General features: G+C 44.7%; 1 pseudogene; it reads right to left on the minus strand.

Moving 5' to 3' along the window:
• Nucleotides 1-58,015: 58,015 nt before the first annotated feature.
• Nucleotides 58,016-113,164, minus strand: LOC138646131 (zinc finger protein 665-like; annotated as a pseudogene).
• Nucleotides 113,165-121,896: the final 8,732 nt, after the last annotated feature.

The following is a 121,896-nucleotide window of genomic DNA, read 5'->3' on the forward strand; positions in this document are numbered from 1 at the left end:
TTCTCTTTCCATCATTCTGGTAGAGGTTGAGCTTGGTTTCATCTGTCCAAAGAATGTTCTTCCAGAACTGTGCTGGCTTTTTTAGATTTTTGTTTATCAAAGTCCAGTCTAACCTCTTTATTCTTGATGCTTATGAGTGGCTGCACCGTGCAATGAACCCTCTGTATTTACTTTCATGCAGTCTTCTCTTTATGGTGGATTTGGATATTGATACGCCGACCTCCTGGAGAGTGTTGGTCACTTGGTTGGCTGTTGTGAAGGGGTTTCTCTTAAACATGGAGATTATTCTGCGATCATCCACCACCGTTGTCTTCTGTGGGCGCCCAGGTCTTTTTGCATTGATGAGTTCACCAGTGCTTTCTTTATTTCTCAGGATGTACCAAACTGTAGATTTTGCCACTCCTAATATTGTAGCAATTTCTTGGATGGGTTTTTTCTGTTTTCTCAGCTTAGGGATGGCTTGTTTCTACCCCCATAGAGAGCTCCTTTGACCGCATGTTTACTTCACAGCAAAACCTTCCAAATGCAAGCACCACACCTCAAATCAACTCCAGGCCTTTTATCTGCTTAATTGAGAATGACATAACGAAGGGATTGCCCACACCTGTCCATGAAATAGCATTGGAGTCAATTGTCCAATTACTTTTGGTCCTTTTAAAAACAGAGTGGCACATGTTAAGGAGCTGAAACTCCTAAACCCTTCATCCAATTTTAATGTGGATACCCTCAAATGAAAGCTGAAAGTCTGAACTTCAACTGCATCTGAGTTGTTTTGTTTAAAATTCATTGTGGTAATGTCTATAACCAAAATTTGAAAAATGTTGTCTCTGTCCAAATATATATGGACCTAACTGTACGTCATTTTGCGGGAACCTCTTCCCAACCATGACGTAAACATACATCAAATATGGTGATGGGGTTTAGAAAAGCTGATGATAATCTCCTCTCCTGGCCAGTTTACGTAATTTGTCAATGCCAGAAACCTGGAAACTCCTGGTGCTACGTGAATGCTGTAATATAACAGGTTTAGCTACAATGGAAGTGCTGCGATCTGATGAACAGGAAATATTCAAATGCTCAAGAATACGTTTTTATAAAGTCCTTGTAGTGCACCCTACAAATAAGGCTGCCGTCATACTAGCAGTATTTGGTCAGTATTTTACCTCAGTATTTGTAAGCCAAAACCAGGAGTGGAACAAATAGAGGAAAAGTATAATAGAAACATATGCACCACTTCTGTATTTATCACCCACTCCTGGTTTTGGTTTACCAATACTGAGGTAAAATACTGACCAAATACTGATAGTGTGACGGCAGCCTAACAGATCACATTCTGAGCATCTGACAATGTAGACTACATGATCGCAGTTACAATTCATGTGATCTTGAATATTGAATGATTGAGAGCCATTAGAGTTTGAAAATGTCTTGGAGGGAACTACATATTTGTACATTTAGCAGGGATTATGTCCACATATAAAAATTCCTCTATCATGTAGCCATGTTTTTCGAGGAGGATTAACCCATTTCTGGCAACGGACGGAATAGTATGTCCGATGGCAATGAGCCCACATCAATGCCACAACATGTCAGCTGTACAAAACAGCTGACATGTGCCCACAATAGTGGCAGGTGGAAACGCGATCCACTCGCTGCTATTAACTAGTTAAATGCCGCTGTCAAACGCTGACAGCTGCATTTAACAAGCACTTCCGGCCATACGGCTGGGAATGTGCGCACCGCTGACCCCGTCACGTGATCTGGGGTCATCGGCGTGTTGGCATGACAACCAGAGGTCTCCTGAAGGCCTCTATGGTTGTTGATGCCAGATTTGTGAGAGCGCCACCCTGTGGTCGGTACTCATAGCAATGCAGCAATTCTACTACATAGGAGTGATATGAGCTTCGCTCCTATGTAGCAGAGCCCATCGGGTTGTGCCAGCTTCTAGGCTCCCATTGAGGCTATTGAAGCATGGCAAAAGTAAAAAAAAAAAGTTTTAAAACATATGAAAAAAATAAAAAAAATATATAAAAAATTAAATCACCCCTATTTTACCCCATTCAAAATAAAATAATACAAAAATTCAAACCTCCACATATTTGGTATCGCCGCGTTCAGAATCGCCCGATCTATTAATAACAAAACGAATTAACCTGATTGCCAGAATTACGTTTTTTTGGTCGCCACGACATTGCACTACAATGCAATAAAGTGCTTTTTGAGTACTTACATAAAGTGCCTAGGAGCTTGAATGAGGTAGAATTCATTAAATGGGGTGGTGACTAGGGTTGAGCGACCTTGACTTTTTTAGGGTCGAGCCGGGTTTCGCGAAACCCGACTATCTCAAAAGTCGAGTCGAGTGAAATCGGCCAATTATGGCGAAAAGTCGAGGATCGACCGAAACACGAAACCCAATGCAAAGGCAATGGGATTATATTATTATTTTTTTTTTTTTCTCTCTCTCTCTCTCATCACTCTGCCCACGCCCCTTCATTGGCTGAAAAAAATGGCGCCAAGCGCGTCATACGAAACGCAACTTTGGCGCGAAAGTCGCGTACCGCATGGCCGACCCCACACAGGGATCGGGTCGGGTTTCATGAAACCCGACTTTGCCAAAAGTCGGCGACTTTTGAAAATGAACGATCCGTTTCGCTCAACCCTAGTGGTGACATTTAATCAAGTCTACCTCATTTAAGCTCCTAGGCACTTTATTTAAGTACTCAAAAAGCACTTTACTTTCAATTTTGTCCTATTAAGTGAGCGCAATCTCTCTGTTTTAGTATAGTTTCAGGTACAAAAAGCCCTGTGATTGTTTGACACATGCACTTTACATAAGGATCATTGGTTGTGACTATATATCTAAAAAATGGACTATTAGTGAAATATTTGAAACATAAATTATTATACCTATGACTTGAGCTTATATCCACTTGGATTGATTTCATCTGATGTATTGACTTGCACTTGTCACTTTTCGTTAGTCCTGCTTGAATTTTTATTATTGTTTTACATTTTGGAAATAAATATTGGTTATTTTAAATTATCTATTGGTGCAATGGATTCTCTTTTCCCTAATTAATTTATTTGGGGAGGTGTAGATATTATATATTTGGAGATATATTCCTTTACTACACTTAATACTAGACTGTGTTTATAAAAAGAACCTAGACATGTTTGGTGTCTATGAACTCGTAATGACCTGGAGAATCATAATGGCCGGTCAGTTTTAGCATTTAGTTAATCTAACAAAAAAGCCAAACAAAAAACAAGTGTGGGATTGCACTTTTTTTGCAATTTCACCGCACTTGGAATTTTTTGTCTCGTTTTCTAGTGCACGACATGGTAAAACCAATGGTGTTGTTCAAAAGTACAACTCGTCCTGCAAAAAAAAATAAGCCCTCACATATCCATATTGATGGAGAAATATAAACGTCATAGCTCTGGGAAGGAGGAGAGCGAAAATCGAAAACGCAAAACTGAAAAAAGCTCAGGGGGTTAAATAAATGATTGTGTGACGGTTTATTTCCTATTGCTGGTGCATGATGGGCCATTACCCTACAACCCTGATCAACATGTGCCTGCCATGATGGTACGCCTGTAAAAGCTAACCCATGGCTAGGGTTCATAGGAGACTGTGATTTTAAATATACACATTACATAGCTCTGGATCCAGAATATATTTACAATATTGTATTATTGCTGTACAGCAGTGTTCCCCAATTCCGGTCCTCAAGAGCCGCCAACAGGTCATGTTTTCAGGATTTCCTTAGTATTGCACAGGTGATTATTGCATTACCTGTGCAATACTAAGGAAATCCTGAAAACATGACCTGTTGGTGGCTCTTGAGGACCGGAGTTGGGGAAAAATGCTGTACAGTGTATTGGACAATCAAAGATTCAAGTCCCCAATAGGGACTAATAAATACAGTAAAAAAATGTTATTTACAAAATATGTATATATAAGTTCACATCATCCCCTTTTTCCCCTAAAAAAAATACAGATATGTGGTATTGCTACATTCGTAAAAATCCGATCTATCAAAATATAAAATGAAGTATCCTGATCAGTAAATGGCGTAACGAGAAGAAAAATCAAAACGCCATCATAGCGTTTCTTTGGGCACCGCAATAAAATGTAATAAATGATAATCAAAACATTGTATTTAATCCAAAATGGTATGTATAAAAAGATTGGATCAATGTGATCAGCTATGTTGAAGCAAAAATAGAAAGAAAGTTCTTGGAAAAATGGGGAAAAAAAAAACAAAAGTGCAAACAGCAGTAACATTTCAAAGGAAGGTATTAATGAAAACAAGAAGAAGATAATACATGACAGAGTAAAAAGTTGCATACACATTTTTTAAAATGAAAGGAAATAAACCAGAAACCGATCACTTACATTTTGTGTTTAGGATCCAGAGAGGCAGAAACCGGGACAAGTCTTCAATACAACTGACTCCAAGAAATGACCAACATCCAAAGTGTTACACACATTTTTAAGACCTGGTCTGGTTGTTGCTCATCCCCCATCCTGTGATGTCACCTCCAGGCAGGGTCAGGATATTTGCATTCTATGGCTCTTTATGTTGATGTATCCCCCACCTGTGGGTTGTGATGTGTAAGGTCAAAGAAAAGCAATTCCAAGACCAAATGTGTAAATAACAACCAGTCCACACAGGAATCCTACACTATAGTTGTGCTGGGACACCCTGCTGAACTTATGGCTTTGTGCTTCAAGAGGCCTAGAACCAGTGTCTTCTCCCCACTTACAATAGGGACTGTTACACATTAACCCTTTGGTGTTCCTACCATTAACATATGAATTCAAAAGCCCATGGAATATCTCCCACAATGGTCCCAAGGGTATAAACTATTGTCAGGTCTGTGCTGGGACACCCTGGGGGTCTATGTGTTTGTGCTGCAGGCAGGGGCGAACCTAGCCTCTCTGCTGCCTGAGGCAAACTGCAAAATGGCGCCCTCCCCCCCCCCCCCCCCCCCGTAGTAAATTTTTTAAGTCCGTAAAAAATGGTGCGTCTTCTATAACAGACCACACCTCCGTGTCCCGAAACGCTTAGCCAATCACAAGTGCCACACACAGGGCTGTCCGGGGCTAATAGGGGCCTTCCCATTGGGTTGGCCGAGGGATGCGAGAGCGGGAAGGGGGATGAGTATGGCTGGATGCCTGTATGTACCAAGGGGCGACATTGGACGTGGTGTGGAAGTTATGACCAGTCAGTCCTGCAGCAGAGGCGTATGTGAATGGTGCAATGCATCCTGCACTTGGGGTGTACATAGAAATGATGGGGTCCCATAGCATTAGTTCTAATTGGCCCCCCTCCAGACCCCACCGGCCCACGTACTGTATTGTCCACTTCCAAATTTCTACATTCCAAAAAATGGTAACACCGCTATGTAAAAAGGTAGTCAGTGACCCCCAAGATGCATACTAAGCTGCTATATAGTGGTATAAGGGGCTCACCTCCGGTAAAATACAGACTAGAACAGGACAAATTCCTGAGGAAATTGTTTACATCTAATGCAAATGAGGAGATGTTGGTGCCCCCCTATGACAGGTCTATTGGCCAATGAATGAAGTATATAAATTGTATTCTCCACTCTCTCCTCCTCTTCAGGCCGTGTTCACAGGAAGGTTTTGTTGCTTTTTTACCTTGGTTTTATGCTCATCTGAACCTGCATGTTTTATAGCCGAGAACGCGCATTGGTATTTATTTGCAGAAAGTGAAACCTCCTCAGGTTTTGCTGCGATTTGGAAAGAACGAGCACCAATTCCTTTCAGCGCTTTTGCAGCGTGCTATGGGTGTGTGAACATAGTCTTAAGGTACCTTCACACATAACGATTTCGTTAACGATATCGCTGCTTTTTGTGACGTAGCAACGATATCGTTAACGAAATCGTTATGCGTGACAGCGACCAACGATCAGGCCCCTGCTGGGAGATCGTTGGTCGTTGGGGAATGATCAGGACCTTTTTTTGGTCACTGATCACCCGCTGTCATCGCTGAATCGGCGTGTGTGACGCCGATCCAGCGATGTGTTCACTGGTAACCAGGGTAAATATTGGATTACTAAGCGCAGGGTCGCGCTTACTATCCCGATATTTACCCTGGTTACCATTGTAAAAGTTAAAAAAAAAAAAAAAAAACAGTACACACTCACATTCCGATGTCTGTCGCGTCCCCCAGCGTCAGCTTCCCTGCACTGTGCCAGCCCTTGCCGTAAAGCAGAGCGGTGACGCCACCGCTGTGCTCTGCTTTACGGCCGGCGCTTACACAGTGCAGGGAAGCTGACGGCGGGGGACGCGACAGACATCGGAATGTGAGTATGTACTGTTTTTTTTTTTTTTTTACTTTTACAATGGTAACCAGGGTAAACATCGGGTTACTAAGCGCGGCCCTGCACTTAGTAACCCGATGTTTACCCTGGTTACCCGGGGACTTCGGCATCGTTGAAGACAGTTTCAACGATGACGAAGTCGTTCCCCTGATCGTTGGTCGCTGGAGAGAGCTGTCTGTGTGACAGCTCCCCAGCGACCTCACAACGACTTACCAACGATCACGGCCAGGTCGTATAGCTGGTCGTGATCGTTGGTAAATCGTTTAGTGTAACGGTACCTTTAGGGTATGTGCTCAACATCTGGAGGGGCTGCGTCTTGGAAGCAGTGTCTCCGGACCGGAGGGAACCAGCGGGTGATCGCAGGGAGAGCGCAGCTGCCTTGTACTCACGATCTGCATCTTCTCCCCACATTCACCCAATGGCGATCTCTTCTGACTCCGCAGCATGAAATGAACATGCTGTGGTGATGCGGAAGTCCCAAAACCTGCACTGCAGCTAAAATAACGCTGCGGGGTGGAGAAACATAGTGAGGATGGGATTTCTAGAAGACTGGTGTCTTCTTCTCATACTGAATTGGCATGACAAAAAAAAAAATCACAGAATGCTGAGTAGCAGGGTATGTTGGACGGCATGCAAACATTCAAATCAGTGGGTGGGGGCAGAACATTGGACTGCACTTGGATGACATCTGAGTGCAGTCTGATTTCCGCAAAGTGATAAGATAAAGAAGATAGAGAATTCTTTCCTCCATCTTCTCCTCAGTGTGCTCTGATTCTCTCGTGAGATTATTGGACCATGTTAAGCCAGCACTCTGATCAGAGGCATTAACTTAATACCATCATCCAACAGAGGAACTACACAAAAGAGTCCACCGCAGTCATTAGGTCATTGTGCTATGTCAATGTGCTATACATAAAACAACTCGGCACAGACGGCAACAACCGTGGCACACGCTGCAAACACGTTTCCTGCAGCGGTGCTCCAGGTGCGCAGAACGTCTGTGGAGAAAATCTAATCTACCCGAAGATTTCATCCATTATAAGTTCATGCTAAAGACATACAATTCTGCCCTTCACCTCTCCAAACAAACCTACTTCAACACCCTCATCACCTCCCTGTCCAATAACCCTAAACGTCTCTTTGACACGTTCCAGTCCCTACTCAACCCAAGAGAGCAGGCCCCAACCACGGATCTCCGTGCTGACGATCTGGCCAATTACTTCAAAGAAAAAATTGACCACATTCGACAGGAAATCATCTCCCAATCTCTTCATACCATGCACTGTCCTCCCTCCCCCACTGCATCTAGTTCACTCTCTGACTTTGAAGCAGTTACAGAAGAAGAAGTAAGCAGGCTCCTTGCATCTTCTCGCCCGACCACTTGCACCAGTGACCCCATTCCGTCACATCTCCTCCAGTCCCTTTCCCCGGCTGTCACCTCTCACCTAACAAAAATATTCAACCTTTCCCTCACTTCCGGTATTTTTCCCTCCTCATTTAAGCATGCCATCATACATCCATTACTTAAAAAACCATCCCTCGATCAAAACTGTGCCGCTAATTATAGACCTGTCTCTAATCTTCCCTTCATCTCTAAACTCCTCGAACGCCTGGTCCACTCCCGTCTTACCCGCTATCTCTCAGATAACTCTCTTCTCGACCCTCTTCAATCTGGCTTCCGCTCTTTACACTCTACTGAAACTGCCCTCATTAAAGTCTCTAATGACCTACTAACAGCTAAATCTAATGGTCACTACTCCATGCTAATTCTCTTGGATCTCTCTGCAGCATTCGACACTGTGGATCATCAGCTCCTCCTCACTATGCTCCGCTCCATCGGCCTCAAGGACACCGTTCTCTCCTGGTTCTCCTCCTATCTCTCTGACCGATCCTTCACTGTATGTTTTGCTGGTTCCTCCTCCTCTCACCTTCCCCTTACTGTTGGGGTTCCTCAAGGATCAGTCCTAGGCCCCCTACTCTTCTCGTTGTATACTGCCCCTATTGGACAAACAATCAGTAGATTTGGTTTCCAGTACCATCTCTATGCTGACGACACCCAATTATACACTTCTGCTCCCGATATCACACCGACCTTTTTAGAAAACACCAGTGATTGTCTTACCGCTGTCTCTAACATCATGTCCTCCCTCTATCTGAAACTAAACCTGTCAAAAACTGAACTCCTCGTGTTCTCTCCCTCTACTAACCTACCTTTGCCTGACATTGCCATCTCCGTGTGCGGTTCCACCATTACTCCAAAGCAACATGCCCGCTGCCTTGGGGTCATCCTTGATTCTGACCTTTCATTCACCCCCTACATCCGATCACTGGCTCGCTCTTCTTACCTGCATCTCAAAAACATTTCTAGAATTCGCCCTTTTCTTACTTTCGACTCTGCAAAAACTCTGACTGTTTCACTTATTCATTCTCGTCTGGACTATTGTAACTCTCTACTAATCGGCCTCCCTCTTACCAAACTTTCCCCGCTCCAATCTGTCCTGAATGCTGCAGCCAGGATCATATTCCTCACCAACCGTTACACCGATGCCTCTACCCTGTGCCAGTCATTACACTGGCTACCCATCCACTCCAGAATCCAGTACAAAACTACTACCCTCATCCACAAAGCACTCCATGGCTCAGCACCACCCTACATCTCCTCCCTGGTATCAGTCTACCACCCTACCCGTGCCCTCCGCTCCGCTAATGACCTCAGGTTAGCATCCTCAATAATCAGAACCTCCCACTCCCGTCTCCAAGATTTTACACGTGCTGCGCCGATTCTTTGGAATGCACTACCTAGGTTAATACGATTAATCCCCAATCCCCACAGTTTTAAGCGTGCCCTAAAAACTCATTTGTTCAGACTGGCCTACCGCCTCAATGCATTAACCTAACGATCCCTGTGTGGCCTATTTATAATAAAAAAAAAAAAAAAAAAAAAAAAGGTTCCTCGCACTATGTTCTCATACACTTTATGCAGTATTAGCCCTCTGTGTCTGTACTGCTACATACTTAGGCAGGTAACTGGTTCATGCAGCTTTACATGAACACCCGAGCCTTACACTATGGCTGGTCCGAATAACTAAAGCAATTGTTACCATCCACCTCTCGTGTCTCCCCTTTTCCCCATAGTTTGTAAGCTTGCGAGCAGGGCCCTCACTCCTCCTGGTATCTGTTTTGAACTGTATTTCTGTTATGCTGTAATGTCTATTGTCTGTACAAGTCCCCTCTATAATTTGTAAAGCGCTGCGGAATATGTTGGCGCTATATAAATAAAAATATTATTATTATTATTATTATTATTATTATGTCAGCAATACATATTGTTCTCAACAGAAATCTCTGATATCAGCCTGCGTGTCCTATCTGTAATAGCTTAGTCAAACAAAAAAGGAGACTAGGGGAACCGACATGATTCTCAGTCAGAGAGGAACCTAAACCCAGACTCATCACTACATCTATATATAGTGAAATGACCGTGGTCACCACTGCCCGGACTATGAGGTCCATTGCTAGAATGACCAGAGCTCTGGAATCCTGCACGAACCTTCAGGAGATGTTCCACAGAGCGGACATTCTAGCTGAGGTGTGATAATGTGAGGGGCGATAACTGCAGAACATACAGGTGCTGGGTACCAGAGTGCACAGCGGTCGTCTGCACAGATAACATCACGCACACCAGCACCGCACTGCCTTCACCCCAGCACATTACTGAAGAGGACTCTGGATCCTCAGAGGAGCGCACATCACACACACCAGCACCGCACCGCCTGCACATTACTGGACAGGACTCCAGATACTCAGGGGAGCGCACATCACATACACCAGCACCGCACTGCCTGCACCCCAGCACATTACTGAAGAGGACTCTGGATCCTCAGAGGAGCGCACATCACACACACCAGCACCGCACCGCCTGCACATTACTGGACATGACTCCGGATACTCAGGGGAGCGCACATAACATACACCAGCACTACACTGCCTGCACCCCAGCACATTACTGGACAGAACTCCGGATACTGGGGAGTGCACAGGTTACACTGTGCTGGATATATGCAAAGGATTGTTACTGGGGGGAATTTATTACGTGGCATCCTGCCAAGCAGAGACAATTGTGGGTTCAGGCCTGGTCATACTCAAGAATCACAGGCAGTATATCGCTATACACTCATTTATAAACAGAGACACATATACTGTACACTACACACACTATTACATACACAAGAAACCTCTGCATTCATTCACACACAGGAAAGTAGACACTATACACACTATTACATACACTATAAATTACATCTACGGTATATACATAATTGTCTAAGGGGTACTTCCGTCTGTCTTTCTGTCCTTCTGTCACGGTTATTCATTCGCAGATTGGTCTCGGCAGCTGCCTGTCATGGCTGCCACGACCAATCAGCGACGGCCACAGTCCGATTAGTCCCTCCCCTACTCCCCTGCACTCACTGCCCAGCGCCTGCTCCGTAATCCCGCTCACACAGGGTTAATGGCAACGGTAACGCCCCGCGGTGTAACGGACTCCGTTACCGCTGCTATTAACCCTGTGTGTCCCCCAACTATTTACTATTGATGCTGCCTATGCAGCATCAATAGTAAAAATATGCATGTTCAAAATAATAAAAAAAAACAAAAAACCTGCTATACTCACCCTCCGCCGCCTTTCTCGCTCCTCGGGACGCTCCCTGGACCGCTCCAATTGCGAGCGCCAGCCTCCGGTCCCATCCCAGGGCTGGTGTGCGGCAAGAACCTGACGTGACGTCACGGTCATGTGACCGCGACGTCATCATAGGTCCTGCACCAGCCCTGGGACTTGCAATGGAACTCGGCTTCAGGAAAATGGCCGCCGCGATCTCCATCTGCGCACACGCGCGGCATCCCACAGCCATTTTCCTGAAGCCCCAGGCGACCTCCGGAAGATGGTCGCCACCACCGATAATCCCTGGACACTGCTACAACGCGCCGGCAGAAGGTAAGTATGTGTTTATTTTTTATTTTTTTACCCTGTGTCATACGTGGCTGGGCAATACACTACATAGCTGGCCAATATACTACATAGCTGGGCAATATGGTTGTGCAATATACTACGTGGCTGGGCAATATCCTACATCGCTGTGCTGTATACTACGTGGCTGGGCAATATACTACGTGGCTGGGCAATATACTACGTGGCTGGGCAATATACTACGTGGACATGCATACTCTACAATACCCGATGCATTTGCATCGGGCCACCATCTAGTTCCATATACTCACCGTCACTGCTCGCCCCATCCCAGGTCACCAGGGGCAGAAGACACAGGAGGACACAGTGAGCTGCTGCCTCCTCTAGGAGTCTGTGCAGGCAGGATCTGCCCTTCCTCCTCCTCCTCTGGTCCGACTGCCTCCTGTGATCTCAGAGGAACTAGGAAGGAGTTATGGAGGGGACAGTGTACAGAGGCACCAGCAGGAAGCCTCAGCAGCTATTCTCAGGATGGACTGGAGGGGGCTGGGGTAGGGAGCAGCCCTACATCTGGAGCCCTACAGCAATTTGTGACGCTGCCAACTACTGGCCCCTGTAATTGTCACACACTGAGGAGATTTCTGGCTCCGAGCTCCTCCTGCTTTGTCCCTCACTGCCGACGTCCTGATCAGCCCCGAGGGTGAGGGGGAGAGAAGACAGAGGAGGAGCCAGTGCTGGAGGCGGCACCAAGCTCTGCACAGGAGCAACGCTCAGGACTTTGTGCATCAGTCTCCTGCACTGAGCGCTCCCACTGCGGCCTAGCAGGTAGCGCCGCCTGAGGCAACAAGCTCAAGTTGCCTCATTATAGGGACGCCCCTGGTTGCAGGAGGCCTAGAGCCAGTGTCTTCTCCCCACTTACTGGAAGAAGGCGTGAATGGTTTAACTGTTACAGTTCAACCATTCAGTGTAGGACTACTGCACCCAGCCACTGACATCTAATGCCCATGTCAATAACTAAGGAATGTATCAGACAATAGTTTTCATGGAGTCATCTGGCGCATTAGATTTTCTGTCACACGTTTGCACATCCTCATTTTTTCAAGTATAAAGCAGCATATCGGTCAGAACATTATCCTGAGAAAGTATGAAAGCTTCTCCATTACACATGGGCTTTTCTGGGAGCCTTGCTGTTAAATGTGTTGATTTCTTGCTCCTCAATCTGCGAAGACATACTGTGATGGCTCATGGTCTAAACCAGGGGGGTGCAATTAATTTTCCAGCGGTGACACATGAGACACCGAATTGGTGTGGAGGACTGAACCAATAGGCTAAAATTAATTCTTCTCAATGGTACTATTAACATATTAATTAAAATTATTTTATATTAATATTAATCATGTGACTTAATACTGAGCAGAATTAAGTATGCTGAATCCTCCCATGTATCTGCCTTATAAGACACCATACAGATCCCCACGTACAGTATGCGTCCCACTTACAATATGAGCCCCCACACAGCCCCCCGTGTACACTATGAGCCCCCAAATAGCCTCCCACGTTCAGCATGTGACCCAGGGAGCCTCCAATAATATTCAGCACATGCCCCACATATACATCATATATATCTGTACATACTTAAAAAAAAAGAAAAAACCCTTCTGCCGGCAGGTGCCACCCAGCATAATCGCATGTTTTTTGTGCCAATAATACATTTTATTCACGTTATTCAGCTAGAAAAAAAAAAACTATTTGAAAATGGCACCCGCCATGCCAGCGCAGTACCTGCTATCGGTGCCTATAGCTGTGATCCTATAGCTGCTACTGTGCAAGTGTCGGCGACGCCATCTTGCTGAAGAAGAAAAAAAAATCCTCCTCCAAGATGGCACCGCCCGCGCAGTAGCAGCTTGGAGATACTTTTTTAAGTATGTACAGATATTTATTATGCAAACTAGGGGGTAGGTCAGTGAGGGATCAGTGACCTGTCAGCAGGCTGCATTATGAATACATAATCAGAGCATCACATTAAGACCCCTCTCTAGGCCTGCCTTAGGGCACGAGCATATCATTAACTACAAACTGAAAATAAAGATTAAAGAACACCCATCAGATGGATTTCATCAACCAAGGTATCATTTTAATCAGTATAACGGCGCCGACCTGACACTGTGTGTAGGTTACTGTGCACAATCCTGTTGACAGGTTTCCTTTAAAAATGGCTGGGAGATTTCTCACCTCCTTCTCCCTGCAAGCTTAATCACATTTGAATATTTCTGTTTCTGGCACAGGGTTAGCCTTGCTATCTTGCCCTCCCTTCCAGTAATCCTGTCCTCCTGGGCTGAGGGCCATCACCTCCTGTGGTGGTATTGGTGCAGCTGTTACATATGGGAAGTACACAGAAACCATTTTTCCTTAACACCCTAAGCCCGGTGGGTGGTTTGCACGTTAATGACCGAGCCAATTTTTACAATTCTGACCACTGTCCCTTTATGAGGTTATAACTCTGGAACGCTTCAACGGATCCCGGTGATTCTGACATTGTTTTCTCGTGACATATTGTACTACATGATAGTGGTAACATTTCTTTGATATTACCTGCGTTCATTTGTGAAAAAAATGGAAATTTGGCGAAAATTTTGAAAATTTCGCAATTTTCCAACTTTGAATTTTTATGCCCTTAAATCACAGGAATATGTCACACAAAATACTTAATAAGTAACATTTCCCACATGTCTACTTTACATCAGCACAATATTGGAAACAACATTTTTTTGTTAGGGAGTTATAAGGGTTAAAAGTTGACCAGCAATTTCTCATTTTTACAACACCATTTTTTTTTAGGGACCACGTCACATTTGAAGTCATTTTGAGGGGTCTATATGATAGAAAATACTCAAGTGTGACACCATTCTAAAAACTGCACCCCTCAAGGTGCTCAAAACCACATTCAAGAAGTTTATTAATTCTTCAGGTGTTTCACAGGAATTTTTGGAATGTTTAAAAAAAAAATGAACAGTTTTGTATTTTCCCAAGGGTAACAGGAGAAACTGGTCCCCAAAATTTGTTGTCCAATTTGTGGGAAGGGAAGGAGCGCCATTTGGAATGCAGACTTAGATGGAATGGTCTGCAGGCATCACGTTGCATTTGCAGAGCCCGTGATGTACCTAAACAGTAGAAACCCCTCACAAGTGACACCATATTGGAACCTAGACCCCCAAGGAACTTATCTAGATGTGTTGTGAGAACTTTGAGCCCTCAAGTATTTCACTATAGTTTATAACGCAGAGCTGTGAAAATAAAAAATAATTTTTGTCCCACAAAAATGTTTTTTTAGCCCCCCAAATTTTTATTTTCCCAAGAGTAACAAAAGAAATTCGACCCCCGGAGTTATTGTCCAATTTATCCTGAGCACGCTGATACCCCATATTTTGTGGTAAACCCCTGTTTCGGCGCACGGGAGAGCTTGGAAGGGAAGGAGCACTGTTTTACTTTTTCAACACAGAATTAGCTGGAATTGAGATCGGACGCCATGTCGGGTTTGGAGAGCCCTGATGTGCCTAAACAGCGGAAACCCCCCAATTATAACTGAAACCCTAACCCAAACACACCCCTAATCCCAACCACACCCCTAACTCCAACACACCACTAACCCTAATCCCAAACATAACCCTAACCACACCCCTAACCCTGACACAACCCTAATCCCAACCATAAATGTAATCCAAACCCTAGACCCAACCCTAACCCTAGCCCCAACCCTAACCCTTGCCCTAACCCCAACCCTAGCCCTATCCCTAGCACCAACCCTAACCCTAGCCCTAACACTAACCCTAGCCATATCCCTAGCATTAACCCTAATGGGAAAATGGAAATAAATACATTTTTTAATTTTTTTTATTTTTCCCTAACGGGGTGATAAAGGGGGGTTTGATTTACTTTCATAGCGGGTTTTTTAGCAGATTTTTATGATTGGCAGCCGTCACACACTAAAAGACGCTTTTTATTGCAAAAAATATTTTTTTGCGTTACCACATTTTGAGAGCTATAATTTTTCCATATTTTGGACCACAGAGTCATTTGAGGTCTTGTTTTTTGCGAGACGAGTTGACGTTTTTATTGGTAACATTTTCGGGCACGTGACATTTTTTGATCGCTTTTTATTCCAATTTTTGTGAGGTAGTATGAAAAAAAACAGCTATTCATTAATCTTTTTTTGGGGCGGGCGTTTATACTGTTACGCGTTTGGTAACATGGATAAAGCAGTTTTATTCTTCGGGTCAGTACGATTACAGCAATACCTCACTTAGATTTTTTTATGTTTTGGCGCTTTTATACGATAAAAACTATTTTATAGAAAAAATAATTATTTTTGCATCGCTTTATTCTGAGGACTATAACTTTTTTATTTTTTCACTGATGATGCTGTATCATGGCTCGTTTTTTGCGGGACAAGATGACGTTTTCAGCGGTACCATGGTTATTTATATCTGGCATTTTGATCGCGTGCTATTCCACTTTTTGTTCGGCAGTATGATAATAAAGGGTTGTTTTTTGCCTCGTTTTTTTATTGTTTTTTAAGGTGTTCACTGAAGGGGTTAACTAGTGGGGCAGTTTTACAGGTCGGGTCGTTATGGACCCAGCGATACTAAATATGTGTACTTTTATTGTTTTTTTTTTTTTAGATAAAGGAATGTATTTATTGGAACAATATACTGTATATATTTTTTATATATATTTAGGAATTTATTTTTTTTACACATGTAAATATATATTTTTTTACTTTGCCCCAGGGGGGCATCACATTATATTGACAGATCGCTGATCTGACATTTTGCTGTGCACTGTGTCAGATCAGCGATCACACAGGCACAGCACGGAGGCTTCCCGGCGCCTGCTCTGAGCAGGCACTTGAAAGACACCTCCCTGCAGGACCCGGATGCAGCCCCACGGCCATTTTGGATCCGGGCCTGCAGGGAGGAGGAGGTAAGAGACCCTTGGAGCAATGCGATCACATCGCGTTGCTCCGAGGGTCTCAGAAAAGTCCGCAGGGAGCCCCCTCCCTGCGCGATGCTTCCCTATGCCCCTGGAACGCTGCGATCATATTTGATCGCAGTATGTCGGGGGTTAGTGTGCCAGGGGCGGTCTGTGACCGCTCCTGGCACATAGTGCCGGATGTCAACTGCGATTGTCAGCTGACACCCGGCCGCGATCAGCCACGCTCCCCCCGTGAGCGCGGCTAATCGCTCAGGACGTACTATCCTTTCCCAGGGAATTAAGTCCCAGGTCACTTTGACGGGATAGTAGGTCCAATGGGATTAAGGGGTTAATCATCTACCATTAGACACAGTAGTCTCATGTCTAGTCTACCTAGGTCAATATTAACACCTGAAGGATGAGTGTCCCTGGCCCGACCTTAAGTGTGGAAACCAGGTGAGATACTGACACAACTTTATGGCTGACATATTATGTGGAACATAGTGGGCAACAATTCTGGCAGCCTGGATCAGATGCAGGATAAGCGCAGGGCACTCTGTTGTGAATTCTGTGGTCAAGCTCCCTCCTGTAGTCATGAGTGGTACTTCGGCTGGTTCTCTCTATGAGCTTCCTTTGGTGGATGTGAGTGGGGCTGCGGCTTCTGAGTTTCCTTCCTCAGGTGACGAGGTTAAGTCGTTAGGTGCTGCTCTATTTAACTCCACCTAGTTCTTTGTTCCTTGCCTCCAGTCAATGTTCCAGTATTGGTCTTGCTCTCTCCTGGATCGTCTTGTGGCCTGTCTGCCCTGCATAAGCTAAGTTCCGCTTGTGTTACTTTTTGTTTGCTATTTTTTCTGTCCAGCTTGCTATATTGGTTTTTCTTGCTTGCTGGAAGCTCTGGGACGCAGAGGGAGCACCTCCGTACCGTTAGTCGGTGCGGAGGGTCTTTTTGCACCCTCTGCGTAGTTGTTTGTAGGTTTTTGTGCTGATCGCAAAGCTATCTTTCCTATCCTCGGTCTATTCAGTAAGTCGGGCCTCACTTTGCTAAAATCTATTTCATCTCTGTGTTTGTATTTTCATCTTTACTCACAGTCATTATATGTGGGGGGCTGCCTTTTCCTTTGGGGAATTTCTCTGAGGCAAGGTAGGCTTATTTTTCTTTCTTCAGGGCTAGCTAGTTTCTCAGGCTGTGCCCGAGGCGCCTAGGTCTGGTCAGGAGCGCTCCACGGCTACCTCTAGTGTGGCACCCGGGCAAGTGTCAGGGCCCTGAGCAAGTGGGAGAGCCCACTCAACATTGGGGGATCCTGGCATGCTATGGGGCCCATGAATCACGGGGGCCTGGTACCAGGGCATTCTTCAAATAGTTTGCAATACTCCCTGTTACTCCGCAGCTCCGGTGTCTTCCACATTTTCTGACTGTCTTGTCTCAGGGCAAAGGGCGCAATGACATCACTAAAGGGAGTGTGCTGGCTATGTAATTAGAGTTCTTGTAAAAGGCGATTATCATGTGTCTACAGACATGAATATTCAGGTTGCAGATGAAGTAATCATCCCGTTTTTCAGAACTTTAAAAAATTAAAAGGGGCAGGACCGCAGTCGTAAGATGATATTGGGAAGGGGGACAACAGTGAGGCTCGACAAAATGATGCATTGGCTAAATAAGCACCAAAATTAGGAAAAGCCAGAGTCGAGTAGGCTGGCCAGTAACATGTGCTGTCAGTGGTCTTTGGTTATGACAAGACGGTGTTTGTTTGTTCAGTTGAGCTTTCATTCACATTAACACTTAACCCACATCTACGTCGAACACTAAGCCTATTTCCCCTTCCACAGCGGCCTCGCTTTTTCCCACTCATGTTGTAAGTAGCCTTCCCCTCTTGTAACCTGCTGTTTCGCAATCTTAGGCTTCTTTCACACTTGTGTCGTGTGACGTCCGTCGCAGTGCGTCGTTTTGGGAAAAAAACGGATCCTGCAAATGTGCCCTCAGGATGCGTTTTTTCTCATAGACTTATATTGCCGATGGATCACGACGTATGGCCATACGTCGCGTCCATCATGCACTGGATGCGTTGTGTTTTGGCGGACCGTCGGCACGAAAAAACTTTCAAGGGAACGTTTTTTTCGTACGTCACGTCTGCCATTTCCTACTGCGCATGCGCGGCCGGAACTGCTCCCCGGACTTTAGAATGGGCAGCGGATGCGTTGAAAAACTGCATCCGCTGCCCACGTCATGCCAAATTTTCACAACGTACGTCGGTACGTCGCGCCGACGCTTAGCGACGGACCCGTACCAACGCAAGTGTGAAAGAAGCCTTACACACATATATAACACCTTGTCTGTTTGTTCCCATCCCCCACCCTGTGATGTCACCTCCAGACAGGGTCAGGATATTTGCATTCTATGGCTCTTTATGTTGATGTATCCCCCCACCTGTGGGTTGTGATGTGTAAGGTCAAAGAAAAGCAATTCCCAGACCCAACATGAAAATAACAACCAGTCCACAGAGGAATCCTCCACAATAAACCCTATTCCTATAATTAGATGGAATTTTCCATGAAACTACATGGCATATTAAATGTTCTCAGATCAATATCAAATGAGAGCTGAGGTCCAGTTTTTCCACTTACAATATTTACGGTACATATTCCACTTACAATAGGGACTGTTACATATTAACTGTTTAGTGTTCATACCATCAACATATCAAAAACCCATGGAATATCCCCCACAATGGTCAAACAGGTATAAACTATTGTCTAGTCTGTGCTGGGACACCCTGGGGGTCTATGGTTTTGTGCTGCAGGAGGTCTAGAGCCAGTGTCTTCTTCCCACTTACTGGAAGAAGGTGTGAATTATTTAACTGTTAGTTCAACCCTTCCGTGCAGGACTACAGCACCCAGCCACTGACATCTCATGCCCATGTCAATCACTAAAGAATATATCAGACAATGGTTTCACAGAGTCATCTGGCACATTAGACTTTGCACATCTTCTTTTGTGAGTTTATTCAGAGATTCATACATAGTAGATTGTGTCTGAGTGTCCGGCTTATACACTCGAAATTGATGCACAACAGAGAACATGTTTGCTCTGTCGGCACCATTATAGCCTATGGCCCAATCAGCAACCACATCCGAATACCATTTTGCGGGAGGTTTGGAAGGAATCCCGATGGGAAACCTGAAAGTCAGCAAGAACACAATGTGAAAGGGACCTAAGAATCTTTCTCAGTAATGATTACATGGAATTAGCTTAGGAAAAACTTACTAAAGAGGCAACCTTAGGTAGAATGTTTGATCCCTTTTCCTTATCATCAATAGATAATTTGTGGGTCTCGCCGCTAGATTTGGCCCCCAAAAAGGAGGTCAGTAAATTTAATTTGATCCACTATTTCTCATGTCCTAAAGGGGCATCAGTAAATGATAATATTTATGAATCATTGTCAAGTGTTTCTTACACATCACTTAATGAGGCAGTAAAACTTGTTCAGTAAGGTCAGGGGGCTTTATTGGCAAAGGCAGATGTTGACTCTGCATTCCGCCTCCTGCCGGTACATCCCGGATTATGTTGAATCCTTATAGGCTGCTCCACGTCATGTGCTTATTTTGAGGCTTTTAAAAATTTTTTCCTTTTTTGGGGTCCAGCTCATTGTTTCATATGTGGTATTAACTTGTGTTGGAGTCACAGTTGGGCATCATACTATGTTGGGATCAACATACTTAGGTGTGTACAGTAGCGTCATCATAATGTGCATGTGGAGGGTACTGTGTAAAAATTCCCTGTGTGGGTATCATACTGTGTTTTGGGCAGGGCTAGCGATAGCGGCAGGCAGACCAGGCAGCTGCCTAGGGCCCCTGCTCCCCCAGCCAGTGGCATGCCACTAATAGTGGTGCATCACACAGCCACTGGGGAGCCCACCTGCCGCCAGCACCGACTCCACCCTCAATGCATTCAACTATACAGGTACAGTTCAAAGCCGACGCTCCCTCTCCCATCATTCCCCTCATGTTTTTTGCTGGCCCTCCTGCTACCTGATGATTTTATTATGACTTTTAAATTTTTTTATTTTTATTATTCATTGTGTTGGCACATAGAGTAAGGCAGAAACTGTCTAATAAATTTAGTGGAATGAAGCAAATCCTTGGGACTTGTTTAATCCGTGGGCGGACATTGTACCTAGAATGGTTATCCATCTACATTCTTTTTGGGCCAATAGGCGTTTTATGTCCCCACCATGGATCCCACTCTGGACATGCTGAATACCTCTAACCATAAACGACTTCTGGTTACTTTGGTGGAATAATTTGTAATGCCTTGGTATTGTTTTTAATAAAGTCAAGTCTGTAATTGTGGCTGATGCAAGTATCTCACGTACATGCTCACAAGTCCATATTCTTAAATGACTTGACGTCAAACCTGCATAAATGTTTTTGACAGCCACATGTGGCATAATAAATCACCTGTGTGGTAGCACAGGTGATGTATTGATTAATGGAGAAATCACGTACACCGTCGGCCGAAGTAAAGTGTTGTGAATTCGGCTCTTGGGCTCCCTCCGGTGGTTGTTGATGGTAATGCAGTTGTGCCTGGGCGGCAGTCCTGGACAGGTGTTTCTGCTAATTGCAATTCTGACTGGGGTATTTAGCTTTGCAGGACTCATTAGTCCTTGCCAGTTGTCAATGTTCTTTTGGAAGTATTGGTTCTCTGCCTGGCCTCTCCTGCTTGCTGCCATTTCAGCAAAAGATAAGTGTCTGCTTTATTTTCTTAGGCACACAGGCTGTGTGTCTAGTTTCTGTGCTGTTCATAGTTTCTATTTTGTTCCAGCTTAGGCTGTCCTGTTGTTTTCTCTGGTTGGATTCGCTGGAGTCGCAGATATACTCTCCACATCTTTAGTTAGGTGGTGGAGTTTTTGTATTTTTCTGCTGTGGATTTTTTGTAGTTTTTTGTGCTGACCGCTTAGTATCCTGTACTATACTTTCCTATCTAGGTAGAAGTGGCCTCCTTTGCTAATCCTGTTTTCTGCCTGCGTGTGTCTTTTCCTCTCCTACTCACAGTCATTATTTGTGGGGGGGCTGCCTATCCTTTGGGGGTCTACTCTGAGGCAAGTCAGTTTTCCTATTTTCCATCTTTAGGGATAGTTAGTCCTCCGGTTGTGTCACGGTGTCTAGGTCTGGTTAGGCACACCCCACGCCTACTTCTAGTGTCTGTGATAAGATCAGGGTTTGCGGTCTGTATAGTTACCACTACTCCAGCGAAGGTTTTTTCATGCTGCTCCAAGGCCGCCTGATCATAACAGTAAAGGTAGTTGTTTGCAAAATCTTTCTGCAGGCCATACAATTACCACAAGGAAAGCAACCATGCGGTGGTCCACTAGTATTGAAAAAGTTTTTCTTAACAGGAACGTAATGACTCTGAACTAGGATATCTCCCAGATTTTGACTTCTCCCTGTTGTCATTAGCGGGTCTCTTGGTAGGAAACCAAAAAAAGCAGGATCAGTTTGCAGCACATTCCAATGCCTTTTAAGACATTCTCTCATTTGTGCCCACTGACCATTAAAGGTAGATATAAATCTTATTGGTTCTTGATCTTTCTTGGTCTTTGTCTGACAATGTAACAGGGCAGCATAACTACTTCTTTTTGCCCTCATGTAGCCTCGCTTAATGCATCTATTGCTGTACCCACGCATTCGAAACCTATCCCTCAAGTCACTGGCCTGGCATTCAAAAGTCTCTTCAGATGAGCAAATACGCCTCATCCTTAAAAATTGGCCCACTGGGATGGCTCTAATGGTAGCATCCGGATGGCTGGAGCTAGCGTGCGGCAATGAATTGACCGAGGTGGGCTTACGGTAGACATCCGTTTGTAACTGTAGATGTTCATCCACCAATATTTTTATGTCAAGAAAGTCCACCTCGGTCCTACTAGCACGGTGGCACAGTGGTTAGCACTGCAGCCTTGCAGCGCTGGAGTCCTGGGTTCAAACCCCACCAAGGACAACATCTGCAAAGAGTTTGTATGTTCTCTCCGTGTTTACGTGGGTTTCCTCCGGTTACTCCGGTTTCCTCCCACATTCCAAAGACATACTGATAGGGAATTTAGATTGTGAGCCCCATCAGGGACAGTGATGATAATGTGTGCAAAATGTAAAGCGCTGCGGAATATGTTAGCGCTATATAAAAATAAAGATTATTATTATTATTAAATGCATTGGAGTTCAAGTTATCCATAAAGTGTTCTAGTTGCTGCTCACTGCCTTGCCAAATTATAAATAAATCATCAATGTAACGCAGCCAGCACTGCACATGGTCCGCGCGGCCTGGGCGCCCTTCCCCCTCAAAACCCCCCTCTCCCAAAACCCAAGGAAGAGGTTTGCAAAAGAGGGCGAACAGGCCACCCCCATGGCAGTGCCGCACTGCTGTAAATAAAAAACATCTCGAAAAATGAAAAAATTATGTGTTACAATATATTGAAGCAATTCCAAAATAAACTCACACATAGGGCCATCCCAGTTTCTGTTGGCAAGGAAGAAGCGACAGGCCTCAAGCCCATCTTGGTGTCGAATGCATGTGTACAGTGATTCGATGTCAGCTGTAACAAGTATCATTTATCTATCTAGGGTCATACCATCAATTCTAGCCAAAACATCCATTGTGTCCCACGCATAGGAGGGCAAGGATTCAATAAGTGGTTTTAAATAGTAGTCTATAAATTTACAAACAGGCTCACATAGCCCACCGATGCCGGACACGATGGGTCGCCCGGCAGAGATAGCGGGTCCTTATGGATCTTAGGTGTAAAGTAAATTGTAGGGACTCTTGGAGACTTAATAAATAAGCCTTCTAGAACTTTTTTAGGAATAATCCCGCTATCAAAGGCCTGCTGTAAAATGATTTGTAGTTCAGCTGAAAAGGCCACTAAAGGACTGTGATCTCTACCTGTTCCTTCATACACCGCACCAGCCTGCCCTGTGTCTCAGCTGTGCCTGTCCTGTGTCTCAGCCGTGCCTGCCTGCTCTGTGTCTCAGCTGTGCCTGCCTGCCCTGTGTCTCAGCCTTGCCTGCCTGCCCTGAGTCTCAGCCATGCCTGCCTTCCCTGAGTCTCAGCCGTGCCTGCCTGCCCTGTGTCTCAGCCGTGCCTGCCTGCCCTGTGTCTCAGCCGTGCCTGCCCTATGTCTCAGCTGTGCCTGCCTGCCCTGTGTCTCAGCCGTGCCTGCCTACTCATCCAAGTTTCAGCCATGCTCATCTGCCAGTCCTGCCTGATGCCCGCACCTGTCCTGGTGTGTTATGACCTGGTGGTCAGGACAATAATGGATCTGGTGGTTAAGAGCACACGGAATGACCTGATAGTTACTGATAATAAAGGACGAGCTCTGGGACGTGGGAACTCTGCTGACCACAATCCCTAAACCTATCAAACACACTAGAAATAGCCGTGGATTGCGCCTAACGCTCCCTATGCAACTCGGCACAGCCTAAGGTACTAGCTAGCCCTGAAGATAGAAAAATAAAGCCTACCTTGCCTCAGAGAAATTCCCCAAAGGAAAAGGCAGCCCCCCACATATAATGACTGTGAGTAAAGAGGAAAATACAAACACAGAGATGAAATAGATTTAGCAAAGTGAGGCCCGACTTACTGAACAGACCGAGGATAGGAAAGGTTACTTTGCGGTCAGCACAAAAACCTACAAAAAGACCACGCAGAGGGCGCAAAAAAGACCCTCTGTAATAAACTTAGTGCTAAGTGCAGTGGAGATCAGTATCATGGGTCAGAAAAGAGGCCGAGAGATAATAGGTTAAGAGTTCAAGAATATTTATAATGATATGCAGGTAAACAGCTATGACACAGCAGGTTAGTAGCAGACAGAGCTGGATAGGCAGTAAGCACGTGTACAGACCGTGGAAGTCCAAGTATGTGAGATCCAGAGACCTGGAGACCAGGCTAGGCCTCCTAGCAGGGAGCAGTCCAGCAGCAGAGACGGGTGCAGAGCAGATCCAGGGAAACAAGTCTTTGCAATGAAGAGATGTAGAACCGGAGACAGATGGGGTATCCCAAAGTAACGAAGAAACCAGCAAGATAGCAGTTCTTCCAGCTTGATCACAAGTCAGGAACAAGATACTCAAGCAATGAGTATATATTCAGAGCTCCCTTAAATACACCACAGACAGGAACATGGAAAATCTGACAGGAAACAAGATAGCCCCCGTGAGGCCAATGACTCCATCTTAGGTAAGGGCAAAAGTAACTGAACTGAGGGCAAACAGCAACTAGAAACAGATATACAGTCCAAGTCCTTACACCCTCCCTCTGCGTCCCAGAGCTTCCAGCAAGCAAGACAACAATAAAAATAGCAAGCGGGACAGAAAAATAGCAAACCAAAGAAATACAAGCTGGAACTTAGCTTCTGCTGGGAAGACAGGTCACAAGAACGATCCAGGAGTGAACTAAACCAATACTGGAACATTGACAGGTGGCATGGAGCAAAGATCTAAGTGGAGTTAAATAGAGCAGCCAGCTAACGAATTAACCTCGTCACCTGTGGAAGGAAACTCAGAAACACCCACCAGAGGAAGTCCATGGACAGAACCAGCCGAAGTACCATTCATGACCACATGAGGGAGCCCGACAACAGAATTCACAACACTGGTGTTCCTGTTTCCCAAGTGGGATCAGCAGCCACAGCCAGACACCACCCTGGAGTAGCACCTGGCAGCTGCCTACCGCACAAGCCTGACCTCACCATCAGAGGCTCCAGTGAAAACCAAGGCAGCTGTCCTAGTCACACCCCTTCCAGGGTAGTCTGGTTTGTGGCACCGTGGAGCCACAAACCCCCTGAGCTCACGCCCACCAGTCAGGGCAGGAGTGTGACAGTTTGCACAGGCCATGGCCTCCGCTGTATCCCATGTCCTACCCCTCGCAGAGCATGATGAACTTTCCCTTTACCCATATGAGCAACCTGAAAAATTTGTTCCACCAAGGGTGGTTCAGCTTGAGGAAACTTATGACCCAATCATAGTCTCTAACACTCTCCACAAGCAACTTCTGGCCTATGAGGAGGAGCACGACCCAGCAAACCCGCCTAGGTTCTATGGGAATCCAGAAGAATGCCAAAGCTTCCTGGAACAGTGCTTGCGCTACATCCTGCAGAATGCATTGAAAAACAAGAAATTGGAGTTCCATACACATGAATTAGGCTAGGTTCACATTGCGTTAGTGCAATCCGTTTAGCGCTAGCACTAGCGGATTGCGCTAACGCAATGTTTTGTAGGAGGCTGCGGTCGGGGTCGCGGTAACGTCCCCGCTCTCGCAGATCCCCGATCTGCGAGAGCGGGGAATGGACCGTGGGCGCGCCTCGGACGCTGCAAGCAGCGTCCGCGGCGCGCCAGGAATCACCGGCGCGTCGCTAGCGCGTGCCGAACATGGCACGCGCTAGTGAAGCGCGTTCCCATTAGCGTGAATGGGCGCGCTAACGGACGCGTTGCACGGCGTTAATTTCGCCGTGCAACGCTGTCCGTTTAACGCGGTCCCATAACGCAATGGGAACCCAGCCTTAGATTAAAAAAGTGTACATTTTATTACAAATACTATTGCACAGTTTATCACAATATAACACACCAATAGAACAAACAAGAGACCATAGTAAGAGACAAATAAGTCCCAGGCATAAAATTAAATATAAACCATCACAATGGTACTAGTATAAGCCACTGCAGCTCATACTGGCTATAAATCTTTATGACACCCAATACAAATGCTTTTCATATAAAATCAGTGTTAACCTAAGCATTGGATGTCCTTAACATAGTGCGTTCCCTTTAGGCTGTCACAGTGACCAGTACCCCTACAGAGGAGAAAGACAGTTGCAGTGCATCTAGTAGCCACAAAGCTTAGCCATAGTGAATGCAGTACAATGCCAAGGGACCAGATCCACCCCGATCCTGCAGAATGCAGCTTGTTTTCCCTCTGACCGGTTTAAGGTGGGTTACATTATGTCCTACCTAGCAGGAGATGCGTTATTATGGATTTATCCCCTCTGGGAAGCAGGGGATCCTATCGTCATGAACCTAGGGGCCTTCCTGGTGGCCATCCGTAAAGTCTTTGACATGCCTGCTGCTCCTGTGAAGTCTTCACCGTCTAGATCCGAGAGGCGCTCCAGACAGGCGAAACCCGTGAAGAAACCTCCAAGTCAAGCCATGACTGTCTGTGATCCTCTAGTTCCTCTATTCGATAAAGCAGCTACTCAAACGGATATGTTTTTTCTGGTACAGGAAACATTAGGAGGTGTGAAACCGGCCTAATACTGTAGTGCAAGCAATTGTCTGATGGTGGGTTCATTCCCCTGAGGGGACTAAAAAATAGATTAACATTTGAAAAATGTTTTTAAAAATAAATAAAAGTTTGAATCCCCTTTCTTTTCCACCATTAAAATTAGAAAAATATAGAAACGCACGAATGTGGTAATTCCACATCCGTAGAAGTCCCACCAATCATATTATAAAATTTAGTAATCTGTAAATTCGTGTAAAATAAAAAAAAATAAAATGCCAAAACTTTTGAGTTTTCGACTGCCACAACAAAAAAATTCAATAAGCAAGCAAAGCAATAAGGTATAAATAAAAAAGTCAGCTCAGGGCATAATAAAATAAGCCCTCACACAGCTCCATGTCTTGAAAAATATAGGCAATAACCCCACAGAAGCCCACACACAGTATGATGCCCTCACAGCCCCAGACACAGCGCGATGGTAGTAACCATAGCCCTCCCTCATGGTATGATAGTGGTAGTAGCTCCCACACAGTTAATGGGCCCTCACATTCCCTCCACACAATATGATTGTAGCCCCGGTAGCCCCACCCCATACAGTATGATAGCCCCTCCCATAGGATAATTATTGCCCCTCCACACATTATAATATTCCCCACAGCCCTACAACACAGTATGATGGACCATACTGCAGTGCGCAGACGTCGGGAAAGGTCAGAGAGGCCCAGCGCCTGCGCACTGCAGTACTTTGCTCTGCACTCAACAGGGCAGACAAAATATGCCTGCGCCGGAGCCGCGGCAAGAAGACAAGAAGAGGACGTCATCGTATGAAGATGGGAGGCCCCGGACCGCGATGCCCATCGGACCCGGACAGCAGCGGGACCGCCCCTAGGTGAGTATAATCTAACCTTTATTTCTCATCTTTCAGGATACATCAGGGGCTTATCTACAGCATTACAGAATGCTGTAGATGAGCCCCAGATGCCGGTGGCCGCAGCTCATATACGATTTTGGGGGTGACAGATTCCCTTTAACTTTTTATGTAGTATAACTATATGGATTATTGGCTTTACATTCAAAATTTAAATATTGCAAATTTGTATTTATTAAATTTATTACTAAAATAAAGTACAACATGTCAGGAAAAAAATATTGGATTATTACAAATTATTACAAATATGTCTTATTACATATTTCAATATTACATTGTCAGCCATCTATGTCCAAAAGTGCTGAGAAAACACATAAGAAAAAACTTTTAAAGGGAACCTATCACCCCCCCAGGCATTTGTAACTTAAAGAGCTACCTTATGCTGCATTTGGACAAGGTGGCTCTTTTAGTTATGATCCTTGTGCAGCGCCCCAGAGACCTGGTCGTTGCAGTATGACGCTCTGCCGCAAAGGGGAGTGATGGTACATCTGATGGCACTAAAGGAGTTCTTCTGACCAGGTATCACCAGCACACATTACACTTCACACTCCGGCCACTAGGGGGAGAAAAAGGCTTTATTTATTGGGCCACTCCTCACACTGGTAAAACTAGGGGTTGGATAGGAAGTTAGGCAGAAGCTGACTGGGTTGGATTCAGGCAACATCCCGTGGCAGGGGGTGTTGCAGGGAGAAGACACAGGGGGGTCCCTGTCAGGTGTGGGAACCTGGCAGGTGCCTAGCGAACAGAGCAGAACGTTACGGAACCGCGCCTGCACTACCTTGCGGCGGTATCCTAAGAAAGAGACACGAAGCGAAGGATATTGTGGAACAGTGAGAAACGAGATCAAGCACAAAGGAGAGCCAGTAGGAGTCGTGCCATGAGACCGAGGCAACATCCTACTGAGGCGCGTAGCCGGTGGCCGGAACACCGCAGAAGTAACTGACTCTAGGCCTTACTTTGAACTCCGCAGGACAGTTAATTATAGGTTGGCTGTCTACCTTAAATTTCCTACGAAGACATAGGGGGCAACACGTGGAGAGGAGCGTCTCTAGGGTCCCGGAAGAGCTCCGAGCCTTCCCGTCATACGGGTGCGTCCTAGCCATAACATATCTGGGGGACGAGAAACTAGTAACATCTGGAACTAAAGAGAGAGAATTAGAGAGAACTAGAAAGAACGAACGAACGAGAACAGAAGTTGTGAGGACTATTCCGAATGCTCAGCAGGGTAGCACTACAACGCACAGGCGCTAGTGGTAGGCACTGATTTCCACCTGCAAAGGGAACTCTGGATGTGCCCATCGGACCGGCCGGTCTCAGACAGCCCTGTTAACCGTGCTCTGGATTGAGGATCCTGAAGTCTTCAGTAAAGAGGTAAAGAGACTGCAACATTGTGTCCTCGTTATTGACTGCACCTCACACCATCACCATCCACCTTACTGGGATGCCCTGGGGACATACTTCACCTGTGGGAAGGTATACCATCCAGCTGCCATTCCATCACTCCAGCGGACCCCATAGCAGCGTCGGTCACCCTGACCGAACACCACAGGTGGCGTTACGAATCCCTGACAAACTGTACCACCTTTATTGGACGCCCCTTAGCAGGGTCGCGGACCGGGTCTAGCCACCGTAACAGCCTCAGAACCGAACCAGAGAGGCCCGATACCGAGAACTCGTGGCCCTGTGTCTGAGGGCGCTCCACTTGCACATGCTGAAATAAATACTTATAAAATGTGCCACTCATACTGTAAAATCGCCAGAGAGGCGGGACTTTCCTTCCTAATCAGACGCAGCACAGCCGTCATTCCTACCCCCTGGGCGCCTGCCTCCTCAGCGTTGTTTGAATCTGTCCTGGAGTCTGCGCTGGGGGTGACAGGTTCCCTTTAAAGGGACTCTGTCACCTGAATTTGGCGGGACTGGTTTTGGGTCATATGGGCGGAGTTTTCGGGTGTTTGATTCACCCTTTCCTTACCCGCTGGCTGCATGCTGGCTGCAATATTTGATTGAAGTTCATTCTCTGTCCTCCATAGTACATGCCTGCGCAAAGCAATCTTGCCTTGTGCAGGTGTGTACTATGGAGGACAGAGAATGAACTTCAATCCAATATTGCAGCCAGCATGCAGCCAGCGGGTAAGGAAAGGGTGAATCAAACACCCGAAAACTCCGCCCATATGACCCAAAACCAGTCCCGCCAAATTCAGGTGACAGGTTCCCTTTAAAGCCTAAAATTGTCCTGTCTGGTGAATGAGGAGAATGTGACTCTTCTCTGCTCTATTTAATGGTGACTCCTCAATGGGGCAGTTACCTGTAGGAACGTCCTCTTTGTACCACTCATCATCCTGCACATCGCATTTTCCTTTCTCCATTATGGCTTCAGCTTTAATATTCTTCAGATATTTGCCTGGATGTCAAAGCTGTGAAAGTAATAATGTAAAAGTTACAGACAGAAGGAAAACTCATGTGGAATGTTCTAGATGGAGGATTTTACTACAAGCTCATGGGGCACCTGAGCCGCCAAAAGATGCTGACATTTCCGCCTCCTATATCACTGGGGCTGCCCTCAGTCAGTGCGGTGGCATGTAGTGATAAAAGAAGGTGTCACTGTAAGTAACTGCATTGTTGCAAAGTAATTTCCTTCATTATTTTGTCTTCACACTTTGGATACAATAGCACGAGCAATCTGTGATGGATTGCACAGAGGAAGGGGTATGTCGACTTCACTCACCTCTGCAGAGGGGAGAGAAGGACCCTGCAGGGATTGGCTCTCTGGCACCACCACTTACCCCAGGTCAGTCAGCGAACTGCACCGAGAGCAAATAGTTGCCGGAAAGGCTTCCCTTATAGGGACGAGTTATTGAGGCGCTCCTAGTGAGGGGGGCTATACATCACCAGTCCAGGCTGGGAACATATATATAAACCTCCCGGCCATCAATGTCAGGGCTCCTCACTAACACAGTATGGTATGCTGCCACCAGTTCCTCGTTTGATATAAGCCCCATCCGACAGCAGGCTTATATAGGGTCAGAAACCAACCCGGGTAGCGTATAATAATCAACTGAGCGTGCAAATGTTGGGATTTGTGAATCGAGATAAAAGACCAGCCCAAGATTAATTTTATATTTAATTGCCGAAAAGGCGCATTATAAATAAATAGGTACAGTATATATTTACAAGAACAGATATGCAAGTATACAGTCAAGAGTGTAGTACAAGAGTTGGGTAAAGATAGGTAACAATTACCGTGTTATATAGCATATGACCTCATGGAGGTGCTGATGGATCACAAGTCCAAATCTTAGTTACATCGTTCCAATGGCTGCATCAGCTAACGGTTCTCCTGCCAGTAGAAGAACGAATGACCTACTAACCTAAGTCACCTGTCTTCTGCCTTTGACACTGTGGACCATTCCCTATTGTTACAGATTCTCTCATCTCTTGGCATGACAGATTTGGCCCCATCCTGGATCTCGTCATATCTAACAGACTGGAAATTCAGTGTCTCCCTCTCCCACATCACTTTTTCACCTTGCCCCCTGTCTGTCGGTGTTCCCCAAGGCTCAGTTCTAGGATCCCTACTCTTCTCCATCTACACCTTCGGCCTGGGACAGCTCATAGAATCCCACCGTTCGCAGTATCATTTCTATGCCGATGACAAACAGATCTACCTATCTGGACCTGCAATCACCTCCTTACTGACCAAAATCCCACAATGTCTGTCCAGTATTTCATATTTCTTTTCTGCTCGCTTTCTAAAACTGAACTTGGACAAAACAGAATTCATCATCTTTCCATCATCTCACTATAACCCTCAACTAGACCTATCCATCAATGTCAATGGCTGCTCACTTTCCCGAGCCCCGCATGCTCGATGCCTTGGGGTGATCCTCGACTCTGCCCTCTCTTGCAAGCCACATATCCAAGACCTTGCCTCCTCCTGCCGACTCCAACTCAAAAACATTTCTCGTGCCTGCCCTCATCATCTCCTACCAACCTCCTACTCTCTGGCCTCCCCTCTAACACTCTTTCACCATTCCAATATATACTAAACTCTGCTGCCCGACTAATCCACCTGTCTCCCCATCATTCCCCAGACACTCCTCTCTGCCCAGCCCTTCACTGGCTTGCTATTGTCCACAGGCTCCAGTTCAAACCCTAACTATGAAATACAAAGCCATCCACAACCTGTCACCTGCATACATCTGGACATGGTCTCCCAGTACTTACCTACACGCAACCTTTGATCCTCTCAAGATCTCCTTCTCTATTCCTCTCTTATCTCTTCTTCCCACAACTGCATACAAGACTTCTCCCGTGCTTCCCCCATACTCTGGAATGCTCTACCCCAACACAACAGACTTTTGCCTACCACGGAAATCTTCAAAAGGAACCTGAAGACCCACCTTGTACGACAAGCCTACAACCTGCACTGATCCTCAATCTACTGAACTGCCGCAGGACCAGCTCTACACTCTCCTAGTGTATCCTCACCCATCCCCTGTTGACTGTGAGCCCTAGCGGGTAGGGTCATCTCTCCTTCTATACTTGTGTGTGCCTAGTATTGCTCATGTTTATCATACTTGTCTACGTATGCCCTTTTTTCACATGTCAAGTGCCATGGAATAAATGGCGCTATAAAAATGAATAATAATAATATTTTTTTAATTTTCCATCACTTAAGTTATGTTTGGTCTGGAAAAGTTGTATTTTTGGGATACATTCTATTTGTTTAGTGGGTTTTGATGCAATTTAGCATTTTTTCTTTTTATGGCATTTACTTCTGATATAAATGTCATGTTAGGGGAGTCATTCACCCCTTTTGCAATATTTACATTCTGCCCAGTATGGTCTAAACCAGGGGTCTCCAACCGTTAGCTCAGGAGCTACATGTGGCTTGCGGTACCATGAATTGTGGCTCGCGACTGTCTGTCAGCTTGGTGAATTAGCTTCATTTCTAACAAACAGGAATGCAGAGCACATCTGAAAATGGTGAATTTTGTTAGCAGCACTGCACAGAAGAGCAGATCTGGATGTGCACATGGTGGTGTTAGGGGTTTTGAGATAATTTAAGTATGGTATGCTGGAGACAAGATGACACCATCTGTCAGAGGAGGTGTTTGAAGCTGGATGTGACATTGTCTTGGGAGTGCTTTATAGGAGAATACTGAATGGGGGTATTTTAGGAACCCCTGGATCTTTGTATACTGCATTGGGGTGATTGATTTTTGTGGAAAAGCTTTGGTTACCATTATACCTGTAATGGGGGCTTTGGTTGCCACTATTGAGAGGGGGAAGGGAGCTAAATGTGGCTTGCGACCCTCTCTCAAGAAAAACTTAAGTAAAAAATGTTTTTTTTCTGCAGCTTCTTTCCTGCTAAGAGATCAGGTTTTGCTGCAGAAAAAAATAAATTTTTATCCACCAGAGAGTTCAAGTCCTCTTTTTCTCTGAAGAGGCAATCTGCAAATCCACCAGAGAAAATGTTTTGGATTCTCAGTCTTTAAACCAGATACCTGTAGAGATCAAATTTAAAGATTGATATTATTTTCCATTATTGTAGTATTTTAAAATCTTCCATTTTAGATCTACATGCCTGCGTCATTTTGAAATTTATACATATTCTGTGTGAAGGAGAGATATCATTAGTCTGGATTTTCATATTTTTATATATATATACTAGCTATTGAACCCGTTCTACGCCCGGGTGGCGAGCATTTATATTGGTATATGGTCTCCATCCTGGTATGTGCTGCTCCATCCTGCGTCCCCATCCTGTCATGTGCTGCACCCATCCTGCGTCCCCATCCTGTCATGTGCTGCACCCATCCTGCGTCCCCATCCTGTCATGTGCTGCTCCATCCTGCGTCCCCATCCTGTCATGTGCTGCAACCATCCTGCGTCCCCATCCTGGTATGTGCTGCAACCATCCTGCGTCCCCATCCTGCGTCCCCATCCTGGTATGTGCTGCAACCATCCTGCGTCCCCATCCTGTCATGTGCTGCACCCATCCGGGGGCCTGAGCAGGCGGGGACACCGGCGCGCTGTGGGGGTCAGGTGCCGGTATCGCCGCCAGCTCAGGCCCCCCAGCACTTACTATGCTCACCTGTCTGTCCCGTTCCACCGCTGAGCGCCGCCATCTTCCCGGTCTCCTGGCTGTGACTGTTCAGTCAGAGGGCGGCGCCGGCGCGCATTAAGCGCGTCATCGCGCCCTCTGAACTGAAAGTCACAGGCCGAAGACCGGGAAGATGGCGGCGCTCAGCGGTGGAACGCAGGACAGGTGAATATGGCCGATACTCACCCTCCTGGCGGTCCCTGCTTCTCTGTTGGAGATCGCGGTGTGCGTTCAGTGTGAACGCACACCGCGATCTCCCGGGAGCATCACTCTGTGAGGCCCAGACTGCGCCGGCGCTTGCGCCTGCGCAGTCTATAAAGGCTTCGAACAGAGTGACGCTCCCAGCGTTATATTATAGATATATAGGTAAACCGGTATATGTGATCTCATTTATGTTTCTTCATGGATATTTTGCCACTATTTAGTTATTTTGAAGGTCGGTTTTCATTTCATTAGTCCATAACACATATAGTTACAAATACGTTTTTCTTCATACTACTTGTTCTAATCAATCTATGTATTTTTTTATTTACCGTATATACTCGAGTGTAAGCCGAGAATTTCAGCCCATTTTTTTAGGCTGAGATTTCCCCTCTCGGCTTATACTCGAGTCATACCCAGGGGTCGGCAGGGGAGGGGAAGCGGCAGCTGTGTAATAATACTCACCTGCTCCTGGCGTGGTCCCTGCACATCCCTGGTTCTCTGGCACCGGCAGCTTCTTCCTGTAGCGAGCGGTCACATGGTACCGCTCATTACAGTAATGAATATGGACCCGACTCCACTCCCATAGGGGTGGAGCCGCATATTCATTACTGTAATGAGCGGTACCATGTGACCACTCAATACAGGAAGAAGCTGCTTGCCCGGAGAACCAGGGACTGCACCTCGCCATGAGCAGGTGAGTATAACGCACTGCGCGATATTCACCTGTCCCTGATCCACCGTCAGCTGCCGCTGTGTCTTCCACGTCTTCTGCAGTGATGCTCAGGTTAGAGCCCTCTGCCTGAACGTCAGCGCAGAGGACGGGGAAGACAGCGGTGGCCGTCGGTGGAACGCGGACAGGTGACTATAGCAAGTGCCGGGGACCTGAGCGACGAGAGGTGAGTGCGTGATTTTTTTTTTATTTCAGCAACAGCATATGGGGCAAATGTCTGTATGGAGCATCTTATGGGGCCATGTGCACCATTATATGGGGAAAATATCTGTATGGGGCCATGTGCAGCATTATATGGGGCAAATATCTGTATGGGGCTATGTGCAGCATTATATGGGGCAAATATCTGTATGGAGCATTTTATGGGGCCATGTGCAGCATTATATGGGGCAAATATCTCTATGGGGCAATGTGCAGCATTATATGGGGCAAATGTTTCTTTATCTAGTAGTTGTGCGATTGGCACAATGTGGGTAGAGATAATCTTGTGAGAAAATTTACCAGGGGCAATAATCTTCATTCAGGGGCATGAGTAAGACCGCTATAGGTCGAAACGCATAGCCGTATTCTTACAATCACCTGTATGGTCCACTTTTTGTAAGGAATTTTTCTGCTTTTATTGCCACTTTGGATTAATAAAATTTGCAACTTTTTATCCATCTTGCTGGAGCTGGAGTGTCTACTTTGCTGGAAGTGCTGCTGCTGGACGTCTTGATCAGGACGGGCTCCTGTGCTCCGCTTTCGATGGTCTGGTTGGTGAGCTGGCTGCGACATTTGTAGTCGTTTTTTTCTTGTTTTTAATAATCTTCATTACTCTGCATTTGAAGTATATCAAGGCAATTGAAAAAAAAAATTCTCTTGCCTTAAAAAACTGTGTTTCTTTATCTAGTAGTTGTGCGACTGGCGCAATCTTATGTGACAATTTAGCAGAGGCAATAATCTTCATTATTCCGTACTTGGAGTGTATCAGCAAGGCGACTGAAAAATAATTAATAATTTTTTCTTGGATTAAAAAAGTGCCTTTCTTTATCTAGCCGTTGTGCGACTGGCGCAACTTCTGCAGATACGCAAACGTGACTATTTACCAGTAATTAACGTCAGTCTGCTGTTGATGTGTATAATCAAATGGCAAACTCAAAAAAATAGCCACACATTGCTAGATACAGTGAATTTCTACATAACAACTTTGTAACAGTAGTTGTGAAAATAAAGATGTTTTGATTTCATAAGCATAACACATTAAAGATGAGAAAGGGTGACGTTAAGGGACACGGATGAAGTGGTGCCCGCTAAGGCTGTGTGACAGATCCAAAAATGATCACAGATATCCACCCTATATTAAAAATATAAACCTTTATTTAAATAAAGGTTTATATTTTTAATATAGGGTGGATATCTGTGAGCAGTTTATGTACAATCCCTCTAACAAATTACGTACGAGTTGTTTAAGATCCAAAAATGACTGTATCTCGTTCTAGGTTCCTGTCAAAATTTCGTCAGTGCGCTACACCACTAACAAACCCCAAAAAGTGCTAGGATGTTGTGGGTTGGATGGCAGATAAAGGTTCCAGTTTGTTGAAAAGCAGCACCACAAAGTCTTCCACACAATCCAGTCGCAGTAGCCAAGAGGCTGGGCCTCTGAATCTTCAACCTGGTCCTTCTTCCTCCCACCATCAAGAGTCCCAGGAGACATATGACCCTAACGCTGGCCATTCTGAGGAACTGGACCAATGTGCACCATTAAAGAGGGTCAAGAGGAGGTAGAGTTCAGTGATGCCCAAACATTTGAGCACCCACGGCCAGGTGAAAGGCACGTTAAGGAAGGTCAATTGATGTCTGAAGAGGTGGAGGATAATCATAAGAAACAGTTGCCATCAGGTCAGCCTGAAATCACAGCTCAAAAGTAGGATCAGAATGAGGAATTGGAAGACGACGTGGTTGATGATGAGGTCACTGATCCTACCTGGCACAGTGGCACACCTGGCGAGCACAGAAGTGCAGAGAAGAATGGATCCATAGCAAGAAAACAGGCAAGGATATGTAGTGGTTTGCCCAGCGTTATACCTCAGTCAACTGGTAAATAAATAAATAATCTTTATTTTTATTTTATTATCATTGCTGTCCCCAATGGGGCTCATAATGGGATTCCACAGAGCCCCCACTTGGCTAGATAACATGCCAAGGATGCGTTGTTCCCCTTTTTGGTATTTTTTCCTGAAAGTCCTTCAGATAAAGCAATCGTAATTTGCAGCATCTGTCAAAACAAGCTAAGAAGATGCAAGAACACTGCCAACCTTGGCACCACCAGAATACAAAAGCACATGGCAGCCAAGCACCCCAGTAGGTGGGCCGAACGCCTGGGTACCAAATCTGTGTCTGAGGGAGAAACCACTGGCCCTTCCCCTGTGTTACGTCATTCCTACTCTGCTGTCCAGGAAGCAGGCGCTTAGCACTCCTGCCCACGACCTGCAGTTGCACAGACACAACAGTCAGCAACCATGTCCAGTTCATTGTCACAGCGCAGCATTCAGTTGTCCCTTGTCAGCATATATGCCTGTTCACAATTTGTTACTTTGATAGGGCATACATATTCGTTAGCAATTTACATTGTCCGTTGCTGGACAAAGACCATTGCTGACTTTTCTAGGCTCCTGAATAAAACTTGTGTTTTTTTATTAAACTGTCACTTACTTTACATTTTCTTCATTTGGGTCCTTACAAAAAATGGTGGTGGGGTATTGGCCAGTTGCTCTACATTTAAAGCATGTCTAAGGGTACCGTGGCATTTTGATCGCTACGACAGCACGATTTGTGACGTTCCAGCGATATATCCGTGACATTCCAGCGATCTCGCTGTGTCTGACACGCTCCTGCGATCAGGGACCCCGCTGAGAATCGTACGTCGTAGCAGATCGTTTGAAACTTTCTTTCGTTGTCTAGTGTCCCGCTGTGGCGGCATGATCGCATGGTGTAACATATATCGTATACGATGTGCGCATAGTAACCAACGGCTTCTACATCGCACATACGTCATGAAATTTATCGCTGCAGCGTCGTACATTGCAAAGTGTGACAGCAGACTACGACGCTGGAGCGATATTGTTACGATGCTGGAGCGTCACGGATCGTGCCGTCGTAGCGATCAAAATGCCACTGTGTGACGGTACCCTAAGAGACTGGGTTAACACCCCCCACAGACCTATTCAGGCTGCATCCTTACACGTCGGGGCGCGTTCTGCTTGCACTCACCGCTTCATTCAGGTAAACCATGGCACCTATAGTCATATTCTGTGACTGATTTCCTATGCAGCTGCAGGTCACGATATGGCTATGTCCTTTACTATGCAATTGATTCGGTCTTACATCTTACTATAGATTCTATTAAGACATATGTGCACTGATCATTGCGATTTTTTTGGTTTCCTGTTATACTTCTCTATACATGTATTTGCCCCTCTAGTACATTCTATGGGTCATTTTTATATATAACATTTGATGTACGCCATTGTGCTATGTATATTTGAGTATTATATATGTTTACATTACGTATGCGGTGTTTGTGTAGGCTGATACACATTGTGTGTGGTTAGCGCCACTTTGCCATCCTTTTTTTCTTTTTCTGTCCCTATGTGTTACTAATAAATATACTTTTTTGAACTACTTTATACATTTTTTTGTGGTTTTTTCTATTATTATATTGATCCTTGTAGTTCGTTTTTTTCTCCTTTGTTGTATTTCTCATTTACCGAATGGTCAGCCATTTTTTTTTTTTTTTTTTTTTTCCTGTATCAAGCTTTGCGATATATTGTGGTTTGTACATTCTCTACTATATTGCTTGTGAAGTGTGCTTTTCCTTATACATATTGGAACATGGTCATTGCCACACTAGCGCCTTTACCTGAGCTCTGTAGCACTGCCTGTCACCTGAGTAATACACTCTACAGACCTCGGCACTCTCTAGGAAATATACTGTAGTTACTCCATTGTTGCTCAAAACCATGAAAAAGATACATTCTGCCTGGTTGGGTAGTTTCCAGAAGTGCCTAGGCTTGTGCAGATTGGTCAATGGCTCTCCTGTGTCTTTCCCTTGAGGAGGCTGCTTCCATGTAAAATGAGGCTTGCACATGTTCCTGATATGGGTTTCAGGTCTGACAGACTGAGCACAATACCGGCCCTCTCTTGCATACATTGTATTCAGAACTGAATTTTAATGTTTTTGGTGTCTAGTAGAATGCAATTTACTAACACTGATAATACAGCTCCCCCAACTCCTGTATTATATTCACCTTACAGTGGCTTCACCTGCTATGACAGTTGTTCCATTAGGATCCAGTGTCCAAAATGAACTGTGGGGTTCACAAAACTCAGGTTTCCCGGCACCTGCTGGCCCTCTGAAAATGTAAGAAAAATGCTCCAAACACAAAAGCCGAACCAACGAGAAAGTGACAGGGAATAATTATAATAACATCAATTTTTATTTAGTAGCAATAGTGACAAACATTTAAAATATAGAATAAAATTGTAAATATATATAATCCAAATGTGCCCAAATCAAGCTGCATATAATAAGGCAAGCCAAATTCCAATTATGTCTCAAGGAGATGGGGGGGGGGGAATCTATCGCTTATGCTAACCAGGGGTTAATATTAAAACAATAGAAAAATTGTGTGTGCAGTCAGTAAATAGAATTGCAACAATATCTCAGAAAATCATGGTGAAAATATACCAAAAAAAAGTGATATGTGCAATAAACCGATTGCCACCAAAGAAACATATGGTGCAAAATTACATGCGAGAAAAAAATAGTAAATGTGCAATCGCAATAGATATGCCAATTACTTACAATTGATCAGGGGAATATTCCCAGGCTGCCAGCGGCTAGATAATGTGCACCCCGACGCACGTTTCGGACACTCAGTCCTTCGTCAGGGGGATCAATTTTATTCTATATTTTAAATGTTTGTCACTATTGCTACTAAATAAAAAATGATTTTATTATAATTATTCCCTGTCACTTTCTCATTGGTTCGGCTTTTGTGTTCGGAGCATTTTTCTTCTCTTTAGTGGTTTTTCACTATAACTTTGGCACATGTGGTGACCTATTGATTATATTGAAATTTTGGTTACAATTTTAAACTTGCTACATATATTATCTAGGTGTCATTACTGTGTCTTTTACTAATATATATACCCTCTGAAAATGTCAAGTGAGGGACGCATAATGACATGGCGTTGGACATGGTGGTGGTGGCGGGCGATGCCCAAAATTCAAATGGGCATGTTTGAAATGTCATTGTAAAGGAATGGGGAATATGTATTCCACTACCTTGCTATTACTATTTGGCATGAGAAAGGGACCTCCCAAATGTATGAGTGAGAGCTCTATTAAATGTACAACCCCTGGCAAAAATTATGGAATCACTAGCCTTGGAGGATGTTCATTCAGTCGTTTAGGGAAACCTGTCACCACCCCCCCCCCCCCCAGGCGTTTGTAACTAAAAGAGCCACCTTGTGCAGCACTAATGCTGCATTCTGTCAAGGTGGCTCTTTTAGCTCGTGTCCCTGCCAACGCTGAAATAATCGTTTATATAATTTGTCCCTCATAACTCAAATTTGTCAGGGGGGCAGGTCGTTCCCCTGACACAAACGCCCCACGGCCATCAGTTATTTCCTCATTTCTCATGGGCGCTGCCTCCTCAGTGTTTAGGCAGTTAGCGCTGCCCGTCCACTGACATCATATGATGTCTTGCTTCTTGCGCCTGTGTGGATGCGCGGCCCGAGATCCCGCCACGCAGTCTCTCCTGATTTATTCACACTGCAGGGCTGGGAATCTTGGGCATACGCAGTACTTATCTGCGGCTCTCCCTCATCTCCCCAGCCCCGCACTGTGAATAAATCATAAGAGACGGCGGGGCGGGATCTCGGGCCGCGCGTCCACGCAGGCGGAAGAAGCAAGACATCATGTGATGTCAGTGCAGTGGACGGGCAGCGCTAACTGCGCATGCCCAAGGAAAAAGATGACAGCGCAGGCACCGGGAAAATACCTAAACGCTGAGGAAGCTGCGCCCATGAGAAATGAGGAAATAACTGACGGCTGTGGGGCGTCTGTGTCGGGGGGGAAAGACCTGCCCCCCTGACAAATTAGAGGTATAAGGGACCAATTATATAAACGATTATTTCAGCGTTGGCAGGGAAACGAACTAAAAAAGAGCCACCTTGACAGAATGCAGCATTAGTTCTGCACAAGGTGGTGCTTTTAGTTACAAACGCCTGGGGGGTGACAGGTTCCCTTTAATTTTATAGAAGAAAAGCAGATCACAGACATGGCACAAAACTAAAGTCATTTCAAATGGCAACTTTCTGGCTTTAAGAAACACACAAGGAAATTAAGAACAAAAATTGTGGTAGTCAGTAATGGTTACTTTTTTTATCCAAGCATATGGGAAAAATTATGGAATCACTCAATTCTGCTGAAAAAATTATCGAATCACCCTGGAAATTTTCATTCCCAAAACGAACACTTGCATAAAATTAGATCTGCTCATTAGTCTGCATCTTAAAAGGAGTGATCACACCTTGGAGGGCTGTTGCACCAAGTGGACTGACATGAATCATGGCTCCAATAGGAGAGATGTCAATTGAAACAAAGGAGAGGATTATCAAACTCTTACAAGAGGGTAAATCGTCACACAATGTTGCAAAAGATGTTGATTGTTCACAGTCAGCTGAGTCTAAATTCTGGACCAAATACAAACAACATGGGAAGGTTGTTAAAAGCAAACATACTGGTAGACCAAGGAAGACATCAAAGCATCAAGACCAGAAACTTAACGCAATATGTCTCCAAAACAGGAAATGCACAACAAAACCTGGGCATCTTTCCACTCACATCATGGATAAGCATTAAAGCAATTAAAGGCACTGTCTCTGGTTTGGTGTGCAATGTCACTATGACAGACTCTCATGTGTTTTTGAATCAGTATTTTATCTCTAGTGACCAAATACCGAACCACCATGGAACAGAAAATCACCAGACAGTCTATAAGCACGGGAATATTTTGAATATGCCTTTATTTATTGAAATGGCAACAATATAAAAAAATATTTTTTAAAATTTAAATGTATATAAAAATACCGCAGGAACAGGATTACATAGTACTCATATCCAGCAGAATAGCCCCCAAATATTGAAAAAATCTTATTTTTCGTTGTGCATATCATAACAGTGCAAACAATATCATATAAGGTGCTATACTTCCATAAAAAATGTGTATAAAAATTTGCATGTATTAAGACAATATATGTGTGAGAATTACATAGAAAAGGGTCTCAACAGCATTGTGAAAAAAGTGGAAGTGTGCATAAAAAAAAAAAAAATAAATAAAATAAAAAAAAAAAATATATATATATATATATATATATATACACACTGTGTTCCAAATTATTATGCACAAAGAGTTTAGGGGTGATAAGGTTAGAATTTTTTGTTTGTCATTTAAACTCATTGATGGTGATGTGTGTCAAGGTTGTTTATATCACTGAAAGCAATTGCAGATACCTGTGCAAAGTAGTTTGGCAGGTGTGTCCAAATAAAGGCAAGACTACTTAAGAGGGCTGTTCCACATTATTAAGCAGCCTACATTTTTAGCCAAAATGGGAAAGAAAAAGGATGTGTCGGCTGCTGAGAAGCAACAAATTGTGGAGTATTTAGGTCAAGGCATGACTACAATCAACATTGCCAAGACACTTCATCGTGATCATTGCACAATCAAGAAGTATGTAGCTGGTTCCCAGCATACACATTTGCATGCTGATAAGGAAAAATTGAGGACTCTTTCCAACAGGCAATTGCGTAAGGTTAAAAAAGCAGCTACAAAAATACCTTGTCATAGCAGCAGGCAAGTTTTTGAAGCTGCTGGTGCCTCCAATGTCCCCAGAACAACAAGATGCAGGTCCTTCAGAGGTTTGCAGCTGTGCGTAAGCCATCCTGTCGACCACCTCTATCCACTGCACACAAGCAGAAATGGCTCCAGTGGGCCAAATGATACATGAAGACTGACTTCCAAACTGTTTTGTTCACCGATGAGTGCCGTGCAACGCTCGATGGTCCAGATGGATGGAGTGGAGGATGGCTGGTTGATGGACACCCCATGAAAACGCCAACAAGGAGGAGGTGGAGTAATGTTTTGGGCTGGAATCATAGGGAGAGAGATTGTCGGCCCCTTTATGATCCCTGAAGGAGTAAAGATGAACTCCATAATCTATGTGGAGTTTCTAAAACAACACTTCCTGCCATGGTTCAAGAGGAAGAACCGCGCTTTCCACAGCAAGATCATTTTCATGCATGATAATGCACCGTCTCATGCTGCAAAAAACACATCTGCATCTCTGGCTGCTCTGGGCATAAAAGAGGACAAACTCATGGTATGGCCACCATCTTCCCCTGACCTCAACCCCATTGAGAACCTCTGGAGCATCATCAAAAGGAGTGTCTAGGATGGCGGGAGGCAGTTCACATCTAAGCAACAGCTCTGGGAGGGTATTCTGTCCACATGCAAAACAATTGAAGCAGAAACTATCCAAAAACTAACAAATTCAATGGACGAGAGAGTTCAGAAGCTTCTTTTGAACAAGGGGTCCTATGTGCAAATGTAACATCACCTAGAATAAAGTTTTCACTTGAAAACTGTTTGATTTCATTTTGTAATAAGCTGATAATGCTTATAACTTCACAATTGACCATTTTTTGGTTCAAAATTAAATAAAAAAGGTTGAAAACTCTGCTGTGCATAATAATTTGGAACATGCATTTTGAGTGTTTATTTTTTTTTAAAAGATACTGTTTTCATAGGCAGTTTGTTCCACAACATTGCAATTATACTAGAATAGTAGATGACTGGAAAATAACAATGACTGCAATTCAGATAGGTAATTTAGAGAAAATATGAGGAAATATTATTTGCATAATAATTTGGAACACAGTGTGTATATATATATATATATATATATATATATATATATATATATATAACAACACACTTATTTAAAGTGCCCAAGTGCATAGACCTATATAAAGGTCTACCAACATGTGACCATACACAGGAGTGCGATAGCACCACTATATATTTTATATATGTACCTGGGGGGTAGGCTGGGTCCTGAACCTGCGGGCGCCCGACGCGCATTTCGGATATATCTCCTTCGTCAGCTGCAGGTACCTTTCCTTGCAACCAGAAAAAATGTAAAACCTGTCCACTTATAATGACCACGGACAAGATAAAGATCCCCAATTCACATCAGGACTAAAAGATACCAGGTACTTTCAGCTGCGTCACTTCTAATGTGGTGTACCTAATTATTTGTACTGAATGTCTAACTGGGGGTCTGTATGTGGGGGAGACAGGGCAGAAACTGAGAACAAGGATGAACTCTCATCGCCATACAATAAGAGAAAAAAGAATGGATCTACCTGTGGCAATACATTTCTGTCTCCCAAATCATAACATTATGGACATGAAATTACTTGTGCTAAAAGGAAGCGTCAAATCGCAGAGAGACAGAAGAGTCTGGGAATATAAACTTATGATGACCTTTGACACTCACACTGCAGGAATGAATGTGTCGCACGGATTTATGTCTTTTTACATCAACTAAGGAACTTGCCCCTCAGACCATGTGGGGTCATCACAACAGAGACCCTAATCACAGGACAATAAAACAATCCTTGTCTAAGAATTGGCCCAATATTTATGGATGTAACTGTTTATCACCCATGGTAATTCTGCTTCATGTCACCTGGCTTATCCATGGTTTTTCCCTTTTTTTTCTATGCTATGTTGTGCATAAATATGTGATTCTTCAGAATTTGTTTTAGTCTTAGACTGATGAAGAGACCCATGTAGTCTCGAAAGCTTGCAATTTGCTACCATCTTTTCAGTTAGCCATTAAAAGGTATCAACCACTGAGGACTCTCAATTCTAAATATTTTTTTAAAATATTGAATAAAGATTTAATATTTTTTTATAACTGTATATAGAATTCCATTTTTTTTTATATACACAATACTGTAGTACAAGCAATAGTCTGATGGTGGGTTTATTCCTGAGAGGACTACAAAATACAATAAAAATGTGAAAAAATGCTTTTAAAAATAGATAAGTTTGAATCACCTTTCTTTTCCACCCTTAAAAATAGAAAAATACATATATGTGGTAATTCCACATTTATAAAAGTCCTATTAAACATACCGTATATACTCGAGTATAAGCCGACCCGAGTATAAGCCGACCCCCCTAATTTTGCCACAAAAAACTGGGAAAACTTATTGACTCGAGTATAAGCCTAGGGTGGAAATGCAGCATTTACCGGTGAATTTCAAAAATAAAAATAGATCATTATTTCCCCATAGCTGTGCCATATAGTGCTCTGCACCGTTCATATTTCCCCATAGGTGTGAACCATATAGTGCTCTGCACCGTTCATTGTGCCCGCTAGCTGTGCCATATACGGTGCTCTGCACCGTTCACTGTGCCCCATAGATGTGCCATATACGGTGCTCTGCACCGTTCACTGTGCCCCATAGCTGTGCCATATACGGTGCTCTGCACCGTTCACTGTGCCCCATAGCTGTGCTGTGCCATATACGGTGCTCTGCACCGTTCACTGTGCCCCATAGCTGTGCTGTGCCATATACGGTGCTCTGCACCGTTCACTGTGCCCCATAGCTGTGCTGTGCCATATACGGTGCTCTGCACCGTTCACTGTGCCCCATAGCTGTGCTGTGCCATATACGGTGCTCTGCACCGTTCACTGTGCCCCATAGCTGTGCTGTGCCATATACGGTGCTCTGCACCGTTCACTGTGCCCCATAGCTGTGCTGTGCCATATACGGTGCTCTGCACCGTTCACTGTGCCCCATAGCTGTGCTGTGCCATATACGGTGCTCTGCACCGTTCACTGTGCCCCATAGCTGTGCTGTGCCATATACGGTGCTCTGCACCGTTCACTGTGCCCCATAGCTGTGCTGTGCCATATACGGTGCTCTGCACCGTTCACTGTGCCCCATAGCTGTGCTGTGCCATATACGGTGCTCTGCACCGTTCACTGTGCCCCATAGCTGTGCTGTGCCATATACGGTGCTCTGCACCGTTCACTGTGCCCCATAGCTGTGCTGTGCCATATACGGTGCCCTGCACCGTTCACTGTGCCCCATAGATGTTCCACATAAATTTGTGCCGCCGCTGCCGCAATAAAGAAAAAAAAAACACATACTCACCTCCCTTGATTGCAGCTCCCGGCGTCTCGTTCCGGCGCCTCCATCTTCCCGGCGTCTCTGCTCTGACTGATCAGGCAGAGGGCGCCGCGCACACTGTATGCGTCATCGCGCCCTCTGCCTGAACAGTCAGAGAGCAGAGACGCCGGGAAGATGGAGGCGCCGGCCGGGAAGATGGAGCGGCGCCCGGCGGCTGGAACGAGGACAGGTGAATATGCTATACTCACCTAGTCCTGGCGATCCTCGCGCTGTCCCCTCCTGTCGTCGGTGCCGCAGCTTCTTTCTCTATCAGCGGTCACCGGCACCGCTGATTAGAGAAATGAATAAGCGGCTCCGCCCCTATGGGAGGTGGAGCCGCTTATTCATTTCTGTAATGAGCGGTCCCACGTGACCGCTGAAGAGAGGAAGAAACTGCAGCACAGAAGCCCGTGGGACGGCAGGGACAGCGCGAGGATCGCTGGGACTAGGTAAGTATACCTCAGCGCCCTCACCCCCTCACCCGCCGACCCCACCGCTACCGTGACTCGAGTATAAGCCGAGGGGGGCACTTTCAGCCCAAAAATTTGGGCTGAAAATCTCGGCTTATACTCGAGTATATACGGTATTATAAAATTGATTAATTTAACCCCTTCCCGATCTTTGACGCCACGTAGGCATCATGAAAGTCGGTGCCAATCCGACCCATGACGCCTATGTGGCGTCATGGAAAGATCGCATCCCTGCAGATCCGGTGAAAGGGTTAACTCCAATTTCCCCCGATCTGCAGGGGCAGGGGGAGTGGTAGTACAGCCCAGGGGGGTGGCTTCATTCCCCCGTGGCTACGATCGCTCTGATTGGCTGTTGAAAGTGAAACTGCCAATCAGAGCGATTTGTAATATTTCACCTATTAAAACTGGTGAAATATTACAATCCAGCCATGGCCGATGCTGCAATATCATCGGCCATGGCTGGAAACACAGGTCTGCCTCACCCACCCCACCGATCGCCCCCCCCCCCGCAGTCCTCCGATCAGTCCTATGCACTGCTACGCTCCCCTCCGTCCTCCTGTCCGCTCCCCCCGTGCTCTTGTCCGCTCCCCCCGTGCTCCAATCCCACCCCCATGCTCCGATCCAACCCCCCTGCACTCCGATCCACCCACCGTGCTCCGATCCACACCCCCGTGCTCCAATCCACCCCCCCATGCTCCAATCCTCCCCCCATGCTCCAATCCACCCCCCGCGCTCCGATCCACCCCCCCATGCTCCCCCCCACCCCATCATACTTACCGAGCCTCCCAGGGTCCGTCCGTCTTCTCCATGGGTGCCGCCATCTTCCAAAATGGCGGGCGCATGCGCAGTGCGCCCGCCGAATCTACCGGCAGGCAGATTCGTTCCAATGTGCATTTTGATCACTGTGATATAACCTATCACAGTGATCAAAATAAAAAAAATAGTAAATGACCCCCCCCTTTGTCACCCCCATAGGTAAGGACAATAATAAAATAAATAATTTTTTTTTTTCACTAAGGTTGGGGTTAGAACTAGGATTAGGGTTAGGGTTTCGGTATGTACACACGTATTCTGGTCCTCTGCGGATTTTTCCGCAGCAGATTTGATAAATCCGCAGTGCTAAACCGCTGCGGATTTATGGCAGATTTACCGCGGTTTTTCTGCGCATTTCACTGCGGTTTTACAACTGCGATTTTCTATTGGAGCAGTTGTAAACCGCTGCGGAATCCGCAGAAAGAAGTGACATGCTGCGGAATGTAAACCCCTGCGTTTCCGTGCAGTTTTGCTGCAGCATGTGTACAGCGATTTTTGTTTCCCATAGGTTTACATTGAACTGTAAACTCATGGGAAAGTGCTGCGGATCCGCAGCGTTTTCCGCAGCGTGTGCACATACCCACTGGTGGACACAGATAGAAAAGGGCCCCTGTGCAAGAACAATATATGGGCCCTTTGCAGCCCAAGAGCTCCTAAAAATGCAAAATTGCACCTGCTTTGGTGGCTGAAATGGGCCCTCTTACCCCTTGGGCCCCTGTGCGGCCGCACAGGTTGCACCAATGATATGTCCGCCCCTGCACATACCTTTAGAATTAGACTATGTGCACACGATGCGGATTTGGCTGCGGATCCGCAGCAGTGTTCCATCAGGTTTACAGTTCCATGTAAACCTATGGAAAACCAAATCCGCTGTGCCCATGGTGCGGAAAATACTGCACGGAAACGCGTTGTATTTTCCGCAGCATGTCAATTCGTTGTGCGGATTCCGCAGCGTTTTACACCAGGTGAAATCCGCACAAAAAACACTGAAAATCCGCGGTAAATCCACAGGTAAAACGCAGTGCCTTTTACCCGCGGATTTTTCAAAAATGGTGCTGAAAAATCTCACACGAATCCGCAACGTGGGCACATAGCCTTAGGGTTAGGGTTGGAATTAGGGTTGTGCTTAGGGTTATGGCTACAGTTGGGATTAGGGTTAGGGGTGTGGGTGGGTTAGTGTTGGAGGTTGAATTGAGGGGTTTCCACTGTTTAGGCACATCAGGGGTCTCCAAACGCAACATGGCGCCACCATATGGGGTACCAGCATACTCAGGACAAACTGCGCAACAATTAGTGGGGTCCAATTTCTCCTGTTACCCTTGTGAAAATAAAAAATTGCTTGCTAAAACATCATTTTTGAGGAAAGAAAAATGATTTTTTATTTTCACGGCTCTGCGTTGTAAACGTCTGTGAAGCACTTGGGGGTTCAAAGTGCTCACCACATATTTAGATAAGTTCCTTGGGGGGTCTAGTTTCCAAAATGGGGTCACTTGTGGGGGGTTTCTACTGTTTAGGCACACCAGGGGCTCTGCAAACGCAACGTGACGCCCGCAGACCATTAAATCAAAGTCTGCATTTCAAAAATCACTACTTCCCTTCTGAGCCCCGACGTGTGCCCAAACAGTGGTTTACCCCCACACATGGGGTATCAGCATACTCAGGAGAAACTGGACAACAACTTTTAGTGTCCAATTTCTCCTGTAACCCTTGGGAAAATAAAAAATTCTGGGCTAAAAAATTATTTTTGAGGAAAGAAAACATATTTATTATTTTCACGGCTCTGCGTTATAAACTTCTGTGAAGCACTTGGGGGTTCAAAGTGCTCACCACATATCTAGATAAGTTCCTTTCAGGGTCTAGTTTCCAAAATGGGGTCACTTGTGGGGGGTTTCTACTGTTTAGCCACATCAGGGTCTCTGCAAACGCAACGTGACGCCTGCAGAGCATTCCAACAAAGTCTGCATTTCAAAACGTCACTACTTCACTTCCGAGCCCCGGCATGTGCCCAAACAGTAGTTTACCCCCACATATGGGGTATCACCGTACTCAGGAGAAACTGGACAACAAATATTGGGGTCAAATTTCTCCTGTTACCCTTGGGAAAATTAAAAAATTCTGGGCTAAAAAAATCATTTTTGAGAAAAGAATTTTTTTTTTTTTCTTGGCTCTGCGTTATAAACTTCTGTGAAGCAGTTGGGGGTTCAAAGTGCTCACCACACATCTAGATTAGTTTATGGGGGATCTCCAATGTTTAGGCACACAGGGGCTCTCCAAACGTGACATGGTGTCCGCTAATGATTGGAGCTAATTTTCCATTTAAAAAGCCAAATGGCGTGCCGTCCCTTCCGAGCCCTGCCGTGCGCCAAAACAGTGGTTTACCCCCACATATGGGGTATCAGCGTACTCAGGACAAACTGGACACCAACATTTGGGGTCCAATTTCTCCTATTACCCATGGCAAAATAGGAAACTCCAGGCTAAAAAATCATTTTTGAGGAAAGAAAAATTATTTTTTTATTTTCATGACTCTGCATTATAAACTTCTGTGAAGCACCTGGGGGTTTAAAGTGCTCAATATGCATCTAGATAAAGTTCCTTGGGGGGTCTAGTTTCCAAAATGGGGTCCCTTGTGGGGGAGCTCCAATGTTTAGGCACACAGGGGCTCTCCAAACGCGACATGGTGTCCGCTAACAATTGGAGCTAATTTTCCATTCAAAAAGTCAAATGGCGCGCCTTCCCTTCCGAGCCCTGCTGTGTGCCCAAACAGTGGTTTACCCCCACATATAAGGTATCAGCGTACTCGGGAGAAATTGCCCAACAAATTTTAGCATCCATTTTATCCTGTTGCCCATGTGAAAATGAAAAAATTGAGGCTTAAAAAAAAATTTTGTGAAAAAAAAGTACTTTTTCATTTTTACAGATCAATTTGTGAAGCAGCTGCGGGTTTAAAGTGCTCACTATGCATATAGATAAGTTCCTTGGGGCGTCTAGTTTCCAAAATAGGGTCACTTGTCGGGGAGCTCCAATTTTTAGGCACACAGGGGCTCTCCAAACGTGACATGGTGTCCGCTAAAGAGTGGAGCCAATTTTTCATTCAAAAAGTCAAATGGCGCTCCTTCCCTTCCAAGCCCTGCCGTGCGCCCAAACAGTGGTTTACCCCCCACATGTGAGGTATCAGCGTACTCAGGACAAATTGGACAACAACTTTCGTGGTTCAGTTTCTCCTTTTACCATTGGGAAAATAAAAAAATTGTTGCTAAAAGATCATTTTTGTGACTAAAAAGTTAAATGTTCATTTTTTCCTTCCATGATGCTTCTGCTGCTGTGATGCACCTGAAGGGTTAATAAACTTATTGAATGTGGTTTTGAGCACCTTGAGGGGTTCAGTTTTTAGAGTGGTGTCAATTTTGGGTATTTTCCGCCATATAGACCCCTCAAACTGACTTCAAATGTGAGGTGGTTCCTAAAAAAAATGGTTTTGTAAATTTCGTTGTAAAAATGAGAAATCGCTGGTCAAATTTTAACCCTTATAACTTCCTAGCAAAAAAAAATATTGTTTCCAAAATTGTGCTGATGTAAGGTATACATGTGGGAAATGTTATTTATTAACTATTTTGTGTCACATGACTCTCTGGTTTAACAGAATAAAAATTCAAAATGTGAAAATTGCGAAATTTTCAAAATTTTCGCCAAATTTCCGTTTTTATAACAAATAAACGCAGAATTTATTGACCTAAATTTACCACTAACATGAAGCCCAAGATTAGGACCTGGTATAAGAGAGATGCCGTAACGGGGCTACCAGGTACACATAAAATTGGCCATTTTTATGCGCTAAAAGCTCTCATTTTTCATATTTCTAGTGCAGTAATGCAGTTCAAATTTCGTTTTTCAAGTTTGTATGTTCTAGCGCTGCAGTGTGCTGCCTTATTTACTTAACTATATACGAGTTGGCGACTCTAGGTTCAGCACCTGTTCACACTGAGTCTATATTTGGATGTGCAGGTCAGGTTTTTGAAATGAAGCCCAATATGTCACGAAAAAACAATCTCAGAACCGCTAGGATCCGTTGAAGCGTTCCTGAGTTATTACCTCATAAAGGGACACTGGTCAGAATTGCAAAAAACGGCCAGGTCATTAAGGTCAAAATAGGCTGGGTCATGAAGGGGTTAATCTGTAAATGACATAAAAACAGAAAAAAATACATGCCAGAACCTTGATTTTTCAACTGTCGTAACAAAAAAAATTCAATAAACAATCAAAGCACTATGGTATCAATAAAAAGTCAGCTCAGGGCATAAAAAATAATGGCTCCATGTCTTGTAAAAAGAAGGCAATAGCACCACAGCCGCCCACACACACACAGTATGATGCTCTCACAGCCCTCAACACAGCATGATGGTGACAACCACAGACCTCTCACACAATATGATAGTGGTAGTGGTTCCCACACAGTTAATTGGACCTCACATTCCCTCCACTGTTGTGAATTCTGTTGTCGAGCTCCCTCCTGTGGTCATGAATGGAACTTCGGCTGGTTCTGTCAATGGGCTTCCTCTAGTGGATGTGAGTGGGGCTGCAGCTTCTGAGGTTCCTTCCACAGGTGACGAGGTTAATTCGTTAGCTGCTGCTCTATTTAACTCCACCTAGATCTTTGCTCCATGCCACCAGTCAATGTTCCAGTATTGGTTTTGTTCTCTCCTGGATCGTTCTTGTGACCTGTCTTCCCTGCATAAGCTAAGTTTTTGCTTGTGTTTCTTATTTTGCTATTTTTCTGTCCAGCTTGCTATTTTGATTGTTTCTTGCTTGCTGGAAGCTCTGGGACGCAGAGGGAGCACCTCCGCACCGTGAGTCGGTGCGGAGGGTCTTTTTGCGTCCTCTGCGTGGTTTTTTTTGTAGTATTTTTGTGCTGACCGCAAAGTGACCTTTCCTATCCTCAGTCTGTTCAGTAAGTCGGGCCTCACTTTGCTTAGTCTATTTCATCTCTGTGTTTGTAATTTTCATCTTTACTCACAGTCATTATATGTGGGGGGCTGCCTTTTCCTTTGGGGAATTTCTCTGAGGCAAGGTAGGCTTTTATTTCTATCTTCAGGGCTAGCTAGTTTCTTAGGCTGTGACGAGTTGCATAGGGAGCGTTAGGAGCAATCCACGGCTGCTTCTAGTGTGTGTGATAGGTTTAGGGATTGCGGTCAGCAGAGTTCCCACGTCTCAGAGCTCGTCCTATATTACTGATAACTATCAAGTCATTTTGTGTGCTCTTAACCATCAGGTCCATTATTGTCCTAACCACCAAGTCATAACAGTACTGGTGGCCCAAAGTATTAATGCATCTCAATAGAGGGATAAGTGAAGCTCTGAGACCATTTTTTTTTCTTTGCACTGTGTTTTGTCTTTCTTATCCCCTAGACCTTTGGGTGGTTCAGGACACAGGTGTAGTGATGGACATTCAAGGTCTGTCCTCTTGTGTGGATCATCTCACTGCAAGAGTACAAAACATTCAAGATTTTGTGGTTCAGAATCCTATGTTAGAGCCTAGAATTCCTATTCCTGATTTATTTTCTGGAGATAGAGCTAAGTTTCTGAATTTCAAAAATAATTGTAAACTGTTTCTAGCTTTGAAACCCCGCTCCTCTGGTGACCCAGTTCAACAAGTAAAAATCATTATTTCCTTGTTGCGTGGTGACCCTCAAGACTGGGCATTTTCCCTTGCGCCAGGAGATCCTGCATTGCGTGATGTTGATGCGTTTTTTCTGGCGCTCGGATTGCTTTATGATGAACCAAATTCAGTGGATCAGGCAGAGAAAATCTTGCTGGCTCTGTGTCAGGGTCAGGATGAGGTAGAGATATATTGTCAGAAGTTTAGGAAGTGGTCTGTGCTCACTCAGTGGAATGAATGCGCTCTGGCAGCAATTTTCAGAAAGGGTCTCTCTGAAGCCCTTAAGGATGTCATGGTGGGATTTCCCATGCCTGCTGGTCTGAATGAGTCATTCAGATCGATCGACACTTACGTGAGCGTAAAGCTGTGCACCATTTGGCGGTATTATCTGAGCATAGACCAGAGCCTATGCAATGTGATAGGACTTTGACCAGAGCTGAACGGCAAGAACACAGACGTCGGAATGGGCTGTGTTTTTACTGTGGTGATTCCACTCATGCTATCTCCGATTGTCCTAAGCGCACTAAGCATTTCGGTAGGTCTGCCACCATTGGTACGGTACAGTCAAAATTTCTTTTGTCCGTTACTTTGATCTGCTCTTTGTCATCCTATTCTGTTATGGCATTTGTGGATTCAGGCGCTGCCCTGAATTTGATGGACTTGGAGTTTGCTAGGCGCTGTAGTTTTTTCTTGGAGCCCTTGCAGTATCCTATTCCATTGAGAGGAATTGATGCTACGCCTTTGGCCAAGAATAAGCCTCAGTACTGGACCCAATTGACCATGTGCATGGCTCCTGCACATCAGGAGGATATTCGCTTTTTGGTGTTGCATAATCTGCATGATGTGGTCGTTTTGGGGTTGCCATGGCTACAGGTCCATAACCCAGTATTGGATTGGAAATCTATGTCTGTGTCCAGCTGGGGTTGTCAGGGGGTACATGGTGATGTTCCATTTCTGTCTATTTCATCATCCACCCCTTCTGAAGTCCCAGAGTTCTTGTCGGATTACCAGAATTTATTTGATGAGCCCAAATCCAGTGCCCTACCTCCTCATAGGGATTGCGATTGTGCTATCGATTTGATTCCTGGTAGTAAGTTTCCTAAGGGCCGACTGTTCAATTTATCTGTGCCAGAACATGCCGCTATGCGGAGCTATGTAAAGGAATCCTTGGAAAAGGGTCATATTCGCCCGTCGTCATCACCATTAGGAGCAGGGTTCTTTTTTGTGGCTAAGAAGGATGGTTCTTTGAGACCTTGTATAGATTACCGCCTTCTTAATAAAATCACAGTCAAATTTCAGTACCCGTTGCCATTGCTGTTTGATTTATTTGCTCGGATTAAGGGGGCTAGTTGGTTCACCAAGATAGATCTTCGTGGTGCGTATAATCTTGTGCGTATTAAACAGGGCGATGAATGGAAAACAGCATTTAATACGCCCGAGGGTCATTTTGAGTACCTGGTTATGCCATTCGGGCTTTCCAATGCTCCATCAGTATTTCAGTCCTTTATGCATGACATCTTCCGAGAGTATCTGGATAAATTCCTGATTGTATATTTGGATGATATTTTGGTCTTCTCGCATGATTGGGAGTCTCACGTGAAGCAGGTCAGAATGGTGTTCCAGGTCCTTCGTGCTAATTCTTTATTTGTGAAGGGGTCAAAGTGTCTCTTTGGAGTTCAGAAGGTTTCATTTTTGGGGTTCATTTTTTCCCCTTCTACTATCGAGATGGACCCTGTTAAAGTCCAGGCCATTTATGATTGGACTCAGCCGACATCTGTGAAGAGTCTGCAAAAGTTCCTGGGCTTTGCTAATTTTTATCGTCGCTTCATCAATAATTTTTCTAGTGTTGCTAAACCTTTGACTGATTTGACCAAGAAGGGTGCTGATGTGGTCAATTGGTCTTCTGCTGCTGTGGAAGCTTTTCAGGAGTTGAAGCGTCGTTTTTCTTCTGCCCCTGTGTTGTGCCAGCCAGATGTTTCGCTCCCGTTTCAGGTCGAGGTTGATGCTTCTGAGATTGGAGCAGGGGCTGTTTTATCGCAAAGAAGTTCTGATGGCTCGGTGATGAAACCATGTGCCTTCTTTTCTAGAAAATTTTCGCCTGCTGAGCGTAATTATGATGTTGGCAATCGAGAGCTGTTGGCCATGAAGTGGGCATTCGAGGAGTGGCATCATTGGCTTGAAGGAGCCAAGCATCGCGTGGTGGTCTTGACTGATCACAAAAATTTGACTTATCTCGAGTCTTCCAAACGGTTGAATCCTAGACTGGCTCGTTGGTCGCTATTTTTCTCCCGTTTTGACTTTGTGGTTTCGTACCTTCCAGGCTCTAAGAATGTGAAGGCTGATGCCCTGTCTAGGAGTTTTGTGCCCGACTCTCCGGGTGTTCCTGAGCCGGCGGGTATTCTCAAAGAGGGGGTAATTTTGTCTGCCCTCTCCCCTGATTTGCAGCGGGTGCTGCAAAAATTTCAGGCTGATAGACCTGACCGTTGCCCAGCGGAGAAACTGTTTGTCCCTGATAAATGGACTAGTAGAGTTATCTCTGAGGTTCATTGTTCGGTGCTGGCTGGTCATCCTGGAATCTTTGGTACCAGAGATTTGGTGGCCAGATCCTTTTGGTGGCCTTCCTGTCACGGGATGTGCGTTCTTTTGTGCAGTTCTGTGGGACTTGTGCTCGGGCTATGCCCTGCTGTTCTCGTGCCAGTGGGTTGCTTTTGCCCTTGCCGATCCCGAAGAGGCCCTGGACGCATATCTCTATTGATTTTATTTCGGATCTCCCTGTCTCTCAAAAGATGTCGGTCATTTGGGTGGTTTGCTCGCTTCTCTAAGATGGTCCATTTGGTACCCTTGTCTAAATTGCCTTCCTCCTCTGATTTGGTGCCATTGTTTTTCCAGCATGTGGTTCGTTTACATGGCATTCCGGAGAACATCGTTTCGGACAGAGGTTCCCAGTTTGTTTCGAGGTTTTGGCGTGCCTTTTGTGCCAGGATGGGCATTGATTTGTCTTTTTCCTCGGCTTTCCATCCTCAGACAAATGGCCAAACCGAACGAACCAATCAGACTTTGGAAACATATTTGAGATGCTTTGTTTCTGCTGATCAGGATGATTGGGTGTCCTTTTTGCCTTTGGCTGAGGTTGCCCTTAATAATCGGGCCAGCTTGGCTACTTTGGTTTCGCCGTTTTTCTGCAATTCTGGTTTCCATCCTCCTTTCTCTTCAGGGCAGGTTGAGCCTTCGGACTGTCTTGGTGTGGATACGGTGGTGGACAGGTTGCAGCAGATTTGGACTCATGTGGTGGATAATTTGACATTGTCCCAGGAGAAGACTCAACGTTTCGCTAACCGCCGGCGCTGTGTGGGTCCCCGAGTTCGTGTTGGGGATTTGGTTTGGTTGTCGTCTCGTTATGTTCCTATGAAGGTTTCCTCTCCTAAGTTTAAGCCTCGTTTCATTGGTCCGTATAAGATTTCTGAGGTTCTCAATCCTGTGTCGTTTCGTTTGGCCCTCCCAGCTTCTTTTGCCATCCATAATGTATTCCATAGGTCATTGTTGCGGAGATACATGGTGCCTGTGGTTCCATCCGTTGATCCTCCTGCTCCGGTGTTGGTTGAGGGGGAGTTGGAGTATGTGGTGGAGAAGATTTTGGATTCTCGTGTTTCGAGACGGAAACTCCAGTACCTGGTCAAATGGAAGGGTAATGGTCAGGAAGATAATTCCTGGGTTTTTGCCTCCGATGTTCATGCTGCCGATCTGGTTCGTGCCTTTCATTTGGCTCGTCCTGGTCGGCCTGGGGGTACTGTTGTGAATTCTGTTGTCGAGCTCCCTCCTGTGGTCATGAATGGAACTTCAGCTGGTTCTGTCAATGGGCTTCCTCTGGTGGATTTGAGTGGGGCTGCGGCTTCTGAGGTTCCTTCCACAGGTGACGAGGTTAATTCGTTAGCTGCTGCTCTATTTAACTCCACCTAGATCTTTGCTCCATGCCACCAGTCAATGTTCCAGTATTGGTCTTGTTCTCTCCTGGATCGTTCTTGTGACCTGTCTTCCCTGCATAAGCTAAGTTTTTGCTTGTGTTTCTTATTTTGCTATTTTTCTGTCCAGCTTGCTATTTTGATTGTTTCTTGCTTGCTGGAAGCTCTGGGACGCAGAGGGAGCACCTCCGCACCGTGAGTCGGTGCGGAGGGTCTTTTTGCGTCCTCTGCGTGGTTTTTTTTGTAGTATTTTTGTGCTGACCGCAAAGTGACCTTTCCTATCCTCAGTCTGTTCAGTAAGTCGGGCCTCACTTTGATTAATCTATTTCATCTCTGTGTTTGTAATTTTCATCTTTACTCACAGTCATTATGTGTGGGGGGCTGCCTTTTCCTTTGGGGAATTTCTCTGAGGCAAGGTAGGCTTTTATTTCTATCTTCAGGGCTAGCTAGTTTCTTAGGCTGTGACGAGTTGCATAGGGAGCGTTAGGAGCAATCCACGGCTGCTTCTAGTGTGTGTGATAGGTTTAGGGATTGCGGTCAGCAGAGTTCCCACGTCTCAGAGCTCGTCCTATATTACTGATAACTATCAGGTCATTTTGTGTGCTCTTAACCATCAGGTCCATTATTGTCCTAACCACCAAGTCATAACACTCCACATAATATGATTGTAGCCCTATAGACCCACCCCATGCAATATGATAGCCCCACCCAAAGCATAATTGCTGCCCCTCCACACATTAAGATAATATTCCCCACAGCCCCCCAACACAGTATGATGGACCTCGTAGTCTCCTCAGATTATAATGGCTGCACACAGCGCCCCCTCTCCCCACACAAATGGTATGAAATCAACACAATTTTTCTCTCCATTAATTTGGTTTTGCATCAATTCTCATGAAGCTCCTGAAGAGTTCACAAACTTATTGACAGCAGTGCTGTGTACTTTGAGAGTTGCTATTTTTTAAAACTGCATCCCTTTAGGGAAATCTCCAATATATAGGCCTCTCAAAGTCACTTCAAAACTGAATAGGTCCTATCAAACTAAGTTTTGTACATTGCCCTAAAATAATGAATAATTGCTGCTAAACTTTTAACAGTTCTGAAAAAATAAAAGGATGCTTGAAAATGATGCTGACATAGAAGACGCAAGATAAATGTTTTGTTAACTTTTTGGGTAGTATAACTATATGGATTCTAGGCTTAAATATTTAAAGTTTAAATATTGCACATTTTTATTTATTATTTTTACTACTAAAATAAAGCACAACATGTCAGGAAAAAAAATATTCTCAGAATAACTGGGATATGGGACATTCCATCATTATTACCACATAAAGTAACACACGTCAGATTAGAAAAATTGGACTTTGTAACTAAAAGGTTAAAATTCCTTCTTCCTAATGTGAGTTTTCTGATGTCGAACAAGTTGACATATAAATGAAAAAAATATCCCACATTCAGGACAAGAAAATGGCTTGTCTCCTGTGTGAATTCTCTCATGTGCAACAAGAGTTGATTTCTTTGTAAAGCATTTTCCACATTCTGAACATGAAATTAGCTTCTCTCCGTGTGAATTCTCTCATGTGCAACAAGAGTTGATTTCTTTGTAAAGCATTTTCCACATTCTGAACATGAAATTAGCTTCTCTCCTGTGTGAATTCTCTCATGTGCAACAAGAGTTGATTTCACAGTAAAACATTTCTCACATTCTGAACATGAAAATGGCTTCTCTCCTGTGTGATTTCTCTCATGTCTAACAAGATTAGATTTCTCTGTAAAATATTTTCCACATTCTGAACATGAAAATGGCTTCTCTCCTGTGTGAATTCTCTCATGTGCAACAAGAGTTGATTCCCTTGTAAAACATTTTCCACATTCTGAACATGAAAATGGCTTCTCTCCTGTGTGAATTCTCTCATGTGCAACAAGAGTTGATTTCTTAGTAAAACATTTCTCACATTCTGAACATGAAAATGGCTTCTCTCCTGTGTGATTTCTCTTATGTCTAACAAGATTAGATTTCTCTGTAAAATATTTTCCACATTCTGAACATGAAAATGGCTTCTCTCCTGTGTGAATTCTCTCATGTGCAACAAGAGTTGATTGCTTTGTAAAACATTTTCCACATTCTGAACATGAAAATGGCTTCTCTCCTGTGTGAATTCTCTCATGTGTAACAAGAGTTGATTTCTCAGTAAAACATTTCTCACAGTCTGAACATGAAAATGGCTTCACTCCTGTGTGAATTCTCTCATGTCTACCAAGATCAGATTTCATAGTAAAACATTTCCCACATTCTGAACATGAAAATGGCTTCTTCCTTGTGAGAGCGCTTTTATTTTCCACACTTATATTGTGTCTTTTATTTTGCTTAATAGTCTGTGATGGATTAGGACATTGTACGTTAAAACGATCCATGGCTGAGATGTTGGCATGTTCTTCATAGGGGTCTTGTACAATGCTACAATCATCTGCTTTAAAATCTGAAGATGTGAGATGTCTTTTGGACCTCCTGGTACAGCCATCTGTCAAGAGTGAAACGGATTAGATTTTTGAGCAAAATAACCTTAATACTTAATATTTAATTTTAATGTATTTAAATAGAAAAATATTAAGAATAAAAAATATTAAAAATAAATTACATACAAATTGCAAGGTGTGTAGCTACGTTCTACTATTAACTAATGTGTAATTTACATGATACGATGATTTCACAAAGAGCCAATTGTACTAATATTCATTCTCAATCATTGACCATTGTAAACTTCAAATAATAAAACATTTATCTTGGTCTCATATTGCATATGAGAATAAAAATGTTCACTGTTGACAGCACATCATCCCCTATGTGTAAATTAAGAATGTTGTGCATTAATAAAAAAAAGCTATGAGATAAGGAAACAAATCATCATTGTTACATCTCAATGAAAGCTAATAATCTCAAATCAACCTCCTTTATCATCAGTCAGTGCTCATTGATGAAATTATATTCTCTGTGTAGCCATTTAATTCTTCAGTAGAAGTAGAGGGCTGTAGCAGTCACCTCTCTGTGTTGAAGCTTCATGCACAACCTCAATGACTGGAAGCGAGCGGCTGCAGGGAAAATATCACTTGAATTTCTCCTGGTAGCCGCTCTCCCAGTTAAACAGCATAACATGCTTTAAATACTATTTGCCTACAGATTACCAATATTTCTGGACATAATTATTTTTTTTGCAGCTGTCAGGTTATCTTTAGGTGTTGATTTACACAGGCAGATAATGGCCTGTAACAAGCACTGATTCATGATATGGGAGCAGCTTTGTTCTCTCTCCCCATAAAAAATAGATGAATGCTTGGTCGAACTGTCAGGGCTAGGGTGGATTTCGGAGACAGTGCGATCAGCAGACTCAGGTACAAGTAATGTCTGTACTAACATCTCTAATTCCATGTCTATGTCTGTGATCTGGAATGTTTAAGAATAATAAAAGCATAATTAGTTTCCATATTGCAACCTCTGGTGTGTGCTGTGGAAATTATGTCTATCATTCAGTGAACACTACACATCAACTACTGGTGCCTCATCATTCATGTGACAGAGTGCAGGACTTGCTCATATTGCATCACTTATGTCTAGAGAAATGCTCAGGTGTCAGTACTACTTGGTGTTGTCCGTCTCACACAAACACTGACCACTACATGTAGAACAGAGGAGCCGTATGGTCGTATATTAGAACGTCATGGCCGTGGAGCATATTTACGTAAATCTGGATACGCCCAGGCAATTCTTTGCTTTCTCTTAGGCTAGGTTCACATTGCGTTAGTGCAATCCGTTTAGCGCTAGCGCTAGCGGATTGCGCTAACGCAATGTTTTCTAGGAGGCTGCGGTCGGGGTCGCGGTAACGTCCCCGCTCTCGCAGATCCCCGATCTGCGAGAGCGGGGAACGGACCGCGGGCGCGCCTCGGACGCTGCAAGCAGTGTCCGCGGCGCGCCAGGAATCACCGGCGCGTCGCTAGCGCGTGCCGAACATGGCACGCGCTAGTGAAGCGTGTTCCCATTAGCGTGAATGGGCGCGCTAACGGACGCGTTGCACGGCGTTAATTTCGCCATGCAACGCTGTCCGTTTAACGCGGTCCCATAACGCAATGGGAACCCAGCCTTATAATCTACTCCTGGCTGTGAATATGAGACAAATGTCTTAAAACAGGTTTTTAAAATCTTCAGCTAGTTCAGTATATCAAATATTTTACTTAGGTTATATATTAGTTATGGAACCAGAAACATGATGGATATGATATAAAACACTAAACTAGATACTTTGCCAGTGAAGTTTGTCACACGTCTGATGATCTATCATCCCAGTCTATTCTTAAATCCATATTATAGACACACAACTGGTCTTATTACATAGTGCTATATTACATTTTCAGTTATATACAATCTGTATTTTAGCTTAATGGAGGAATCTATATAAAAAAAAGCTGAGATAACACATAACATAAAACTCAAGCCAAAAATTGTCCAGTCAGGTGAAGGAGGACAATGTGACTCTTCTCTGCTTTATATAGTGGTAACTCCTTACTGGGGCAGTTACCTGTAGGAACGTCCTCTTCGCACCACTCATCATATCGCACATCGCATTTTCCTTTCTTCATTATGGCTTCAGCTTTGATATTCTTCGGATATTTGCCTGGATGTCAAAGCTGTGAAAGGAATAAAGTAAAAGTCACAGACAGTAGGAAAACTCATGTGGAATGTTCTAGATGGAGGCTTTAACTACAAGCTCATGGGGCACCTGAGCCGCTAAAAGATGCCGATATCTCCGTCTCCTATATACCTGGGGCTGCCCTCAGTCAGTATGGCGGTGTGTAGTGATAGAAGCAGGTGTCATTGTAGCAGGGTTCAGTAAGTATACTGCATTACGGCAAAGTGGTTTCCTTCATTATTTTGTCTACACACTCTGGATACTCTAGCATTTTTATTTTCCATCATTTAAGGAATGTTTGGTCTGGAAATGTATTTTTGGGATACATGCTATTTCTGTTAATAGGTTTGGAAGCAATTTAGCAGTTTTTTTATTTTTATGGCATTCATTTCTAATATAAATGTCATGTTAGAGGAGTCATCCACCCCTGAAATATTTACATTCAGTCCAGTATGGACTGAATTAAAGAAATAAAACATGCTCATCTATGGATCTCCCAGTTTTTCTCTCTAATATGCAAGGCTATTTTCACATCCACAGTTCACCACAGCTCCAGCGAGGATGGTCACGACTGGTGGTAACCACTACAAGACCACCGTGTCTGTATAAAATGATTACGCGTTTCTTACTCTAAACCAGTCCTTAATGACAGATAACAAAAATGAACAAATCTCTGATTAAGGCCCCATTCACACATCCTCTTTATAAAACATACGACGAGTGAGACTGTCAGTTTTTACTATCCGTGTGGCTTTCTGTTGGTCGTCCGTGTGTACCATCTGTGTGCACCATCCATATGATACATACTGGAATATCATTTACAGATATTTAGGTTCTAAAGATATGTAAAAATAGATATATAGATAAATATAGAGTAAATAGAAGATAGATGGATAATTAGTGCCTTGTCTGTGTGTTGGTTACTGTGCATGTATTAAGCTAATAAAATAAATGATGTTTGGTCCCCTCCCATTTTTGATAACCAGCAAAGGTAAAGCAGACAGCTGTGAGCGCATGTTCTCAAGCTAGGAAGAACCATTGGTTATTGGGCCCTTCCAAGTCTAAAAATACCAGTCCTCGGCTGCCCCAGAAGTGGCGCATCAGATTATAAGCACCAATTCTTGCTTTGCTTCAGCTCTTTCTACGCACCAGAACAATCGGGGTAATGGTAGTTGGGGTTAATGTCAGCTGTGATTTGTCAAAAATCACTGCATCAAGCTCTGGGGTTAGTAACGGAGAGGAGTCTCCTAAACACCTAAACTGTGTAATTTCTGTTCTGAATTATATTCCGGAACGAGTTTCACAAATGTTACACTTTATGATGTGCACATGCGAGGTACGTATTGACATTTGTGCTGCCAGAAAACAACAAACATGTCTACATAGCTACCACAAAATGAGTACCAAGTACCCACGGACCACTATATCACACTATTATAAAATCAATAAAGTTTATTGAAAACAAATTTAAAAATTGTACATAACACCATGTGAGATTTATCAAAAAGAGAATTAATCAAAATTCCATGAGCCGCGGAAATACAGCATCCAACCATGTCGTGTCAAGCATTGGGATACACAGATACACTACGATCAATATTGCTCTCATATAAACACAGAATTCCCAAAAACATCCTTTAAGGCAATTTCAACATCTATCGTTCCCGGATGATGAGAATCAATATATAATGTGAGAATCAGATTTGTAAATAGATCAATGCTTACCCATAGTTTGTGCACCGCTGCCCAGGAACGCCCCGACGCGCGTTTCGCCCGTGCTTTCTCAAGGGGAGTGTGTTCCTACCCCCACCTTACCTCATTAAATACCCCTTGAAAAACCAGGCCAGCTAGTAAAATGTTCGCATGTTGAGACACTACCTCCAAATTCCCAGCTGCATTAACTCCGGTACTCATTTCCGGCGCTCGCGCTCCCCTTGAGAAAGCATGGGCGAAACGCACGTCGGGGCGTTCCTGGGCAGCGGTGCACAAACTATGGGTAAGCATCAGAGGCGTAGCTAAGGGTTCAGCTTAGGGGGGGGCAAACCATCTGAGTGGGCCCCTAAACCCTGATTACAACTATGGTGGCACACTTTAATCATGGGTATATCAGACAGAGAGAGCGAGACAGAGAGAGCGAGACACACAGAGCGAGACAGACAGACAGAGAGAGCGCGAGACAGACAGACAGAGAGAGCGCGAGACAGAGAGCGAGACAGACAGAGAGAGAGAGCGCGAGACAGACAGAGAGCGCGCGAGACAGACAGACAGAGAGAGCGCGAGACAGACAGACAGAGCGCGAGACAGACAGAGAGAGCGCGAGACAGACAGAGAGAGCGCGAGACAGACAGAGAGAGCGCGAGACAGACAGAGAGAGCACGAGACAGACAGAGAGAGCACGAGACAGACAGACAGAGAGAGCGCGAGACAGAGAGCGCGAGACAGAGAGCGAGACAGACAGACAGAGAGAGCGCGAGACAGACAGAGAGAGTGCAAGACAGACAGAGCGCGCGAGACAGACAGAGAGAGCACGAGACAGACAGAGAGAGCACGAGACAGACAGAGCGCGAGACAGAGAGCGAGACAGACAGACAGAGAGAGCGCAAGACAGACAGAGCGCGCGAGACAGACAGAGAGTGCGAGACAGACAGAGAGAGCGCGAGACAGACAGAGAGAGCGCGAGACAGACAGAGAGAGCGCGAGACAGAGAGAGAGCACGAGACAGACAGAGAGAGCCAGACAGAGAGCGAGACAGACAGAGAGAACGCGAGACAGACAGAAAGAGAGCGCGAGACAGACAGAGAGCGAGACAGAGCGAGACAGACACTAACAGAGAGACTGAGAGAGAGCGAGACAGACAGAGCGAGACAGACAGAGAGAGCGAGACAGACAGAGGGAGAGCGAGACAGACAGAGGGAGAGCGAGACAGACAGAGGGAGAGCGAGACAGAGAGAGAGCGCGAGACAGACACTGACAGAGAGAGAGCGAGGGAGACTGACAGACAGAGCAAAACATCCGTTTTGCAAGAAACCTCAGGGACTTGTCAGGAGGGGAACAGTGTCCTGCCTCCTCCTCACTGCAAAGTGCAGTCACCTCCAGCCCCCTGCAGCCTGAGCTCTAGCCCTCGTCCTATCTCCTGTCCTGCTCCTGTATGCAGGGCTCAGGGAGGCGGGAAGCAGCGTCCTGCAGTCTCCTCAGCAGACACCACACAGCCAGCAATGTGTGTGTGTCTGCAGCATGCTCTCCTGGAGGCAGCAGGTACAGTGCCGGCACCCAGCGTCCCCGGGTACATGCTCCTCTACAGAACAGACCGCGGCAGTGCAGGGAGATTCTGTCCCTGCCCTACCTCAGCTCAACTATATTGGCGTGCACAGCAGGCAAATATAGTTAAGGGCAGCGTAGCTCCAGGTGGGCCCCCTCTGAGCTCCGGGCCCGGGGCGACCGCACCCTCTGCCCCCCTGGTAGCTACGCTACTGGTAAGCATTGATCTATTTACAAATCTGATTCTCACATTATATATTGATTCTCATCATCCAAGAACAATAGATGTTGAAATTGCCTTAAAGGATGTTTTTGGGAATTCTGTGTTTATATGAGAGCAATATTGATCGTAGTGTATCTGTGTATCCCAATGCTTGACACGACATGGTTGGATGCGGTATTTCCGCGGCTCATGGAATTTTGATTAATTCTCTTTGATAAATCTCACATGGTGTTATGTACAATTTTTAAATTTGTTTTCAATAAACTTTATTGATTTTATAATAGTGTGATATAGTGGTCGGTGGGTACTTGGTACTCATTTTGTGGTAGCTATATGGACTTGTCCACTAATCGGTATCAGGTTGGTTATTATTGATAGAGAAGCAAGTACAAGAATGCTTCTGGCTAAGATTAGCTATTTCTGCTTTTTGAATCTGTATTTTGAAACATGTCTACATGTGGGTTACGGTGCAGTGCTATCTATAAACACTTTGTTATAAAATGCAAAAGCGATTTGCAAACTTACAAAAAAAAAAAAAAAGAATTTACACATAAAGTGGACAAAAAGTGGACAAAAATAAAGTACATACCGTATATACTCAAGTATAAGCCAACCCGAATATAAGCCGAGACCCCTAATTTTGCAAAAAAAAAACTGGGAAAACGTAATGACTCGAGCATAAGCCTAGGGTGGAAAATGTAGCAGCTACTGGTAAATTTCAAAAATAAAAATAGATACCAATAAAAGTAAAATTAATTGAAACATCAGTAGTTTAAATGTTTTTTGAATATCCATATTGAATCAGCAAACGGGGCATATACTATGGAGCATCTTGTGGGGCCATCAACCTTTATGGAGTAGCATACCGGGCATATACTATGGAGCATCTTATGGGGGCCATCAACCTTTATGGAGCAGCGTACCGGGCATATACTATGGAGCATCTTATGGGGGCCATCAACCTTTATGGAGTAGCATACGGGGCATATGGATGGGAGCAGCACATGACAGAATGGGGGCGCAGGATGGGAGCAGCACATGATAGGATAGGGGCGCAGGATGGGAGCAGCACATTGCAGAATGGGGGGCGCAGGATGGGTTCATCAGCACATGACAGAATGGGGTGCAGGATGGGAGCCGCACATGACAGCACGGGGGCACAGGATGGGAGCTGCACATGACAGAACGGGGCGCAGAATGGGAACAGCACATGACAGAATGGGGCACAGGATGGGAGCAGCACATGACAGCATGGGGTGCAGGATGGGGAATACCACATGACAGGATGGGGCACAGGATGGGAGCACCACATGACGGTTGGGGTGCAGGATGGGAGCACATGACAGGATGAGGGCTCAGGAAGAGAGTAGCATGTGACAAGATGGAGGCGCACAAAACAAGATGAGGGCGCAGGATGGAGGATGCACATGACAGGATGGGGGCGCAAGATGGTAGCAAAACATGACAACATTAGGGCGCAGGATGGAAGCAACACATTCCAGGATGGAGACCATATACCAATAAAAATACTCGCCACCCGGGGGTATAACGAATTCTATAGCTAGTACATATATGTCATTTTGCGGAAATGTCACGATGTGGTTAATAAAATCTGCTGATATTCCCCTCTTTTGCCCGGTTTACATACTTTTTCAAGGCCAGAAACCTGGAAACTTCTGGTGCTAAATGAATGCTGTAACATAACATGTTTAGCTACATTAGAAGTGCTGCGATCTGATGAACTGGAAATGTCATTAAAATGCTCAAAAATACGTTTTTATAAAGACCTTGTAGTGCACCCTACATATAACAGATCACATTCCGAGCATCTGATAATGTAGACTACATGATCGGAGTTACAATTCATGTGATCTTGAATGATTGAGAGCCATTAGAGTTTGAAAAAGGCTTGGAGGAATCCACATATTTGTACATTTTGTAGGGATTATGTCCACTTCTAAAGAAATCCCTCTATCATGTAGCCATGTTTTTCGAGGAGGATTAAATAAATGAATGTGTGATGATTTATTTCTAGTGATGAGCAAATATACTTGTTGCACGGGTTTTCCCGAGCACGCTCGGGTGGTCTCCGACTATTTATGACTGCTCGGATATTTCGTTTTCATCGCCACAGCTGAATGATTTACAGATTCTAGCCAGCCTGAGTACGTGTGGGGGTTGCCTGGTTGCTAGGGAATCCTCACATGTATTCAAGCTGGGTAACAGATGTAAATCATTCAGCTGCGGCAATGAAAACTAAATCTATGAGCACTTGCAAATACTCGGAGGCCCCCCGAGTGTGCTCGGGAAAACCCGAGCAACGGGTATATTCGTTGATCACTATTTATTTCCTATCGTTGGTGCACGACGGGCCACTACCCTACAATCCTGATCAAAAATTTGACAAAACCTTTGGTCCTCGAATTAGGCAAGGTTCACATTGTGTCAATAGCAATGCGCTGACGGCATCCGTTACACAGCGGCACTAACGCAATGTAATGGATGCTTCAGCGCACCCATTGACTGACATTATGTAGCGCATCACTAACGCATGTCATAATCGGCATGCCTTAGTGATGTGCCGTCATTCTATGACGGACCCTCGGACGTGGTCTGCAGCGTTTCCAGGTCCATCACCGCTAGCACAGGTGGAGCTTCTGCGCTATCTGATCGCATAATGCGATCTTTAAAGGGCACTAGCGTTGGTGCAGTCCGTTTAATGCATACGTTGAATGGACTGCACCAACGCAATATGAACCTGGCCTAAGACAGGTAAGTATTTTAAAACTATATTTTTAAGTTGTGAAAATTGATGACTATATTCCAAAACCAGAGTTGGTTTATTCTTGCTATTACACGTGGTAATAGAGGGAGGTGTAATGAGAAAATCATGTCTGTTTGTCAGGCAATCCATGCATGTGTTGTGCCTGTTTAACAGCCACGAGACATACAGCAGCGGTGACGCGAACATATTTTGCCAGCATATCGAAAACACTCAGTTAGCACACGAGCATACTCAGAAAACACCTTATCACAACACGTTCGCTCAACACTAATTAATATGTAATAAAAAATCCTCAGATCAGCTGCAATTTCTTTTAAATACATGTTAATTCACCAACGGGTATTCCCTCGAGGATATGGAAGCGATGAGCACAAATAACCTTGAGGAGAGTATTACCAGCAATTTTTCTATGATGAGATGTGCGGTAGTAACAATAGACTGTCCAGCAATGCCCTCTACCGCCAAATCCAAAAAGGTGATATTAATTGAATTACAAAAAAATGTAAAATGTAAATTGATGGAATTATTGTTGATTTAATCAATGCTAGGTATGGTGGATACTGTAGACCATAACATATCTGCCATACCTAGCTTTGTTGATTGTAGCATCTGCCTCTAACAGACCCGTGTAATGTGAAGTTCCGCGCACATCTGTTAGCCTGGTAACTGACGATGTCAGTCTGTGACAGTGGCATTTAGGCTATGTTCACATGCTGCGGATTTTGCTGCGAGTCCGCAAATGTACAATGTAAACCTATGGGAAACACAATCCGCAGTGCCCATGCTGCGGGAAAAAAACGCGCGGAAACGCAACGGTTTACATTCCGCAGCATGTCAATTCTTTGTGCAGATTCCGCTGCGCTTTACACCTGCTCCTCAATAAGATTCCGCAGGTTTAAAACCGCAGGGGAATCCGCAGTAATTCCGCAGGAAATCCGCAGGTAAAACGCAGTGCCTTTTACCTGCGGTTTTCACAAATCCGCTGAGGAAAAATCCGCAGACCTTCAAACTACGTGTGCACATACCCTTACAGTGCACCGGCAGAGGGCATTCTGCTTTATCTGCCCATCGGCGCCCCCGCGACATGATTGCAAGGTGCCAATGATTTGCCATGACAGCCAGGAATCTGCTGAAGCCCTGTGCCTGCCATGATGGTACTCCTGTAAAAGCCAACCCATGCCTGGGGTTCATAGGAGACTGTGATTTTTACTATAAACATTATAAAGCGCTGGATCCAGGATATATTTACAATATTGCTATATTGCTGTACAGAATATAGTGCAAGCGATCTGACAATCACAAGTTAAAGTAGTTTAAAAAAATTATATATACAGTGTACTATACTATATATATATATATAGTACAGACCAAAAGTTTGGACACGCCTTCTCATTCAAAGATTTTTCTGTATTTTCATGACTATGAAAATTGTACATTCACACTGAAGGCATCAAAACTATGAATTAACACATGTGGAATTATATACTTAACAAAAAAGTGTGAAACAACTGAAAATATGTCTTATATTCTAGGTTCTTCAAAGTAGCCACCTTTTGTTTTGATGACTGCTTTGCACACTCTTGGCATTCTCTTGATGAGCTTCGAGAGGTAGTCACCGGGAATGGTCTTCCAACAGTCTTGAAGGCGTTCCCAGAGATCCTTAGCACTTGTTGGCCATTTTGCTTTCACTTTGCGGTCCAGCTCACCCCAAACCCTCTCTATTGGGTTCAGGTCTGGTGAATGTGGAGGCCAGGTCATCTGGCGTAGCACCCCATCACTCTCCTTCTTGGTCAAATAGCCCTTACACAGCCTGGAGGTATGTTTGGGGTCATTGTCCTGTTGAAAAGTAAATTATGGTCCAACTAAACGCAAACTGGATGGAATAGCATGCCACTGCAAGATGCTGTGGTAGCCATGCTGGTTCAGTATGCCTTCAGTTTTGAATAAATCCCCAACAGTGTCACCAGCAAAGCACCCCCACACCATCACACCTCCTCCTCCATGCTTCACGGTGGGAACCAGGCATTTAGAGCCCATCCGTTCACCTTTTCTGCGTCGCACAAAGACAAGGTGGTTGGAGCCTCAAATTTGATCCTCAAAGATCTCAAATTTGGACTCATCAGACCAAAGTACAGATTTCGGACTCCTATACAGAAAAGAAATACCAGAATAATAATATCATATAGCCAATGAATATAACCAAAATATATAACCCAAAAGAATATTCACCAGACCAATTCAAATAATCAATAATATTTTATTTAAATATAAAGATATCACCATTGCACTACATAAAATGGAAACTTCTTTGTAGCGTTTGATGGTTTTTGTAACTGCACTTGCGGACACTCTCAAAGTTTTCCCATTTTTTCAGACTGACTGATCTTCATTTCTTAAAGTAATGATGGCCACTCGTTTTTCTTTACTTGGCTGCTTTTTTTTCTTGCCATAATACAAATTCTAACAGTCTATTCAGTAGGACTATCAGCTGTGTATCCACCAGACTTCTGCACAACACAACTGATGGTCCCAACCCCATTTATAAGGCAAGAAATCCCACTTATTAAACCTGACAGGCAGGTATGGACTGGGACTGAAATTCAGCCCTGGCATTTGAAATCACACAGGCCCATGTTGTCCCCGTCCCCATGAACCAGATGGGATATATTACTAATATTACCCTGGATGGAGGAAAGGAAGATTTTCAACAAGACCAATATTTCTAATGATACCGGTGGCCTGCTGGGGTAGGTGACAGTCAGCAACTTTGTGCTCCATCACAACTCTTAAAAGTATGGGTATCTTATCAACATAGCAGTCAAGGCAGCCCATGACCAGACAGGCCCTTCTGGCATTTGCCAGAATTGCCAGATGGCCAGTCCGACCCTGCTGACAGGGCACACCTGTGAAGTGAAAACCATTTCTGGTGACTACCTCTTGAAGCTCATCAAGAGAATGCCAAGAGCGTGCAAAGCAGTAATGAAAAAAAGCATGTGGAGGGCACCATCTCCATTTCAATGAAACAGTATGTATACATATGTAAGGGAACCAACCTGGTGTCTGTCTAAAATAGAAACTAGGATTAAAGAGAAAAAGAGACAGACTATATTCCAGGGACCACCAAGAAATACCAGTAAATAACAAATTTTATTAGAGTCACAAAACACAAACATTAAAATCAATTATAACCACAAAAAATAAGTACCCCATATAGGAATGAGTACCCCCTGGAATAACACATAATAAGTATAATTAAGTGACATTGTACAGTTATACACAAATGATTGCAGAAAATCTGGTCAAAGGTAGGATATAATAAATATATAATAAATCATAGTATATACACAGGGACACTACAAACCAGCCATGAGCAGAAAGGTGTTGATGACAAAATGTCTACAAATCCCATATACTAGTTACCTGCCAAACAGTCCTGAGGGACCACACTTAGTGTTTGTAGTTCCAGGACCCACACATGAAAAAGTGTCTTGCAAGAGTATAGAATAATAAACAAAATTATTTCATGGGTGGGTGTCTTCGTCGGTTGTGCACCTCAGAGGTTTAAGTATATATGGAACTCCAATCTCAGTTTAGGCCCAATATGTTGGTCTGTACTAGGCTCCAAAATAAAGCTGATAGCATGTCTCAAATAGGCATACCGCATACCAATGTGGGCATAGACTCAAACAATAACGGAGAAGTTGTAGGCTATTTGGAGCTAGATGACTCACAAAATAAGTGTCCCATGCGTAGTCCTTGATAACTTGAAATAGGTGCACTGCAGATTTACACAGAATATGCCCTGTATGAATAAAGATTATCCTACAAACGTCAATTAACCCATATACAGGGCAGCACAAAATCAGTAGCTTTATACTGTATGTCATACCAAATGCAATGGCAAAAAGTCAGATAAGTGTCATATAGACAGAAACAGGCTAAATGCTGAGCCACGGCATAACAAACAATGTGTACCCATTGAGCATGACCAGAGTGAATGCGAAGCTATACTCCAGGGGGTGCGGGAATGTGTTAATTCATAGTTTTGATGCCTTTCATAGTCATGAAAATAAAGAAAAATCTTTGAATGAGAAGGTGTGTCCAAACTCTTGGTCTGTAATATATATATATATATATATATATATATATATATATATATATATATATATATATATATATATAATGTGTGCAAACTGTAAAGCGCTGCGGAATATGTTAGCGCTATATAAAAATAAAGATTATTATTAGTATATATATATACACACACATACGTTTACATCCTAACCTTTTTCCCTAGAAAAAAATACAAATATGCAGTATGGCTACATTCGTAAAAGTCCGATTTGTTAAAATATAAAATGAAGTAACCTGATCAGTAAATGACATAACTAGAAAAAAAAAAAAATCAAAACACCATAATAGCTTTTCTTTGGTCACCGCAACAAAATGTAATAAGTGATGATCAAAACAATGTATCTATTCCAAAATGGAATATATAAAAAGACTGGCTCAGTGTGATCAGCTATGTTGAAGGAAAAATGTTTAAAAAAAAGTTAAGGTTCTTGGAAAATGGGAAGAAAAAACAAAACTGTAAACAGCAGTAAAATGTCCCAGTCGGGATGGTATTAATGAATACAACAAGAAGATAATAAATGACATACAGTAAAAAGTTGCAGACAAATTTCTTAAAATGAAAGGAAATAAACCAGACACCAATCACTTACATTTTGTGTTTAGGATCCAGGGGAGGCAGAAACTGGGACAAGTCTTCAATTCAACTGACCCCAAGAAATGACCAACATCCAAAAGTCTTACACACATATATAACACCTTGTCTGTTTGTTCCCATCCCCCATCCTGTGATGTCACCTCCAGGCAGGGTCAGGATATTTGCATTCTATGGCTCTTTATGTTGATGTGTCCCCCACCTGTGGGTTGTGATGTGTAAAGTCAAAGAAAAGCAATTCCCAGACCAAATGTGTAAATAACAACCAGTCCACACAGGAATCCTACACAATAGTTGTGCTGGGACAACCTGGTGGGTTAAGAGCTTTGTGCTTCAGGAGGCCTAGGACCAGTGTCTTCTCCCCACTTACAATAGGGACTGTTACACATTAAGGCCCGGGTCACACTAGAGGGAAATACGGACAAGGGAGGAGCGCAAAAACATTGCATTGCTTGTAAAAATATAAGGCATATGAAGTAGTCTACTGTATGTAAACCATGTCTCATATCCTGTCGGGTTTGGGAAGGAGATAGCACAAAAGTCGGTAATTGAATTACCGACTTTTGTGCTATCTAGCTCTGCATTAAAAAAAAAATATATATATATATATATATATATATATATATATATATATATATATATGAAAAAAAGAGAGTTAGAGCGGCACAAAGAAAAAGTCCGGGTGCAGAGCCCCCCCAGGCAAATACCAAACCTCAATTATAAAAAAGAAAAAATGGAGGCAGCATACCGTTTGAAGTGAAAACACGGGTATTACATACCTGGTAACGTGTTTTTTCATGAGACATGACGGAACCACGAGAGAGGGGGTCCGCCCATCAAGGACAGGAAACCTTCAAGATAAAAGGGGCGGCTCCTCTCTCCACATCAGTTGTTTTACAGAGTACGAGAGGAACTCCGCTGGTTAGTGTACACATAAATAATACATCCTATACGGTTCTATTCATCGATACCCCAGGGAGTGTATAATACAAATAATGCTAATAATGCACCCAACTAATGACGTGATCAAAAGGGTGGGAATATAAGGGTGCCGTCATGTCTCATGAAAAAACACATTACCAGGTATGTAATACCCGTGTTTTTCCATCATACATGACGGCACCACGAGAGAGTTACAGAGATTTGTATTCTCTTCTAGGGAGGGATCACTGCTTGTAACACTCTTCTCCCAAAAGTGAGATCAGAGGTAGCAGATAGGTCTAGTCTATAATGTTTAAAAAATGTAGACGGAGAGGACCAAGTGGGCGCCTTACAGATTTGGTCGATGGTAGCATCAGCTCTCTCCGCCCACGACGTCGCCATGGCCCTCGTGGAGTGGGCTTTCAGACCCTGTGGAACAACCCTGCCTGCACTACTATATGCTAGAATAATGGCCTCTCTCACCCATCTAGCTATAGTCTGTTTTGAGGCTTTAAGGCCCTTCCTTGACCCCTGGAACGAAACAAATAAAGCCCTCTGTTTCCTCCAGGATTTTGTACTCTCTAGATACTGTAGGATACATCTCCTAACGTCTAGGCAATGGAGTCTCTCCTCTTTTTTGTTACTAGGGTTGGGACAAAAAGAGGGTAGGGTTATATCCTGAGCTCTATGGAATCTCGATACCACTTTGGGGAGATACGCCGGATCTAATTTTAATACAACCCCATCGTCCATGATTTGTGTGTAAGGGGGGGTCAGCTGACAACGCGTGTAAATCCCCTACCCTACGGGCCGATGTAAGTGCCACTAACAAAGCTGTTTTTAATGTTAGTATTTTATCAGAAGTTGTATTTAACGGCTCAAAGGGGCTTTCCGTCAGGGCAGTTAACACTAGATTTAGATCCCATGGTGGAGGAGTAGGAGATGGGACAGAGTCAGCTCTACTACAGGCACGGATAAACCTCACCACCCACCTATTACTTGCCAGGTCACAGTTGAATAGGGCTGCTAAGGCTGAAATGTGTACTTTGAGGGTACTAACAGCTAACCCTAGATCTAAGCCCTTCTGCAGGAACTCCAGTATTGCCACTATCGGGACCTCCCCTTCCCGTATTGGCCCTGAGCTGGACAGGAATTTCTTCCATATCCTCCCATAGATCTTGGTCGTTACTGGTTTTCTGCTGCTGAGCAAGGTGGATATTAACCCAGCTGAGAACCCCTCTGCTTGCGGTGCGCGCCGAAGAGTCTGTCCCCCCCCCCCCCCCGCTGCATTAAACGTTCCGTGTGCGCCTACCTCTCAACCCGGATACCTGGTGCCGGCTGGAGGGAGGCTTCCGGGACCACAGCTCTTCACTCACCAGCCACTGCTTCATCAGGTACCGACAGGGAGGAGGGGGAAGGGGGGAGACCTGCACTCAACAGGGAGGCCCAAAGAACCTCCGAGGAGCTTACCTAGCCCGGGCACCGATGTGCTATACGGGCTGCATGACCACCTCTGGTCAACAGGGGGGGCACCATAGAAAGTGACCCCCGTGGACAGGCAGGATTTCCACTCTACAGGGGGGAGCGCGCCTGCGGCCCCCGTGGAGTATCTTCACCCGGGCATTCGCCTCGCGGGCTATGGCCATGCTTCGCTCAGGGGGGGCATGGTATACATTGACCCCCGAGGCGACTACGGGTACCTGGTGACGGGTGCAGCAGACAGCGTCCGTCCAAATCCACCCGACCCAGGCCCCGGTATCCTCTTCTGTCTTCAGACGACTTCCATCTTGAGGGTTCCCCGTCAAGGACAGGAAACCAACTGATGTGGAGAGAGGAGCCGCCCCTTTTATCTTGAAGGTTTCCTGTCCTTGATGGGCGGATCCCCTCTCTCGTGGTGCCGTCATGTATGATGGAAAAAAGATCTTATTTAATCAGCCCAGAAAGCGACGTTTCGGTCCCAACAGGAACCTTTCTCAAGCCAATATATATAGACCATATATATGTTTTCCCGAATATTTGAGCCCATGGATCCATTCTATGTCCATTTTGTAAGCCAGCGAGAAAATCTTGCCGTACGGATGCCATATGGATGACACACGGATAATTTTTGGAGAAAAAAATGTGCATCCTTGCATTGAATACGGATCACTGTTCAGGAACTTTTATGCGTATCTCGGCCGTAAAAAAACGGACCGTATTTTTATACATTAGGTCTGACCCCAGCCTCACTCTTTGGTGTTGCTCTCATTAGCATATCAAAATCCCATGGAGTATCCCCCACAATAGTCTCACATGTCTATGGCTTTGTGCTGAAGGCCTAGAACCAGTGTCTTCTCCCCGCTTACTGGAAGGAGATGTGAATGGTTTACCTGTTAAGCTATGTGCACACGGTGCGGATTTGCCTGCGGTTCCACAGCGGATTGGCCGCTGTGGATTGGCAGCAGTTTTCCATCAGGTTTACAGTACCATGTAAACCTATGGAAAACCATATCCGCCGTGCCCATGGTGCGGAAAATACCACGCGGAAACGCTGCGCTGTATTTTCCACAGCATGTCAATTTTTTGTGCATATTCCGCAGTGTTTTACACCTGCTCCTCAATAGGAATTCGCAGGTGTAAAACCGCAGGTGAAATCCGCACAAAAAAACGCAAGAAAACCGGGGTAAATCCGCAGGTAAAACGTTTTTCAAAAACGGTGCGGAAAAATCCGCACATGAATCCGCAATGTGGGCACATAGCCTTACAGTTCAACCATTCAGTGTAGGACTACTGCACCCAGCCACTGACATCTCATGCCCATGTCAATCACTAAAGAATGCATCAGACAATAGATTCAAGGAATCACGTCATCTAGCACATTAGATTTTCTGTCACACTTTTGCACATCCTCTTCTTGTTGATCACATCCGGCTTTGTATTAACCCCTGGAGTTTTTTTCGGTTTTGCGTTTTCGCTTTCCGCTCCCCTCCTTCCCAGAGCCATAACTTTTTTACTTTTCCGTCAATATGGCAATGTGAGGGCTTATTTTTTTGCTGGATGAGTTGTACTATTGAATGATCCCATTGGTTTCACCATGTCATTTACTAGAAAACAGGAACAACAATTCCAAGTGCAGGGAAATTGCAAAAAAAGTGCAATCCCACACTTGTTTTTTGTTTGGCTTTTTCTGCTAGGTAAATTTTGGTAGCGCACTACCCAGGAACCTCATCAAGAACAGGGAAGCCTAAAGGGAGCCATAAACCCCCCTCCCCCATCCCAGATAATCGTGAGAAATTGTAAATAGAAGTTTGTCAATACTGCTAATTGAAGTTATTACAAAGAAATAATAGGTGATTAACTATTTGTGCACATACTACAATACAAGGCCAAGACGATTTTCATGTTATATGACTTAGCGGTAAAATCGTCTATGTATAGAAAGAATTTATAACCTAATTGAGCGGGTCATTTTAATCTTATCCAGGTTAGCACATTTCCCTCAGGAAAGAGGGGGGAGGGGGAGGGAGAAAAAAAAAGGGCGGGGGGAAGGGGGCAGGGTAGAAAGGAAGGGAGATGCCCCACTATGGATCTATAACCCCCTATGACCTGTACCATTCGTAATTGGAAACAAAACCCAAAAAACATAGAAATGAAGTGCAGACAGAATAAAACTATATAATGATTGCAGAACATCTATGTCATGCATGATGTAAACAGAAGAGGAAAAAACCCAGGCTGTGTGAAGCTTCTATGTGAAACCGGATCTATCCATGATCAAGGTTCATGTAACAGAGGATGAAATCAAAAGGAAAGAGCCCTCATGTTGGATCAGATGAAGCTCGCTTGGTGTCACGTTTTTTAGTCTGCTGAACTTTAAGCCATTTCGGTGGAGCTTCTGGAAGCATCCGTCTCAAGGGCCACTCGGGGAGGTCCATCAGAGGGAGTTCGAAAGTACCCAGAAAATTAGGCAGGTCGCCCATCCGTCTGAAAGAAGCCGCTTTGCCTCCCTTGAAAGCTGTCAATTGGAAGGGGAACCCCCACCTGTACGGGATGACCTTCTTTTTGAGTTCAGCCAATAATGGTTTCAGAGCTCTACTCAGTAGCAGTGTACATCTGGACAAATATGAGAGAATTAGTATTTGATGGCACTCAAATCTGACAAACTCTTTTTTTCCTTGAGGCCATCATTATAGCTTCCTTAATTCTACATATAGTAATGAATTCTGCATATGACATCACGAGGACGGGTGTCAGAAGTGGGTTTGGGACCCAAGGCTCTGTGGATCCTGTCGAACTCAATGGAATTGCCCTCTTTATCGTCCAGCAGGTCCAGAAATATTTTCTGCACTGTGTGGTCTAGATCAGAAGGACCAATAGATTCTGGTAGACCTCGTATGCGAATATTATTTAGTCTATTGCGATTTTCAAGGTCCTCCATACCAGATGAGATCTTTTCCAGCTTAAGGATATGGTCTATTAAAATGTCTCTGTGTGCCTGTAGCTCTTGAGAAATATCTTCCTGGGTTTTCTCCACATCTTCAATTTGCGTGGTAAATTAATTCTGTAAGTTGTGGATTTCTTGCTTATATGAATTTTCAAGTCTACAAGCGAATCCTTCAAGATCTTTTTTTGTGGGGAGAGCTTTTATATACTTGCTTAATTCTACAATACTCATTTCTTCTGTATCTGTATTATCCTTCTCAAAGTCATCAGCAAGTGAACCACGTGTACCCATTGATTCTTTAGATGGAGAATTCTCTTGATTAGTAGAAGGAGTCATTGTAGACCTTGTATGTCTAGACTGAGAAGTTGGGTTTAGATAATGTTTCATATCCTCTGAGGTGGTCTCCCCAATTAGGCTTGCCTTCTGTTCAGGGATCCATCTGGTTTTACCCATAGATGTCTGCAGTTAACGTTGTATGCCGATAATTTTGATGGGATATGGGGGAGTGGAGCAATCACTCCATGGAGTCTAGCCCCTCATCAGCAAGCCCATCTCAGATCAAATTCCTGTATGTCTTAGAATTTATTGGGGACGTGCCCAGAGTCCTACAGGGCGTTCCACAAGTAGTTGTTATTGTGGGGATAATATAAATCTGGAGTTATTCTAGGATTCGCCACAAGATGTTGCCAAAATCCCCTTACTGCTTATTCCAGTGTCTTTATATAGGATCACACCGTTTGGTAGACACTGGGAAATCCAAAGAATAAAATTAGTAGTGATTTGTGCGGTATAAGATAATGTCAATGAGGCATCCGATTTGTGCCCCAAAAACCCAGCACAGGCAGCCCCACATCCACACCCAGGGCACAAAGCTGACTTGCCCCTGTGATAGTCAGTCTCTCAAAATGGTGGTGTATAGTTTTGGCGGGAAAAAGTCTCCAGGCTATGGCACCAGGGCGGGAGCAATCCCGAGTACCAGCCACACTCCCTCCGGTTCCTCCCAGAGATCCCCTCCACCGGGCCCAGGACCGCGGCAGGCTTTAGGGGTAAGGTCACCCGCGCAGGCCCCAGCAAGTGCACTACAGTGTGCAGAGATCGCAGTCTGCGTTGCACGGTCAGTGTTCAGGAGCGGGCGGGATCCTTCTTGCCTCGGCTCCGCGTTTTGTGCGGTATAAGTGAGTATCCTCGGCTGGAATCTCCTTTACAGTGTCGCAGGCGGCGCGACTCGTCCTCCCTCCTGTTGTGTCACCTGTGACACTCACTGTCGGCCCGCCTGTGCTTCCCGCGGTATCCTGTTTGCAAGCCGTGGAGGCCGCAGTCTCTGGTGTGGCCGCGTGCTGGGCTGTCTGCACGAGCGGCGTTTACAGACTTTCCCAAGCACCCACCTCTTACCCAGTGCTCGTACCGCATCAAGGGGGACCTGGGAAGGAGGAGACTACCGACCGAGGTTCCCGGGACAGGAGGAACAGCCTGTCCCGGGAACCTCGGTCGGTAGTCTCCTCCTTCCCAGGTCCCCCTTGATGCGGTACGAGCACTGGGTAAGAGGTGGGTGCTTGGGAAAGTCTGTAAACGCCGCTCGTTTCACGGAGCTCTTCCACCATGCGTCCTGCTCTTCAATTTTAGTGATTTTTAGACCGCAGATATTTTTTTGATCGACCGTTATTGCATTTTAATGCAATGTCGCGGCACCCAAAAAAAAGTAATTCTGAAGTTTTGAATTTTTTTCTCGCCACGCCATTTAGCGATCAGGTTAATTCTTTTTTTTATTGATAGATCGGGCGAGTCTGAAAGCGGCGATACCAAATATGTGTAGGTTTGATTCTTTTTATTGTTTTATTTTAAATAGGGTGAAAGGGGGTGATTTAAACTTTTAATTGTTGTTATTTTTTTCATATTTTTTAACATTTCTTTTTACTTTTGCCATGCTTCAATAGCCTGCATGAGAGGCTAGAAGCTTGCATAGCCTGATCGGCTCTGCTACATAGGAATGATGCTCAGATAGCCCCTGTGTACCAGAATTACTGCATTGCTACGAGCGTCGACCACAGGGTGGCGCTCACAGCAATCTGGCATCAACAACCATAGAGTTCTTAAGGAGACCTCTGGTTGTTATGCCAACACATCGATGACCCCTGATCACATGACATGGGTCAGCGGTATGCGCATTTCCAGCCGGATGGCCGGAAGGACTTGTTAAATGCTGCTGTCAGCGTCTGACAGCGGCATTTATCTTGTTAATAGGTGTGGGTGGATCGCGATTCCACCTGCACCTATTGCGGTCACATGTCCCGGCTTTGATGCGGGCTCACCGCAAATTTCTTTATGCAAATTTTTAAAAAACAATAAAAGTACACACATTTAGTATTGCCGCGTTCGTAACGACCCAACCTATAAAACTATCCCACTAGTTAAACCCTTCAGTGAACACCGTAAAAAAAACACAAGACAATAAACAATGCTTTATCATCATACCACCAAACAAAAAGTGGAATAACATGCGAACAAAAAGATGGATATAAATAAACATGGTACTGCTGAAAACGTCATCTTGTTCCGCAAAAACGAGCTGTCATACAGCATCATCTGCAAAAAAATGTATAGCCATCAGAATAAAGCGATGCAAAAATAATTATCTTTTAAATAAAATAGTTTTTATTGTACAAAAGCGCAAAAATATAAAAAATATATAAATGAGGTATTGCTGTAATCATACTGACCCGAAGAATAAAACTGCTTTATCAATTTTACCACACGCGGAACGGTATAAACGCCCCACCCAAAAGAAATTCATGAATTGCTGTTTTTTGTTCATTCTGCCTCACAAAACTCGTAATAAAAAGCGATCAAAAAATGTCATGTGCCCGAAAATGGTACCAATAAAAATGTCAACTAGTCCCACAAAAAGAAGACCTAATATGACTCTGTGGGCCAAAATATGGAAAAATTATAGCTCTAAAAATGTGGTGATGCAAAAACTATTTTTTGCAATAAAAAGCGTCTTTTAGTGTGTGACAGCTGCCAAGCAAAAACCCGCTATAAAAACCTGTGATAAATAGTAAATCATAGTAACATAGTTATTAAGGTTGAAGGAAGACTATAAGTCCATCTAGTTCAACCCATAGCCTAACCTAACATGCCCTAACATGTTGATCCAGAGGAAGGCAAAAAAAACCATGTGGCAAAGAGTAAGCTCCACACTGGGGAAAAAAAATTCTTCCCGACTCCACATATGGCAATCAGACTAGTTCCCTGGATCAACGCCCTATCAAGGAATCTAGTATATATAACCTGTAACATTATGCTTTTCAAGAAAGGCATCCAGTCCCCTCTTAAATTTAAAGGGAAGGTGCCATCAAAAAAAAAAAAATTTCAGAAATTGTAAAAATGTAAAGAATTAATGATTACATTTTCTTAAAAAATATTATCATTTGTTTATAATTTAGTAATATATGAAAAATAATTTGAAAAGTTTTGGAATTTCCACTTTTCAACACTAGGGGGAGCAGCTGCTGAAATTTCAGAAAAACCTAGTGTACAACTAGCTCACATTACTGCACTGCAGTAATTATGGGCGGAGTCTGCTGACGTGTGTGATGTCTCCTCTCCTTCTGGGTGTTTGCTAAGGGATTAGAGAGGATGATATTCAGGAACCCAGTGAGCAGCCATTTTGTTGGTGACTGCAGAGTATGGCTGCCGTCACACTATCAGTATTTGGTCAGTATTTTACCTCAGTATTTGTAAGCCAAAACCAGGAGAGGAACAATTAGGGTACCGTCACACTATACGATTTACCTACGATCACGACCAGCGATATGACCTGACCGTGATCGTAGGTAAATCGTAGTGTGGTCGCTGGGGAGCTGTCACACAGCCAGCTCTCCAGCGACCAACGATGCCGAGGTCCCCGGGTAACCAGGGTAAACATCGGGTAACTAAGCGCAGGACCGCGCTTAGTTACCCGATGTTTACCCTGGTTACAAGCGTTAAACTAAAAAAAAACAAACAGCACATACTTACATTCTGGTGTCCGTCAGGTCCCTTGCAGTCTGCTTCCTGCACTCACTGACTGCCGGCCGTAAAGTGAAAGTGAAAGCACAGCCGCTGTGCTCTGCTTTCACTTTACAGCCGGCAGTCACAGTGCGAGAAGCAGAGACGGCAAGGGACCTGACGGACACCAGAATGTAAGTATGTGCTGTTTTTTTTTTTTTAGTTTAACGCTTGTAACCAGGGTAAACATCGGGTAACTAAGCGCGGTCCTGCGCTTAGTTACCCGATGTTTACCCTGGTTACAAGCGAACGCATCGCTGGATCGCATCGCTAGATCGCTAGATCGGTGTCACACACACCGATCTAGCGATGACAGCGGGAGATCCAGCGATGAAAGAAAGTTCTACACGATCTGCTACGACGTACGATTCTCAGCAGGATCCCTGATCGCTGCTGCGTGTCAGACACAGCGATATCGTAACGATATCGCTGGAACGTCACGAATCGTACCGTCGTAGCGATCGAAATGTTATAGTGTGACGGTACCCTTAGAGGAAAAGTATAATAGAAACATATGCACCACTTCTGCATTTATCACCCACTCCTGGTTTTAGCTTACAAATACTGAGGTAAAATACTGACCAAATACTGAGCGTGGACGGCAGCCTTAGGCTACTTTCACACTAGCGTTGTTGGCTGTACGTTGCAATGCGTCATTCAGGAGAAAAAACGCATCCTGCAAAGTTGTCTACAGGATGCGTTTTTTCCCCATAGACTAACATTACCGACGCATTGCGACGTATTGCCACACGTCGTAACTGTCGTGCGACGGTTGCGTCATGTTTTGGTGGACCGCCGCCACAAAAAAAGTTACATGTAACGTTTGTGCGTCGAGTCCACCATTTTCGACCGCACATGTACGGCTGAAACTCCGCCCCCTCCTCCCCGGACCTTACAATGGGGCAGCGGAAGCATCGTAAGACTGCTTCCGCTGCCCACATCGGGCATTTCTTTCACAGCATGCGTCGATACGACGCACTGCGACGGGCCCGTACCGATGCTAGTGTGAAAGCAGCCTTATACTGACAAGTCTACGGCCACCGAGGATGGCAGGCAGCAAGGATTCTGGGAGATATGTGGTGGAGGGAGCAGGGTGACAGCAGCACAGAGTATTTCAGGAGAGCAGTGTGCTGGTCTATGGGGGGCCCCCTGTTCAGTGTGCGGAGCAGCCAGGGATTGTACATAGAGCGCTGTCCTTTATACACATGGATGGACCGTCTGCTCCACAGAAATCCAGGAAACATTTCTGCGGATTCATGGCCTGGTCTGATCCAGACTTTGCATACAGACCCCATTCCCCTCCTCAGATCCTGTCTTCCCCATCCTGTCCTGGCAATATGTGAAAGCGAGGCGACAGGCGCAGTCCGGGGTGACGCTGGGAAGGAAATGTAGCCATATAGTAACAATAAAAATGAGACCCCTCTCTTCAGCTGCCTCACCAGCCCTGACTACACCTAACTGGAGGTCATGCTGCCCCCTCTATTACCCCAGACCCGCGTGCAGGTGCTCAGCCAGAACCACCATAGAATGGGTCCACTTTCTGAAGATAATACTGCCATAGTGTTCTCACATAATACCGCCATATAGATCACACACAATACTATCAAATAGATCACACAATACTGTCATACAGTTCTCACATACCACCATATAGATCACACATAATACCGCCAGTGTTCTCACATAATACCGCCATATAGATCACACATAATACCGCCAGTGTTCTCACATACCACCATATAGATCACACATAATACCGCCAGTGTTCTCACATACCACCATATAGATCACACATAATACTGCCATAGTGTTCTCACATAATACCGCCATATAGATCACACATAATACTGCCATAGTGTTCTCAAATACCGCCATATAGATCACACAATACTGCCATAGTGTTCTCACATAATACCGCCATATAGATCACACATAATTCTGCCAGTGTTCTCACATAATACCGCCATATAGATCACACACAATACCACCATATAATTCTCACAATACTGATCAAGCATAATACCACCATACAGATCACATAATACCATCATATAGATCTCACATAATGCCATAATACAGCATGACGCCCGCAGCTCCTGTTATCGCACGCATTGAGTTGTGTGTGCAATGGGGAAAGATATGCAGGGGGGAGAGGAGTGCATAGAAGTGGATTAGATACACGGTTCACCAGACAGTATCACACAGGAGAGGATTAGATACACGGCTCAGCAGACAGTATCACACAGGATAGGATTAGATACACGGCTCAGCAGACAGTATCACACAGGAGAGGATTAGATACACGGTTCAGCAGACAGTATCACACAGGAGAGGATTAGATACACGGCTCAGCAGACAGTATCACACAGGAGAGGATTAGATACACGGCTCAGCAGACAGTATCACACAGGAGAGGATTAGATACACGGCTCAGCAGACAGTATCACACAGGAGAGGATTAGATACACAGCTCAGCAGACAGTATCACACAGGAGAGGATTAGATACACGGCTCAGCAGGCAGTATCACACAGGATAGGATTAGATACACGGCTCAGCAGACAGTATCACACAGGAGAGGATTAGATACACGGTTCAGCAGACAGCATCACACAGGAGAGGATTAGATACACAGCTCAGCAGGCAGCATCACACAGGAGAGGATTAGATACACGGTTCAGCAGGCAGTATCACACAGGATAGGATTAGATACACGGCTCAGCAGACAGTATTACACAGGAGAGGATTAGATACACGGTTCAGCAGACAGTATCACACAGGAGAGGATTAGATACACGGCTCAGCAGGCAGTATCACACAGGAGAGGATTAGATACACGGCTCAGCAGACAGTATCACACAGGAGAGGATTAGATACACAGCTCAGCAGACAGTATCACACAGGAGAGGATTAGATACACGGCTCAGCAGACAGTATCACACAGGATAGGATTAGATACACGGCTCAGCAGACAGTATCACACAGGAGAGGATTAGATACACGGCTCAGCAGACATTATTACACAGGAGAGGATTAGATACACGGCTCAGCAGTCAGTATTCCACAGGATTAGATACACAGGTCAGCACAGGATAGGATTAGATACACGGCTCAGCAGACACTATCACACAGGAGAGGATTAGATACACGGCTCACCAGACAGTATTCCACAGGATTAGATACACAGGTCAGCACAGGATAGGATTAAATACACGGCTCAGCAGACAGTATCACACAGGAGAGGATTAGATACACGGCTCAGCAGACAGTATCACACAGGATAGGATTAGATACACGGCTCAGCAGACAGTATCACACAGGATAGGATTAGATACACGGCTCAGCAGACAGTATCACACAGGAGAGGATTAGATACACGGCTCAGCAGACAGTATCACACAGGAGAGGATTAGATACACGGCTCAGCAGACAGTATCACACAGGATAGGATTAGATACACGGCTCAGCAGACAGTATCACACAGGAGAGGATTAGATACACAGCTCAGCAGACAGTATCACACAGGAGAGGATTAGATACACGGCTCAGCAGACAGTATCACACAGGATAGGATTAGATACACGGCTCAGCAGACAGTATCACACAGGAGAGGATTAGATACACGGCTCAGCAGACAGTATTACACAGGAGAGGATTAGATACACGGCTCAGCAGTCAGTATTCCACAGGATTAGATACACAGGTCAGCACAGGATAGGATTAGATACACGGCTCAGCAGACAGTATCACACAGGAGAGGATTAGATACACGGCTCAGCAGACAGTATCACACAGGATAGGATTAGATACACGGCTCAGCAGACAGTATCACACAGGAGAGGATTAGATACACAGCTCAGCAGTCAGTATCACACAGGAGAGGATTAGATACATGGCTCAGCAGACAGTATCACACAGGAGAGGATTAGATACACGGCTCAGCAGACAGTATCACACAGGAGAGGATTAGATACACGGCTCAGCAGACAGTATTACACAGGAGAGGATTAGATACACGGCTCAGCAGACAGTATCACACAGGAGAGGATTAGATACACGGCTCAGCAGACAGTATCACACAGGAGAGGATTAGATACACAGCTCAGCAGACAGTATCACACAGGAGAGGATTAGATACACGGCTCAGCAGACAGTATCACACAGGAGAGGATTAGATACACGGCTCAGCAGACAGTATCACACAGGAGAGGATTAGATACACGGCTCAGCAGACAGTATCACACAGGAGAGGATTAGATACACGGCTCAGCAGACAGTATCACACAGGAGAGGATTAGATACACGGCTCAGCAGACAGTATCACACAGGAGAGGATTAGATACACGGCTCAGCAGTCAGTATTCCACAGGATTAGATACACAGGTCAGCACAGGATAGGATTAGATACACGGCTCAGCAGACACTATCACACAGGAGAGGATTAGATACACGGCTCAGCAGACACTATCACACAGGAGAGGATTAGATACACGGCTCAGCACAGTATAGTGATAGATGCAGGGTCTGATGTCCTGTGAGGAGCTGCAGTGAGAGGTCGAGCAGCACAGAGATCCTCCCCCATCCCCCTCTTACCTCTCTGCAGCTCCTGATAAGAGAACATCAGACCCCAGCACTTCAGACTCTCTAGCGATTCTAGAGATTAGAGCCACACACCAGGAAGCAGAGGACAGGGAACGGCCGCTGAGTGTGAGGGGAGACAGATGGAGCTGCCCCTCCAACAGCACAGCTCAGTCACAGTGGAGCTCACAGGTACACTCCACTGTGGCTGAAGCAAGATGGCGCCGATCTCCTGCCTCTGCTGTGATGTGGAGACAGCCCAGGGGGCGTGGCCACATCAGAGCAGAGAGCAGACAATGCTAGCTATGGGGTTGCCTCCCGACTACTGATCTCTATGTCCAGGGCAGCCGTATGTGAAGACTGTAAGTGTCGTGCAGCTACACTTACAGTCCTGCAAATGAAAATGGCGGCGCCCAGTGGCAGAAAAAAAAATGAATAAAAAAAAAACAATAAATACTGTTCACTTGAAAATAACTTATAAAAATAAGGAATTAAAGAGGTTTTTTTTTTTTTTACAATATTAAAACGCGGCACCTTCCCTTTAAGTAATGAATCACTCATTACAACATCATACAGCAGAGAGTTCCATAGTTTCACTGCTCTTACAGTAAAGAATCCACGTCTGTGATTATGCCTAAACCTTCTTTCCTCCAGACGTAGAGGATGCCCCCTTGTCCCTGTCTCAGGTCTATGATTAAAAAGATCTATCTCTTCTGCTGCAATAAACTCTTATGGTATAACTTCCCACTGCCTGTCATCTGCTGCTTTACCATCTAGAAACATAATTTAATGTGTTTGCTAATTCATCGGTATAATTCATTTGGTGCATTGTACTTAAAACTCACTGTTGCATATCCATGACTGGGATCAGTGTAGATCTTATCTGGTGGAAGGAAGGTGTTAAAGTAGATTTTACCAGGCTGAATGTCTTTGATCATCTTAAAAAAAATAAGCCCCAGGTGTGCTGGCCCCAGCTGCCAAATTATCCTCAACCAGTTCCCACAATCCATCTCTTCTGACCCAGCAGTCTGGACTATAAATTTAGAACCATCCGTAGGGGTGCACGCGTCCCAGAAGCAATGCGTCACGAAGCTAAGCGTCGTGATACAGCAGTTATTCCATGGCAGTTAGTCAGGACAAGAGTCAGGTAACCCACACTCTGCACTCCCGTCTATCCATGTGCTTTATTCCTATACTCCTATGTTCCCTTGCAATCCACTTAGGGTACCGTCACACAGTGGCACTTTTGTCGCTACGACGGTACGATTCGTGACGTTCCAGCGATATCCATACGATATCGCTGTGTCTGACACGCAGCAGCGATCAGGGATCCTGCTGAGAATCGTACGTCGTAGCAGATCGTTTGGAACATTCTTTCGTCGCTGGATCTCCCGCTGTCATCGCTAGATCGGTGTGTGTGACACAGATCTAGCGATGCGTTCGCTTGTAACCAGGGTAAACATCGGGTTACTAAGCGCAGGACCGCGCTTAGTAACCCGATGTTTACCCTGGTTACCAGCGTAAATGTAAAAAAAAAAAACCAGTACATACTTACATTCCGGTGTCCGTCAGGTCCCTTGCCGTCTGCTTCCTGCACTCACTGACTGCCGGCCGTAAAGTGAAAGCAGAGCACAGCGGTGACGTCACCGCTGTGCTGTGCTTTCACTTTACGGCCGGCAGTCAGTGAGTGCGGGAAGCAGACAGCAAGGGACAGACACCGGAATGTAAGTATGTACTGTTTGTTTTTCTTTACGCTGGTAACCAGGGTAAACATTGGGTTACTAAGCGCGGTCCTGCGCTTAGTAACCCGATGTTTACCCTAGTTACCCGGGGACCTCGGCATCGTTGGTCGCTGGAAAGCTGTCTGTGTGACAGCTCTCCAGCGACCACACTACGACTTACCAACGATCACGGCCAGGTCGTATCGCTGGTCGTGATCGTAGGTAAATCGTATAGTGTGACGGTACCCTTACACCGACCAATCCCCACTCCATCACGACTCATATACATCAGCTCCTCACTCCTTCCCTCTCCCATGTACAGCTCCCATGCACTTCTCACCTTCTTGAAAAACTCAGTCCATCTTACCCAAACACACTGCACAAAAAAATTTCATACAATTCCAAAAACTACTTGCTCTTTATCTTCCTGCTCCTACTGATTTCAGGGGTCCACCATCCACCAACCTCAACCCCTACCCTACCTCACATCGAAACCTTAAAAATCTTACTAATATTATTTGCACTCCTTCATCTCCTTCTTTTAATTGTGCCCTTTGGAATCTATGGTCTGTTTGCAACAAGCTTCCTTTCCTTCACAATTACTTTCTGAAAAACTCTCTGAATCTGTTGGCCCTCACAGAAACCTGGATTCAGGATTCTGAAACTGTCTCTCCTGCTGCCATTTCCCATGGTGGCTTACAATTCTCCCATTCCCCGAGACCCATAAACAGACCTGGTGTTGGAGTCGGCATACTCCTCTCCCCACAATGCACTTTCCAGGTCATTCCCCCCAGTTCCATCGCTCTCATTCCTTTCTTTTGAAGTCCACACCATCAGGCTCTTCCGTCCCCTCTCCCTCAGAGTAGCGGTCATATACCGGCCCCCAGGCTCACCCACCCACTTCCTGGACCATTTCTCTGCCCGGATGCTACACTTCATGTCCTCAGAACTACCAACCCTTATCCTGGGAGACTTCAACATCCCCATTAACAGCCCCACTTCCACATCTGCATCCCAGCTTCTATCACTAACCACTTCTCTAGGCCTCTCACAGCTCTCAACCTCTGAAACACACAAAGACGGTAACACCCTTGACCTGGTTTTCGCCCGGCTTTGCTCAATCTCCTACCTAGATAACTCACTGCTTCCCCTCTCTGACCACAACATTCTCTCCTTCACACTCACAAATCCTCGCTCACCCCAGCACCCTCCTACCTACCATTCAGTCAGAAATCTACATGCAATTAACCCTCATACGCTTTCAGACTCCCTACACTCATCATTGTCCCCAATCTCTTCTTTTTCCTGTCCTGATCTGGCTGTACATCACTTCAATGAAACTCTTAGAAGCACCCTTGACCAAGTAGCTCCCCTCACCCTCAGAACCTCCAAACACAGAGTGAAACAGCCCTGGCTCACATCGCAAACCCGATTTCTCCAGCGATGCTCTAGGTGTGCTGAACGCTTATGGAGGAAAACACGCACACCAGAAGACTTCATACACTTCAAATTTATGTTAAGGACCTATAATTCTGCCCTTCACCTCGCCAAACAGACCTACTTCACCACCCTGATCTCCTCACTATCCAACAACCCCAAGAAACTTTTTGACACCTTTCACTCCCTCCTCAGGCCAAAAGCACAAGCCCCTATCACAGATATGTGTGCTGATGACCTGGCCTCCCACTTTATAGAGAAAATAGACAATATCCGTCAGGAAATCCGCTCCCAATCATCAAGTTCAGTGACTCCCATCCCTCCCTGCATTTCCCCTGGCTCACTCTCCACATTTGATCCCATCACAGAAGAAGTCTCCAGGCTCCTCTCCTCTTCTCGTCCGACTACATGCACCACCGACCCCATTCCCTCACATCTCCTCCAGTCTCTCTCTCCAGTCGTCACAACTAACCTAACTACAATCTTTAATCTCTCCCTCTCCTCTGGCATTTTCCCCTCCTCCTTCAAACACTCTATCATTACTCCATTACTAAAGAAACCAACCCTCGACCCATCCTGCACAAACAACTACAGACCAGTCTCCAATCTCCCCTTCATCTCTAAACTCTTGGAGCACCTGATATACTCCCACCTTACCCGTTACCTCTCCACTCACTCCCTCCTAGACCCTTCACAGTCCAGTTTTCGCCCCCTACATTTGACAGCAACTGCACTCATCAAAGTGACCAATGACCTTCTGACAGCAAAATGTAATGGTGACCACTCTCTGCTCATTCTTCTCGACCTTTCTGCAGCTTTCGACACTGTTGACCACCCTCTCCTACTCTCTAGGCTCCAGTCACTTGGCATTAAGGACACTGCTCTCTCCTGGTTCTCCTCCTTTCTTTCTGACCGCTCCTTCAGTGTTCTGTTCTCTGGCTCCACTTAATCTCCTCTTCCTCTCACTGTCAGGGTACCTCAGGGCTCAGTCCTTGACCCCCTTCTCTTCTCTCTCTACACGGCCCCAATTGGACAAACCATCAGCAGATTTGGCTTTCAGTACCATCCTTTATGCCGATGATACACAACTATACACATCCTCCCCTGACCTTACCCCCGCTGTACTACAGAACGCCACTGACTGTCTGTCTGCAGTCTCCAACATCATGTCTGCTCTCTATCAGAAACTCAACCTCTCCAAAACTGAACTTCTTCTGCTCCCGCCATCTAATAACCTCCCTAAATCTGACATTTCCCTCTCCATGGGTGACACCATAATAACACCCTGGCAGCAGGCGTGCTGTCCGGGTGTTATGTTTGACTCTGATCTCTCCTTCACCTCCCATATACAATCTCTTGCCCGCTCGTGCCACTTACGCCTAAAGAATATCTCTAGAATCCGCCCTTTTCTCACCATGGAAACAACAAAACCCCTCACTGTCGCCCTGATCCACTCCCGCCTGGACTACTGTAATGCTCTACTAATTGGCCTCCCCCTTACTCGACTTTCCCCTCTCCAGTCTATCCTTAATGCAGGGTCCTCCATCTGGCTAATCGTTACTTGAACGCGTCCGCTCTTCGCCAGTCGTTACACTGGCTACCCATTCATTACAGGATACAATTCAAAGTACTTGTTCTCACCCACAAAGCTCTCCACAGTGCGGCACCCCCATACATCTCCTCCCTCATTTCGGTCTATCGGCCTAGCCGACCGCTGAGCTCTGCGAATGACTTTCGACTAACCTCTGCACTAATCCGTACCTCCCACTCCCAACTCCAAGACTTCTCCCGCGCTGCGCCAATCCTCTGGAATGCTCTACCCCAAGATATTAGGACCATCCACAATTTGCATAGTTTTAGGCGCTCGCTCAAAACACATTTGTTCAGAGCGGCCTATCACATTCAGTAATCAAAGTCATGTTATGTTTGTGTGTGTGTAGCCTATTCACTATCTCCATCTATCCCCCACCCCCTGAAGATGGCTGAACCATCATTGTAAATACACCATTTTAAATACACACCTGTACTTTGTATCTCCCCCACCTCATTGTAGATTGTAAGCTCTCAGGAGCAGGGTCGTCTTATTTCGCTTTAATTATTGTATTGTTAACGTTGTTATTTATGACTGTTTGTGTTTGAAACTGTTAAACTGTAAAGTGCTGCGGAATATGTTGGTGCTATATAAATAAAGATTATTATTATTATCAGAAAGGTCTTTGTACTGTCCCCTCATATATTTATACATTAAAATAAGATCACCCCTTAGCCTTCATTTTTCCAAACTAAACAGCCCCAAGTGTAATAACCTATCTTGGTATTGCAGACCCCCCAGTCCTTTTATAACCTTGGTTGCTCTTCTCTGCACCCGCTCTTGTTCAGCTATGTCTTTCTTATACACCGGAGACCAGAACTGTGCACAGTATTCTAAGTGTGGTCGCACTAGTGACTTGTATAGAGGTAAAATTATGTTCTCCTCATGAGCATCTATGCCTCTTTTAATGCATTCCATTATTTTATTTGCCTTTGTAGAGGCTGCCTGACACTGGCCACTAAATGTGAGTTTGTCATCCACCCATACTCCAAGGTCTTTTTCATTGACGGTTTTGCCTAGCGTTTTAGAATTAAGCACATAGTTATACATCTTATTACTTCTACCCAAGTGCATGACCTTACATTTATCCCCATTAAAGCTTATTTGCCATTTATCAGCCCAAGCTTCTAGTTTACATAAATCATCCTGTAATATAAAATTGTCCTCCTCTGTATTGATTACCCTGCAGAGTTTAGTGTCATCTGCAAATATTGAAATTCTACTCTGTATGACCCCTACAAGGTCATTAATAAATATGTTAAAAAGAAGAGGGCCCATTACTGACCCCTGTGGTACCCCACTGCTAGCCGCGACCCAGTCCGAATGTGCTCCATTAATAACCACCCTTTGTTTCCTATCCCTGAGCCAGCTCTTATCCCATTTACACATATTTTCCCCTATCCTCATTATTCTCATTTTATGTATCAACCTTTTGCGTGGCACCGTAACAAAAGCTTTTGAAACGTCCAGATGAGTCGCCCCGCGGGCTATGGGGTACTCGGTACCGGGTCCAGTGTGATTCACAGGGGGATGTCACGGTGGCTGACCCGGTCCAGGCCCTGGGCGCCCATGTAAAAGGGAAAGGTCTTTAAAGGGATAAAGTCTATTGTTCGTGACGCCACCTGTGGTATTCGGTCAGGGTGACCGACGCTGCTTTAAGGGGTCCGCTGGGGTGATGTTATGGCAGCTAGATGGCATACCTTCCCACAGGTGAAGTATGTCCCCAGGGTGTCCCAATGTGTAGATGGTAGAATGGTGAGAGGTGCAGTGAAGAATGAGGACACAGGTTTGCAGTCTCTTTACCTTGTTTACTGTTGGTTTTAGCAGCCACAGTCCAGGGCACCAGACCACAGGGCAGGCAGAGTCCGGCTGGTTCAGAGGCAAGTCCTGAGTCCCCTAGTCCAGGTGGAAATCATTAGCCTTCCCTTGCGCTGTAGTCCCTTACTGCTAAGCATCTCATAAGGTCCTCACAGATGTAGTGTCTCTCTCTCTCTGTCCCTTGTAGTCGGATAGAACAAAACCTGTATGACTGGTGGCTTGAGGTGGTTTATAGGGACTCTAGCATGCCCCAGCCTCTGAGGGGTGCCACCGTGTCTCCTGGGTGTAAGTTTGGACAGGTAATGTGCAATTAGCTGTCCTGCCGGTCTCTGAAGTAAGGCATAGAGGTCCTTACTACCTTGGTGTTCCGGCTACCGGCGTTCTGCGCCTCAGAAGGAGGCAGCCTGTTCAGGGCTGGTCCCCTTCTGGTATCCTCTCCTTTGCTTTGCTTTCTTTCACGCTCACTGCAATACAATTCTGCCTTCAAAATGTCTTTCTGGGAGCTGCAGCTCTGAGGGCATGCACAGCTCCGTGGACAGTCTGTCCTCCTCAGACTGCTGTCTGGAACTAACTTTCCCTACAGATTACCAGTTATATATATGGGGAGTCACCTAGTAAATAGGATCAGAAGCTCCTCTGGTGGCCTGGAGTATGAAATGTGTTGCATGTTTGTGATACCTGGATGTAGTTATCCTTCCTTGCCTCTGTACTAGCATCACTCTCCCCGAGAGGAAAGCGACATCACTGCGATGACCAGGACCCTGGTCCAGTCTGGAACTTACCTCCTCAAAGAAACTGATCAGATTAGTCTGACAGGAATGGTCCCTAGCAAACCCATGTTGATATTGGGTCATGAGGTTATTCCTCTTCAGATACTCCAGCATAGCATCTCTTACAATGCCCTCCAGGATTTTACGCAAAGTAGAGGTTAAGCTTACTGGCATATTATTCCCGAGTTCAGTTTTTGTCCCCTTTTTGAATATTGGCACCACATTTGCTATACGCCAGTCCTGTGGTACCGACCCTGTTATTATGGAGTCTTTAAAGATTAAAAATAATGGTCTATCAATGACTGCACTTAATTCCTGCAGTACTCGGGGGTGTATCCCATCCGGGCCCGGAGATTTGTTAATTTTAGTGATTTTTAGATGCCGCCGTACTTCCTGCTGGGTTAAGCAGGTGACATTTAATGGGGAATTTTTGTTATCACTGATCATATTGTCTGCCTTGGAATTTTCTTGTGTAAATACTGATGAAAAAAAGTCATTTAGCAAATTGGCTTTTTCCCCATCCTCATCCACCATTTCACCCAGACTATTTTAAGGGGGCCAACACTATCATTTTTTAGTTTCTTACTATTTACGTAGTTAAAGAATATTTTGGGATTGTTTTACTCTCTCTGGCAATGAGTCTCTCTGTCTCAATCGTTGCTGCCTTGATTTGCTTTTCACAGAATTTATTTAATTTTCTGTATTTATTTAATGCCTCATCACTACCTACTTCCTTTAATTCTCTAAATGCTTCCTTTTTGTCCCTTATTGCACTCCTTACAGCTCTATTTAGCCATATTGGTTTCCTCCTATTTCTAGTATGTTTATTCCCATACGGTATATACTGTGCACAGGTCCTATCCAGGATGCTCTCTTTGTGTATTTTTATGTCTCAGGATATCGTCCCAATTAACCCTGATGTTTTGTTCGCATTTACTATACACTTGTAGTGTTTCGGGTCACTATGACCCGGCTTATTAAACCTTGATTTTAGACACTCTAACTCCATTTTTTTTATACTTTTTGCTTACTAGACTGTTTGTGAACATGTTTGGTAGTAAAAAAAAAAAGAAAAATGAACTAGAAATCTTTTTTTGTTTGTTTTTATTCAGAAAAAACAGATCAATGAGCAAAACGAAAATAGAAAACTACACATTTTGTAATAAAAAAAACCCTTTGTAAGTAAACAATAATAATAAAGTCTGAGGAAAAAAAACAGCTTCAAAAACAATAAGAGCTTCTATACTACATCAAAGCATACCAGTGCTCAATATCCAGCAATCTATCATGCTAAGTGTAGAGCAGTATATCACACAGTAATAACACTAATTACATGTAATAAAATAAAATAAAAGTATTCCTTTACAATATACAATCTATCAATAGAATTGATTAGTAAAAGCATAACAAGCAACATACCTGTAGAAAACAAAGATACTGCCTGGAACAGAGATATCCTGGAACAGAGGTATGTACACAGCTGCTCTCCAAAGAAACTGAAAGGTAACATGTCTGGGCTAGTATATGTGTACTGATAAGAGCAGAGAAGATAAGAACCCTTCTGAAAACAAGCAGATAAGCCAGGAAGACAGACTAGCTTTACAAAAAAAAAAAGTCTTAGACAGCGCGTTCTGAGCAGTCCGTTCTGCACATAATATACACGTGTAGTGCACACCTAGTGATCTCTCCGGATGCACTCTACATTTTAGAATAGACTGCGCACCAAAAATAATCAATATAAAGCCATTTTTATGGTGCGCAGATCTCAATGCATACCCCCGGTAGAGCGCGTGTACGACCCCATTGAAATAATTTAGGAAATAAATCAATTGATATACAGTAGTAGATGCAATAAATAGACCCAACTGAGGTTATATCTCCTTTATTTCACTGAAAATATGGCCTCACAGCTGTAAAAAATGATGTCGGGTCACTATGACCCGAACACAAGTGTAACTTTTTGCGTGTAGCAAAAAGTAAACGAAAAAAAAAAAATACTCATAGGTAGGTCCCCCCAAATGAGGAAAAGTCTAGGAGTCTCAAGTTTTAGAGACTTACAGAAAAAAATCTACAGGGCCGCAAAAAGTCTGTTCGGGTCACTATGACCCGAACAGAACATCAGGGTTAATTGCACCAAGATCATCTCTCATCCATTGGAAATATGCCCTACTGAAGTTTAGTGTCTGTGCAACCCCTCTACTACACATCTTATTAAAGGATACATGAAATCTTATTATTTTGTGATCACTATTCCCCAAGTGACCCCCAACCCTTATATTTGATATGCGGTTTGGCCTGTTGGTTAATATTAGGTCTAGCAGTGCCCCCCTTCTTGTTGGGTCCTGAACCAGTTGTCGGAGGTAATTGTCTCTCCTAGTTATGAAAAACCGATTACCTTTGCTGGAACTACAGGTTTCTGTTCCCCAATCTATTTCAGGGTAGTTGAAGTCCCCCATAATAATGACTTCTCCTTGAGTCGCAGCATCATCTATTTGCTTTATGAGGATATTCTCCATTGTTTCCATTATTTTTGGAGACTTGTAACAAACCCCTATCAGTAATTTATTATTTTGTCCCCCTCCCCTTATCTCCACCCACAGGGACTCTACATTTTCATTAGATTTACCTATATTATCATGCAGGATGGGTTTTAAGGATGATTTTACATATAGACACACCCCTCCCCCTCGCTTTTCTATTTGGACATTTCTGAACAGACTCTAGCCCTGCAAGTTAACAGCCCAGTCATGGCTCTCATCCAGCCATGTTTCAGATATCCCCACCATGTCATAATTATGCTCCAACAACATTAGTTCTAATTTGTCCATTTTGTTGGCGAGGCTTCTGGCATTAGTATACATGCACTTTATGTATCTCTATGTACCTCTATTCTTTCTTAAATTATTATTTGTTCTAACCCCACCCCCCATGCCACCGCCACCCCCAACTTCCTTATTTGTGCCCAGGTCTCTATCTGCACTATCTTCCCCTCCTATAAAATGAATACCCTCCCCCATTCCCTAGTTTAAAAACTCCTCCAACCTTCTAGCCATTGTCTCCCCAGCACGGCTGCACCTTCCCCATTGAGGTGCAGTCAGTCCCTAGCATAGAACCTGTAGCCAACTGAGAAGTTGGCCCAGTTCTGCAGGAACCCAAACCCCTCCTTCCTACACCAATTCTTGAGCCATTTATTAACCTCCCAAATCTCCCATTGCCTCTCTGGCATGGCACATGGTACAGGCAGTATTTCAGAAAATACCGCATTGGAGGGCCTTGATTTCAGTTTGCAGCCTAATTCCCTGAAATCACCTTTAACCCCAAGGGTGGTTTGCACGTTAATGACCGGGCCAATTTTTACATTTCTGACCACTGTCCCTTTATGAGGTTACAACTCTGGAATGCTTCAACGGATCCTGGTGATTCTGACATTGTTTTCTCGTGACATATTGTATTTCATGATAGTGGTAAAATTTCTTTGATATTACCTGTGTTTATTTGTGAAAAAAAACAGAAATTTGGCGAAAATTTTGAAAATTTTTATGCCCTTAAATCTCAGAGATATGTCACACAAAATACTTAATAAGTAACAATTACCACATGTCTACTTTACATCAGCACAATTTTGGAACCAACATTTTTTACTCGGACTCCCATGACAGCACGACAGAGAGAGGGGATCCGCCCATTAGGAACAGGAAACCTACAGATACAAAAGGGCGGTACCTCTCCCTTGCCTCAGTTGGTTTCCTGTTCCTGAGGGGACGGGTGCCTACAGACGAAGGAGCCCAGGCCGGCCGGCCGATTACGGTAGCGGGGGGGTCTCCTACCTCGGCCGGTGCGGAGATCCCTGGAGACACCTCCTTGCTGGATTGCACGTCGGTGGTGTTCGCAGCATGGAGCGGAGTCCGGAGGATTTCCTGCATCCATCAGCGTCGGCGCAGGTAAGTATTCCCATTGGTGGTGCAGCGGTGCGGCATGGCTGCGGGTGCCGGGCTCCGATGTGTGGGCGAGTTCCGGAGCGCTGCCGATCCGTCCCCGGCGTCCTGCACCGCTCTCAGCGTGTGCTGGAGCGTTTCCGGGTGCGGTGACGTGGGGGGGCGGAGTCTGGTAGCCGCTTCCTGGTCGCCGGGCGTCTGCGCATGCGCGGGCGTTCCAAGATGGCGGCGCCCATCGCATCTGAGCTCCGGTTCATCATACAGCCCTCTGCCCTCCTGGCTGTGTCCAGGAACCAATAGGGATAGCGCTGGCCTATCTGCTGACCGGATCCAAGGGGGATATAAGCAGGTCACAATTTCAGAACCATGCTTTTGGTCGTAATCCGTCATGGAGAGTGGTGGTGAGCAGCAGCAGCAGCAGCAGCAGCAGCAGCTGTCAGACGAGATGCGTCAGAAGCCCAAAAAGGATAGAGGCGACCAACCTAGTCGGAAAAGCTCATCCGAACAGGGATCCAGAGCTTCGTCTAGGAAAGAACCCCCTCGGATTCCGGTATTTGACTTGGGCGCACGGGTAAGTGATCTACGTGAAAGTTCACTCTGTGACGCGGGCCCCTTATACTTTATCTTTCCAGGGGAAGAAAAGTACGGAAAAATCCAAGCATAAGGAGTGTGCCCTCTGTGGAGTCCCCTTACCCGACTCCTGTACTAAAAAGTTATGTGCCCCCTGTATACAACAGACGGTGAGGTCTACAGGAGTGGTTGGGTGGAAGTGACCTTAGGTCAGATAGTAGTTATCACCTATATTGTCCTCCCCCAGGTAGCAGAAGAGTCCGTGAGTACGGCAAATTTAAAAGAAATGATCCGGCTGGAAGTAAGGGAGTCATTACGATCCCTATCCCAAGCGGAAGGCCCGAAGCATAGGACCCCTGTGGACTCTAATTCATCAGAAGAGGAAAGAGAATAAAATATTTATCTCTCTAGTCCTTTCTCCTCTTCATCAGATGAAGAGTCTGGACGATTTTGTCTACCCTTAGATAAGATTGACAAGGTAGTCAAATCAGTTAGGGGCACGATGGGTATAGAGGAACCCAAATCACAGCCCTCCAAACAGGAGTTAATGTTTAGTGGGTTAGATCGTAAGAAACATAGGTCTTTTCCGGTAAATGAGAAGATCAAAGAATTGATACTCCGTGAATGGAAAAAACCTGAAAAAAAGGGGGCCTTACCGCCAGCTTTAAAACGAAGGTATCCCTTTGATGATCCGGTGGTGGAGACATGGGATAAAGCTCCGAGGTTGGACGCGGCCATAGCAAAGGCATCAAAGAAAGCCTCATTACCCTTTGAGGATATGGGGTCCCTCAAAGATCCCCTAGACAGAAAGGCGGATATCTTTCTTAAAGGTACCTGGGAGATGGTGGCTGGATCCCTCAGACCAGCAGTGGCCACAACATGCACAGCCAGATCATTAATGGTCTGGCTAGATCAATTAGAGTCTCAGCTGAAGGATGGGGCATCCAGAGATTCTATTTTGAAAGCGCTTCCGACAATTCAGAATGCTGCAGCCTTCCTATCGGATGCTTCTGTGGACTCTGTCAGAATGGCGGCCAGAGCAGCAGGTCTATCTAACGCGGCTCGCAGGGCCCTATGGTTAAAGTGCTGGTCAGGGGACATCCAGTCCAGAACTAAGCTCTGCGCCATTCCGTGCGAGGGACAGTATCTCTTCGGTCCAATGCTGGACGAGTTACTGGAAAAGGCAAGCGATGATAAAAAGAAGTTCCCAAGTCTGTACTCGGCATCCTACCGCCGACCCTTCAGTCGAAGAAGATTTGGTCGTGGGAAGAAACGCGGGTCCTCTCCCACTAGAGAGAGTTTCAGATGGGAAGACAGACGCGGTAGAGGTACGGGATATATGTTTCGCTGTTCCTCAAAGGATCAGAAAAAACCAGACCAATGACTAGCAATCCCTGTGGGGGGCAGACTGTCAGCATTCTCCTCAGCATGGCTTGACATAACGAACAGTAGATGGGTCAGAGGCATTGTTACTAAAGGTCTTAAGCTGGACTTCAATCATTGGCCTCGGGATAAATTCAAAGTAACCCCTTATCGTTCCTCCCCCCTGGAGCAAGCAGCCCTAGAGGCTGAAGTCATGAACTTATGCGCCAAGAATGTATTGGTGGAAATTCCAGATTCAGAAAAAGGAAGGGGATTTTATTCTCCGCTTTTTCTGATCAAAAAGCCAGATGGATCGTTTAGAACGATCATTAATCTAAAGCGTCTTAATGAATTCCTGGTTAATGAATCCTTCAAAATTGAAACGGTTAATTCAGCAATAAAGATATTGTTTAATCACTGTTTTATGGTAGTTGTAGATCTTAAAGATGCATACTATCATGTTCCAATACATGAAGATTTCCAAAAATTCCTGAGAGTAGCGGTGTCAATGGAGGGTAACATTCACCATTTCCAGTTCAGAGCGCTCCCCTTTGGCTTATCAGCAGCTCCTAGAGTGTTCACAAAGCTAGTGGCTGAGGTTATGGCGCACTTGCGAGAGTCCGACATCCTGATCATTCCCTACTTGGATGACTTCCTTATAGTAGGGAGCTCAGCAGACCATTGCCTGTCCCAGCTAGAAACAGCCACATACAGACTGGAGCGTCTGGGGTGGATCATAAATTATGAGAAATCCCGTTTACAGCCTCAAAAAATACAAAGATTCTTAGGACTATCATTAAACTCAGAAACACAACAATGTTGTCTTCCACTCGACAAATCTTTACATATTCAGCAACAGGTGTCTAAGGCAATTGACAAACCATCCATGACCCTTAGACAGGCTATGTCTCTATTGGGTTCCTTAACTTCCTGCATTCCCGCTGTCCGTTGGGCCCAATTCCACACCAGACCATTACAAGCTGAGGTTCTGGTTAATGACAAAATCTTACAGGGGTCCCTGCAGAGTCAGGTTACTTTAGGTCCAAAAGCACTCTCATCTCTTAGGTGGTGGCTAGTCAGTGAAAACTTATCGGCGGGGGTTCCCTGGATGTGTCAGGTAACACGTGTGGTAACTACTGATGCTAGCCCTGCGGGTTAGGGAGCACACATGGATGACATGATGGTTCAGGGTCTATGGCCCCCTTCCCTAATATCAGCCTCCTCCAACCAGAAAGAATTAATGGCAGAAGAGCTTTCAGTAAAAAAATTCCTCTCATATCTGCAGGGTCATCATGTCAAGATCCTTTCGGACAACCGGGTGACGGTCGTGTACATAAATCATCAGGGTGGAACTCATTCCGAGTCACTGATGAGAGTGGCGGATCGTCTGTTCCAGACAGCAGAGAATCACTTTTTATCCCTATCCGCACTGCACATACCGTATATACTCGAGTATAAGCCGACCCGAGTATAAGCCGACCCCCCTAATTTTGCCACAAAAAACTGGGAAAACTTATTGACTCGAGTATAAGCCTAGGGTGGAAATGCAGCATTTACCGGTGAATTTCAAAAATAAAAATAGATCATTATTTCCCCATAGCTGTGCCATATAGTGCTCTGCACCGTTCATATTTCCCCATAGGTGTGAACCATATAGTGCTCTGCACCGTTCATTGTGCCCCCTAGCTGTGCCATATACGGTGCTCTGCACCGTTCACTGTGCCCCATAGCTGTGCCATATACGGTGCTCTGCACCGTTCACTGTGCCCCATACATAGCTGTGCTGTGCCATATACGGTGCTCTGCACCGTTCACTGTGCCCCATAGCTGTGCTGTGCCATATACGGTGCTCTGCACCGTTCACTGTGCCCCATAGCTGTGCTGTGCCATATACGGTGCTCTGCACCGTTCACTGTGCCCCATAGCTGTGCTGTGCCATATACGGTGCTCTGCACCGTTCACTGTGCCCCATAGCTGTGCTGTGCCATATACGGTGCTCTGCACCGTTCACTGTGCCCCATAGCTGTGCTGTGCCATATACGGTGCTCTGCACGTTCACTGTGCCCCATACATAGCTGTGCTGTGCCATATACGGTGCTCTGCACCGTTCACTGTGCCCCATAGCTGTGCTGTGCCATATACGGTGCTCTGCACCGTTCACTGTGCCCCATAGCTGTGCTGTGCCATATACGGTGCTCTGCACCGTTCACTGTGCCCCATAGCTGTGCTGTGCCATATACGGTGCTCTGCACCGTTCACTGTGCCCCATAGCTGTGCTGTGCCATATACGGTGCTCTGCACCGTTCACTGTGCCCCATAGCTGTGCTGTGCCATATACGGTGCTCTGCACGTTCACTGTGCCCCATACATAGCTGTGCTGTGCCATATACGGTGCTCTGCACCGTTCACTGTGCCCCATAGCTGTGCTGTGCCATATACGGTGCTCTGCACCGTTCACTGTGCCCCATAGCTGTGCTGTGCCATATACGGTGCTCTGCACCGTTCACTGTGCCCCATAGCTGTGCTGTGCCATATACGGTGCTCTGCACCGTTCACTGTGCCCCATAGCTGTGCTGTGCCATATACGGTGCTCTGCACCGTTCACTGTGCCCCATAGCTGTGCTGTGCCATATACGGTGCTCTGCACCGTTCACTGTGCCCCATACATAGCTGTGCTGTGCCATATACGGTGCTCTGCACCGTTCACTGTGCCCCATAGCTGTGCTGTGCCATATACGGTGCTCTGCACCGTTCACTGTGCCCCATACATAGCTGTGCTGTGCCATATACGGTGCTCTGCACCGTTCACTGTGCCCCATAGCTGTGCTGTGCCATATACGGTGCTCTGCACCGTTCACTGTGCCCCATAGCTGTGCTGTGCCATATACGGTGCTCTGCACCGTTCACTGTGCCCCATAGCTGTGCTGTGCCATATACGGTGCTCTGCACCGTTCACTGTGCCCCATAGCTGTGCTGTGCCATATACGGTGCTCTGCACCGTTCACTGTGCCCCATAGCTGTGCTGTGCCATATACGGTGCTCTGCACCGTTCACTGTGCCCCATAGCTGTGCTGTGCCATATACGGTGCTCTGCACCGTTCACTGTGCCCCATAGCTGTGCTGTGCCATATACGGTGCTCTGCACCGTTCACTGTGCCCCATAGATGTTCCACATAAATTTGTGCTGCCGCAATAAAGAAAAAAAAACACATACTCACCTCCCTTGATTGCAGCTCCCGGCGTCTCGTTCCGGCGCCTCCATCTTCCCGGCGTCTCTGCTCTGACTGATCAGGCAGAGGGCGCCGCGCACACTGTATGCGTCATCGCGCCCTCTGCCTGAACAGTCAGAGAGCAGAGACGCCGGGAAGATGGAGGCGCCGACCGGGAAGATGGATCGGCGCCCGGCGGCTGGAACGAGGACAGGTGAATATAACATACTCACCTAGTCCTGGCGATCCTAGCGCTGTCCCCTCCTGTCTTCGGTGCCGCAGCTTCTTTCTCTATCAGCGGTCACCGGCACCGCTGATTAGAGAAATGAATAAGCGGCTCCGCCCCTATGGGAGGTGGAGCCGCTTATTCATTTCTGTAATGAGCGGTCCCACGTGACCGCTGAAGAGAGGAAGAAACTGCAGCGCCGAAGCCCGTGGGACGGCAGGGACAGCGCGAGGATCGCTGGGACTAGGTAAGTATACCTCAGCGCCCTCAGCCCCTCACCTGCCGACCCCACCGCTACCGTGACTCGAGTATAAGCCGAGGGGGGCACTTTCAGCCCTAAAATTTGGGCTGAAAATCTCGGCTTATACTCGAGTATATACGGTAAGAGGAAAGGAAAACGTAAAAGCGGACTTTCTAAGCCGCAACACCTTGAGACAAGGGGAGTGGTCCCTAAACAATTGCGTGTTCGATCAGATTGTCCACAAATGGGGACATCCAGATGTAGATCTATTTGCTACCAGGGACAACCGGAAGACAACAAAATTCTGTTACCTAAGTCCCAGGGAAAATCCTCTAGCCGTAGACGCTTTCCTGATCAATTGGGATTTTCAGCTGGCATACGCATTTCCTCCACTAGGCCTATTACCCTTGGTAGTCAGGAAGATAAGGGAAGATCGAGCCAGGGTTATATTGATTGCCCCATTCTGGCCCAGAAGGGCCTGGTTCACTTGGCTCAGGATCATGTCAGTGGAGGATCCCTGGGTACTTCCGGAGATTCCGGATTTGCTCTACCAGGGGCCGATCAGTCATCCGCAAGTAAAGAACCTTCATTTAACGGCATGGATTTTGAAAGGGCGTTACTGAAAAACAAAGGGTTCTCCCCGAGTTTGATTGAAACCCTTATGAAAAGTAGGAAGCAGATAACCACAACAATCTACGCTAGAACCTGGCGAAAGTTTCTGGCCTCTTCTGATTTCAATTTAGAAGAAGGAATACCTGTAAAACAAATTTTAGAATTCCTGCAAAAAGGCTTAGAACTAGGTCTATCCACTAGTACTCTAAAGGTACAGGTCTCGGCCCTAGGGGCTCTATTCTCCTGTAACATTGCCAATAATTACTGGATCTCAAGGTTCATTAAGGCATCCAGTAGATCTAGACCCATTCAGAAAGATAGATCTATGCCTTGGGATCTCAACTTAGTCCTATCAGCAGAGAATAGTAAAACCAAAAACACTCAGTTTGAAAAAATGTTGCAGTAATCCGCAAGTGCTAGTAAAAGATGTAAAAAACAGGGTATTTGGTTTATACGTTTTTTGCAAAAAATGTATACTAAGCTGCTCTACCAATCTTCACGGTATACCCTTATCAGAGCAGTCCTAACTAATGTATGCAATCCCTATCTGATGTGTTTAAAAACCTGATCATCTGTATATAACCTGTGTGAACAGGGTTCAGAGAGGAAAAATCCATGTGTGCATACAGGGTAGAACAGCTTTTGTGCAGATAGTCCAAGAGGAGTGGTGGAACTCCCCAGTCTTGTAGACACAAGAGAACAATTATGGAAACAGGAACACATGGGCTACTTGCACAGTGAACAAGTCTGTATGATCATGTTCACACACCACCAAGAAACCCGAAGACACAAAAGAGAATAGTAAAACCAAAAACACTCAGTTTGAAAAAATGTTGCAGTAATCCGCAAGTGCTAGTAAAAGATGTAAAAAACAGGGTATTTGGTTGATACATTTTTTGCAAAAAATGTATACTAAGCTGCTCTACCAATCTTCACGGTATACCCTTATCAGAGCAGTCCTAACTAATGTATGCAATCCCTATCTGATGTATTTAAAAACCTGATCATCTGTATATAACCTGTGTGAACAGGGTTCAGAGAGGAAAAATCCATGTGTGCATACAGGGTAGAAAAGCTTTTGTGCAGATAGCCCAAGAGGAGTGGTGGAACTCCCCAGTCTTATAGACACAAGAGAACAATTATGGAAACAGGAACACATGGGCTACAATGGCCCGGATGCACCCCCGCGGCCATTTTGGATCTGGGGCCTGCAGGGAGGAGATGCTCGGTACAATGCGAGCACATCGCGTTGTACCGAGGGTCTCAGAGAAGCCCGCAGGGAGCCCCCTCCCTGCGCGATGCTTCCCTATGCCCTCGTAACACTGCGATCATTGTTTCGGGTGTTAATGTGCCATGAGCAGTCTGTGACTGCTCCTGGCACATGGTGCCGGATGTCAGCTGCGATAGTCAGCTGACACTCGGCCGCGATCATGAGCGCGGCCGATCGCTATGACATACTATCACGTTGGTGGGCATACGGGCCCACGTCGACGGGATAGTACATCTAATGTCAGAAAGGGGTTAAGGATCTTCCACCTACCTCTAACTTTGTCATTTGTGCCAATGTGCACCATGACCGCTGGGTCCTCACCAGCCTCTCCCAGTAATCTGTCAACCTGATCAGCGATGTGTTGGACTCGAGCGCCAGGTAGGCAGCACACCGTTCGACGAGCCCTGTCTTTGTGACAGATTGCCCTATCTGTTCCCCTAATTATTGAGTCCCGCACTACCAGCACCTGTCTGGCCTGCACTGCTCTCCTATTTCCCTCCTTACTGTAGCAGTCACTCCTCTGGCTTTCAGATGACATGCCTGGCTGCAGCAGTGCTACCCCTGTACTGGCACCCCTCTCATCTGCCAACTTAGCAAACTTATTGGGGTGTGCCAGATCAGGACTAGCCTCCCTGGCACTCTTCCCTCTACCCGGCCTTCTGTCACCCAGCTTGCTGCTCCACTGTCCTGCAGCTCCATCCTACCAACCCCCTCTCATCTATCCCATTGAGCGTCTGCTCAGTGAGCAGAAGACTCCTTTCCATATTGTCAATGGATCTCAGTGTTTCCAGCTGCACATTTAGATCCAGAATCTGGGCTTGCAAATGCTCAACGTGCTCACATCTCGCACAGCAGTATGCACCCTCGACCGGCTGCTCAAGGATTGCATACATGTGGCAAGATGTACACTGGATGGTATTAACAATAGTGGAGCACATTTCCTAATGGGGATTGCACCAGACAGAAACATTAAATAAAACTAAATGCAAAATATTAATAAAATACAGACAGCAATTCAATAATTCCTCCAATGGAAACTTCCTGAATCCAAAGTCACTGAATCACAAATCACACACTTACCGCCATTCGCACTTACGCTCAGGTCACACTCAGCTCGTTCACACTCGCTAAGCTGAAGATTTAAAGAGTTTTTTTTTTCTCTTTCCTCTCAGCAGAAATCCACCTTGCTGCTCAATGCACTTCCTTTATCACCCCCTTAGTTAGGGATAAAATATAACATAAAAAATGTATTTATTTCCATTTTCCCATTAGGTCAGGGTTAAGGCTAAAGTTAGGGTTGGGGCCAAAGTTAGGATTAGGGTTGGGGCTAAAGTTAGGGTTGGGGCTAAAGTTAGGGTTAGGGTTGGGGCTAGAGATGGGATAAGGGTTTGGATCACGTTTACAGTTGGGATTAGGGTTAAAGTTGTGTCAGGGTTAGCGGTGTGGTTAGGTTATGGTTAGGGTTGAGATTAGGGTTAGGGGCGTGTTGGTGTTAGGGGTGTGGTTAGGGTTACAGTTAGGGTTGCGATTAGGGTTAGGGGTGTGTTCGGGTTGGAGTTAGAACTGGGGGTTTACACTATTTAGCCACATCAGGGGCTCTCCAAATGCGACATGGCATCCGATCTCAATTCCAGCCAATTCTGCATTGAAAAGTCAAAAAACTTAAATGTTCATTTTTTCAAACATTCCAAAAATTCCTCTGAAGCACCTGAAGGGTTAATAAAGTTCTTGAATGTGGTTTTGAGCACCTTGAGGAGTGCAGTTTTTAGAATGCTGTCACTTTTGGGTATTTTCTATCATATAGACCCTTCAAAGTGACTTCATATGTGATGTGGTCCCTAAAAAAATGGTGTTGCAAAAATTAGAAATCGCTGGTCAACTTTAAACCCTTATAACTTCCTAACAAAAGAAAAATTTGGTTCAAAAATTGTGCTGATGTAAAGTAGACATGTGAGAAATGTTACTAAGTATTTTGTGTGACATATCTCTGATTTAAGGACATAAAAATTCAAATCTGTAAAATTGCAAAATTTTTGCCAAATTTCCATTTTTTTCACAAATAATCGCAAATCATACCACAGAAATTTTGCGACTATCATGAAGTACAACATGTCTCGAGCACCACTGTGTGCCTAAACTGCAGTTAGCATCCACGTTTGGGATTTCTGTAGTGATGAAAACGAGCCTAATTTATGGGTGCGTTCCTTTAGAAGCACAAGCTAGACATAACGTACTGGTCACTACAACATACTGGTCACTACAATGGCAGTTTGCAATTTTCAATCAGTAAAATCCACTGGTGCTTGTTTCTGGAAAATACCTATAGAGTTAAAATAGTCAATACACCAGGAGATAAACTCACAAGCGGTATGATTTCCAAAATTGGGCCACTTTAGGAGGGATTCTACTCTTCCAGCACTTAGGGGCTCTGTATATGGAGTCCGCAAACTTTTCTAGGAAAATCTGCACTCCAGGAGGCAAAAAGCGCTCCATCTCTGTGGCTAAGCAGTACTGTACAGCCACATATGGGGTATTTCTACATTCAGCAGATATTGTGGGACAAATTCTGGTGCAATTTTTGTAAAATTTGGGGCTAAAACTAAATTTTAGTAGTAAAAATGTAATTATTTTTTCTTCACTGACAAGTTGTGTAAAATTCTGTGACACATCTGTGGTGTCAATATGATTACTGCACACCTAGATAAATCATTGATAAATGTAGTTTGTAAAATTAGGTCACTTATGGGTAATTATGCTGTTCTGGCATCTCAGCGGCTCTCCCAGTGAGTCATGACAACCTCAAACCAGTCCAGCAAAATCTGAACTCCAATATGGCACTTCTTCCCTTCTGAGCTTTGCACTGTACCTCAAAAGTAGTTTTCGACCATATATGGGATATCAGTGTACACAGGAGAAATTTCACAACAAATTTTGGGGTTAATTTTCTCCTGCTATCCTTATGAAAATGAAAAAAAATTGGGACTAAAACAAAATTTTGGGGGGAATTTTTTTTTCATTTTCACAGGGCGATGTTGAACAATTCTGTGAATCACCTGAGAGTTCAAGTTCACCACATGTCTAGATAAATTCCTTGAGGGGTCTAGTTTCCAAAATAGTGTCAATTGTGGAGGAGGTTTCCACTCTTTAGACATATCAGGGACTCTCCAAACGTGACATGACATCCCTAATGATTCCATCAAATTTTGCTTTCAAAAAGTAAAATAGCACTCCTTCCCTTTCTGAGCCCTGCCATGTGCCCAAACAGTAGTTTTGTTCCACACATTGGATATTGGTGTACTCAGGAGAAATTGCTCAACAAATTGCATTGTGCATTTTCTCCCGTTATCTTGTGGAAATAAAAAAAAAAAAAAGGGCTAAAAACATTTTTGTCAGAAAATTTTGATTTTTTTTATTTTAATGTTTTAAACTTCTGTGAAGAACCTGGGGGTTCAAGGTGCTCACCACACATCTATATAAGTTCCTTGAGGAGTCTAGTTTCCAAAATTGGGTAACTTGTCAAGGGTTTCCACTGTTTAGGCACATCAGGGGCTCTCCAAACGCGAGATGACGCCCGCTAATTATTCCAGAAAATTTTGCATTCAAAAACTCAAATAGCGCTCCTTCCCTTGTGAGCGTTGCCATGCGCCAAAACAGTAGTATTCCATCACATCTGAAGTATAGGTGTGTTCAGGAGAAATAACGCAAGTCAAACCAAAGAAAGTATACCACTATCATGAAGTACAATACAGTCAAGAAAATACTTATTTGATACAAAGCCGATTTGGCAAGTTTTGCATCTACAAAGAATGGAGAGATCTGTGCAATAAATACAGGTAGTAATAATAATAATCTTTATATAGCACCAACATATCCTGCAGAATTTTACAATTAAACAGTAATAAGGTAATGAGTGCAGAGTAGGAGGGATTCTTAAAGAAAAGTAAACAGGTATGTGAGAAATAGGCTGGTTGGTAGGTGATGAAATACTTATTTTATGCAACAAAATGCAATTTAATTATTTAAAAATCATTCAATGTGATTTTCTGGTTTTTATTTTTAGATTCTCTTTCTCACAGTTGAAGTGTATCTACGATAAAAATTGCAGACCTCTCCATTTTTTGTAAAAGGGAAAACTTGAAAAATCGGCGGTTTATCGAATACTTATGTTCTCAACTGTATGTCAGTATGACTCAGAATCAGTGGGATCCATTGAAGCATTCCAGAGTTATTACCTCATAAAGTGACACTGATCAGAATTGAAAAAAATTGCCTACTCAGGAAGGTGCAAACAGGCATGTGGGTGAAAGGGTAAAAAGGGTTAAAATAGCATCCTTTTATGGGAATTTCCAATATATTAGCCCCTCAAAGTAACTTCAAAGCTGAATAGGTCCCTAAAAAATGAATTTGCACATTGCCCTAAAATAAGGAAAAATTACTAAACTACTAAATGTTTAACAAAACTATCAAAACAAAAGGATGTTTGAAAACTTATTGATATAGAAGACAAAAGGTAAATGTTTTGGTAAGGTTTTTTTATGTAGTATAACTATACGGTTTACAGGTATAAACATTCAAAGTTTGAATATTGCATATTTTTATTTATTACATTTTTTAATAAAATAAAGCACAACAAATAAGGAAAAAATTATTTTCAGAATAACTGGTATATGAGACATTCCATTATTACTACAAAAAGTGACACGTCAGATTTGAAAAATTAGGCTTGGTCATGTGAGTTCTCTGATGTCTAACAAGTTGAGATTTAGACTAAAAAAAAACACATTCTGAACACAAAAATTGCTTCTCTCCTGTGTGAATTTTTTCATGTGTAACAAGTTAATTTCATAGTAAAACATTTCCCACATTCTGAACATGAAAATGGCTTCTATCCTGTGTGGATTCTCTCGTGTACAACAAGAGTTGATTTTGCAGTAAAACATTTCCCACATTCTGAGCATGAAAATGGCTTCTCCCCTGTGTGAATTCTCTCATGTATAACAAGTTGAAATTTATTAGTAAAACATTTTGAACATTCCAAACATGAAAGTAACTTCTGTCCTGTGTGAATTCTCTCATGTATAAGAAGAGTTGATTTCTTTGTAAAGCATTTTTCACATTATGAGCATGAAAATGGCTTCTTTGCTGTGTGTATTCTCTCATGTGTAACAAGAGTTGAACTTGCAGAAAAACATTTCCCACATTCTGAGCATGAAAATGGCTTCACTCCTGTGTGAAGTCTCTCATGTGTAACAAGATGAAATTTATTAGTAAAACATTTCCCACATTCTGAACATGAAAATGGCTTCTTCTTGTGTGAGTTTTTTTATTTTCCTCACTTCTTCTGTGACTATTTTGTTTAACAGTCTGTGATGAATTAGGACATTGTACTTTAAAAAGATCCATGTCTGAGATGTTGGTATGTTCTTCATATGGATCTAGCACAATGCTACAATCATGTACTGTAAAATCTGAAGATATGAGATGTCTTTTGGAGCTCCTGGTACCGCCATCTGCCAAGAAAAAAACTGATTTGATGTTTGAGTCACATAACCTTAATGTTTTTATATTTAGATAAATATAAGTATTAAGAAAAAAATAAATAAATTGCATTCAAATTGCAAAGTGTGTAGCAAAGTTCTATGATTAAATGACTGAAGTGTAATTTACATAATGTGATGATTGCACAAAGAATCAATTGTACTAATGTTCATTCTCAATCATTGGCCAGTGCAATCATCAAATAATAAAACATTTGTCATTGTTTGCATATTTTCTGAGAATAAAAATGATTGTTGTCGACAGCACATCATCCTCTTTGTGTAAATTGAGGATGTTCTGTATTAATAAAAAAGCCATGAGATAAGGAAGCAAATAATCATTGCTACATCAAAATGAACGCTAAAAAGCCCCAATCAAAATCCTATATCATCAATCAGTGCTTATTGATGAAATTGTATTCTCTTTTCAGCTGTTCAACTCTATTCTTCTGGAGTAGTAGAGTGCTGTAGAAGTCACCTTCCTCTGTTAGAGCTTCATGCAACACCTCAATTACTTTAAGCAAACGGCTGCAAGGAAAATATAACTTCAATTTCTCCTGGTAGCCGCTCTCCCAGTTAGGCCTCTTTCACACGTCCAGATATTTCCGGTACCAGAGAAATCGGTACCGGAATTATCCGTGTCCGTGTGCTCACGTAGCACATCAGTGTGGCACACGTGCGGCAGCCGTGTGCCGACTGAGGACCACACGGACCGTGCAGGAGACATAGCTACAGTAAGCGCTGCCCCCTGCTTTGGGTGCTGAATCCAGAATTCATTCCTTCTTCCCAGCAGCGTTCGCTGGAGAGAAGGAATGAAAAATCTTTTTTTTTCTTTTCCCTTAAAAATAAAGTTTGTGCGTCTCCCGCTTGCCAGGAAATACTCACCGACACCCAGCTCCAGCGATGTCTCCTCTCAGCGCCGGCAGCAGGCCCTGTGTGAGCGGTCACATGGTCCCGCTCATTACAGTGAGAAATATATGCGCATATTCCAGCTGGAGCTGGGTGTCGGTGAGTATTTCCTGGCAAGCAGGGGGGGGGGGGGGGGCGCACAGGGGATGGGAGATGGGAGGGGACGCACAAACTTTATTTTTAAGGGAAAAGAAAAAAAAAGATTTTTCATTCCTTCTCTCCAGCGAATGCTGCTGGGAAGAAGTAATACATTCCGGCTTCAGCACCACACGCAGGGGGGACAGCGCTGTCTCTCCTGTGGGCGGTACGTACACACGGAGGAGAGTGCACACTGTTCTCCGTATGCGGGACGCTTTGCGGACCGTGCTGCCGGCGAAAAACAGACATGTCTCCGTGTTTTAAACACGGACACACGATCCGTGAAAACACGGAGACATGTGCATAGACCCATTTATTTGAATGGGTTTACGTGTGTCAGTGTCTCCGGTACGTGAGAAAACTGTCAGTACACGTACCGCAGACACTGACATGTGAAAGAGGCCTTAAACAGCCTAACATGCTTTAAATACTATTCATCTACAGGTTACCAATATATGTAAAGGTAAATAGCATTTTTGTAGCTGACAGGTTATCTTTAGGGGTTCATTTACACAGGCAGATGTTGACCTGTAGAAAGTACTCGTTTATGATATGGGAGCAGCTTTATTCTCTCTCCCCATGGAAAACAGATGAATGATTGGCCGAACCGTCATGGCTATGGTGGATTTCAGAGACAGTGCGGTCAGCAGATTCAGGTAGAAGTAATGTCTGTACTAACATCTCTAATTACATGTCTATGTCTGTGGCCTGGAATGTTTTAGAATAATAAAGCACAATAGGTTTCCATATTGCATCCTGTGGTGTGGAAATTATATCTGTTCAGTGAATGCTTCAAATCTACCACTGGCACCCAATCATCCATGTGAAGAGGGCAGGACTTGCTCATATTGTGTCACTTAAGTCTAGAGAAATGCTCAGTACTACTAGGTGGTGTCTGTCTCACACAATCGCTGACCGCTACATGCAGAACAGAGGAGCCGTATGGTCGTGTATTAGGAAGTCATGGAGAAATATAAAGCTGGATAAGCCCAGGCAATTCTCAGCTTTCTCTTATAATCTACTACTGGCTGTGACTATGAGACAATGGCTTTAAAACAGCTTTTTTTTTTAAATCTCCAGTTAGTTCAGTATATCAAATAGGTTAATTAGGATATATATTAATCCTGGAATCAGAACTCTGATGGATATGATGTAAACCACTAAACTAGATGCTTTTCCAATGACGTTTCTCACACATCTTTGATGATCTATCATCCACAACCGGTCTTATTACATATTGCACCATTACACTGTCAGCCATATATAATCTGTATTTTAGCTGCATGGAGGAATCTATTGCCTAAAAAGCTGAGAAAACACATTAAACTTCAAGCCTAAAATTGTCCGGTCCGGTGAATGAGGAGAATGTGACTCTTCTCTGCTTTATTTAGTGGTGACTCCTCACTGGGGCAGTTACCTGTAGGAACGTCCTCTTTGCACCGCTCATCATCCCGCACATCACTTTCTCCATTACGGCTTCAGCTTTGATATTCTTCAGATATCTGCCTGGATGTCAAAGCTGTGAAAGTAATAATGTAAATAATAAGTCACATAGAGAAGGAGAACTCATGTTCTAGATGGAGGCTTTTACTACAAGCTCGTGGGGCACCCGAGCCACCAAAAGATGCCGACATCCTGGCTCCTATACAGGTGCTTCTCACAAAATTAGAATATCATCAAAATGTTAATTTATTTATGTTCTTCAATACAAAAAAGTGAAACTCCTATATTATATAGAGTCATTACAAACAGAGTGATGTATTTCAAGAGTTTATTTCTGTTAATGTTGAGGATTAATACAATTTTATCAATTCATGACAATAAGTAACAATATGATATGTTATTTCCTGCCCACTTCTGGGATAAACTTAATAGGTAAAAGAAAGGGAGCTCCTGGGGTAGATTATCAATGTAAATGAAACCCTGTATGAATGTGATCATGGAACATAATATCAATCTTTAAATTTGATCTCTACAGGGATCTGGTTTAAAGATTGAGAATCCCAAAAAGTTTTTCTGGTGTTTAAAATTTCTGATAATCACCTCTTCTGGCTGGTTTAGGGTAAGTTCACACTAGGCGTTTTTTTCTGCCGCAAAACTTGATCTCTTGGCAGGAAAGAAGCTGCAGAAAAAAAAGCATGTTTTACTTGGCTTTTCTTGCATTTTTCTCTGTGTTTTTAATGCATTTTTTATGGCGGTTTTGGCATACTAGATTTGTCTCTTGTGCATGCTGATAAAGATCAGTAGTGAAAAAATAGTGCTATTACAAAGAATGAGGTTTTGGCATAAAAAGTGATTATGTTCTATGTCCAAAAAAACATGCAAAGCACAAAATACTGATGACAAAAAAACAATGTGTGTGAATGAAATTTCTGAAATCTCATAGGCTTTGCTGGTACTGTAAAAAGCAGCTGAAAGTTAGCATAAAACGTGCATATAAAAAACCCCAGCGTAAACCTAGCCTTACACAATTTTTCAATATCAAAAACCTGAAAACCCCTGATGCCAGAAAACCTGAATAAAACCTTCATGAATGTAACATAATAGAACCACATGGAACTAATAATGAAACATAACATCCTTCTATATATTTAATCCCTGTGGAAATCTAGTTTGAAAAAGTAAAAAAATGATTATCTGCATTAACAGATAAATTACCAACCTGGATGAAACCCTGTATGAATGTAATGTATATATAGAAAATGGGCTGGAACCACATGGAACTAATATTGGAACATAATATTCCTCTTTAAATTTAAACGCTGTGGGAATCTAGTTTGAAGATTGAGAATCTAAAAAATGTCTCTGGTTAAAAATGCACTCCCATGAAAATGTTGGCGGCGTCACACTAGCGAGTTTTACAGACGTATGAGAGGTGCAGAAAATACGGATTGCACACAGTACAATGATTCTCTATGGCCCAGCTCCTGCCTGCCGTATTTTACGTATCCGTATTATACGGCCTTGTACGGCCGTAGAAAATCGCTGCATGCTGCGTTTGTCAGCATATTGTGCAAAAAATCCGCCAATGAGCGTGGGAAAATATTCTGAAAAGTTCCCAGGCTCGAGGTCATATGAGTTCATCCAGCAGAGGGCACATCACCGCGACTCGAGGTAACTACAGGACATTCCCCTGCATTCCATTCATTCACCAAGTTTTACAGCTAGGAGCACAGCTGCATTAGCAGAGCTCCTGGGTGTAAAATGATTTACCTTTTCAGATGGATTTACAGCGTGGGACAAGACTGAACGACGGAAGGTATGGAATATTGTTGTTTGTTTTTTTAACTTTATTTCAGGTGACAAGGGTCTTCAGGTGGATTAAGAGTATAATAAAATATTAAAACACCATGTGTCTTTATTTCATTAAAATACTTTTTAATAATGTGTGTGTGTTTTATTAACCATTTCGTACTTTTGGATTAATAATGGATAGGTGTCATAATTGACGCCTCTCCATTATTAACCAGGCTTAATGTCACCTTACAATAGCAAGATTAACCCTTCATTACCCCATGTCCCACCGCTACACTGGAATGGGAAGAGAGTGGCTAAGTGCTAGAATAGGCGCATCTTCCAGATGTGCCTTTTCTGGGGTGGCAGGGGGCAGATGTTTTTAGGCGGGGGGGGGGGAGCAATAACCATGGTCCCTCTCTAGGCTATTAATATCTGCCTTCAATCACTGGCTATTTAACCCTTTATTTTAACAGCTAGAGTCCCCAAATTTTGCACACATACACTTCTAACATTAGTAGTGAGGAATATATAACAAAATACGGGATATGAAATGGTTTACTGTATGTAAACCATGTCTCATATCCTGTCGGGTTTGGAAAGGAGATAGCAAAAGCCGGCAATTGAAATACCAGCTTTTCTGCTAGCGCTGCATGAAATATATATATATATATAAATATATATATATAATAATAATCTTTATTTTTATATAGCGCTAACATATTCCGCAGCGCTTTACAGTTTTGCACACATTATCATCACTGTCCCCGATTGGGCTCACAATCTAGAATTCCTATCAGTATGTCTTTGGAATGTGGGAGGAAACCGGAGTGCCCGGAGGAAACCCACGCAAACACGGAGAGAACATACAAACTCTTTGCAGATGTTGTCCTGGGTGGGACTAGAACCCAGGACCCCAGCGCTGCAAGGCTGTAGTGCTAACCACTGCGCCACCGTATATATGTCTCACTTACATACAGTATATGTAGACAGTATTTATGTTTTAACGAATATTTGAGCCCATGGATCCATTGTACGTCCGTTTTGCAAACCGGTGAGAAAATCTCGCAGTACGGATGCCATACGGATTACATACAGAGGATGACATGCGCAAAATACGCTGCCACACCCTGCCTACGGATAACATACGGATCACTATTTTGGGAACATTTCTCCGTATTATGGCTGTAAAAAAGGACCGTATTTCCCTACGCTGAGTGTGACGCCGGCCTTAAGGTCACATTCTCTCTGTCAGTATTTTACCTCAGTATTTGTAAGTCAAAATCAAGAGTGAAACAATCAGAGGAAAAGTATAATAGAAACATGTTAGGGCATGTTAGGTTAGGCTATGGGTTGAACTAGATGGACTTATAGTCTTCCTTCAACCTTAATAACTATGTAACTATGCAACTATGTAACACGGCACCACTTCAGTATTTTTCACTCACTCCTGGTTTTGGCTTAGGCCGGTTTCACACGTCCAGATAATTCCGATACCGGAAAAAAATCGGTACCGGAATTATCCGTGTCCGTGTGCCCCTACGTTTCTGTGGCACATCAGTGTGGCACACGTGCTGCACACGTGTGCCCACTGGGTACCACACGCACCGTGCTGGGTACCACACGTACCAGCATCTGGTGCTGAAGCCGCGATTCATATCTTCCCTGCAGCAGCGTTTGCTGCAGAGAAGATATGAATAATAGTGTTTAAAATAAAGATCTATGTGCCCCCCGCCCTCCCACCCCCTGTGCGCCTCCCCCCGCTGTTCTGAAAATACTCACCAAGCTCCCTCGTTGGCTGTCACTGCTTCCTGTTCTGGCCGCATCTTCTCCTGTATGCGGTCACGTGGGGCCGCCGATTACAGTAATGAATATGCGGCTCCACCCCTATGGGAGGTGGAGCCGCATATTCATTACTGTAAATGAGCGGCCCCACGTGACCACATACAGGAGAAGATGTGGCCAGGAGAGGAAGCAGCGCCGGCGAGGGAGCGAGCCGGGTGAGTATTTTTAGAACAGCGGGGGGGCGCACAGGGGATGGGAGGGCGGGGGGCACATAGATCTTTATTTTAAACACTATTATTATCTTCTCTGCAGCAAACGCTGCTGCAGGGAAGATATGAATTGCGGCTTCAGCACCAGTGGGGGGGACAGCGCTTAATGTAGCGCTGTCCCCTGCACGGCACACGGACTGCACACGGACAACGTCCGTGTGCGGTACGTGTTTTACACGGACCCATTGACTTTAATGGGTCCGTGTAATACGTGCGCTCCCACGAATACTGACATGTCTCCGTGTTTGGCACACGGAGACACGGTCCGCAAAAAATCAATGACATCTGCACAGATGCATTGATTTTTATGTGTCTACGTGTGTCAGTGTCTCCGGTACATGAGGAAACTGTCACCTCACGTACCGGAGACACTGAGGTGTGAAACCAGCCTTACAAATACTGAGGTAAAAAATTCACCAAATACTGAACATGTGCACGTGGCCTAAAAGAGGTGGTCCGAAGGCAAAACATTTTCCTACGAACTTCCTATCTATTTTGTCCCATAATCCAAACTATTTTCTAATATACATTCCCAAACTTGACTTTCTAACTGCTTCTTCATTTTTTCCCCATCTCCTATCTGATGATGATTCACTTGAGTGTCTCAGTGCAATGAATTCATCTAGGGGTGCAGTTTTCATATTGACATCGCGAGTGTCACAGAACTTTATGCCATTGGCAAGTGAAAAAAATGATAATTACATTTTGACCACAAAAAAAATTGTTTTAGCCCCAAATTTTACATTTTCTCACGGGAAAATGGGTAAAAATGGCACCAAAATGTGTTCACAATTTCTTTTGAATTGGGAAATACTCCATTTGGAGCTGTATGGTACTGCTTAGCCGCACGGCGAGAATCGGGCAGGAAGGATCACTATTTGACTCTTGAAGAAAGCAGAATAGTTTGCAGACTGAATATACAGAGCCCCTTACTGCCAGAAAAGTAGAATCTCTCCTCAAGTGACCCAATTTTGAAAATAATACTCCTCTAGGAATTTATCTACAAGTGTAGTGCCGATTTTCACTTCATGGGTATTTACCAGAAACAAGCAGTAGTGGATGTTGATTAGTGAAATTTGCTAATTTATCAATATAGTATCCAGTACATTGTCGCACCATACATTGTGCCCAGCTCGTGCTTCTGGAGACACACACGTAAATTAGGAGGAATCTCATCGCTACAGAAATGCCCAACATGTGGACTGTAAATGTGAATATCTTTAATCTGTCTTTAATCCATGTACAGACTTTTCATAAAAGACAAGCGGAGACGACGAGGGTGCGGGGAGAGTGAGCTGGACGACGGCCGTTTCGCACAATTAGTGCTTCCACGGGTCCATGGATCCGTGGAAGCACTAATTGTGCGAAACGACCGTCGTCCAGCTCACTCTCCCCGCACCCTCGTCGTCTCCGCTTGTCTTTTATGAAAAGTCTGTACATGGATTAAAGACAGATTAAAGATATTCACTTCGCAACCTGGGTGAGTGTCGCATTCTTCCACTTTCTTGTGCAAAGTTTTACTGTGCTGTTATGGCTTTTTATACTGAGCACCACGCTCCAGTACTGCATGGATACCGCACGCTGTTTGTCTAAAGAGGTGTATTTGATTCAGCGCTCCCAATACCGCATTTTTTGAGTCCTGTTGCCATTCGTCTATTAGAACTTTTTCAGGACTGTAAATGTGGTTTAGACACACTGGGGCTCAGAATGGAGAGGAGCATTTGGATTTGAGAGCACAAAATTTGCTGGATTTCATTTGGGTTACACAGAACCATAGCGTTTTTCCAGAGCCTTTGTACCTCCCTATACTTTTGTTAGCAAATGACAGACCTGAGTGGAGACTTGCTTATTTTGTGGATTGAGTTGAAGCTTTCATTGAGAACATTTTACATAACATTTTGGATCAAATTTATCTGGCGCTCTGCACTGAGCACTTACATTGGCGTTTCCAACTAAATCTCCAAATGATGTGGCAGGTGAAACCCCCCAGGGGATTCATTCACTATAATGAGGCAGCAGAGTTACTCTGGACTCTGTCTGGCCTCTGTTCAGCGGTCTCCTTTTCAGAGGTGCACAAAACTGTGATCAACTGTGCTTTTATTCACCCCTACAAAGACGGACATCGCCGTATTACAGGTCAGACTGCGTCCATAGTGTTTCCAACTGCCTCATTATAGGGAATCTTCTTCTGGGGGTTCTGTCTGAGTCATGTATTTCAGAGATCTACATGGAAAACCTGTGTAAGCGCTCAGCGCAGAGTGCAAGATAAATGTGTGCCAAGTCTTACTGTAATCTTTTTTGGGACAGAATGAACAAATAAAAAGCAGGTGAAGAATTGCCTTTATTTCTTTATGCTGTTACTTGTGCAGTATAAGTGATCAGATGACTTTATTCTTCGGGTCAGTGCAGTTACAGCGATACCAGATTGGCTGCTGTCAAACACATAAAAAACGGATTTGCTAAATAAAGTTTTTGCTTTGCCATATTTTGACAGCTACAATTTTTTCTATATATCAGCTGACAGAGTCATGTGAGGGCTTGTTTCTTGCAAGACGAGTTGATGTTTTTATTGGTACCATTTTTTGGCACATAATGTTAGGTGTCGAGTTCCTGACACTGCACAGGGGAAATTTCAAACCATGTCCTCTGCTGTCTCCCATTCTTCCCCAGCCACAGAGGAGCCTGCTCAGTAGAGACATCGGTCTCAGCGTCTTGCTCAAGCTGATGCTGTGTGTCTGGTTACTGCTGCTGCTCCAGGTCCAGCTATTGTAACCAGTATTAGTCAGTGGTGAGCAGACGTTCCTGTGACTAAGGCTACTTTCACACTTGCGTCTTCTGACGGACGTCACAATGCGTCGCTTTGGAGAAAAACCGCATCCTGCAAAGTTGCCCGCAGGATGCGTTTTTTCTCCATAGACTTGCATTAGGCTACTTTCACACTAGCGTCAGTACGGGCCCGTCGCAGTGCGTCGGGCCGACGTATCGACACATACTGTGAAATAAAATCACAACGGGGGGCAGCGGATGCAGTTTTTCAATGCATCCGCTGCCCCATTGTAATGTCCGGGGAGGAGGGGGTGGAGTTCCGGCCGCACATGCGCAGTCGGAAATGGCGGACTCGATGCTCAAAAAAACGTTACATATATCTTTTTTTGTGCCGACTGCGCCAAAACACGACGCATCCATTGCACGAAGGATGCGACGTGTGGCAATCCGTCGCAATTTGTCGCTAATGAAAGTCTATGGAGAAAAAACGCATCCTGCGGGCAACTTTGCAGGATGCATTTTTTTCTCCAAAACGATGCATTGTGATGTGCGTCGAACGACGCTAGTGTGAAAGTAGCCTTAGCAACACATTGCGACGTATGGCCACACGTCGCATCTATCGTGCGACGGATGCGTCGTGTTTTGGCGGACCGTCGGCACAAAAAAACATTGAATGTAACGTTTTATTGTGCGACGTGTCTGCCATTTTCGACCGCGCATGCGCGGCCGAAACTCCGCCCCTCCTCCCTGCTCATCACAATGGGCAGCGGATGCGTTGTAAAACTGCATCCGCTGCCCATGTTGTGCTAAATTTAGCGCAACGTCCGACGGTACGTCGGGCCGACGGTTTGCAATGGCCCCGTACCGACAGTAGTGTGAAAGTAGCCTTAGTCTTGCTTTTTCCGGAAGGCTGCAACTATAAAAGGTTAGCATGGCCACGCGCTAGTATAACCTCAAAACTTGGTATGGATGCATGTATGTTCTGGTGAAAGCTCCTAATTGAACCCCTTCCCTAGCGTTGTTGAATGAGTGTGGGTGATTGGAGCTGACTAGCGCCAGTTAAGTGCTATCCAGCACTGAGCATGTTTCCTACAGCGTCATTAGCAGCATTCACCAGTGCGGCGCTGTGCGCAACTAGTGCGCTTTCCGGTCCCTAGTTAGGGCAGGTAGTGGGCACTGTGCGCACTGTGTGTGCTAAATTTATTATTATACTTTTACCCTGGCACCTCAGGTTCGGCGCCGAACGCTAGTGGGTCTAGAGGGACTCTAACCCCGTGTCCTTGGGGCAGAGTTCTGTGACCGAACACTAGCATTCGTTCAGCGGTATAGCGGCTCTGTGACACAACAGGGTCCATCTCCATACATACCAGGTGACGTTAACCCGTGTGTGTTCTCATTATACCACCATATACTGTCCACCATTACCGAGCAGCAGGTAATATCTCTGCACAGTGGACCCCGAGCTGCGAACCCACCTTATATCTTCCTTTATATTGTTTGGTGTGCTCCGCTAGCCCTAACACATTACATTTTTTGACCACTTTCTATTTCGAACTTTTGGAGGCAGATTGAACAAAAATCAGCAATTAAGGATTTTTTTTCTTATACAGTTCACCGTATGATAAAATTGATAAGGCAGTTTTATTCTTCGAGTCAGTACGATTACATCGATGCCATAGTTATACACTGCTCAAAAAAATAAAGGGACCACTTAGGCTAGGTTCACATTGCGTTAGTGCAATCCGTTTAGCGGATACGCAAAGGATTGCACTAACGCAATGTCCAAAAAGGGATTGCGCTCGGCAATCCCGCTAGGGCAGATGCCCGATCTGCGCTAGCGAGGAACGGACCCTGAACGCTGCAAGCAGCGTTCGAGGTCCGTCCGAAACTAACGGCACATCGCAGACGCATGCCAAAAATGACATACATTTGTGATGCGTTAGGGATCCGTCAGCACATTGCAGTCAATGGGTGCGCTAATGGATCCTTTACATAGCGTTAATTGCGACAATTGCGCCATGTAACGGAGTCCGCTAGCGGACACCCATTAACGCAATGTGAACCTAGCCTTAAACAACAGAATATAACTCCAAGTAAATCACACTTCTGTGAAATCAAACTGTCCGCTTAAGAAGCAACACTATTGACA

This window comes from Ranitomeya imitator, chromosome 7, assembly GCF_032444005.1.
Source record: "Ranitomeya imitator isolate aRanImi1 chromosome 7, aRanImi1.pri, whole genome shotgun sequence".
Taxonomy (NCBI): Eukaryota; Metazoa; Chordata; class Amphibia; order Anura; family Dendrobatidae; genus Ranitomeya; species Ranitomeya imitator.